The following is a 144,179-nucleotide window of genomic DNA, read 5'->3' as shown; positions in this document are numbered from 1 at the left end:
GAAAGACAAATCAACTTGGGACATTTGAATGGTGCCTTCTCTGAGGAATCCTGTTCAGTGTTCTCTCTGAGAAATAAAAGCTCCATCTTATGGGGCTTAAGTGACTGGAGATATTTGACACTTGGCCTTTCCCAGCTTCATGGAGAGGAATCAAAGAGATGAGGGTGAGAAGTGCTCATTGTTTCCACAGCCACCATCACCTCAGGGGAGCAGCACTCTTCCCAACTCTGTGTGTGTGTGTGTGTGTTCTTAGTTGAATGAGTTCAACTGTTGTGGACCCAAAAAGTGAAATTATTCAATATTAAAATCTTGAAAGTTGATGTGGTCACGTCATCATCTCATTGCATTCTGACCCATCCTGAGTTAAAAGCAAGTGTGCCTACCTGTTGTACTTACACTGCCAAGACCTGACCCAGCTGTTTGCCGTTTACATGGTCTTAAGACAACTAAGGCCTAGGAGGACAAGGAATTTGCCCAGCCCTAAAGAGAAGTTGAACTATTGGTCTCTAGATTTCTTTGCAATGCATTTTTGTAGACTCTTAGACTCTCTGACCTGCCCTCAGAAGGAGGCATCCTTTGAAATGTTTTTGCATCTTAGGATCTCATCTGCTTGTAATTTGTTGCCTAGTCCCCTTGTGACCTAGGTCATTGCATATCTGAGATGGATGGCGGCGTTAGGGGTTTAATTGGTGACTTGGGAGCATTTTTCCTCTTTATGAAGCCAACAGGCCTGTGCAAAGACCAGCTCCCATGTTTTCTTTATTAGTTACACATGCTAACTATTGTGCTGACCCAGATAGAGTCACTGTCTTTTTTTGACCCCAACCCAGAGCTGTATATTTGGGAGCCCTGCAGAGCTTCTCACGTGATTCTAGTTTCGATTGATGCCCCACATAAAAAGAAGTTGAGATGTCCATTTACCAGCAGGAAGTCCTGGGAATTGGACCCCCCTAAAAAGCTCAGACCACAGAGCCAAGTCAAAAACCAGACAAGGAATTCGTGTGTACTTACAGCTAGAAGCCACCATGTGCGTGGGTGGTGTCTTATGGGATAGGGGGTAGATTAAAGCAAACAGCACAACTGAAAAGCAAAATACTAAAAACCAAAAATTCCCAAGACATCCTTTAAAGCATGGAATGAATTTGGAAAACAACATTCATTCATTCATTCATTCATTCAACAAATGCTTATTGATGCCCTCAGATGCCAGTCAGCAAGTGGCCAGACACTAAGAACAGAGAGGCAAGATGGTGGCATGTTTGGACTCAGCCCAGGAATCACAGATTTAAGATAGGTTGCAAAAGAAAAGCATAAGCAGGAGACGGGACACCTGGCTAGTTTGATGGTGAGAGAGAGCAGATTCCCAGACAGAAGATACATGTATTAGTTTCCTATTGTGTCACAAATTGCTGCCGCTGCAAACTGTCACAAACTTAGTGGCTTAAAACACCACCAATTTATTCTCTTATAGTTCTGGAGGTCAGAAGTCCTAAGATGGGTCCACAGGGTTGCATTTCTTCTGGAGGCTCTAGGAGAGAGTCAGGTTCTTTGCCTTTTCCAGCTTTTAGAGGCCACCTGCATTCGCTGGCTCATGACCCATACTCCACCTTCAAAGCCAGCAGCATAGCGTCTTCCAATCTCTCTCTTTCTCCTTCCACTTCCCTCATTACATTGCTCTCTGTTTTATAAGGACCCTTGTGATTACATGGAGTCCATCTGGATAATCCAGGATCATCTCTCATCTCAAGATCCTTAATCCCATCTGCAAAGTCCCTTTTGCCATATGAGAAACATAGTCACAGGTTCTGAGGATTAGGACATAGTCCTCTCTAGGGGGCCGTCATTTAGCCTACTGTAACATGATAGCAAGGAAATTGTATATTTGGGGACATGATACAGATTATCGTTTGCAGTTGTTTGTTTCTGGGGTAGGGACTCCTCTCACTCTGCATATTGGTGTCCTCTTCCCCCACCACCACCCCCGTGCCCCAAGAGAGAACACACATGGATGGTTATTTCCAATAAGATTGCAGAAAGGAGAATTACAAGTAAAGAGATGAAAGACAGGAAGAACTCTTGATTTATAATTCTTCTCATTGGAAATATCTCCAGTCAATGAACGCACAGTTTCAGGCAGACCCACATTAATAAGGTCCAAGTTAGTGACCTTGTAGAAGAGAGCAGCATGCTGACTGTAGAAAGATGGGCCTTTTCTTCACAGTATTGCCTTTTGGTCTTACTCTGCCGGCCCTGAGGTACAGGGGTGAGGGAGTGAGACAGTTAGGTCTCTTGCCATCTGATCTGTGAGGTCCCTCCCATCACAGCACACATGCACACACATACACAAACATGCATATGCACAGGCACACAGACACACACACGCACACACACATAATCATGTATACACATTCACATTTACATACATACACATGGTGATTTTTTCTCTATAATTTTTAATTAATAGACTATTTTTTGAGCAGTTTCAGGTTTACAGGAAAAATGAGTAGAAAGTTCCAATATACTCCTTCATCTTCTCCCCAACTTCCCCTATTAACATATGCATATGTGTGGCACATTTATTAAAACTGATGAGCCAATATTGATATATTATTATTGTCTAAAGTCAAAAATTTATATTGAGTCACTCTTTGTGCTATGCATTCTATGGATTTTTGACAAATGTATAATGACATATATCCACCATTACAATATTATTCAAAATAGGTTTACTGCCATAAAAATCCCCCTAAAAATCCCCCATGCTCTACCCCTATCATTTAAAAATTTTCTGTGAATTTTAGGAAAATTTTACTCCCTTTTGCACTAATCATTGTGTGGCTCCTTCAAAGACCCTATATAGTCTAGTGTTCTTGGGTGTGCGATACCTTGTCTTGGTCCTATATGGGATTAGCTCAGAGGAGAAGCTTTTGCCCTGGAGCCAGTGGTGGGCCAGAGGCAACTCACCAAGACCTGTGAGAATCCATTGTATGCATCTCTTTCCAACTCTGAGTTCAGTAAGGTCAAGATGATAGTCTCAAATCTGCCAGGACAGAGGTATTTACACCATGGAAATCAGCAAATACAACAAATCAAGTTTTTTCCCCACCAAGAGAGCCAGGCATTAAACACTGACCAGCACACCACTTCCTAGAGTTCTCCCATCACCCTTCTTCACGGCTGGGAAATGGTGACACTACAGCACTTGCCTGGGATCCAGAGAAGGAAGCCGTAGGTTGGGCATGGCTGGGTCGTAGGGCAAAGGCCATCCTGCAAACCCTAGACTGCTCAGCTGTTTACTTCCATGAGAGAGAAAGATAAACTTGTATCTTTTCTGAACTACTATATTGTGGGATCTTTTTTTAATAGTAGCTTGTCTTGTACCCATTTAATACAACCTGCTTATTTCTTGCCTGTTTACTCCTGTTCAACACTTCCTCACCTACCCCCACCCCAGGTTTAGAATGAGAATATACATACAAGATGCATCTATTCTTACCCTCTGTAATCCATTTTCCAAATAGAAGTACAAGCGATCTTTTGTCAGACCATGTCAGTCTTTCACTTAAAGCCTTCCTATGGCTTCTCATTGGACTTAGAATAAAGCCCAGACTCTGTACCATGATCTTGCTCCTTTCTACTCCATCAGTCTTGTCTTAGGTCTTCTCCCCCTCACTACCAGGTTCCATTATGCTGGCCTGCCTTCTGTTCAGTGAACAGGCCAAGACTGTCTACCTGTGGCACCTTTGCACTCACCATTCCCTCTACTAAGAATGATGGCTGATTCCTTATCACTTAGTTATCAGCTCTTGGAAGTCTTCCCCTCTCATTGCTTTTTTTTTTTTTTAACATCTTTATTAGACTATAATTGCTTTACAATGGTGTGTTCTCATTGCTTTTTGTTTTTGCACCTGATTTTATTGCTTTATAGCATTTATTATCACCTGAAAGGATCTTGTTTATTGATTGGGTTACTTGCTGATAATCTGTCTCTCCCTAGCTAGGACGTAAGATCCGTGAAGGTAGGCATTCTTCTGTTTGATTCACTTTTAGGCACCATGGGTATGCTGGTGTACAACCACTGCGGGTGCTCATTTATCAAGTGAATACATGTTTATCCAACAGAGCAGAATCAGCCTTGTTTCTTTCCTCAAAGGGCTTATGATCAATATGCTGGTGCCCTTGAAGCCAGTCTGGCAGCCCCATTAGACCACTTCCACATGGCGCAATCGTGGGACAGTCTGCAGGGACAAACTCCACTCTACAAATCAAGAATTAATTACAACACCAAAGCAACCCAATGCATTTACATCAATTAATTAAGTTTAACTAATTTCCAGCTAGACTGTAGTGCTTTTTTTCCCCCTTTGGGAATTTTCCACTTCATGAGAAGGTAAAACAGAATAATTGTTCAGATTTTCATCAAGAAGTTTGTTGGAAACCAGGAATGGTTCTGCAGCTATTGATGTCAGAGTGGGGAGGGAGAGAGGAGGAGAATGACTTTTCTGAGCCCATATCTAGCCCAACTCTGTTGACTTTTTCCAAGTGTCTTTCTTGGCGATGCTGAAGGGGTCATCTTGCTTTCATCAGCTAGAAATGGGAGCTGATCAGCTAGAATGTGGAACTGCTGGCAGCTATTTCAAAGAAAACTCATCTTACATCTAAGGCTTCCACTGAAACCTACAGGGCCAGGCTTTGAAAAAAGTGAAATGTCTTTAGAAATCTCTGCACTCTCTTTATTCCAGGGTTACTGCCAGTCTCTGGCACTCCAGGCTCAGATGCACAGGGAAACCTCCCCTTCTCCTGAATCAGTGGTGCCTTTTCCATTAGATGGAAGATCCCCACAAAATGTACAAAAAAATTGCCTCTTGCTCTGTTGACTGCTCTCAGGAAAGGGGAACTTTCCCCAGCCCTCTCTCTAGCTGTCACTGAGAACAGGACTGGAGGGGCGGATTTGCCAAACTGTCAGAGCTAACACTGAAGGCAGCGTCAGCAGGGAGCCTGAGTTGCCTTTGGTGACATGATCTTTCCTCCTGTGCATCCCCTCGGGTTCCCTTCAACTCTTCTGAACCAATGACACAGATCTCAAGCTCCAAGAAACAGCTAAATTACTCACCAGCTGATTCTTCTAGTAATTGGTGAGAATGAACAGGAGCTGTCTCTTTAGGGCCTGCCTGAACCCGCTTATGGAAATAGGAGGCAGGTGTATGGAGTTTGCTTCAGGGTGAGCTTACTCAGGCAGGAGTTTGCCATGAGCAACACTGGTATGTAAATTTCTCTCCTTTCTTTCCAGCTCCTCAGCATAGACCTGTTTCTCTCACTGGCAAACCAGTGAAAAGGGCTCTCATGAGAAGGAACCAAGGAATGGGAGAGTCCACTGTTTAGCAACTTCAAAATAAGTGCTCTAACTTTGAATATTCACATTGATGATTTATGTTACTGTTTGCAGTAGAAAGTCACTGAAAATAATAATGCAACGGTGTTTTAAAGATATTTAGACACTTCAGACAGAAGTCTATCCCAGCTGAGGATCCTAAGTTGAGGATGGTAAGCCCTTGGTATTGGGTTTCACTTCCTCTGCCTCTGCCACAGCAGACATTTCTGAATGATCGATCACAGCATTCTTTCTGGTTGAACTGAAATGCAGTGGGAGAATCCTTCTGAACACAGTGTTCTCAGCAGCCCCTATAATTGATCAGAAATGTCATGCAAAATGAAACCCATTTGCCATCCCTATTCTAAGTTAATGAGGTCTACTCTATGTGTGTGAGCCCAGGTGCCACCTGGGATGGCCTCAACTGAAATGCTCTCATGTTTTTAATTTCAATTCCAGACTCATTTTTTTCTTTGGAGACAGTCTCCTGCCCAAAATGAATCAGCCTTCTTGTTCTTCCTTCTCATCAGCTTTTCTCTCTGGGCTCACTTGAGTGTGGATCAAAGGGCACCTGTGAAACCTTGTTGGGAGCACCTCTTCCTGTGGCCTTTAAAAGTCAAGTCCCGAAAGAAGTGGGTCCTCCTAAAGACAAGAGCATTGGAGGCTGCGTCTGTTCCCAGCTTCCTTAAGGAATCTGTGGTGCATAAATCTGGCCTGGAGCCATTTTCTATAATGTTCTCACTGCAGTGTCCCATGACTGATCTTATTTCAGGGAAGTGTATGTGTTCTCTAGCAAATTACAAGGAAGGTCTAGTTCCTGAAATCACCCAAAGGTCAATTAAGGTTTCTTGGGGCCTTTTCCCTCAGCTGAAATGTCATCGTAAATGACTCTCCAGTGCAGTGGAGGGCTGATGTTTTATTAGCCAATACCATATGTTTGGAGTGATTAAAATCTTCATCTCAGTCACCTGCCTGACCAACGACTAATAGCCATGAAACAAAAGGATTAGAGTCCATTCATATCCATTAAGAAAACGACTGGAAACACTACTAGTCTGGGCTCAATGGGGCTTAATCTGATTTCAGGAAGAAAGAAGAGATGTACAATTAAAGGAGAGAGGACAGGCAGAAAAGAAATCCAAATGAGAATTCTTCCCAGAGCCCAAGGCCTTTCTGGTTTGTTCCTTTCCATGAGGATGAAGTACTTGTCAAGTTCTCCCTACTTTGGTCGACTCTGAAGGTGTAGAGAGGAAGGAGAAAACACTAGCAACACCTGTCCTTGGAATTTGTGGGCCAGTAGGGGAGAAATACCACATATTGAGGAAGTAGCCAGAGACTTGGCAAATGCATGTCAGCATGAATTTAACATCCTTAACATCTTCTAGGTGCCTGGCACTCTTGGAGAAAGAAGAGAAGGAAAATGAATAGCGATAGTTGATATTTACATGGGTCTTACTATGGGCTTTGCATTAAATGGTTTACATATTAACTCAGTCTTCACAACAACCCTATGATGTGTATACCACTACTATCCCCATTTTGAAGATGAGGAAACTGAGGCCCAAAGAAGTGAAGAAAAGTCACGCAGTCAGCAAGTGGAGGAGCTGGGATTTGCCCATGGATAATCTGACCCTATAATCTGAGGTTTTAACCATTGTTCTATGTTGCCTGCCAAGGAGATGGAGTATTCCCCACCCTTGAGGATTTTCATTTTCCCTGGGGCTATTGGGCCTGGGTCTGTGGAACAGTTAGGCTAGAGTCAGAGGATGGAACCATGGAGGCAGGGAGTACAGAATGATGTCTCCAGGAAGGAGAGGGGTCTGAACTGACCTTTGGACATAGATGTGCATACATGAAGGAAGTCTCTGCACAGAGAAGTAGAGAAGGTTCTAGACCAGGAAAAGAGCAGGAGCAGAGGTGACCAAGAGCATAGCTTCAGTTAATGGCTAAAGGGTTTGCAGCTGCCCAAGGAAGAGGACTCATTAGATCAAAGGCTGCTGTTCACGTGGACAGGGGTCATGGCGCTGGGCACTGGGGATGGAGCAAAGACTTGGAATCTGACAGATTAGGTTTAAATTTTGATTATGCCACAAGATCCTCAAGTGACCTTAAGCAAATTACCTAACGTCTATTAGTGGAACTTCTATTTCAGTTTCACCAAATGCAAGATAGGAAGAAGGGCTATAGAAGAATAAGGAGAATCATGTGCCTTGTAAAGAATTCATCTATTTATTTCTTTAAAAATATTCACTGAGTACCAATTACATGCCATATGTTGGGCTAGATGTTGGAACAATAAACAAAAGAAACATGAGGGCTGCCCTCCTGGAGCTTGCCTTCTAACTGGGGAAGCAATAATAAATAAGCAGACAGAATAATTTCAGGTTACCAGAGGGGGGATGAAGAAAACACAGGGGTATGACCAAGTGGAGTTAATGGCTTTGACTGTGCCAAGGACAGTGTGTGTCAGGTAGGAAGCAACTGATACATGGAAGCTTTCATGTTACATAATCATCAGGTGGAATTCAACATATGAGAGGAGCCCATGGTGTCAAATACCCTTTGCTGCCTACCCAGCAGGTATTTCTCCTTTCTTCCTTGCTTACAGACCCCAGTTGAATCTATGGTTCATCTTCCAGCATAGGGAAGAATCGCAGCCAATCATGGCAATCCCACTCACTTTGCCAGGGGCTGGTTTAAGGGAAATCATGTGACTTGGTTCTGACTGAGATGTGAGGGGGCTTGTGGGGGAGACTCCTCCTTGCTCTAAAAACGACCAACCAAACAAAAGGCATAGAGAGAAAACAAGCTGTGCTCTCTCCTCCTGGTGCTTGCATATGAATGTTGAAAATGCAGTAGGCTTCCTGGGACCATGAAGGAGTTGGCCTAGAGGACAAGCCAGCATGCTGAGTGTAGCAGAGAAGAAAGGGGAAAGAATATGTGTTTATTTATTATTTTTTTACATCTTTATTGGAGTATAATTGCTTTACAATGGTGTGTTAGTTTCTGCTTTATAACAAAGTGAATCGGTTATACATATACATATGTTCCCATATCTCTTCCCTCTTGTGTCTCCCTCCCTCCCACCCTCCCTATCCCACTCCCCTAGGTGGTCACAAAGCACCCATCTGATCTCCCTGTGCTATGCAGCTGCTTCCCACTAGCTATCGACCTTACGTTTGGTAGTGTATATATGTCCATGCCTCTCTCTTGCTTTGTCACAGCTTACCCTTCCCCCTCCCCACAGCCTCAAGTCCATTCTCTAGTTCATTGCAGCTCTATTTACAATAGCCCGGAGATGGAAACAACCTAAGTGTCCATCATCGGATGAATGGATAAAGCAGATGTGGCACATATATACAATGGAATATTACTCAGTCATAAAAAGAAACGAAATTGAGCTATTTGTAATGAGTTGGATAGACCTAGAGTCTGTCATACAGAGTGAAGTAAGTCAGAAAGAGAAAAACAAATACCATATGCTAACACATGTATATGGAATTTAAGGGAAAAAAATGTCATGAAGAACCTAGGGGTAAGACAGGAATAAAGACACAGACCTACTAGAGAATATGCATTTATAATGCTTGTTGGGAGGGACACTGAATTCATTGCCTCGGAGCCACCCCTTACCTCTTAGGTAAGATAATACTGTGGTACTTACTGTTCAAGGCATTTGGGGTTGGATTTTCAGCAGCCAGAGCTGACTGATAGAGTCACAACATAGTGACAATGAGGGGGTCTTAGGAGCAGGCTTCTGGTTCTTCCTCAAGGGTGGGGTGGTGATAATAGGAGAGGAAGAGACTTCGACTCTGTTATTGACGTGCAGCTTTGGAAGATCCAGCCCCAGATTTAGCAAAACAACCCTGAAAGTAAAGTAGGGGAGTCCTTCCTGATCCCGTGGCCTGCCAGAGTGTCTCCTGAGGACACTGCTCTTCAAGTGTGGGCATGCCTACTCCTGGGAACCCCCATAGGCAAGGCTCTGAAGGCACAGGAAGCCCAGGGTGGATGTGCTACATCTTCAAGAAACTACCGCTTCCTACAAATATGTGGGAAGAAACTCCAGAATGGACCTTTATAAAGATAGGAATCATAGTATATTCACTGCTCTTCCCCCAGTGCCCAGAACAAGTCCCAACACAAAATAGGGGCTCAACAAATATCTGTGGAATTAAAAAAGAAGTGAATTGAAATAAACATGGATATGTTTTAGAACTTCACAAGTGTGGCCTGAATTTTTAAAATCCAAACAGGTAAATATACCAAGAGTGTGTCTTTATATTTTCTATCACTAATGACATTTGTTGAAAATATTTAAGGAGCTCTCGCCTGGGAATATCCAACTGGACTTTAATTTGAGCGTTACCACGTATCATTAAGACCACATCTTAATCCTCTTTCCTGGAACACGTTTCTACACGGACAGTCCCCAGTTCTCCAGGACAGCTGAGGGTTTTCCAGGAGCAAAATTAGCATCCTTCATCCAGGATAACTAGAAGGAGATAGGATCTTGAATGGCACAGCTGGGTGGCCTTTGTTGGTGCAATTGTTCTCACCTAATCTGGTCTCCCGGTGCTCAGAGCATCACTCTCTATGCTGCAAAGCCTGGCCAGAAGCCCGTTCAGTTTTCCTCACTGCCTTGGCCCACAGTGAGCTGACTCACATATCTCATAATCTGCATAATGTATTTCTTATCTATCACAGGCATTAAAACGTCAAGTGGCAGCACAGGACAAAACCTGGCAGAGCCAACATCCTGCTTCCCCAGCAGAATGTACACTCTACCAGGCAGAGGTCATGCCTTCTGCTTTTTCACACATCTCTGGGTCAAGTCCTGGTGATCTCACTTACTACTATATTCTTAAAGCTTTTTGAGCCTCAGTTTCTCCAGCTGTAAAACGTGTACTACACTAATAATTCCTTCAAAGGGTTACTGTAACTATTACTGGGGAAAAAAATGTAAAGCGTCTCCTACAATATCTAATACTAGTTGGCAATCAAAGGTTACTTTCCTGTTATTAGTTTGTGGTATGTGCTCCATCCCTGTTCAGGGATTTACTGAATCATCCATCCTCTGGTAGCTGAGAGCAGACTCTGCTCTCCTGCTTCATCGGGACGGTGGTTTGAAACATAGAGGTTCTCAAACCCTCTCTGAAATTGTCATGGAGGAGAAGGCAGTGGTTTCAGGAATGGAAATCCAGGTGTAGCTGGGCCAGCCTCTGCTCTCTGAGGTGCTCACCAGCCGCTGGATTGACAAGAGCCACAGGACAAGCAGGAGGTGAAGTGCACAGCTCTCAGGGTGTCGGAGCTGGCAAGGTCTGCACCTGAGCAGTGTCCTCTGGAAAGTGAGGTTACCAGGAGCTCGCAGAGGGTCGTGGGACGAAGATGCCTGAGAGCCACCAGCCCTCTGGAGGGAACGTGGCTGATCCACAGAAGCCAGTTCTTTCACTTCGATTGACCTTTGTTATTGATCTCACTATGAGAGCGTTTCAGTAAGGATCAGGCAGGAGACTCATGCTGGTTCCGATCCGGCTGTCTCCCCCGAGGCACAAATAAAACTACTGAGATGCCAACAGTCAGAAAGTCATTTACTCTTCACTCACTTCTCCAGCCTGGGCCAGTGGTGACCGCCAAGGTATTGACCATTGCCGAAGTCCAGTTGCATCAAGCCTACGTAGAGGACGAAGGTGGGGGATGGACCACTGATGCTGGGTGATTCTTTAGAGGCCACTGATGCCACCGCCTCATTGTACACAGGGGGAAACTGAGGTCCATAGAGAAGACAGGACTTGTACTATCACATGGCCTACGGATGTTGAATTTGAATCTGATTCTCCATCTTATGCTCTTTCCAGCCCTAAATGTAGTTAGAAGCCCACTTCTGCTCTGGAAGACAGAAAATGGCCTCTGACCATAAGAGCTGATCTTATACAACCAACCCAAGAGAAACAGAAGGCTTCGGCATGTCTTTGGCCTGGATCCACAGAGATCCTAGGCCAGGAATAGATGGCTGGATTAACTCTTACTACCTTCCCAGCCTGAGCCCTTTGGAGCTTTCTTGTAACCCGTGAGATTTGTAAACCCGCAATTTTGATTCTCTCCTGTAACATGGTTTTCACAGGAACGTGGGCCAGAAAGAGGTTCACACGGAGGGTTCAATTAATACTAGAATTAATGATAATAATGTGATCGTTACCATGCCATGCTCACAGGGTCAAATGCTGTTCTAGGTCCTTTGTGCATATTGACTCATTTAATCCTCACCACAATCCTGTCCAATCAGTTTATAAAGGAGGAAACTGAGGCATAAGAAGTAATTAGCCCAAGATCACTCAGCTTGTCCACCGTAGAGCCGGGATTTGAATTTAGCAAGTCTGACCTCGGAGCCCCTGCTTTCTCCCACAATGCCTTACTGACCCAGTTGCAGCAAGGACCACTTTAGAACGTGGCTCCACTGTGATTGTTATTTTTTAACTCATCGATTACAAATTCTGTCTCCCTGTCCTCAGGAGCTCGAGGTGGAATGGGCTCAGAAAGGCAGCAACTTCCCTCCCCCATGTCCCATGCCACCCCTCACACCCTCACAGCCGGAGGTAGTCACCTGCCCCAGCACTGCACTCTTAGATGCTTGCCTGCGAAGGCAGAGGAAGTCAATCCTGAATTGAGCTTTCATATTCCCTTTGGGTAAAATTTGCACATTCTCACTTGTGCGGTGAAAAATCGCCATTTGATCTCTCTCAACTCTATGAATCTTGCCAACTGGTCTCCGGAAACCACTCTGGTGACAGGAAATAAATAAAAGGGGGCCCACTCTTTCTCTCCAGAGGTGGGGTTAGGAGGAGGGAATAATTCATCAAGGTCTCCATCCCACCACACACACACACACACACACACACACACATACACACACACCACTCCACTCTGCCAGAGGAACATTCACATTGCCTCTGAATTATGTGCCTTTGATTAATTTCTAAGGAAAAAGATCAGCTTTGCCAGAGCCTATGTTGTGTTTTCTCTAAATCAGGGCAAATAACATTACTTCTCCAAATGTTGCTATTAGAATGAGATTTATATTTACCTAGAGAGGCTGCTCCTGAGAGAGATGCAGTGACAAGTTTATGCTACAGACAGAATAATCTGCCCTGCTGAAATGTGATTTGCTGCAGAGGGCTGTTTGGGGTTTGGATAAATGAGAAAGATAAACACGATGACTGCTGGTGGTTTTCAGTAACCTGATTACTGCGTGGGAATAGATCTCTCTCCCTCTTGCTGTGTCTCTCATCCTCTCAGCTTGTGAATGAGCCAAAACCCCAAATTTTCCAAAATAGAGGACTGAGCTGGTAAGGCCCTGACATATGCCCACATCCAGGTTGTCCCACATGTCCATGGGCACACGTGCACGCACTTAACACACACAGCACACGTGCACAGGCATGCACACACAGTGGCATTTGGACCTCAGCTTGGGCAGCCTGGTGGGCAGGGGAGTAAGACTTTTCCCGTCACGGTCATCTTTCCTCCAGCCACTATCCTCCAGATAGTGCACATTGGGCCCTAAAGGAACTACCAATATACTGGCAGGAAGCAGTTTGTCCCACATGATAAAGCTGTGAAATTCAGACAAAGTAAAAGGAAATTCAGCTATAAACCCCTTAGGTGCTCGGAGTTTTACTACTTGTGGTTTTAGGCTATGGAATAAAAGTATTCCATGGGTGTAGTTGGCTTTGCATTACTCCTGTGTATTTTGCGGATCAGAGTCAGCATTGGAAAGAGGAATCAGGAATTCTAGATTCAGGCTCTATCCTCTGTTTGTTTAACAGTTGTGAAGCTCTCGCTTATGAAAAAGGCTGTCCTGGGTCTCCGAGGAGGAATCAAATAGAGTCCTTGCTCAAGGAACATCAACGCATGACCCCAAGTAGACTGAACATAAGCCCAGTAGGTAGGTAAGAGGTACCAAGTGAGAGGCACAGAGGGAAGTTGCTGCGAGAGGCATCACTTCCGACTGTGGAATGAGGCGAGGGGACTGGCACCTCGCCCTTGAGTCACGTCGTGGAGGAGATGTAAGATTTGGACAGAAGCTGGTGGATGAGGGAGAGAGCATTTCTGGCAGAGAGAATAGCATAATTAAAGATGGAGAGAGAGGAAAGTGGGGGACGTGTTTGACGATAACAAACAGGCTATTCTAGGGCATTGGGCACATGTGTAGATGTAGAAGAGAGGAAAGTGGGTGGAAAATAAAATATCTTTTCTGTGTTCTCTTTGCTTCCTGTCTTCAACCACTTCCACTTCAGTGCAGCGTGATCATGCTCCAGGTTGCTGATCTGAAACCCATTTTCCAGGAAGCAATCGCTCTCACCAGGTATCAGTAAGGGCTCTGTGCTCAGGACAGAGCATCAAAGTGGAAGGTTCTGGAGGACGTCTCGGGGAAGAAACACATCTTCTACCTGCCTCCCTGCTGCCTTTGCCCAGGTTATTTCTTCTGCCTGAATTCTTCCTCCTTTCCCATCACAATTTGTCTAAATTCACACTCATCCTCCAAGATGCAACCCAAATGCACATTTCACAGGAACTTCTTCCTTCCTGTCCCCAGCCAGAAGCAACTACTCTTTCTCTGGAACCTTGAAATCCTGTGTTCCTCTGGGATGTTTTTGGAACTCTCCTGTCAACAGTGAAAATCCCAGCTGATTAGTTGTACCCCAGCTCCCAATTCTGTATGGTCTCTGTGTGTCTATTCCTGTACAAAGTTCTTATTATGGATCTGAAGTCAACTGCCAAACTGGGCTTAATCAGCATAAACTGTCTAAAACGGAGATTAAAGGGTCAAATGTTGAATCAGCTTTGAAACTTTGAAACTTTGAATCAGCTCATCAAAAAAGTGGCCAACAGCGTGAGAGCGAGACAGCATTATTCCAGCACCACTGCTCGGGGTCTGGGAAGGCGCCAGTCAGTTCTAAAGCCCAGCATCCTCCAGGGAGGCATTGAGAAAAGGACGCACCACCACATGGAATACAAGACGTCCTCAGGTGTCCCTATCAGTGGACTAGAAGGCCCAGCATCTACGGCCCCAGCCTGGGTTCTTCCAACTGCCTCAAAACCAAACGAATCACCTTCTCTCTCCCCAAACCTGGCTTCCTCTCTTGCTTCCAACAGCAACCCCATCCATACAGTTGTGCAGTTCAGGAAACCACAAGGCATCCTCAGCCCCTTCTCTCTTTCATCCTCCTTTTCTAGCCTACTGTCTAGTCTTGTGATTTTATGTACATCATTTAACGCCATGCTTTCTTTCCGCCTTTTTCTACAGTGCCCAACCAAGCCATGATCACCCCTTCCTGGGTAATTGCAGTAGCTCCTAACTCTTTACCCCATGCTGTCTGGCCTCCCTCATGTCCATTCCCACACGTTAGCTAGTTTGATGTCAAATCTACAGCTGCTTCCCATCCAGCCAGGGACTTCCACTGCTGACAGCTGGGGCCCAGTCATGTAGCCTGGTAGGTCATGGCAAGGAATTTGAAACCATTTCACCTCTTCAGTCTCATCTTACCTGACTCTCAACGTGTCTCTCTGAACTTCAGATGTCATGGCCTCTCCCCACAGTATTTGCAGATTGCCTTTCTCTCTGCCTAACATGTACATCCTCCTAGTTTTAGTTTTAGCTTTAGCTTTGCTTAGTTTTCAGTGTAATTGTCATTTCCTCAGGGAGGTCTTCCTGTATCCAACAGACTGGACCATGTCCTTCTCTGATGGGCTCTGAAGTACCCCGTGCTTCTTGCTCAGCACTTTTTAAAAAAAATTAATTTAATTTAATTTATTTATCTTTGGCTGCGTTGGATCTTTGTTACTGCGCGTGGGCTTTCTCTAGTTGTGGTGAACGGGGGCTACTCTTTGTTGTGGTGTGTGGGCTTCTTATTGCAGTGGCTTCTCTTGTTGCAAAGCATGGGCTCTAGGAATGCGGGCTTCAGTAGCTGTGGCTTGCAGGCTCAGTAGTTGTGGTGCACGGGCTTAGTTGCTCCGCGGCACGTGGCATCTTCCTGGACCAGGGCTTGAACCCATGTCCTCTGCATTGGCAGGTGGATTCTTAACCCCTGCGCCACCAGGGAAGCCCTTGCTCTTAGCACTGTTTATAATTCGACATCAAGCAGTGACAAAACTATATCTTTCCTACTAAACAGAAACTGCCTCAGGAATTGAAGGTACTGTGGCTGATTTCTCATTATTGTATTCTTAGGAGATGGCAGAGTTCTGAGCACCTAGAGGCGTTAATGCATATTTATTGTGAATGAATGAATTTGTTGATAAATTAATAAGCAAATGAACCACATGGCTATAAGGACCAGAAGCAGCTAGTCCCTGGGAAAGCTTCTTTATAAGTCTAACAGTAAGGCTGGTCTCTGATTTGTTTTCTTTTTTCTAGAGCTCTCCTGGCCAGCAGAATGTCACTACTGCAAAGAATATGTACATGTCAAGCCCTGGACAAGGGACTGGCTCCAATTTGGGGGGTGTGGGGGTCATCTTTTGGGAACAAACCCCTCCCTGGATATTGGGACCTGCATTTTGTGTGTCCTGCCTCAGACTAACCTCTCTTCTGAGGAACCTTCCCATGTTTATATCAGTGAAGTCTAAGAGAGTTGTGGCCAACTTTCAGTATTATGAACTTTCTAGACTTTGCCTTAGAAAATGGCCTTCTAACTTGTCTTCTTGGCTTCAGTTTCTACAAATACCAACCACCCTGATATTAATGCCATTTGCATTCTCCTAAAGCAGAACCTTCAATCTGTCATTCTCTTGAACAAAACCCAACAGTGTCCCCTCTACCTATAGAGTGGAGCCCAAGGGGGTATGACTGAGAACAATTTAATCGTCATCTAAAGTATCCTTTTCTTCAAATATAAAATTATCTTTAAGGTACTTCCCAGCCTCATAATGTTATAATTCTGATGCCTGAGTGTGGCACTTAGGGCTCTTTCTGGCCTCATCCTATTTCCCCAATCCAGTTGTAGCCAACCCTGGATCCCAAAACACACCTACTGCTGGGGGTGGTGTGAGGGAGGGGGGGATGTCTATTCTCCCTTCTGGCCCTACAACTTCCCATGTTCATCTTTCCCTGGCAGAATTACCAAGGCATAATTCAAATAAATCCTTGATGTGTGCTTCTATTACATGATAACCTCTGCATTGGCTAGGATAGACTAAGTTATGCTGCAGTAACAAATGTACCTCAAATTGTAGTGTCTTAACACACAGCAAAGGCTTATTTCTCCTCCATGGTACATATCCAGTGCAGTTCAGCAGGAGGCTCTTCTCCGCAAAGAAACCTAGGAATGTAGGGCTGACAAAGGCTCTATAATCTAGAATGTTTCTGGGGAAAAAAGAACAGGTAGAAAGTTGACGTGCTCTTCTTGTTTTGGTCCAGAAGTGATACTCATCACCTCCACTCACAACGTATTGTCCAAAACGAGTCACAGAGCTCTGCTTAAATGCAGAGGGGCAAGGAGATGTGGGTAGCATCTAGATATTCCATGATCAGTAAACGCTTCTGCCAAGGCAAGTAAAACATTAGTGCACACTAAATTATCAATAAAGGTCTGCTCATCGTGGGGCACAGTTCCAATCGATTTTCTTTCGATTCTGAACACAAACAATGTTTTATGCCTGGAGATCTTATTAATTGACTGAAGGCCAGACTTTGGCCTTGCCTTGATATTAGCTCTGTATTATGTTTGTGTCACTTTCCTTACTAGAAGATAAATGCCTTTAAAGCAGGGGCCCTTTCCATTATTAATAAATAACTTCCTTAAGCAGCAGGGTTAGAGGAAAGCGCTCTGGGTATGAGTGGAGCTTTATCTCTGGCAAGCTGCATGATCTTGGGCTAATTATTTAACTTCTGAAGACAGAATAACCTTGAATTTCAGAGCAAGGGTACAGAACTTCCTTTGTTTACATACCAGCTCTGTCACCCACTATATTTCAACTCTGGGAAACAATCTCTCAAAGCCTCAGTTTTCTCATCTGCACAATGGAGATAATAAAGTATCTACCTTATAGGGTTGTTGTAAAAACAATGTGTGCAGACTTCTTGCCTGGTGCCTGGCACAGGTTAAGCACTTAGTGTTAGCGCTTAGCGAACCCTGGTTTCTTCAACTATAAAACCAGCATAATGACTCCCTCCATGCTTATCCCATGGTATCCTTTGGGTACCAAATCAAAATGAGCAGAAGTTAAAAGCACATTGTAAAGTGTCACATACTATTAGGTGTTTCTGCTGTTATTAGGCAATGCAGATATAAAAGAAACAAACCTCTAATGCAGGTTTGGGCACAGAGTAGGTGACTAACAGATATTTAGTGAAATGAACTAAATATAATCAGTAAGAACAGGAGGCTTTTCTAATTGTTTGGCACCAGATATACCCCATGAATATCCCTGTTTGCATTTCAGGTGGAAAGTTCTCAGCACACTTCCAGGCACATACAGGGGTGTCCCTCCTGGTTGCTCAGGGTATTCTCCATGGCCTGGGAAACGTCAGCTCCCTCCCTCATATGCCCCAGCCATCATGCTTCTTGTCCCCCAGTGCAGGTGGAAGTTGAACCAGTGGGCCTGCTGCTTGCTTGGTTGCATTCGTATCATTGGAGAGAAACTAGAGAGAGCTAGTTTCACTTTGAAAGGGGAAGTGATCCATTCTCTCTCTGGTCCTACTCATTTTTCACTTTAAGACAAGACAGAAGGAATCATATTTCTTTCTAAAGTCTTTATTTTTCTGTCAATAAAAATCTTGTGAACTGCCTGGCTGGGCAGGGTGTAACACTGCCATGCTCATTTGGTCAATCCTGTTTCTGTTCCTTTATTAGCCCTGGTTTGGTGTTGGACAGTTGATGTGCTGGCTCCTTCAAGACCGGAGCTCTCAGGTACAGTCACCAGCCCAGGACCAGTACGTTGGTTTGGAATCTTGTCTTCTCATTGGTTTGATGAACATTCACCACTCATCCTACAAGGAACTGTGAGGGATGTAGAAAAGCGTTAGAGGTGGCTGGGGATGGCATCATGGGGAGGGAGGTGGGTAAGAGTATGGTCGCTGGAGTCCGATTTCCTGGGTAGGAAGTGTGGCTCCATCAACTGAGGACATTTCTGTACCTATTTATACTCAAGGGTCCCAAGCTGCTCATACTGTTGAAATAGTAAATATAAAATACTTGGCTTAGTGCCTGGAAGGAAGGGGGTAGGCAATAAATTCTCATATTGATAATAATTATTCAGTGTTAAACTGTGGATTGAAAAGCACCTGTTACGTGGCAGAAGCTGTTCTGAATGCTTGGAATGCATCAGGGAACAAAACAAAAATTGCTGTCCTCATAGAGCTTGCATGATAAGGATGACGATAAAGATGATGATAAAGATAATGACGATACTGAAGATGGTTTCTGTCCTCCGGGAGCTTAAAATCTATTGGGGGAAATAAAATGAATCCCCATGTAGCCACGGCCTTACCCTGTGACACTTGCAGCCCAGTGAATTTCTCTTGTACTGCACAGTAGGATCGTTGGGGGTCCACAGAATGCTCTATTCATCTCTGGGCCTCCACTGCCTAGTTTTCTGGGTGTATTAGTGAGTCTCTTGTATTAAATTTTCAACCTCACGACAGGGTGTGGCCTGTCATGGGTGAGAAGGATGGCTCAGGGAGGCCCTGTTAAACCAGAGAAAATATGGCAGGGTGATGGAGGACAGAGGTCATTCATTTCTTCATCCATTCATTCAGAAATATTTCTCAAGCACCTAGGAGGTGGCAGGAACTGTGCCAAACACTGTGAGGGGCACAGAGATGAATGAGGCACAGTGCCGGGTCACACTTCTCCAGAGCCAGTGATACGCATGGGTGGCTGGCTATTTCCCTACGGTCATTGTGAGGAATCTCATGCCTGCATTTCCAGCCTTCATTCCCTTCCTCTGCAGTGGCAGGAGGGGAATGGCTGCAACTGAGGGAAGTGTGTTTGGGCAGAGAACCACCCACTGGAACACAGACCAAGGAAAACCAGCGGAAACTGTTCTGTCCTCTGCGGTCTGCCTGGGAACAGCATTAGCAACATCAGTGTCTCTAGAGAAGAAAATCAATTATGTGAATAACTGAACTGTGAGTCAGTGAGAAAGCTTCCACACCCGAGTCAATACCTTCTACAGCCGGTGCTTTGAGAGTTTGTCCTGACAAGAGAACATTGATGTTGCAGCGATTTGAGGATTAGTTGGTCACCCTTAGATGCTGTATTTGTTTCACGCCTGGTGTCACCTTGTCAAGGCCCTGCTGTTAAAGACAGGATGAGTTCTCTGGGATGGAGATGACCTCCTGAGTGATGGGCATGTGAAGAAGCAGGAGAAGGAGGAAGAAGAAGAAGAGATACTCACACTTTAATAGCGTTGTCTATTCTGAGGGCTGTTACATGTGGTCCTCCAAACAACAAGTAGAGTGGACAGGAAACGTATGTATCTCTTAGTTTCAGTTTCCTCAGTTGTAAAATGGGACAAGACTTAGCCAAGGTCTTAAAACTAGTAAGTGTCAGAGAGGAGTCTAAAACCCAGGACTCCAGGATCCAAGTTTAGTGCCTTTCCCACCATACCAGCCAGCTCACTGCTTGTGACATAGTCTTGAGTAAAGAAACTTCTGGATGAGTAGATGATTTCTCTAGAACACTAGTTCCTTAACAATGTTAAAGGTATTACACACACACACACTCACACACACACATACACAGAGGCATTTCTGTCAAATAAGTCAGCGGTCACTAGAATGAGGAAAGGTAAATGGGCTTCATTGCTGCAGGACTTCTCAGTGCCTTGATAGGCTCACTTAACAAGGGACTCCTCGAGACTATTCAAAACAGGGAGAAAGGATACAATTCCATTCCATTCCATGCTTTCTTCATGGATTACTTGTAAGGACTAGTTTTCTAAGAAACATGCTTACAGAAACCCTGCTTTGATTTGTAATTTTCTTTTGAAAAATTTTTTAAAAATTTATTTATTTATTTTTGGCTGCATTGGGTCTTGGTTGCTGTGCACGGGCTTTCTCTAGTTGGGGCAAGCAGGGGCTACTCTTTGTTGCAGTGTGCAGGCTTCTCATTGTGGTGGCTTCTCGTTGTGGAGCATGGGCTCTAGGCGCTTGGGCTTCAGTAGTTGTGGCATGCAGGCTCAGTAGCTGTGGCTTGCAGGCTCTAGAGCACAGGCTCAGTAGTCGTGGCACATGGACTTAGTTGCTCCATGGCATGTGGGATCTTCCCAGACCAAGGCTTGAACTCGTGTCCCCTGCATTGGCAGGCGGATTCTTATCCACTGCGCCACCAGGGAAGTCCCTGTAATTTCCTTCTTTAGTTCCCTCTAAAAACCTCAGAGAGACACCTGTATGAACCAAGGGAGACTCAGGGGATGGTAGCCCAGTGATTAGTGGCAAATTTGTTTCTGGCCTGGGTGACCTTTACATCCAGCCCTCTGTTCTTACACAGGTCTGTACTTCAAAAGCCTCATATCCCCAGGAGAGGGCTGACCTGGTGGTCAGGGGGCTCTGCCACCACCCTAAGGTGTGACCTTAGGCAAGTCAAGTTCCCACTTTGGACCTCAGATTCCTGTCCTGTAAAGAGTGCATGAGTCTCACCAGGACACTTTGTTAAGATGCAGAATCTTAAGTCCCACCCCAGAGGTTGCCATTTGGTAGGTTTGGGGTGAGGCTTTGGAATCTGTATTTGTGATTGTCGTGTCAGGTGATTTTGGTGTGAAAACATGTCTACACTAGGGCCCTGGAGAGATTTATTCAAACCAGTGAGGACCACAGAGAGACCTCTGAACATATGAAAAAGATGAGGAAGTCAGCCTTACACATCAAGTGATGTCAGGTCTACACATCCAGCTTACCGCCTACCTTTCTGAGAAGATGGCCATCCCCATCTATATCTTCTCCTTACCTGGGATTTACTATTCTCTTTTTATTCATCTCTAGTTGGTAATTACTTACGAACAGCTCTGTTGGGGAGTGGGGAGGAATCCCTTTGTTTATCTACAATTCACTGCCTATTACAAGGTGTTAAAAAAAACCCATAAATTGTATCACACTTTTAAGTGTATATGCTGGAAATACCACCTCGGTGGTAAAAATCCATTTATAATCTGCTTAAAAGCTGTTTTGAAATGATGGGTTCTAGAAGAGAAGTTCGCCCTTTAGAAAAGTTTTTCTGCTATACTGAGAGTTACATAATCCCAAGCTCTGTTTGGAGGCGAGCTGCCAAGAGTTTGGGCTGCAAAAAGAACAATCATTTTCCAATTTCACTTCAAACCAGACATGGATAAGAAACTTTAAAATTAGGAAGGTTTTCAAGTGAAAATAAATTACTTTGGTAATCAAATGTAAGTTATTAAAAAAAGGTTTAGAGAAATGAAGTAGGGTTGGGAGTCTGAGAGTACTGAAATCCTTCCCCCACTGGCAAACTGGCAGAGGAAGTTCTGATTATGAAAAAACTGTGGTGGCAGTTCCCACTCCTGACACCAAGATGGTTGTCCTTCCCAGTTTTCACTGCTGTCAGAGGGAGAGGCAGTAGAAATAAGCAGAAGGTGTACAGATATACTTAGTGTCTTGGGCTTATTTTCTAGTTACTTGTGCTCATATTGTATACAGGCTTTTACCTTACTTTTCCACGTGACATTATAACACAACAGCTTACCCAAGTTGCTACAAATCGTTATAACATCATATATAAAATTTCATTGTTTTCCATCACACTAGTACACTCTAAATTCATTTAGCTATTACCCTTTTATTGGACATTTTGGTTATTTCTATTTTTTTCTCTTGTAGAAAAAGAAAAAAATTGCAATGAACTTTCAGTGCATAAAGAGTTTTCTATATTTAGAATTATTCCTTTAGGAGAGATTCTAATATAGATTGAATTCTGGTACCACAGCAGTGTAATTGTCCTCAATTTTTCTTTATTTTTTCAAAATGCTTGGAAGAGCTTTCGAAGACAAGCTAGTCTGAAATTACCTAGGGGGTCTGATTTCAAAATAAAGATTTATGAAAAGAAAAAAAAATCTATGCAAGTCTAGATATAAAATCAGTATGCTACTAACTACTAATTGATCATATTTATGGTTTAATAAGAAAGCTATGGATGGAGTTCTGTGTGTTTAATTCTTTAAAGCTTCTTTTGCATATATATCATCTTTTCACTCATTTGAGTTGAAAGCATCGCCTGAATGTTTAGCCACAAAGTCTAATTCATGGTAGTAACAGTGATATATTTCAATATATTCATGTTAGACATGAAAATATTCTGAAAAATTTTCATGTTGCTGTTATACCCATCAGGAGAGTTATTGGGCTATTATATGACCATTGTTCAAAATGAAGAAGCAAAACACGGCTTGGAGGAGGGACTTGTTTTTTAGTTCACAAGGCTAAGAAGGGGCAACACTGATGCCTGGGGCTGTGTTTCCTGATTCCCAGACCTGTGGTTAATGGGAATGCTTTTATCACACTAATGTAAATCAGTCTTCATCCCTCCATCTCTATGTGCAATAAATGGCATAATGATTGTACCTAAGAGGGGGTCAATACCTGTATGCTGGAAATAAAGGGATTAAACAAATGATTCTCTGTTCTTAAGAAACTACCATGATAATGGGAGAATCATAAATGCCAATAGATTACCTACAATTTGAGTATGTGTAACTCTGTTATGCAGTTAAATATTGAGGGCATACAAAAGGGACGTAACTAACAAGCAGAGAAGTTGGGGAAGACTTCTCCAAAGCAAGGACATCTGAAATCATCCTTAAAGGAAAAATATGTTTACACGTCAGGGATTAGGTGTGTGTATTGGGGAAGGACATTCAAAGCAGAGGGCACATGAAGAGCCTAAGCAGAGAAGCGTTAAGGGTCATACACTCTTCTAGGAATGGTGATATCAATTCAGTGCCATTGGGTCTGAAGGCTTGGAGGGTGGATGAATGGGCGACAAGGCAGGAGGCACTGGGCAGTAGAGGATGTGCAGGTCATTGTAAGAAGCTTGGACTGAGAGCACCGGGCACCGGGCAAAGGGAGTCAGGAGTGTCTTGCAGGTTACATCGTGTGTGTGTGTGTGTGTGTGTGAGAGAGAGAGAGAGAGAGAGAGAGACACAGAGACAGAGAGGGACAGAGAGAGAGACAGACAGACAGACAGAGATAGAAAGAGAGAGAGAGGGACTTCCCTGGCGGTCTAGTGGTTAAGACTCTGACACATGTAGACGGGAGATCATTTACAAGGCCTTTGCAAGGAGGCAGGTGAAGGATGAGGATCCAGCTAAGGCAGTGATAGCCAGGCTGGAGAGAAGAGGCCACATGTAAGAGATATTGACAGAATCGAGCTTTAATTAAATGTGGGGACTAAAAAAGAATCAGCTACTTAGGATAATTTTAAGACTTCCAGTTAGGGCAAGTAGGGGAAGAGTAGAGCTGGAATATGCAAGAAAGAGAATCAGTTGGAGGGAAGAAGGATAAGAAAGTGAGTTACGTTTGGGATGTTGGAGGGAATCCAGGTAAAGGCGCGGCAGTCGGAGATGTGAGCGGGGCAGTTAGATCAGGGGACAGAGATCTGGAAGATGGAGCAAATGTAGTTTGGTGTCGTTGAAGAAGGAGTGGGTGGGGTCATCCAGAGAGGACAGGCAGAGGGAATAAGATAACAGGAAGGAACCACACCTGGGAAATGCTGACCTTTCCTAAAAGGACCCAGCAATGGAGCCTGAGAAGGAAGGAGAGAAGAGGCAAGAAGAAGTAGCAATTTGGAAACAAAGGGAGAAAAACCTGTTGTTTCTCTGCCTGAAAATTTCCTACTAGAAAGAGGGTCAGTATAACCCAGTTAGGACTCTTTTTCCAGCAAGTGCTAAACTGGACAGGACACAGGGCCCACAGCCTGCCCTGGGGAACCCAGGATGCATGGTCGTCCTACCTCGACAAGTGCAGACTGAGGTAGCCGGTGTTGCCCTGGGGAAAGCGTCTCAGGGAGCTGCTGCAGAGCTTAATTGTCCTCATTTTCTAAAGCAGGTTGGGGGAAAAGATTAAAGAAGGAAAGAAAATAGCCGCACATGGTCACTGGCTCCCTGATGGGTGCTCCATTTATTTCATCTCCTTTAATGATTTCACCACCCCTACAAGGGAAATGGAGGTGGTATCTGATTGGGGAAACTCTTCTTCATCCTTATGTTTCAGGTTCCATCACAGACCTTTCCAGTCTCTCTTTCACACTCCCATCCCCAAGAAGGTGCTTCCTTTTTCCAATTGGTTGGGTGCTAATGGTCTGCACACCCATGGGCCCATCATTCTTTTCCCAGGTGGTTTAAGACCATAGAGTCCCTGTTTCCTCTTCTTGTTCTGGAAGGATCTGATCCTCTGTCTGTTCCTCACTATTCTCTTCTTTGTTGCCAAGAGTAACCTTTGGGGAAGGTAGATGGTTATGACTATCTATTTTGCCTGAATTTGGTTCAGTTTTTGGAAAAGGGAAAAATATTAGAAATATTAAGAATTACTGGCTGTGGATTCAGGCTGCACTCCAGAATCCAGATGTCCCAAATCCAGTTATTAAGGTGATGTTGACAACACCCCCCCAATTTGACTCATGGCTACTTTTTATTTTATTCAGATTCTTATTTGGAGGAGGAGAAAAGTGTTATTTATTGACCTGTTGAAATCCCAACATATACTCATTTTACATATGAGGAAATGGAACTCACTCACTTTATAAATGTCAGAGCAGGAGTTAAAGCAGAGTCTAAACCCAGAGAGTCAACCCAAACTCCTTGTCCTATTTCTGTTTCTCCATGCTGCCTCTTCAGGTTGACATTATGCTGACAAAAAGAAAAAAAAGTCTCACAGTCAAATTATGTGATCCCAGTTACAATGATTCACTTAAGCCAGCTTTTGATGTCCTGCCTGCTCCCAGGCTATCAGTTCAGGAAGTGGTCTCTGGTCTGTTCCCACGAGGTGTATTCTGAGATGGCCTTGTCATCGGCTGTGCTGGGAAAGAACCGACTATTGACATGGCAGACACTCTTCTTTCCCTAAAGATTCCACTTCTTTGGATGATGCCAGCTTTCCTAATGGGGAACAGGAAAAGGGTCCAGTTTCTCTGCAGGACCATTCAAGCATTTTCCCAGGGCAGGACGATCCTTGGGAAAGTTACAGGAATTTCCCTGCAGGCTCTCTCGTGCTCTAGGCTGCAGAAAATTCTTGTCTGTTTTTCTCTCACCCTAACCATCACCTCAGCAGCCCTTCTCTGCCCCCTAGCCAAGCAAGGGCATGCATGTGAGAATGCCTTGCACTTACTCCCAAAGTAACACTGTATTACTTCATTGGTCCTAACAATCACTCTGTGGGTTCATTTTCCCAAGTGAGGAAACTGAGTCATGGAGAAGTGATGAGCAGTGTCCCAGACATAGATGGTAACCGGACATAGATGGGGACTAAGCTAGTGTAAAAAATGGGTCTGGGTCTCTCTTCTTCTGGAGCTCTTTACCGTATAAGAGTGAGTATATGTATTTAAAAAAGTATATCTCAACATATAAAAAAGGAAAAAGAAGTAGAAGTGACTTGGAAAGAGTAGAAACTGGGAGATCCTCATACTCGGCTTCTCCTTTACTTCCTGTGGTCTCCTCCAAACCCCTTCTACAGAATGCACTGGTGCAGATTAGATTCTGAGTATGTATTTTCTGATTTTAGAGTCTGGATGTTTGGACCAAGAAAAAAAAAGTCTTAAGACTGAGACTTGTGGTATGCTGGAAATGTATTTAGACCAGTGCCACCAATTTTAGGTTCAAAACACTATCTTCTGGCCTTAATTGAGGCAAAGTGGTATAGTGTGAAAATTATGGGATTTAGAATCAAAAGACCCAAGTACAAATCATGGCTCTGCCACTTACTTACCATGTGGCTTTTAAAAACATTTTTTTATTGAAGTATAGTTGATGTACAATGTTGTGTAATTTCTGCTGTACAGCAAAGTGATTCAGTTATACATATATATTCTTTTTTTAATATTCTTTTCCATTACAGTTTATCATAGGATATTGAATATGGTTCTCTGTGCTATACAGTAGGACCTTGTTGTTTATCCATTCTGTATATAATAGCTTACTTCTGCTAACCCCAACCTCTCCATCCCTCCCTCAGCCCCCTCCCCCTTGGCAACCACAAGTCTGTTCTCTATGTCTGTGAGTCCGTTTGCTGTGTGGCTTTGATGGATCACGTAATCTCTGAGTCTCAGCATTCTCACTGGTGAAATGGGCTTACCTCCCCTCAACCTCACAGAGCCATGGTGAAGAGCATATGAAAGGACACATGTGAAAGCTTTTTAAAATGTTTTTTATTTACATGTGTGTGTTATTTGCTATTGTTATGGCCACTTCTGTCCTTTGAAGTGGCTGAGTTGCAGATATTTAGGTGCCACCTTTCATTAAGTAGAAGCTAGCAACGTTAAGTTGGCATTCTAGTTTACATTTTCTGAAGAAACCTTGGAAAATAGTTAACAGCAACCACAAGCAGGTGGAGGAGGTTAATGGGTATAAAGAAGCTGTCACTGACCAAAGAAAAGAATCTGTTGGGTTTCCATGGTTACTGCCTTTTGGATATTCAGAAATCAGAAGTACTCTCAACATCTTTGAGGCAGCAATGAGGTTCACAACTGAAATGAGGTGGCAAAACCCATCAAGTATAGACTTTTTTTTTTTTTTTTTTTTGGCTGTGTTGGGTCTTCGTTGCTGCGCATAGGCTTTCTCTAGTTGCGGTGAGTGGAGGCTACTCTTCGTTGTGGTGCGCGGGCTTCTCACTGCGGTGGCTTCTCTTGTTGCAGAGCACGGGCCCTGAGCACGCAGGCTCAGTAGTAGTGGCACACGGACTTAGTTGCACCACAGCATTCCAGGACCAGGGATCGAACCCGTGTCCCCTGCATTGGCAGGCAGATTCTTAACCACTGCACCACCAGGGAAGTCCCTAGACATTTAAAAATATCCAAATTCACCCTGTGAGTTGTCGTCTGTAAAAGATACATGCTTTGAGAGCTGTGAGACATGTTGAATTTGGGACTGAAATGACACACAGCTGGTAGCTTGTTGATGGGACAATATTGAGCTGGGCTTGGCCACTGCAGAGACTCAATCAGTGGGTCTCAAAAGCCTTCTGGGCACAGGTGCTACCTTCCTACTTAGATCATGGTGAGGGCTCTAAGACTGGAGGTGTGGTTGGAGATTTGGGTAAGGAGTAAGGCACGGTGGGTGAGCTGCTGAACAGATACGAGTTTGGGAAGCTCCTACTCATTCTGACACATTTTTTTACTTTGCTAAATCTTTAAAAAAAAATCGAAAGTCAACAACCTCCAGCCAATATGATGTCACAGTTGTACATCTTGATAAGAAAATTTGAATATACATAAGCCAAAAACTAGTGAATAACTCTGCACACTCTTTGCACTGCTTTGAGAATTAGATCGGTGTCACATCAAAAAATATTTTTATTTTAAAATAATAAAATTTTAAATAATAAAAATTTAAAATATAACAAAATAAGACATTTTAAAATAAAAGAAATTGTGGATGAAATCCTCCTGTTCCTCCCATGCAGCTGGAGTATAGGAGAAAGGTGTTGACCTGGAATTTTATATGAGATGATCAATGTAACTTTTAAATTTTATTTCTAATGGCTATATTTTTCTTGGCTCACTTCCATTTTGCAAACGCTTGAAGTACAGTACATTTGATGTGGAGGTAATAGGTAAGGATTCAGTTAGATTTAAAATCTACATTGTAGATTCCTTGGCATCTTGGCACTTGTTCAAATGAAAATGTATGGCAAAATGTGTTTTTTCAAAGTGAGCTTTTGAAGGAACACAGACCTGAAATGTAATGTATCTTGTGGAGAACAAATGGTTTAACAACTTTGAAAATTAATAAAATAAATTTGTTTCTTGATTATTAGGGGTTCCTCATTAGGATGGTTAAAAAAAGAAAAGGGGAAAGAAAAAAAGAAATCTCAAACCATCTACAGATGCAGGCAGACAGGTCCACTTTGGCCTCTCTGAAGCTATTTTAATATCTTACTATTCAAAGCATGATAGGAGGACCAGCCGCAAAGACTCACCCAGAATTTTGTTAGAAATGCTGGATCTTAGGTCCCACCCCAGACCTTCTGGACCAGAAGCTTCATTTAGCAAGATACCTAGGTGACTTCTATGAACATTACGGTTTCCTTGGCTTTGGTACTTTCAGTTCTCAGGGCTGAACTTTGGGAGCAATCCTAAACTAGACGCCAGACTAGACCTCTTGAGTCCTAAGGAGCAAGACCACTGATGTTCCGAATGATGGTTTAGTTCCCAAACACATGGGAGACATAGTTCTGTGAGTGACCAACTGTCCTTTTATATAAGTGACTGCCTCTGGCGCAGGGCTGTGGGTGAATCAGAGCATGTGATTTATTGGACATATATTTAGAAAGAAAACGATTGCCCAAAGAAGGAGGGCGTGGGACTTCTCTGGTGGCACAGTGGTTAGGAATCTGCCTGCCAATGCAGGGGACAGGGGTTTGATCCCTGGTCTGGGAAGATCCCACATGCCATGGAGCAACTAAGCCCATGTGCCACAACTACTGAGCCTGTGCTCTAGAGCCTGTGAGCCACAACTACTGAGCGCACGTGCCATGACTGCTGAAGCCCACGTGCCTAGAGCCTGTGCTCCACAACAAGAGAAGCCACCGCAATGAGAAGCCCACGCACCACAAGGAAGAGTCGCCCCTGCTCGCTGTAACTAGAGAAAGCCCGCACGCAGCAACAAAAACCCAATGCATCCTAAATAAATAAATAAATAAATAAATAAATAAATAAATAAAACAACCTTTCTTTGGTTTAAAAAAAAAAAAAAAAAGAGGGCTTCCCCAGTGGCACAGTGGTTGAGAGTCCGCCTGCCAATGCAGGGGACATGGGTTCGTGCCCTAGTCCAGGAAGATCCCACATGCCGTGGAACGGCTGGGCCCGTGAGCCATGGCCATTCAGCCTGCGTGTCTGGAGCCTGTGCTCCACAACAGGAGAGGCCACAACAGTGAGAGGCCCACATACCACAAAAAAAAAAGAAAAAAAAAGAAAGAAGAAACATGAAGAAACAATATCACTCATATCTGTTTTTCATTATAAAATAATATTGCTGGTTTGCAGGCTTTCTAGACTCCTTAGGGTATTCTATTGCCAATCTGAGGGTTTTTTCTTTTTACATATTTAGAAGCTATTTAATAGAAATGTTGCTGCATGGGAACAAAAATATTTTTCTCACAAAATGTTCCCATTCAAGCAGTTGCCACATATTTTTGTTCCATGCGGCCCTTCATAAACTAACAGAATCTGTAGGCAATGCAATTGACATAGCATCAGAGGAGTAGGTTTATATGTTTAAAGTGGGTATATGATTTCATGTCCGGGGATTTATTTTTAGACAAAAGATCACTGATTTAAAAAAAATTTTTTTAACATCTTTATTGCAGTATAATTGCTTTACAATGGTGTATTAGTTTCTGCTATATAACAAAGTGAATCAGCTATATGTATACATATATCCTCATGTCCCCTCCCTCTTGCGTCTCCCTCCCACCTTCCCTATCCCACCCCTTTAGGTGGTCGCAAAGCATCAAGCTGATGTCCCCATGTGATGCAGCTGCTTCCCACTAGCTATCTGTTTTACATTTGGTAGTGTATATATGCAAATGCTACTCTCTCACTTTGTCCCAGCTTACCCTCCTCACTCCCTGTGTCCGAAAGTCGATTCTCTACATTTGCATCTTTATTCCTGTCATGCCCCTAGGTTCATTGGAATCTTTTTTTTTAGATTCCATATATATGTGTTACCATATGGTATTTGTTTTTCTCTTTCTGACGTACTTCTCTCTGTATCACAGACTCTAGGTCCATCCATCTCACTACAAATAACTCAGTTTTGTTTCTTTTTATGGCTGAGTAATATTCCATTGTATATATGTGCCACATCTTCTTTATCCATTCATCTGTTGATGGACACATAGGTTGCTTCCATGTCCCGGCTATAGTAAATACTGCTGCAATGAACATTGGGGTGCATGTGTCTTTTTGAATTATGGTTTTCTCAGGATATATACCCAGTAGTGGGACTGCTGGGTCGTATGGTAGTTCTAGTTTTAGTTTTTTAAGGAACCTCCATACTGTTCTCCATAGTGGCTGTATCAATTTACATTCCCACCAACAGTGCAAGAGGGTTCCCTTTTCTCCACACCCTCTTCAGCATTTATTGTTTGTAGGTTTTTTGATGATGGCCATTCTGACTGGTGTGAGGTGATACCTCATTGTAGTTTTGATTTGCATTTCTCTAATAATTGGCAATGCTGAGCATCTTTTCATATGTTTGTTGGCAATCTGTATATCTTCTTTGAAGACATGTCTATTTATATCCTTTGCCCATTTTTGGATTGGGTTGTTTTTTTGTTTGATATTGAGCTGCATGAGCTGCTTGTATAGTTTGGAGATTAGTCCTTTGTCAGTTACTTCATTTGCAAATATTTTCTCCCATTCTGAGGGTTGTCTTTTCATCTTGTTGATGTTCTCCTTTGCTGTGCAAAAACTTTTAAGTTTCATTAGGTCCCATTTGTTTACTTTTATTTTTATTTCCATCTCTCCAAGAGATGAGTCAAAAAGAACCTTGCTGTGATTTATGTCAAAGAGTGTTCTTCCTATGTTTTCCTCTGTGTTTGACAGTGTCTCTCCTTACATTTAGGTCTTTAATCCATTTTGAGTTTATTTTTCTGTATGGTGTTAGGGAGTGTTCTAATTTCATTCTTTTACATGTAGCTATCCAGTTTTACCAGCACCACTTATTGAAGAGGCTGTCTTTTCTCCATTGTATATTCTTGCCTCCTTTATCAAAGATACGGTGACCATATGTTCATGGGTTTATCTCTGGGCTTTCTATCCTGTTCCATTGATCTATATTTCTGTTTTTGTGCCATTACCATCCTGTCTTGATTACTGTAGCTTTGTAGTATAGTCTGAAGTCAGGGAGCCTGATTCCTTCAGCTCCATTTTTCTTTCTCAAGGTTGCTTTGGCTATTCGGGGTCTTTTGTGTTTCCATATAAATTGTGAAATTTTTTGTTCTAGTTCTGTGAAAAATGCCATTGTTATTTTGATAGGATTGTATTGAATCTGTAGATTGCTTTATAGTCATTTTCACAATATTGATTCTTCCAATCCAAGGACATGATATATCTCTCCATCAGTTTGTATCATCTTTAATTTCTTTCACCAGTACTTATACTTTTCTGCATATAGGTCTTTGTCTCCTTAGGTAGGTTTATTCCTAGGTATTTTATTCTTTTTGTTGCAGTGGTAAATAGGAATGTTTCCTTAATTTCTCATTCAGATTTTTCATCATTAGTGTATAGGAATGCAAGAGATTTCTGTGCATTAATTTTGTATTCTGCTACTTTACCAAATTCATTGATTAGCTCTAGTAGTTTTCTGGTAGCATCCTTAGGATTCTCTATGTATAGTATCATACGTACATAGTATCATCATCTGCAAACAGTGACAGGTTTACTTCTTCTTTTCTGATTTGCCTTCCTTTTATTTCTTTTTCTTCTCTGATTGCTGTGGCTAAAACTTCCAAAACTAGGTTGAATAATAGTAGTGAGAGTGGGCAACCTTGTCTTGTTCCTGATCTTAGAGGAAATGGTTTCAGTTTTTCACCATTGAGAACGATGTAGGCTGTGGGGTTGTCATATATGGCCTTTATTATGTTGAGGTAAGTTCCCTCTATACCTACTTTCTGGAGGGTTTTTATCATAAATGGGTGTTGAATTCTGTCAAAAGCTTTTTCTGCATCTATTGACATCATCATACGGTTTTTCTCCTTCAATTTTTTAATCTGGTGTATCACATTGATTGATTTGTGTATACTGAAGAATCCTTGCATTCCTGGGATAAACCCCACTTGTTCATGGTGTATGATCCTTTTAATGTGCTGTTGGATTCTGTTTGCTAGTATTTTGTTGAGGATTTTTGCATCTATGTTCATCAGTGATATTGGCCTGTAGTTTTCTTTCTTTGTGACATCTTTGTCTAGTTTTGGTATCAGGGTGATGGTGGCCTTGTGTAATGAGTTTGGGAGTGTTCCTCCCTCTGCTATATTTTGGAAGAGTTTGAGAAGGATAGGTGTTAGCACTTTTCTAAATGTTTGATAGAATTCACCTGTGAAGCCATCTGGTCCTGGGCTTTTGTTTGTTGGAAGATTTTTAATCGCAGTTTCAATTTCAGTGCTTGTGTTTGGTCTGTTTATATTTTCGGTTTCTTCCTGGTTCTGTTTTGGAACATTGTGCTTTTCTAAGAATTTGTCCATTTCTTCCAGGTTGTCCATTTTAGTGGCATAGAGTTGCTTGTAGTAATCTCTCATGATCCTTTGTATTTCTACAGTGTCAGTTGTTACTTCCCCTTTTTCAGTTCTAATTCTATTGATTTGAGTCTTCTCCCTTGTTTTCTTGATGAGTCTGGCTGATGGTGTATCAATTTTGTTTATCTTCTCAGAGAACCAACTTTTAGTTTTATTGATCTTTGCTATTATTTCCTTCATTTCTTTTTCTTTTATTTCTGATCTAATCTTTATGATTTCTTTCCTTCTGCTAACTTTGGGGGTTTTTTGTTCTTCTTTCTCTAATTGCTTTAGGTGTAAGGTTAGGTTGTTTATTTGAGATGTTTGTTGTTTATTGAGACAGGATTGTGTTGCTATAAACTTCCCTCTTAGACCTGCTTTTGCTACATCCCATAGGTTTTGGGTCATCATGTTTTCATTGTCATTTGTTTCTAGGTATTTTTTGTTTTCCTCTTTGATGTTTTCAGTGATCTCTTGGTTATTTAGTAGTGTACTGTTTAGCCTCCTTGTGTTTGTATTTTTTACAGATTTTTTCCTGTGATTGATATCTAGTCTCATAGCATTGTGGTTGGAAAAGATACTTGATGTGAATTCAATTTTCTTAAATTTACCAAGGCTTGATTTTTGACCCAAGATATGATCTATCCTGGAGAATGTTCCATGAGCACTTGGGAAGAAAGAATATTCTGTTGTTTTTGGATGGAATGTCCTATAAATATCAATTAAGTCCATCTTGTTTAATGTATCATTTAAAACTCGTGTTTCCTTATTTGTTTTCATTTTGGATGATCTGTCCATTGGTGAAAGTGGGGAGTTAAAGTCCCCTACTATGACTGTGTTAGTATCGATTTCCCCTTTCATGGCTCTTAGCATTTGCCTTATGTATTGAGGTGTTCCTATGTTGGGTGCATAAATATGTACAACTGTTATATCTTCTTCTTGGATTGATCCCTTGATCATTATGTAGTGTCCTTCTTTGTCTCTTGTAATAGTCCTTATTTTAAAGTCTATTTTGTCTGATATGAGTATTGCTACTCCAGCTTTCTTTTGATTTCCATTTGCATGGAATATCTTTTTCCACCCCCTCACTTTCAGTCTGTATGTGTTCCTAGGTCTGAAGTGGGTCTCTTGTAGACAGCATATATATCGGTCTTGTTTTTGTATCCATTCAGCCAGTCTATGTCTTTTGGTTGGAGCATTTAATCCATTTACATTTAAGGTAATTATTGATATGTATGTTCCTATTACCATTTTCTTAATTGTTTTGGGTTTGTTATTGTAGGTCTTTTCCTTCTCTTGTGTTTCCTGCCTAGAGATGTTCCTTTAGCATTTTTTGCAAATCTGGTTTGGTGCTGCTGAATTCTCTTAGCTTTTGCTTGTCTGTAAAGGTTTTAATTTCTCCATTGAATCTGAATGAGAAACTTGTTGGGTAGAGTAATCATGGCTGTAGGTTTTTCCCTTTCATCACTTTAAATATGTCCTGCCACTCCCTTGTGGCTTGCAGAGTTTCTGCTGAATGATCAGCTGTTAACCTTATGGGAATTCCCTTGTATGTTATTTGTTGATTTTCCCTTGCTGCTTTTAATATTTTTTCTTTGTATTTAATTTTTATTATTTTGATTAATATGTGTCTTGGCATGTTTCTCCTTGGATTTATCCTGTATAGGACTCTCTGTGCTTCCTGGGCTTGATTGACTATTTCCTTTCCCCTGTCAGGGATGTTTTCAACTATAATCTCTTCAAATATTTTCTCAGACCCTTTCTTTTTTCTTCTTCTTCTGGGACCCCTATGATTCTAATGTTGGGGCATTTAATGTTGTCCCAGAGGTGTCTGAGACTCTCCTCAATTCTTTTCATTCTTTTTTCTTTATTCGGTTCTGCAGTAGTTATTTCCACTATTTTATCTTCCAGGTCAGTTCTCTGTTCTTCTGCCTCAGTTATTCTGCTCTGACTCCTTCTAGAGAATTTTTAATTTCATTTTTTGTGTTGTTCATCATTGTGTTTTTTCTCTTTAGTTCTTCTAGGTCCTTGTTAAATGCTTGTTGTATTTTCTCCATTGTATTTACAAGATCTGGATCATCTTTACAGTCATTACTCTGAATTCTTTTTCAGGTAGACTGCCTATTTCCTCTTCATTTGTTTAGTCTGGTGGGTTTTGACCTTGCTCCTTCATGTGCTGCATATTTCTCTGTCTTCTCATTTTGCTTAACTTATTGTGTTTGGGGTCTCCTTTTTGCAGGTTGCAGGTTCACAGTTCCCGTTGTTTTTGGTGTCTGCCGCCAGTGGGTAAGTTTGGTTCAGTGGCTTGTGTAGGGTTCCTGGTGGAGGGGACTTGTACCTGTGTTCTGGTGGGTGGGGCTGGATCTTGTCTTTCTGGTGGGTAGGGCTGCGTCCAGTGGTGTGTTTTTGGGTGTCTGTGAACTTATTATGATTTTAGGCAGCCTCTCTGCTAATGGTTGGGGTTGTGTTCCTGTCTTGCTAGTTGTTTGGCATGGGGCATCCAGCACTGGAGCTTGCTGGCTGTTGGGTGGAGCTGGGTCTTAGCGCTGAGATGGATATCTCTGGAAGAGCTCTCTCTGATTGATATTACGTGAGGCTGGGAGGTCTCTGGTGGTCCAGTGTCCTGAACTTGGCTCTCCTACCTCAGAGACTCAGGCCTCACACCAGCCCAGAGCACCAAGACCATGTCAGCCACACAGCTCAGAAGAAAAGGGAGAGAAAATGAAAGAAAAAAATAGATAAATAAAAATAATAATAATTAAAATAAAAAATATTATTAAAATAAAAAAATTAAAAAGTAATAAAAAAAGAAGAGAGCAACCAGACCAATACAGAAATCCACCAATGATAACAAGTGCTAAAAGCTATACTAAGATAAACATAAAAATCAGAAACAAGTCAGTTGCAGACAGCAAATCCCAAGTCTACAGTTGCTCCCAAAGTCCACCGCCTCAATTTTGGGTTGATTCATTGTCTATTCAGGTATTCCACAGATGCAGGGTACCTCAAGTTGACTGTGGGGATTTAATTCACCATTCCTGAGGCTGCTGGGAGAAATTTCCCTTTCTCTTCTTTGGTCACACAGCTCCTGGGGTTCAGCTTTGGTTTTGGCCCCGCCGCTGGGTGTAGGTCTCCATCAGGCTTCTGTTCCCGCCCAGACAGGGCAGGGTTAAAGGAGCAGCTGATTAGAGGGCTCTGGCTCACTCAGGCTGGGGGGAGGGAGGGGTATGGTATGCGTGGCGAGCCTGTGCAGAGGCCAGTGTGACATTGCAACAGCCTGAGGCATACCGTGTGTTCTCCTGGGGAAGTTGTCCCTGGATCATGGGACCCTGGCAGTGGCGGGCTGCACAGGCTCCCAGGAGGGGAGGTGTGGATAGTGAGTTGTGCTTGCACACAGGCGTCTTGGTGCCTGCAGCAGCAGCGTTAGCATTTCATGCCCGTTTCTGCTGTCTGAGCTGATAGCCATGGCTTGTGCCCATCTCTAGAGCTTGTATAGGCAGTGCTCTGCCTTCTGTGGGCAGACAGGAAAGGAATCCCCTCTCCTCAGCACCCTGAAACAATGGCCTCTTGCTTCTTAGGCAGATCCAGACTTTTTCCCAGACTCCCTCCCAGCTAGCTGAGGTGCACTAGCCCCATTGTTCATGCAGCCATCCCGAGTCCTCTCCCTGGGATCCGACTTCCAAAGCTGGAGCCTCAGCTCCCAGCCCCCACCCACCCCGGCGAGTGAGCAGACAAGCGTCTCAGGCTGGTGAGTGGTGGTCGGCACCGATCCTCTGTGCGGGAATCTCTCCGCTTTGCCCTCCGCACCCCTGTGGCTGCGCTCTCCTCCGTGGCTCCAAAGCTCCCCGCCTCCGCCACCCACAGTCTCCACCCACGAAGGGGCTTCCTAGTGTGTGGAAACTTTTCCTCCTTCACAGCTCCCTCCCACTGGTGCAGGTCCCGTCCCTATCCTTTTGTCTCTGTTTTTCCTTTTTTCTTTTGGCCTACCCAGGTACGTGGGGAGTTTCTTGCCTTCTGGGAGGTCTGAGGTCTTCTGCCAGCATTCAGTAGGTGTCCTGTAGGAGTTGTTCCACGTGTAGATGTATTTTTGATGTATTTGTGGGGCAGAAGGTCTTACTCCTCCACCATCTTGAAAGTCCCCCAACCACTGACGTTTAATTTTTTAAAAACATAGTGTTAAAGAGGAGTTCAAACTAGATTCCCCAAAAAAGACTGCAGAGGAAGTAAATTTATTCATTCACTTTATTCACTCATCAAATTTCCTAATTTTTTTACTGGGGATACAAAGATGAATAAAACATTGTCCATGGCACTAAAGAACTCACCCTCTAGTGGCAGAGAAAGAAAGAAGACACCACAGGGTGATGAGAGCTTTCAGAGAGTACACGTGGGTGCTCTGGGAGCACACAGTAGGGGTTCTTAGTGAATCTGATGGGTGGGGCAGGAGCTGAGGGAAGTCTTCCCGGAAAAGGTGACCTCTAGGTGGAAGCCACAAAGCTACTCCCTCAATTTCTTCAAGTCTTTTCTCTGTATCAGTGAAGTCATCTGACCATCTGTATCAAGAGCAATAGTCACTCCAAACACTGTCTTCCTCCCCACCCTTTTACCCTGCTTTGTATCCTCCATGGCACTTATTACCACCCATAGTAGCCCACCTCCAAGACAGACTGAAGATCCCTCTATCCTGGTGTCCATGCCCCCAGGTAGTCCCCTCCCGTATTTGATCATGGTTAAGAACGATATGGCAGAGGCAAAGGTATGCCGCTTCCAAGGTTAGGTTATAAAGGATACCATGGCTTCCATCTTGACCACTCTTTCTCCTGGGTCACTCACTCCAGGGGAAGCCAAGTGCCAGGTTGTGAATAGATCTCCGGGGAGGTCCACATGGTGAGGAACAGAGCCTCATGATGATGCCACATGAGTGAACTTGGAAGCAGATCCTCCAAAGCCAGACACATCTTCAGATCAACCCTCATGACAACTTGACTACAACCTCTTGAGAGACACTAAGCCAAATCACCCAACAGTCTCCTGACTCTCAGAAGCTATGAGATAATATATCTTTGTTGTTTTAAGGTACTAAATTTGAGGTAATTTGTTACACAGGAATATCTAACTAATATGCCATTATAAGTTTACTTATAGTACATTATAAGTTTAGTTATTTACTTATTGTCTCTCTTCCTCCTTAGTCTGTGACCTACGTGAGGAGAATCACTTTGCTTTGTTCACTGCTATACCTCTAGTGCATGGAACCCAACCTAGATCACAGTAAGTGCAGAGTACACATTTGTTAAATGAATGACCAAAACCTGATGATGCTCATTCTAGTGATTTGAATGAGGATTCATCATGTTTCTATGTATATGGGAGGTCCTCAGGATGGGAAGAACTAGCTTTATTTCTCTTCTGATCTAACTGGTTGGGTGTTTTGTAAGTGAGGAAGCCCACAACTAATCGAAAGAACCCAATCAAGCTCTCCAGAGAGCAAAAGCAGAGGCATGACTTCAACTTTCATATTTCACATGTTTTTATTCAGTGACAATGCACAGGATAACTGACTTTTCCTATTTGGGCTCTCTTCAAAGCCAGTGACAGCAAACCACTGTTGGGACTGGCCATCAACACAAAGTGGTAATGGAGCACCAGAGCTGGCTGCTTCCAGGGAAATATGTTCCCTGAATTATAAGCCAAAACAGACTCCATGGAAACCAGAATCCAATCCCTCTCCTCTAACTGCCCAGCCTTGGGTCGGGTAGAGCTAGCGAGGGCCAGAGTTCCTCAAAGCTGGGGGAGCGCATGGGCCAAATCTAAGCCATCACTGTGGGAACCCAAAGGCCAAGAGACCAAAGGAAAACATGGAAAATAAAGAAGCAGGGTGATAATGGGCAAGTTGAACTGACTAGGGACTGGGGCAAAACAAAAGCAAACCAGAAATGCCTAGGACAGTCCTAAATCCAAACTTCCCATAGTCAGTAGTTCTTAACACTGCCTTCCCAATAGAATCACCTGGGGCAAACAGTTATGGTTATTAATGCTTATTTCTTACCTCAAATTCACCCTTCTATGCTTCACTTTGAAATGCTAGGACTGGGAATCCCAGCCAACAGTATTACTCCTTTATCAGCTCTGCCAACAGGGGGCGCTAAAGGAGACTGAAATGATGGACTATGGAGAAAGGATTTTCCTCCATCCCCTTTGCTTTCTGTTCCTATCAATGTTACCCTGGCCACAGCAGTTGGTTCTAGTAGCAAAAAGTCGTTTCAGTTTCCAGTTTTGCCACAATCCCAGAACCATTTGTATCTGAGATACAAGCTCTAGCAAACCAGATACAAGCTCTTCTGAAGTCTGGGTTGTTTCATTCAGCTCCACGGGATTCTTCCTCTGAGCTCAGACACCAGCAACAAGTGACAGCACCCACTCCTCCCAGAGGTCAGGGTCTCTGCACTGCAGGGACCCTTCTCTACACTGTAAGTTTTAATAGCCCTGACTTCATTCCTTTGTTTCCCCCACCTGTAGTGGTAGTAGCTGCTTCCTACATTCCTCACTAACTGGTTAAATTTTTTAAAAATTATTTTAATTAAGTTCTTTGTTTCTGGATTTTTGCATCCTGAAAGGACCCTGATTGTAGGCACATAAAAATACATACAGTTGTCTGGATTCTCCCATAACCAAATGTTGATTTAATTCATCTGCTGTGATCAGGCACAGGGCATCTTAAAAGTCCACAGGTGACTTTAATGTACAGACAGGGAAGGGAACCACTATGCTAGAGTATTCTTTTGGACCTCTGTGGAATGGTCCAACTGACTTAAAGATAGAGGGTCAAAGCAAGACTCTGAACTGTCCCCATTCTAAACAATTCCTTCAGCTGCCTATACTCATGTTTAGCAGAAACCACCTTCTTTTTAATTTGATGGAGTCCACTCATCCATGGAAGAGTAAGGGTCCTTTGGCTATTCACACATCCTACTCCTTAGCAGATGGTACCAACCATCTGGGGGGGTTCCACCCTTTGGTTTCCATATTCAGAATGTCCCTGGACTTCAAAAATATCTCTGGATATCCCATTCTGTGTTGAATCAACTGAGGCAGAAAATTACTAAATGACTGTTTCCCTGTCACTAAAAGCAAAACAAGGGACAGCTCTTGGGTATATGCAAAGGTCTCAATATTCACAGCAGCATTATTTACAATTGCCAAGATATGGAAGCAACCAAAGTGCCCATCAACAGATGAATGGATAAAGAAAATGTGGTATGTATATACAATGGAATACTACTCAGCCATAAAAAAGAATGAAATTTTGGCATTTGAAGCAACATGGATGGACTTGGAGGGCATTATGCTAAATGAAATAAGTCAGACACACAAAGACAGATACTGTATGATATCACTTACATGTGGAACCTAAAAAATAAGACAAACTAGTGAGTACAACAAAAAGGAAGCGGACTCACAGATATAGAGAACTAACTACTGGTTACCAGTGGGGAGAGGGAGAAGGGCCAATATAGGGGTAGGGCAGTAAGAGGTACAAACTATTAAGAATAAAATAAGCTACAAGGATATATTGTACAACACAAGGAATATAGCCAATATTTTGTAATAGCTATAAATGGGTAAGTAAACTTTAATAAAAAAAAGGTCTTTAGAAAAAAACAGCAACGAACTTGCATTAGCATTCAGAGAATATCCATCTTAATAGGTTCTTTGTGTACAAATTCAATTCCCTAGCTCCTGATTTTCATTAAATAGTTCATGTGTGTGGGGAATATTGGCAACATTACGAATGGGGTTTCTGTTTAATTCCTTTATATAATTTATCGCCACATAAACTCCCAGAAAGGCATTCTGACCAACTGGATGGGACCTCACAAAGAAGGATGGGTTGCTTCTGCGAAGGGAATGATTTCAATTTCCAACAAGCAGGAGCTTGGGAATGTCTGGATCTGGTGACTTGGCAGGAAGAACTATGGAATGCAGTTAAAAGGATGTTCCCAGCACAAAGGCTCCCTGTTTCAGGTTTTTGCATAATGTATCTCCTTGAGTCAGACAGCGAGATGTACTTCATGAAAATTACCACCTTCCCTCTGAATGAACTTTTGTCTGCTTGGCTCTCTTGCACCAGACCATGGAATGATGCTGGTCTCAGATGGCATACATCTCAACAGATAGAAAGAGCATCCCCCCCCTTTCTCAAATAACCGTATAACAGTTCAGAATAAAAGACAATGAAAGGGAATAAACAAACTCACAGGAAATTGGTAAAATAACAAAAGATATACATACACACAGACTCTAAATCATGCCACATGACACATTTTTTGACAGGCTTCTGCTCTCATCTCTCAGGGAGAAGCCTAGACCCAGCACCTGTTCTACTTGTTATTTCTTTAAGAAAATGAGATTTGAGGTATAATAGGCTATAAAAGAAGTGTGTTTAAGCAAAACCACTTACAGCCTTTCAAGTACTTCTAGTTTCTGCTATTGAGAGAAACTTGGGAAAAATACTATCCAGTAAAGGAAAAAAATCTTGAAATGAATTGGGGATAGGAGGACATTTCTTTGATCTTCAAAAAGCTTTCTTTGGTTTGTTTGCGGTTTGGGAGAAGTAGCCTTAAGTGGGGTAAGGTTGTAGATTTCTAGAGATAGGAAGAGTGGCTGAACAAATCATTGATTTGAACTGTTGCTTTGGTGCCATGAATGTCAAATTAATCAGGAAAGCTTCCACCATGTTCTACTACTCAGAAACCTTCAATGACTCTTAAGTACCCACAGGAAAAATCCTTGGATTTGAATCCCACCACAATTTTGTACCAACTTCCTTTTTTCATTTTGATCTCTTGGAGCTATGCCATGAAAATGTTCCATTTTAGCCTAAGGATTCATGTCTTGCATTAATAATTAGGAGCACTCTTTTTCATATCTCAGCTCCCCGTATAGTAGCAACTGTGCCATCTTGGATAAGTTCCTCTGCCTCCTAACCATCCATCCCCTCCTCTGTAAACTGAGAATGATAGTAAGATAAATCTCATAAGGTCATTGTAAGAAATGCATGTAGGTGACCAGTAGGCCCAGTTTGTATGCGGGATGCGTGCTAAAATGGGAAAACCCCCCACATGCTGGGATGAGTTGGTCACTCTACACAACTTATTGTAAACGAAACATTTAGCACTGTGCCTGGTGCATAATAAATGTGATGATAGCAATCATTATATATATTTACTTCCTCTTTTCTAAACATCGCTTGTATTCCACCTCTCCAAGCCTTTGTCCCCTCCCTCCCCGCTGTGCCCCATGCCTGCCATTGGCTCTCTTATCATCTCTCCTTTGCTTTTCAAAATCCTATTCATCTCATTTCCTTGACCAGACTGGACACTAGTGAGGGTGGGGCAGTCTTACTTAGACTTGTGTCTCCTGCAGCTCTTGGCAGAGTGCCTGCCATGTGGTCAGGAGGTGACCCATACATGTTTGTTGGTATATTAACTAATGTCTATTCTTCACCTTAGGAAAAAATTCACATTGGTAACTATATCAAATGAGCAGAAAACACACTTGCCTGGAAGGTATTGTTGCCTAAGAAGTAAACTCAAGCCACAGTGGAAAGATCTAATGTCAAAGTATCAAGTAGTAAATTTATAGTTGCTGTATATTCACTTTCACAATTGCTATTGAGATGTTTCAATATTTCCTCAACCATCACACTTGAAAGGGACAGACATATGATTCAGAGGAATCAGACTTTCTTTTTAGTTCCTTGTAAAATAGCTCAAGGAGTTTTTGTTGGCATCACCAGGAGAAATTCTGACACTGCAGGGTCATGCTTTTGCACTCAGTGGAATGTTTTAGAATGTTCTTTTTGGAAGAGATTGTATTTCACTATTTCCTTTGTGTAAATATAACAATTACCAACACAAAGAAACTATTCTCTGAGAACTAAATTGCTTATTAACAAAAGATTTGAAATGGACTTGAATTTCAAAAGGAAACAAGAAATTGAAGACATGTATCTTTAAACAATAATTACACAGTTGAAAATCATATACTGGACATAATTTTGCAGATTCAATTTACTTGTTATTAGAGGAAAGATAGAAGATTAATCTTATAAATTGAAAAGTCTGGATTTGTTTTTTTCAAAACTTGACTTAAAATGTGATACTTCACATTTGGGAGTTGTGGTCCTTATTCTACATCTCAGCTGGCAATTGTTTGGAGAGATAAGTCCACTTCTATGGTGACAGTCTCAGAAAAGTTTAAGAGCAAACAATCCTTTTATTTTACTTATGTCTTTCCATCCATTACAATTGGATCCCTGTGGAGCACTGATTATTCAATTTTCAGAGTCATGCTTATTATATTTTCCATCTCATTTCAGAGTTCATCGAATCTGAGACCCAACCATAATATGCAGAAGCAATTGCTACTGTTTTCTCCCGTTAATGCAAGCATATGTTATTTTCCTCTGCTCCGATTCTTAAAATACAATTCATGTTAATAAGATCTCTAAGTCTGAATCCAGAATGACTGACGGGCTCTGAATGTGTTATAGAGGGATGGCAATTCATATGAACAGGCCTAGGGGAAGAAGAGTTTAAGGTCATCATGGTTTTGTACCACTAGGGCAAGACAACCGGGTCATACAGGCTTGCAAAGATTATTTAATACCAGACATTTCCTCAAAGGAGGCAGGTAGCCACAGGCTCCCCGGGCCTAGGAATCCTGATTAGAGAATCTGTAGCAGTCATCAGCCACAGAAGATCTAAATAACCAGGGCCTTCTATGATCTGGAACAATACCCCACTCCCCTCCATCCCCACCCCTGCCCAGCCGCATACACATGCACCCATGCTCTATTTCAAGATAATGACGTAAAGCAGAAGAAATCAAATAAAACAAAACAAAAGAACAAGAAAACCCCACGTAATAAAAAAAAAACAAACTTTTGTTATGCTGAATTAAATAGACATTTAGTGTAATTGACACATTTTTCAATAATGTATGGCAGGATTGAGTCTTTGATAGCAAAAGAGGTGTTACAGAATACTGGTTAAGAATATGGGCTTTACAGGTGGAAAAACCTGGTTTTAAACCAGGACCTGCCACTAATTAGCTCTGTGGTCTCGTGAACTAAGAAGTAGACTGCATTCAAAGATTTAAACTGGGCTTCCCTGGTGGCGCAGTGGTTGAGAGTCTGCCTGCAAATGCAGGGGACGCGGGTTCATGCCCCAGTCTGGGAGGATCCCACATGCCGCGGAGCAGCTGGGCCCATGAGCCATGGCTGTTGAGCCTGCGCGTCCAGAGCCTGTGCTCCGCAACAAGAGAGGCCACAGCCATGAGAAGCCCGCATCACGCAAAAAAAAAAAAAAAAAAAAATTTAAACTGATTGTACATTTCTGCCATTGCTTTTTTTAAAACCATTATTTAAAAAATAATTTTTAGCTTTTCAAAATTATTCTTTAAAATGGTAATTACCTTCAATCCAACTAATTCTATGCAACTATTATTTTCATTTTTGCCTCCTTTTTCAATTTGTATTCATCTACATAGTTATACTGATATGGTTGCAATCACAATTTCCATATTATTTGGTAATTTTTCTCTCACTTGATACTTTAGCTTAAACATTTTCTATTTATTTGAATCTTTCTAATTATCATTTCAATGAATGCATTATCTTTCATCATGGTCCACACACAATAATTTACTTAACAATTCCAGAATGCTGCACGTAGAGATTGCTTCCCATTTCTTCTTGCTGGTATTGATGATGTTGCTAACTAACACCTTTATGCATGCTGCTTTTTTTTTTCCCTGATGAGTTATTGACTCAAAGGGGAAAAAAAGCCCTCATGTATTCTGAAACTGACTGCTGGAGTCTGTGAAACAATATTTACATCCTTGAAATATGGCTTTGTGTAAGCTGCAGAGTTCCCTTCGGTTTCCAGCTAGAAAGGAAGGCTTGAAACCCAGGTCTCATCAGCTGTCCCGTTTTTTTTTTTTTTTTTTTTCTTGTACGCTGGTCTCTCATTGTTGTGGCCTCTCCCGTTGTGGAGCACAGGCTCCAGACGCGTAGGCTCAGCGGCCATGGCTCACGGGCCCAGCCGCTCCGTGGCATGTGCGATCTTCCCGGACCGGGGCACGAACCCGCGTCCCCTGCATCGGCAGGCGGACTCTCAACCACTGCGCCACCAGGGAAGCCCCAGCTGTCCCTTTTGAAGAGACCTTTTGAAAACTGTCCAGTGGCACTTGGGCAAGCCCATTTATTTTAGCGTTCCTCTTTTTTCTTTTAAACGCTGTTACAGGAGTTTGAGGGCAGAGTAACTAACTTTTAGATAATTAGGTCCTCATAATGCCAAATCCAGGAGGCAAGACAGAGTAACCGCCCTCCACCACGTCAGTCCCTTACAAACCCGTGTTTTCCTATAAAAGTGCTTCTTGAATAACCACCCACTCAATTCCAAAGCAAAGAGAGAGCCATTTCTGTTTAAATGCAGTACATCGGACACTGCAAATATGACACTCCAAATCAGAAAGGCCTATGAACAATTTCAACCACATTCAGAAACACCCTTTTTAAACAGTGTGGCAAATGTTGCCAATTTCAGGCCCAAGGTAATAAGTCCCTAAAGTCTGTATTGTTTTAAACTAAAGGTCAAAAATAATTGAGTGATTTTCATTTTTATGGAAAACAAGAGTTATTACAAAATGCAAAAAAAATCAAATTAAATGAAATTCCAGCCGCACCTACAATGATGCTTTAAAAGGGAAGACTGGAAGTCTGATGCTATTTATCAAAGGCATCACCAGGCTTGGGCGGCTGAGCAAGTGTAGACTGAAAATGTCTCATGAAGCGCGATTTAGGTCATTTTTATTCCTTGTGTTATGCCGAGTCATAGACCTCAGAAAAACACACTAATAAAACATCATGCCCAACTTAATGGTCTCCCCTCATTTGGCACCATAATGATAAATGAAATGCCATTAGCATAAGGCAAGTCCATTTGTTGTAGTCTGTGGAGCCCAGGACTGTGACAGAATTGGAATGCAGAGAATTGACTCTTCACAGTTCAAAGAAAAAATAGACCGTGTTTCGTAACCCCACGCCAAAGCCCAGATGGAAGTCCAAGCTCTGAGAAGGATCGGGGTCCCCAGGCTGTGAACACGGAGTGCTCAGACCGAGGTACGTGGACTGAAATGTTGCTTGGAAAGATTTTTTAAAGTAGCGTTTGAGAAAGACCAGAAAAGCAGAATGTTGGATGCTTCCAAGGGAGTCTCCCTTGCCCTGCAAAGATCCTTTATTCAGTCATTATAAAAACACCTTTGTGTTATGTTCCTGCCATGGGCCAGGTATGCTGCTGAGCCCTGGAAATACAGATAGATAGAACAGAGACAGGATCCTGCTCTCCTGGAGTTTACATCCTTGAGGAAGACATTAGGATAAACACGTTAAAAATGACACTTTTATAACACTTTTCACTGCCTGGAATTATTTAACAGGATAAGGGATAGGTAGGTGTGCTAGATTTAGCAAATAAAAATATAGGAAACCCAGTTAAATTTGAATTTCAGGTAAACAGCCAATACTTTTTATTCAGTGTAAGTATGTCTCAAATGTTGCATGGGATGTGCTTGCACTAAAAATGATTCATTTATCTGAAATTCAAATTTAACTGAGCATCTTGTATATTATTTGACAACCGAAGGAGTGGGTAGTTGGGTGAGTGCAACGTGAAATAGGATGGTCAGGGAAGGTCTCTAGTCCAAGACCTTTTCAAGTAGTGAGGAGCCTGCCTTTTAAATGTCTATGCGATAATAACAAATAGCAAACACACATACAGAACTTGCTTATGTCAGGCACTGCTCCAGGTACTTTACATATTATTACCTTAGTTAATCTTCACAACACTGTTTGACAGATAAGAAAACTGAGGAACAGACAGGGTAACTAACTCACCCAAGGTCACTTTAGTAAGTCCACCATTGGAAGCATTTCTTTCTTTCTTCCTTCCTTTCTTTCTTTCTCTTTCTTTCTTTCTTTCTTTCTTTCTTTCTTTCTCTCTCTTTCTCTCTTCCTTCCTTCCTTCCTTCCTTTCTTTCTGTGACAATTTAGCTATAATGCTATTCTTTTTTAAAAAAATTAGTATAGTTGATTACAATATTATATAAGTTGTAGGTGTACAACATAGTGACTCACAATTTTTAAACATTAAACTCTATGTATAGTTATTATAAAATATTGGCTATATTCCCTGTGCTGTACAATATAGCCTTATAACTTGTTTATTTTATACATAATCGTTTGTACTTCTTAATCTGCCATCTGCATCCTGCCCCTCCCTTCTCCTCTCTCCCCACTGGTAACCACTAGTCTGTACTCTATATTTGTGAGTCTGATTCCTTTTTGTTATATTCACTACTTTGTTTTATTTTTTAGATTCCACATATAAATGATATCATACAATATTTGTCTTTCTACTTCTGACTTATTTCCCTAATCATAATACCCTTAAAGTCCATATATATATATCACATCTTGTTTATCCATTCATCTGTTGCTGGACACTTCCATTTCTTGGCTATTGTAAATAATGCTCCTATGAATATCAGGGTGCACGTATCTTTTAAAATACTGTTTTCATTTTCTTTGGATACATACCCAGGAGTGGTATTCCTAGATCTTTTGGTAGTTCTATTTTTCGTTTTTTGAGGACCCTCCATACTGTTTTCTACAGTGGAGCAGTGGTTAAGAATCCACTTGCTAATGCAGGGGACACGGGTTCGAGCCTTCGTCCAGGAAGATACCACATGCCGTGGAGCAACTAAGCCCATGCCCACAACTACCGAGCCTGCACTCTAGAGCCCGCACACCACAACTACTGAAGCCAACAAGGTACAAGTGTTCCTTTTTCTTCACATTCTCACCAACATTTGTGATCTTTTTGATGATAACCATTCTGACAGATGTGAGGTGATATCTCATTGTGGGTTTGATTTGCATTTCTCTGATGATTAGGGATGTTGAACTTTTTTCTATGCCTGTAGGTCATTTGTATGTCTTCTTCAGAAAAAAGTCTATTCAGGTCTTCTGCCCATTTTTTAATCTGGTTGTTTGTTTTTTGGATGTTGAGTTGTATGAGCTGTTTATATATTTTGGATATTAACCCCTTATCAGTCATATCATTAGCAAATATTTTCTCCCATTCAGCAGGTGGTCTTTTTGTTTTGTCAATGGTTTCCTTTGCTGTGCAAAAGCTTTTAAGTTTAATTAGGTCCCATTTGCTTATTTTGGCTTTTGTTTCCTTTGCCTTAGGAGACAGATCCAAAAAGAAATATTGCTACGATTTATGTCAAAGAGTGTTCTGCCTATGTTTTCTTCTAGAGCTTTTATGGTTTCTGGGCTTAGATTTAGGTCTTTAATCCATTTTGAATTTATTTTTGAATATGGTGTTAGAAAATGTTTTAGGAATTAACCTGCCTAAGGAGGTAAAAGACATATACTTGGAAAACTGTAAGACACTGATGAAAGAAATTGAAGATGACACAAACAGATGGAAAAATATACTGTATTCTTGGATTGGAAGAGTTAATATTGTTAAAATGACCATATTACCCAAGGCAATTTATAGATTCAATGCAATCCCTATCAAAATACCATGGCATTTTTCACAGAACTAGAACAAATAATTTTAAAATTTGTATGGAAACACAAAAGACCCCAAATAGCCAAAACAATCTTGAGGAAGAAAAACAGAGCTGGAGGAATCAGGCTTCTGACTTCAGATTACACTACAAAGCCACAGTAATCAAAACAATATGATACTGGCACAAAAACAGATACATCGATAAATGGAACAGAATAGCCCAGAAATAAACCCACACACTTATGGTCAATTAATCTATGACAAAGGAGGCAAGAATAGACAATGGAAAAAAGACAGTCTCTTCAATAAGTGGTGCTGGGAAAACTGGACAGCTACATGTAAAAGAATGAAATTGGAAGCATTTCATTTTACCAAAATCATGGAGGTTTCTCAAGACACTCTTTCATTCCAGCCAGCCGAGGAAGAGACTGTCTTCTCCCCATTAATAAACACTTCCTGCTCCTGCTGATGACATCTATAGGGTTATTTAAAAAACTAATAGCACTTTTTATTTAAAATCACTTTCATATGCATTTTTCTTGGAACACCATCTAAACCCTATGAATTAAACTTTATCATTTTCTTCAGTTTACAGATGAAGAAACTGAGGCTTGGAGAAGTTAAGTCACACACGTTATCGTGATCCCATGGTAATAAGCAACAGAACCAAGTCTTGACCTTAGATCTGTAAGATCATCCTCCCGGCATCAAGCCTGCATCTACCAGGTGCTCAATAAATACAATTTGAATTGCATTGAATATAGTTTGCTTGTAGTGTGAACATCTGAGAATTAGCTTTTTTGATTGTAATATAAGCACATGATATCAAGCTTTTGATTGCCAAGCAACAACTTCAAAGACATCTGTTTGGAAAAAAACACATTGCCACCTACACAACTAGATAAGAAGCCAAGCCGCCCCATCTGTGAAGTTCTCCTTTTAGAGAGACCTGGCTGACCTAGATAAGTGACCTTCTGACTGCCTGCTTTTCCCTTCCTGTGCTTCAATTCCCGATCTTATGTTTTATTTTATTTTTTTAAATTTCCTCTTTGATTTCTTCAGTGATCACTTCATTATTGAGTAGTGTATTGTTGTTTTTTTTTAGACTTTTTTTTATTAGTCTCTGCTTCACAACAAAGTGAATCAGTCATACATATACATCTGTTCCAACATCCCCTCCCTCCTGCGTCTCCCTCCCTCCCACCCTCCCCATTCCACCCCTCCAGGCAGCCACAAAGCACCGAGCCAATCCCCCCGTGCCACGCGGCCACCCGCCACCATCCATCCACCTCACGCCCAGCAGTGTATACACGTCCATGCCTCTCCCCCGCCTCATCACAGCCCACCCCCCATATCCCCAAGCCCACCCCCAGTAGGTGTGTGTCTCTATTCCTGTTTTACCCCTAAGTTCTTCATGACATTTTTTTTCTTAAATTCCATATATATCTGTTAGCATATGGTATTTGTCTTTCTCTTTCTGACATACTTCACTCTGTATGACAGACTCTAGGTCTATCCACCTCATTACAAATAGCTCAGTTTCGTTTCTTTTTATGGCTGAGTAATATTCCATTGTATATATGTGCCACATCTTCTTTATCCATTCATCCGATGATGGACACTTAGATTGTTTCCAGCTCCGGGCTATTGTGAATAGAGCTGCAATGAACATTTTGGTACATGTCTCTTTTTGAATTATGGTTTTCTCAGGGTATATGCCTAGTGGTGGGATTGCTGGGTCATATGGTAGTTCTACTTGTAGTTTTTTAAGGAACCTCCATACTGTTCTCCATAGCGGCTGTACCAATTCACATTCCCACCAGCAGTGCAAGAGTGTTCCCTTTTCTCCACACCCTCTCCAGCATTTATTGTTTCTAGATTTCTTGATGATGGCCATTCTGACAAGTGTGAGATGATATCTCATTGTAGTTTTGATTTGCATTTCTCTAATGATTAATGATGTTGAGCATTCTTTCATGTGTTTGTTGGCAGTCTGTATATCTTCTTTGGAGAAATGCCTATTTAAGCCTTCTGCCCATTTTTGGATTGGGTTGTTTGTTTTTTTGCTATTGAGCTGCATGAGCTGCTTATAAATTTTGGAGATTAATCCTTTGTCAGTTGCTTCATTTGCAAATATTTTCTCCCATTCTGAGGGTTCTCTTTTGGTCTTGTTTATGGTTTCCTTTGCTGTGCAAAAGCTTTGAAGATTCATTAGGTCCCATTTGTTTATCTTTGTTTTTATTTCCATTTCTCTAGGAGGTGGGTCCAAAAGGATCTTGCTGTGGTTTATGCCATAGAGTATTCTGCCTATGTTTTCCTCTAAGAGTTTGATAGTTTCTGGCCTTACATTTAGGTCTTTAATCCATTTTGAGCTTATTTTTGTGTATGGTGTTAGGGAATGATCTAATCTCATACTTTTACATGTCTCTGTCCAGTTTTCCCAGCCCCACTTATTGAAGAGGCTGTCCTGCCTCCACTGTACATTCCTGCCTCCTTTATCAAAGATAAGTTGACCATATGTGCGAGGGTTTATCTCTGGGCTTTCTATCCTGTTCCATTGATCTATCTTTCTGTTCTTGTGACAGTACCACACTGTCTTGATTACTGTAGCTTTGTAGTATAGTCTGAAGTCAGGGAGCCTGATTCCTCCAGCTCCGTTTTTCGTTCTCAAGATTGCTTTGGCTATTCGGGGTCTTTTGTTTTTCCAAACAAATTTTGAAATTTTTTGTTCTAGTTCTGTGAAAAATGCCAGTGGTAGTTTGATAGGGATTGCATTGAATCTGTAGATTGCTTTGGGTAGTAGAGTCATTTTCACAGTATTGATTCTTCCAATCCAGGAGCATGGTATATCTCTCCATCTATTTGTATCATCTTTAATTTCTTTCATCAGTGTCTTATAATTTTCTGCATACAGGTCTTTTGTCTCCTTAGGGAGGTTTATTCCTAGATATTTTATTCTTTTTGGTGCAATGGTAAATGGGAGTGTTTTCTTGATTTCACTTTCAGATTTTTCATCATTAGTGTACAGGAATGCCAGAGATTTCTGTGCATTAATTTTGTATCCTGCAACTTTACCAAATTCATTGATTAGCACTAGTAGTTTCTGGTAGCATCTTTAGGATTCTCTATGTATAGTATCATGTCATCTGCAAACAGTGACAGCTTTACTTCTTCTTTTCCAATTTGGATTCCTTTTATTTCCTTTTCTTCTCTGATTGCTGTGGCTAAAACTTCCAAAACTAAGTTGAATAAGAGTGGTGAGAGTGGGCAGCCTTGTCTTGTTCCTGATCTTAGTGGAAATGGTTTCAGTTTTTCACCATTGAGGACGATGTTGGCTGTGGGTTTGTCATATATGGCCTTTATTATGTTGAGGAAAGTTCCCTCTATGCCTACTTTCTGCAGGGTTTTTATCATAAATGGGTGTTGAATTTTGTCAAAAGCTTTCTCTGCATCTATTGAGATGATCATATGGTTTTTCTTCTTCAATTTGTTAATATGGTGTATCCCGTTGATTGATTTGCATATATTGAAGAATCCTTGCATTCCTGGGATAAACCCCACTTGATCATGGTGTATGATCCTTTTAATGTGCTGTTGGATTCTGTTTGATGGTATTTTGTTGAGGATTTTTGCATCTATGTTCATGAGTGATATTGGCCTGTAGTTTTCTTTCTATGTGATATCCTTGCCTGGTTTTGGTATCAAGGTGATGGTGCCCTCGTAGAATGAGTTTGGGAGTGCTCCTCCCTCTGCTATATTTTGGAAGAGTTTGAGAAGGATAGGTGTTAGCTCTTCTCTAAATGTTCGATAGAATTCACCTGTGAAGCCGTCTGGCCCTGGGCTTTTGTTTGTTGGAAGATTTTAAATCACAGTTTCAATTTCAGTGCTTGTGATTGGTCTATTCATATTTTCTATTTCTTCCTGATTCAGTCTTGGCAGGTTGTGCATTTCTAAGAATTTGTCCATTTCTTCCAGGTTGTCCATTTTATTGGCATAGAGTTGCTTGTAGTAATCTCTCATGATCTTTTGTATTTCTGCAGTGTCAGTTGTTACTTCTCCTTTTTCATTTCTAATTCTATTGATTTGAGTCTTCTCCCTTTTTTTCTTGATGAGTCTGGCTAATGGTTTATCAATTTTGTTTATCTTCTCAAAGACCCAGCTTTTAGTTTTATTGATCTTTGCTATCGTTTCCTTCATTTCCTTTTCATTTATTTCTGATCTGATCTTTATGATTTCTTTCCTTCTGCTAACTTTGGGTTTTTTTTTGTTCTTCTTTCTCTAATTGCTTTAGGTGCAAGGTCAGGTTGTTTATTCGAGATGTTTCCTGTTTCTTAAGGTGGGATTGTATTCCTATAAACTTCCCCCTTAGAACTGCTTTTGCTGCGTCCCATAGGTTTTGGGTCGTCGTGTCTCCGTTGTCATTTGTTTCTAGGTATTTTTTTTTCCTCTTTGATTTCTTCAGTGATCACTTCGTTATTGAGTAGTGTATTGTTTAGCCTCCATGTGTTTGCATTTTTTACAGATCTTTTCCTGTAATTGATGTCTAGTCTCATAGCATTGTGGTCAGAAAAGATACTTGATACAATTTCAATTTTCTTAAATTTACCAAGGCTTGATTTGTGACCCAAGATATGATCTATCCTGGAGAATGTTCCATGAGCAATTGAGAAAAATGTGTATTCTGTTGTTTTTGGATGGAATGTCCTATAAATATCAATTAAGTCCATCTTGTTTAATGTATCATTTAAAGCTTGTGTTTCCTTATTTATTTTCATTTTGGATGATCTGTCCATTGGTGAAAGTGGGGTGTTAAAGTCCCCTATTATAATTGTGTTACTGTCGATTTCCCCTTTTATGGCTGTTAGTATTTGCCTTATGTATTGAGGTGCTCCTATGTTGGGTGCATAAATATTTACAATTGTTATATCTTCTTCTTGGATCGATCCCTTTATCATTATGTAGTGTCCTTCTTTGTCTCTTCTAATAGTCTTTATTTTAAAGTCTATTTTGTCTGATATAAGAATTGCTACTCCAGCTTTCTTTTGATTTCCATTTGCATGGAATATCTTTTTCCATCCCCTTACTTTCTTTTTTTTTTTTTTTTTTTTTTTCTTTTTGCGGTATGCGGGCCTCTCACTGTTGTGGCCTCTCCCGTTGCGGAGCACAGGCTCCGGACGCGCAGGCCCAGCGGCCATGGCTCACGGGCCCAGCCGCTCCGCGGCATATGGGATCCTCCCAGACCGGGGCACGAACCCGTATCCCCTGCATCGGCAGGCGGACTCTTAACCACTTGCGCCACCAGGGAGGCCCCATCCCCTTACTTTCAATCTGTATGTGTGCCTAGGTCTGAAGTGGGTCTCTTGTAGACAGCGTATATATGGGTCTTGTTTTTGTATCCATTCAGCCAATCTGTGTCTTTTGTGGGAGCATTTAGTCCATTTACATTTAAGGTAATTATTGATATATATGTTCCTATTCCCATTTCCTTAATTGCTTTGGGTTCGTTATTGTAGGTATATTCCTTCTGTTGTGTTTCTTGCCTAGAGAAGTTCCTTTAGCATTTGTTGTAAAGCTGGTTTTGTGGTACTGAACTCTCTCAGCTTTTGCTTGTTTGTAAACGTTTTAATTTCTCCATCAAATCTGACTGAGATCCTTGCCGGGTAGAGTAATCTTGGTTGCAGGTTTTTCTCCTTCATCACTTTAATTATGTCCTGCCACTCCCTTCTGGCTTGTAGAGTTTCTGCTGAGAGATCAGCTGTTAACATGATGGGGATTCCCTTGTGTGTTATTTGTTTTTTTTCCCTTTCTGCTTTTAATATGATTTCTTTGTGTTTAATTTTTGACAGTTTGATCAATATGTGTCTTGGCATATTTCTCCTTGCATTTTTTCTGTATGGGACTCTCTGTGCCTCCTGGACTTGATTAACTATTTCCTTTCCCATATTAGGGAAGTTTTCAACTATAATCTCTTCAAATATTTTCTCAGTCCCTTTCTTTTTCTCTTCTTCTTCTGGAACCCCTATAATTCGAATGTTGGTGCATTTAATGTTGTCCCAGAGGTCTCTGAGACTGTCTTCAGTTCTTTTCATTGTTTTTTCTTTATTTTGCTGTGCAGCAGTTATTTCCACTATTTTATCTTCCACCTCACTTATCTGCCTCAGTTATTCTGTTATTGATCCCATCTAGAGTAATTTTTATTTCATTTATTGTGTTTTTAATCGATGCTTGATTCATCTTTAGTTCTTCTAGGTCCTTGTTAACTGTTTCTTGCATTTTGTCTATTCTATTTCCAAGATTTTGGATCTTGGAAATAGAATCTTGGATCATCTTTACTATCATTATTCTGAATTCTTTTTCAGGTCGACTGCCTATTACCTCTTCATTTGTTAGGTCTGGTAGGTTTTTATCTTGCTCCTTCAGCTGCTGTGTGTTTTTCTGTCTTCTCATTTTGCTTATGTTACTGTGTTTGGGGTCTCCTTTTTGCAGGCTGCAGATTCATAGTTCCCGTTGTTTTTGGTGTCTGTCCCCAGTGACTAAGGTTGTTTCAGTAGGTTGTGTAGGCTTCCTGGTTGGGGGGACTAGTGCCTGTGTTCTGGTGGTTGAGGCTCGATCTTGTCTTTCTGGTGGACAGGTCCACATCTGGTGGTGTGTTTTGGGGTGCCTGTGGCCTTATTATGTTTTTAGGCAGCCTCTCTGCTAATGGGTGGGCTGTGTTCCTATCTTGCTAGTTGCTTTGCATAGGGTGACCAGCACTGTAGCTTGCTGGTCGTTGACTGAAGCTGGGTGCTGGTGTTGAGATGGAGATCTCTGGGAGATTTTCGCCGCTTGATATTATGTGGAGCTGGGAGGTCTCTTGTGGACCCGTGTCCTGAAGTTGGCTCTCCCACTTCAGATGCACGGCACTGACTCCTGGCTGCAGCACCAAGAGCCTTTCATCTACCCGGCTCAGAATAAAAGGGAGAAAAAGTAGAAAGAAAGAATTAGTAGAAGAAAGAAAGAGAGAGAGAAAGAAAGGAAGAAGGAAAGAAAGGAAGGAAGGAAGGAAGGAAGAAAGAAAGGAGGGAGGGAGGAAGGATGGAAAGAAAGAAAGAAGGAAAGGAGGGAGGGAGGGTGGAAGGAAAGAAAAAGAAAGAGTGAAAGGAAGAAGCAAGGGAGGAAGGGAGGAAGGAAAGAAAGAGAAAAAGAAAGAAAGGAGGGGTGGAGGGAGGGAGGGAGGAAGGGAAGGTAGGACAAAAGAAAGAGCAGGTAAAGTAAAATAGAATAAAGTATAAAATATAGTAGCATTATTAAAATTAAAAAGTAATTATTGAAAAAAAAAAACGGACAGATAGAACCCTGGGACATATGGTGGAAGCAAAGCTATACAGAGAAAATCTCACACAGAAGCATACACATACACATTCACAAAAAGAGAGCAGGGGAAAAAATCCAAAATCTTGCTCTCAAAGTCCACCTTCTCAATTTGGGATCATTCGTTGTAAAAAGAGGAAAAGGGGGAAAAGTCTGAAATCTTGCTCTCAAAGTCCACCTCCTTAATTTGGGATAATTCATTGTAAAAAGAGGAAAAGGGGGAAAAAGTCTTAAATCTTGTCCTCAAAGTCCACCTCCTCAATTTGGGATGATTCACTGTCCATTCATGCACTCCACAGACGCAGGGCACATCAAATGGACCGTGGAGCTTTAATCCGCTGCCTCCGAGGCTGCACAGAGAGATTTCCCTGTCTCTGCTCTCACAGCTCCCGGGTCTCAGCCTTGGACCTGGCCCCGCCTCTGCGCGTAGGTCGCCGGAGGGCGTCCGTTCTTTGCTCAGACAGGACGAGTTTAAAGGAGCCGCTGATTCGGGGGCTCTGGCTCACTCAGGCAGAGGGGAGGGAGGGGTGCGCAGTGCGGGGCGGGCCTGCGGCGGCAAAGGCCAGCGTGATGTTGCACCAGCCCGAGGCGCTCCTTGCGCTTTCCCAGGGAAGCCGTCCCTGGGTCCCAGGACCCTGGCAGTGGCGGGCTGCACAGGCTCCCCAGAAGGCGGGGTGGACAGTGACCTGTGCCCGCATATAGGCCTTGTGGCGGCGGCAGCAGCAGCCCCAGCGTCCCACCCCCGTCTCCGGGGTCCGCGCCTTTAGCCGCGGCTCGCGCCCGTCTCTGGAGCTTCTTTAAGCAGCCCTCTTAATGCCATCTCCTTGCGCACCAGGAAACAAAAGGGAAGAAAAAGTCTCTTGCCTCTTCGGCTGCTCCAGACTTTTTCCCCGGACTCCCTCCGGCTAGCCGTGGTGCACTAGTCCCTTCAGGCTCTCTTCCTGCCGCCAGCCCCAGTCCTCTCCCTGCGCTCCGACTGAAAGCCGATACCTGAGCCTCAGCTCCCAGCCCCGCCCGCCCCGGCGGCCGAGCAGACAAGCCTCTCGGGCTGGTGTGTGCCTGAGGGCACCGATCCTCTGTGCCAGAATCTCTCCGCTTTGCCCTCCACACCCCTGTTGCTGTGCTCTCCTCCGCTACTCCGAAGCTTTCCCCCTCCGCCACCTGCAGTCTCCGCCCGCGAAGGGGTTTCTAGTGTGTGGAAACCTTTCCTCCTTCACGGCTCCCTCCCACTGGTGCAGGTCCCGTCCCTATCCTTTTGTCTCTGTTTATTCTTTTTTCTTTTGTCCTACCCAGGTATGTGGGGAGTTTCTTGCCTTTTGGGGGGTCTGAGGTCTTCTGCCAGCGTTCAGTAGGTGTTCTGTAGGAGATGTTCCACCTGTAGATGAATTTCTGATATATCTGTGGGGAGGAAGGTGATCTCCACGTCTTACTCTTCCGCCATCTTCCTCCGCTCCCCCCGATCTTATGTTTTAAATTCACCAATAAAGAGTGAACCCATGAAACCCTACGCACCCCAGCCTCGGCCCCAATAAAGGCAGGACCCAAGGTCCACACTCTTTTTCTCTCTACCCACGACCTCACTGTGTGGCCTTGGTTGTATCCTGTACCTTCCAGGACTTGTGAGTAGTTAACCTTGTTTTTTCAAAGCTTCCTGATGGTTGTTGCTGAGGTGTATCTTGCTATCATAATAAGAGCCACAAGGGTTGGTCCAGCCACAACACTGGCTCTGGTTGGGGAAGTGCCTTTGGGGGCTCCCACAGGTAGTATGGGGCCCAGGTGAGGGCCCACAGTCATTTGTAGCCAATAGCATCACTATCAATAGGCTGAGACCGACATAAAAGAGTGCTTCAACAGCCCTTCGCTAGGTGTTTTCTTTGCAGAGGGGCTGGGTATTTCTTTGCAGAGAATATGGTGTTGGCCCCGTGAAGACCAGTTGCTCAAATGACTTCACAAACTCAGATGCAGGTGGTCCAAATGGCTGGATGCCCAGACCTCCCATAGAAGTTTAAACACGTTAGGGCAGAAGTGGTACTCTTACTAGTTTTATACACATGTGAATAATGTAATCCCCTGCCCTTTCTCAACCAAATGATTTTAGGGCTGCGAAGTATGGTGCCGAGAAAATCACCCAGATGTGAGGCTGGATTTATGTCCATTATTAGCCCAACTCCTAAGGCGATGAGATCTGTGATGATTGTAGCCCTTTCCCACTTGCCTCCACAGATGTCAGCCTTGGTCTCTTGTGGGATGGGTTAGCTTTTTGGTCACTGAGGAAAATGCCCTTGATTTGGTGTGGGCTTTCTGGGTAAACCCCTTTTTGCAGAAGAGCCATTTTCTTTGCTTCCTTATTGGATTGAGTCAGTGGCTGGATTTCTTTCCCTCAGGGGCCACTGTGATTTCAGCAACCTAAGGAGGTCTTCTCCCCAGGGCAGCAGTACTGTTCTTGGCCAGATTTGGATGAATGAAGAGTCTGAGGGAAGTCTGTGGAATGGGTGGAGCAGAAGGTGGGACCCCAGGCCTTTAGAAGGGGTGGGATCAAGTGATTCATAGATAGCGAAATGGGGTTGAAAACCTGAAGTCCCCTACCCCTGCCTGCCCCTACTCTATATCCTGTGGGTTGAATTGCAATGTGTGGGATCCTTTATTCTAAGAACCACAATGATAATTGCTTTCTCTTGCACAGATCCTGTTCCATCGATCATCTGGTGTGGTCCCCACAAAAGCTCTGGGGTGAGCCGGGGTGGGGTGCTGACCCATAACCACATGAGATGAGGATTCTGAGGGACAGGAAAGTCACGAGACTTGCCCAAGGCCTTGCAGTACATAGATCACAGACAGTGCTCAAAGGTAACTGTTCTAACTCCCAGTTCAGTGCTGTTCATTTCTACTTTAAAAAGGTGATTACAGGTATGTGGACAGGGGCTGATTGTCCCAAATCACACACTCATGCCTGCACTACAGAACCACCCGGCACTCCCCACAAGCATGCCCTTCCCCCCTTTATGAGTTCCTGCCCCCAGCCCCAGTCTTAGATTTCGAATCTCTTATGGTACCTCCATTCCGGAAAGCTTGGTCAACCAGCCCCAGGGTGGCAATCTTGGTTGAATCTTCCTCATGGAGAGAAACTCCCCATCCCCGTTCTGATCTGCAGTGTGGTGGACACCTCTTTTCTGCAGGGATGGTGGACAGAAATTCCAGGTGCTTGATGAGTGGTGGGCATCTCTTGTAAAAGGTAAAGGATGCTGGCTGGGTCTGCTTTGAATAAGTGTTTACTGTTGATTTAGAAAAGCAGCACGGGCTAAAAATGCAAACATTTGGGGTGTGAGCCACAGGCCAATGCAGAAAAAAGAGGCAAAGACTTGAGGTCATGTTCAGGCATTTATCACAAATATGAAATGTGAGGTAACACTGCATTAGGTGCTGAGGGCAGAGGGAGGAAAAGAGAAACGAATCAGAAGACTATGAAGGTAGAAAAAGCATTAGCTTTAGAATAACAGAGACTTAGGTTTGAGTTGAGGCTCTGCAGCATATTGGCTGTGTCATACAAGTCACCTGACCTTTCTCAGGTGGGTTTATCCTCATTTTACAGATAATTGTTATGAGTATTCATTCACTCAACAAGTACACTGAGTGTCTACTATATGCCAGGCTCTGTTCTATGAAGCAAAATACAAAGAGAAGATACCCCCTTCAGAGAGCTTACATTCTAGGCAGGAGAGACAGACTAAAGAAAAACAGGAAATTATCAGGCATTGGTGGGTTACAAAAGTTAAAAGGCTGATATGATAGAGAATGGCTGGGAGGTCAAGACAGGCTTTTCTGAAGAGTCAACATTAAGAAAGCTTCCATCCAGGCAGGCCAAGGTCTGTGGAGTAAGTGCTAGGCAGTCAACAGCTAATGCAAAGACCCTGGGGCGGCAGAAGCCTTAGGGGGCGGCAGGGTGCAGCAGGAGGGCAGGGCAGGGCTTTGGGGCATGAGGTCAGAGCAAGGGGTTTGGACTAGATTCTAAGTGTGATGGTAGCTGTTGGAGTGTCTTGACTAGGAGTGTAACCTGATCTGATTTGCATTTTTAAAAAGATCTCTCTGGCCACTGTGTGAAGAACAGATCATAAACAGCAGAAGCAGAGAGCCTGACTGGGAGGTGATTGCGTGGTGGTGACTTGGTTGTGGTTGTGAAGATGGAAAAAAATGGACAGATCATGTTGGGAAGATCAAGTCCCCAGGACATGCTGATGGATTGGATGTGATGGTTGAAAGCAGAGAGATCAAGGATGAAATCTGAGTTTTTTAGTTTAAACAATTGACGATGATGCCATACGTTGAGGAAATAATGTATGTAAAAGCAGTCCCGAGCCGCAGTTAATATCCATGTGGATGACTGAGTGAGTGGGCTGAGTATCAGGGGCAGGGAGGAGACCAGACACACCTGAAAGGAAAAGCTACCCAGGTGCCATGAGAATACATGTAGAGGCGCCTGCCACAGGCTGGCTGAATATGCCCACTTATTACTGCGGCCAGGCTCCATTCCCTACAGCCCAGGACATTAGGCAAAATTCTATGGGGAACTGGGAAATGACCTGATTAATGAGAAGCAGGAGGGGGAGGGGGGTTTCTGGAGCTAAGGGTCCAGCAGAGCATAGCCATGCACATAAATAATGTTAGGTGGAGGCTTTCCCTGTACAAAGCAGACAATCTCTGCACCTGTATGGCTAACTCACACCCTTCTAGTGGCATAGGAAAACACCGAGCTCCAAGTGGAGGAAAGCAGTCACATGACTCTGGCTCATACTTCCAGGTCCTCCTTCCATCTGAGCCCTGCTCTGAGGTGCAGCGGAGCAGCTAGTGGAAGTACATTAGAGTCAGGGGCTGGACTCATCCGGAGACTGGCCTTCCAGTCCCAGCTCGGCTCTGTGCTGGGCAAAGTACTAGATGTTTACATCTTTTCTCACATTCAGTCTTCACTACAACACTGTGAGATGAATGTTATTATCCCCACTTTATTAATAAGCAAACTAAGCCTCAGATAAGTCAACTCATTTAGCCAAGATCACACAGCCTCAGTGCATGGTTTTGCTCTCATGGAGTTTCCAGCGGATCATCCTGTCTTATTCCTTATTGAATCCCCGAGGTCTTGCACACAGCAGGGACTCAGTAAACATTTGTTGAATGGATAAATAGTGGCCCCAAAGCTTGTGTTTGATCACAAAGCCACACCATTCCCTTTGAAGTACAGATTGAGAAACTGCCTTCATCCCAAGTTTCTCTATGTGGTAATGAGATAAATCTGCTCCCTGGAAGTCCAACTCACAGGTCTTAGAAATGTTTAGAAAGACAGACTGCCTGGGGGCTCATTCTCACTGGTCCCCCCCACCCAGGTGAGTCACTCAGGGGTGATAAGGTCTCACGAGAAAGGAAGGTTGAGCTCACTAGTTTCCAGAACTCACCAGGAGATTGGCACCTGCAGCCTTGGTGTTTATGTTGGGATTACATTTGATGGCATGCTGAATTGGCGACTAATTACAGCATACCCAAATAAGGTACTTTAATTGTAGCTTCTTTAATTCCAATGAGAGCTCCGCTTGGAAAACAGGAGGATGAATTGGATACAGATCTGCTTGCTCTGATACCTAAGCATGGCTTGAAAAAGGAATTACCAGGAAAGTCAGTGGTTTATTCCATCAGCTCCTCATAGGACACTGCTTTGTAACTGCTGGGGAAGCTTCCCAAGGGAGGGTCTGCTTGCAATCTTTGCAGCCTGATTACTAAAGCTGGTGGCCCGGGCAAACCTGCGGGCACACGTGGGTGTGCTGGGAGGCTGACCCAGGCCTGGGTTCAGCCTCCTTGCTTCTTCTCTCTGGGAAAAGCTGCCCAGCTGTCATGGACATTTCTGGAGAGCTTTGCTCCGTCAGCTTGAAAGGCAGACTTTGTGCTGTTTTCTGCTGGAAATCATTTCCTGATCTCTGCTGCCTCTTGAACTGTACAAATCCAATTCAGAGCTTTTTGAATAGAGCCTTCCTGGCATTTACAGATCCTTTGACCAGCCTTCTGTGTTTATGTAATGAAATTCCTCCTGTCCCCCAGCTGCTAGGCTACGAATGTTTTAAGGAAACCTAGGTCAGTTTGGTGGTAAAGTTGATTGTTGGTAAATATCTTATTTAAATCACTTTTAACTCTTTCTACAAGATGAATTTGGGAAGGCCATGAATTTCAGCCACTTTTTTTTCTTCCATAGTAGCCTTAAGACCTGAAATCAGTTACTTTTAGATTTCCATTGAAGACAAGAAGGTCTTTCCATAACCCTGGCTCCTTCTTGCCCCCTGCTCTTTAATGTAATATGTCCTCCAAGCAGAATTATTTTGGAGTTCTCTTGGGACTTTTCTACCTGTCACTATAGTTGTAATGCCAGTAATGAGAAAACCTTGCCTACAGTGTCAGACAATTTCATGTAAGTGATCTCACTCACTCCTTATAACCAGCTCCAAAAGGCAGGCAAGGCAGCTATTGATACTCTCATACTGTAGCTGAGCTCAGAGAGGTGAAATCATGGCCATGTCATCCAGTCAAGACAAGGGTCTGTGTTATCAAATGCCATCCCCAGACTCTTTTCTACAACGCCTGTCAACACCTTGTTTTAAAAACAGTACACTGTTTCTCAGCAGCCCACGGTGTGTGCAACTCAAGCCAATGTTCAGAGGAGGCCTCCAGCTGATTCTTTGTGTTTCATTTTCAAACATGTATATTGGGTTAGAACCTAGACCCATTTAAATGAACAAATATCTATTAAGTGCCTATGTGTGCCTGGCTCTGTGGTGGCATTCAGGGCATAGAGAGACGGTTGAGAGAATAGAAAGCATATCACCTATGGATTTAGATTCTGGACAGACCTAATTCAAATCACAGCACTTCCGGGGACTTCGAACAAGATACTTAAACATTCAAAACCTCACCATTAAATGAGATAATGTAAGGTGGCCAGCACCTTGGAAGTGCTAAATTAATGTTAGCAGTGCTTTATGTACAACATCTCTTTAATCCTTACAATACTCCTTATGAGGTAGATATTATTCTTATCCCCATTCCATAGCTTGGTAAACTGGGGTGATTGGCCAGTGGTATTACAACTGCATTTTGCCCCCAGACACAGCTGGGGCTCTTAGTGACTGTCATGGACTGCTTCTTGTGATTAAGACAGGGACTGTCCTCTTGTGCTTGTTGTAGGTATATGACACTGTGGCATAAGTTGGATTAGGGGGAGGGATCTCTGTCATTTAGACTCATTCCTGCCACACACTGGTTGGGAATAGAGGGTGAAGGAAAGAAACAATATTTGTCACGTTCACTGACTCCTATTTACTGACTGTACGCTGATGCTGGTACAGCCGGCCTTCCATATCCGCAGGGTTCTGAATCCACGGATTCAATGAACTGTGAATTGAAAATATTAACTAACAAAAGTCCAGAAAGTTCCAAAAAGCTAAACTTGAATTTACTGCACATTGGCAACTATTTACATAGTATTTACAATTATTTACATAGCATTTACATTGTATTCGTTATTATAAGTAATCAAGAGATAAAGTATAGGATAGGTTATACGCAAATGCTAGACCATTTTATATAAGGGACTTGAGCATCAGCGGATTTTGGTATCTGAGCTGGGTCCTGGAATCAGTCCCCCATGGATACTGAGGGAAGACTATAATGATTAAAATACAGATTCACTTGAAAACAGGCCTGAATTCAGAGCTCCTTTTGTTGTTGTGTGTTTTTCAAGTAATAGACTCTGAAACCCCAGCTATCTCCTGAAGGGTGGCTGAAAATTCCGACATTAAAACCCAGGCCCTCTTGCTAAAAAAGACTGAGAACCACTGTACCAGGGCACTTCTTTTTCAGGTGAACCATCTAGATGGGGAGCTGTTACCTTCTGGGAGACTCACAGATGCCTTTGAGAATCTGATGAAATATACCTATTCTCTCCACACACAAAAAGGCTATATGCACACACCCACACACAGCTTTGCATACAATTTCAGGTAGTTCACAGATATCTCCCCTCCCCCAAGTCCCCAGGCCATTTCCAGACTGGAATTTGGAGTCCGCAGGTGTGTGGTGAATCTGAGTTATCACTTGCTTAACTTATCTGAGGTTCAGCAGCCTCATCTATCCATCTGGGTAGGAGTGAGGATGAAAGTAGGTGACCCCCAAGAAGAATCTGATGCCCCTTACCTGCTTAATATGCACCAGCCCAGCACCCCGACAGCTAGACAGGAAAACAACCAAAGAACTAATGCCAAAAGGCCACTCCCATGCAAAAGGGAGACTCCCATCCCCAGATGAGCTCCCACTCCCTGAGTAAGTGCCATTTAACTGCTCATTTTATAGGCTTTTTCATTACCCTCAATAATACACACTTTGTGGTGCCCTTGGGTGAGTGTGGGCAGGGCTATTGGAGCGACCTGCTCGGACCAGCTTCCCTCTGGCTGATTGCTGGTGGGGATTGATGAGCCAGCAGGCCCCCACCCACCTTTCCAAGCTGAGCTGAAGCTGCCATGCTGTGCATCCAACCCTACTTGGTCCTGCCCTTTTCCACTGAGGCAGGGAGGCTGCCCACCCTGTTGCATGGGCTACACCTTGATTTAGAGCCTAGGAGGGCACTTTGCAAGGGAGGGTGGTGGAAAGATCACCACCCCGTGGGCTCTGAGGGCTTTAATACCTTACTAGAAAAACTGTGGTCTGTAGACCATGGGGGCTTATTAGAAATGCAGAAACTCTGGTCCCACTCCAGGCTTACAATTTGCATTTAATAAGATCCCTGGGGTGATTCCTGTGTGCGAGAAATCTTGGGAAGCATGGAGGAACAATTCTCTAATAAAGGAAGTCCCCCCCATGCTTCCCCAGGCACTCGGAGAACTTCAAATGTCCCTTGGGGAAGATTTGACTCTAAAAATAATTCAGTAGGAATAATGAGTACTGACACGTTTCCTGTGTTAATGCTGTACAATCCACAAAGCACTTGGGTGCATGCTGGACTGACTGTTACATGCTTTTATTGCAGCTCCATCCTCCTTGATAAAATCCAGCCCACCTCTATTTTCCTGGATGACATCTGTTTTAAGAAGAAAACACTTGTGAGTTTGAATCCTTTTTTTTTTTTTGCAGTACGTGGGCCTCTCACTGTTGTGGCCTCTCCCGTTGAGGAGCACAGGCTCTGAACGCGCAGGCCCAGTGGCCACGGCTCACGGGCCTAGCCGCTCCGCGACATGTGGGATCTTCCCGGACCAGGGCACAAACCCGTGTCCCCTGCATCGGCAGGCAGACTCTCAACCACTGCGCCACCAGGGAAGCCCGATTTCATAACCTTTTTGTAAGCTCTTATCCCTCTAAGTATCCAGATTCCCATCTATAATGGGAATGATGCTAATTACCTTCTTCCTCACAGAACTATTGTTAGCATGAAATAGGAAAATACACATGTGACACTTAGCTCAACACCTGGCCTCTGGTGAATCCTTGATAAATGGCAGTTCCATGGTTTTGTTTCTCTGGTTGCTCTTCTTTGTGTAAATTCCCACAAGACCCAGCTCTGCAAGGGCAAAAGCTGAGGTTGTCTTCTAACTGCCCAGCATGCGGTAGGTTTCTTAAAATGGAGTGAATGCTTGATCTTCACAACACCTAGCAAGGTGAGCCAGGCAATATTTTCCCCATGATATGCCTTAATAATCACAAGAACCCTGAGAGCTAAGTTTTATTTCTCCCAGTTTGTAGATGGTAGCCTGGGGGTTCTGCGATGGTAGGAAATTTGCCCAGGGTCCCACAGCTAGCTACCATCTCAGGCCATGTGTCCCCCTTAATTCTTTAAGGAAAAGAATTGATCATCTACACAAGTCCAACTTGCTACCCTGAAAACCTCTCTGTACAGAATATTGTTTCCCAAATTGTAGTCTTTGGCCTGCCACTTGCACCATCAGGGGCCCGTCTGATTACCACCCATGCTATTTATTTTCTACTTTACCATATCAACTCACTTTTTTTACTTAAACAAATGTATTTCAAAATGAAACAGTGGAAATCTACCATCACTTTCCAATAATAGAAAGTAACAATAACAATACATACAATGCAAACAAAACAATGTTTTTTAATTCTAGGCAGACACTGTTGCTGGCAAAAGGCTGCGCCCGAGGGAGGCCTTCGTGGTCTTCCTCCAAAGTGAGATTAATAAGTGATGGTTAGTGCCAGTACGTCCTTGACATCTAAGTTTGCTTTTTGACATAATTAGAAGGATTGAGAAACAAAGAACAAAGCAGTGAAAAGGAAATGCCCTTATCACCATGTGATTCAGTGTGACTTAATGCTCAAGGTATCAATAAATCATTTCATATGCCCCCAGGAGTTCCATTGCCTGGGAAACACCATTTTAGTACATGCTATGCCATTAGATGCTATCGTTACCCCATAGCATCTATGGTTATCCAGTAGCATCTAATGACATCAAGAGAGGTGTCTTCCAAGAGAGTGACATACCCCAACTCTACGGAGACAGAAGGTCCTGCACTCGGGACTCTCCCAGACCTTGCTTTGTGTATCTCTTTATTCGGCTGTTCATCTGTATCCTTTATCATATCTTTTAATAAACTGGTAAACATAAAAAAAAACAAAAAACAAAAAGAGAGAGAGATGTCTTGATGTGCCAAGCAGTCCGTCTAGCACACAGGTAAAGGATCACGGAATCTGGAGCACTCTGCCTGGTCTTCTATCCCAGCTTAGACACTTAATAACCATTGACCTTGGAGATGTTACTTTACCTCATTTGCCTCCGTTTTCTCATCTGTAAAAAGAGGACACTGATTGTAACTATCTCAAATAAATGTTGTGGGGAGTAAATGTATAGTGAAGCCCTTTAAACAGTGGCTGGCACATAGTAAGTTCCATATAAATAAATACTAGTTCTGTTGCTGTTGCCACTTCTGTCGCTGCTGATGTTTTGATGTGCCGGGGCCAGAATATAACAAGTAAGTCCCTGCCTATGATTCATGTAATAACTCTGTGGTCTGGAGGAGTACTCAGTGCTTGAGGAGTACTGTCCAGGTTTCTTCCCCTCCTGAGTCCCCAGGCTAAACAGTCTCCAATGCTGGTGTCTCCTTGAAAAGAGAGGAGCTGGGAGGGAAGGGTTCCAAAGGATGGCAATGTTTCCCGGGAGGGAGCTGGCATAGGCATGGCTTCTGCTGTGTACCAGGCACTTGGACATGCTGGCTATGGACTCTCTCCCATAAACCTGTGCTATTGGTGCTATTCTCCAAATAGTTCCTGTTCCCTGCCTTCCATGAACAAGATAAGAAATTAGGTGTATCGGGCCTCCCTGGTGGCGCAGTGGTTGAGAGTCCGCCTGCCGATGCAGGGGATACGGGTTCGTGCCCCGATCTGGGAGGATCCCATATGCCGCGGAGCGGCTGGGCCCGTGAGCCATGGCCGCTGGGCCTGCGCATCCGGAGCCTGTGCTCCGCAATGGGAGAGGCCACAACAGTGAGAGGCCCGCATACCGCAAAAAGAAAAAAAAAAAAAAAAAAAAAAAAGAAATTAGGTGTATCCATAAGGAATTAGGTGTAGCCATGTGAACATGATTTTCTGTGGCCAATGAAATGTAAGTAGAAGTCATGAGTGTCAGAAGAGGCAGAAACTTTCAGAGTTCAGGGGTGAGTCACTACCTCCCCTCTTCCCTGCTTCAGTGACCATGGGAATATGGAGTTCTAGAGTAACTATGACTTGAGCGAGAGCACCCAGCCAACACATGATGGAAAGCGTGGCAGAGAAAAAAAACTTTGTTTCAAGCCACTAAAATTTTAATACTCCAGCAAAAGCTACCCTATCCTGAGAAAAACCCCTAGGTGCTGACACATCTAGCAAGAATTTGCTGTCCTTGAATCCAAACTAGAGCCTGAGTCCAGGTTTCAACTGGGGGGCAGGGTGGGGCATGTAGTACCTATAACCACCCTGACTTTTTTACCTGTGTCTCACTTCTTCTCCCCTGATTGGGATCTAATAAAGAAAGTGAGGAACTTGGACTCAGAACCCTTCCTCAGCTGCCATCTCCTTGCAGAAACTTGAGAAACTATTTCCCCTCTGGATCTGTTTCTTGCCGAACCTCTGATTCTTGCTGAATCTCTGGGAAAGAGAGAGAACACCGTAGTCATTGTCTCAGCCTCCTTTTTGCCATCTGAATCTCCTTTACCTCATCTCCTTATCTAGCTTGTGCCTGAAAAATTCTGGAGACAGGAAATTTACCAGCCTCATCACTAATGAACATAAATCTGGGCTATGAGATGTGTGACTTCCTATGCTATTGGACTGAGCACTTATCTGAAAGGTGAATGATTTTGAAGATCCTTACTTTGTAGGTTGATCATATAATTTATCATTCTAACCAGGACATGTTTAAGAGTGAAAGGGGGTAATAGTAACAATTATGCTGGAACAATAGTTTTAAAATGGAACTCTCTTGGGCAAACCTGGATGGATGGTCACTTGGCTTCTATGATTCTATGGCCACCAGCAAATGGCACAAATTAAATTCCATGGGTAAGACTGGGTCCTATCTTTGGTGACTAACCATGACTTTTGGTCTACCCCTCCCCAAAACTGTCGACAACCAGTCTCCTTTGGATAATCTCCCATTCTCTAACCAACTCTCCTGTGAGAATTTTAGTCCCAAAGCCATTTCCGAGGGAAAGCATGTACATATACCTATCATTTCAAGCAATTTCCCCCATAGGCTCTTCATATTCCTAACTACTCTCTTGATCAGATGCATATTTAATGCCTTCTGATGGAGACACAGATGCAAACTGCTCAACCCTTCCTAGAGCTTTAGAATGCTGCCAGGTCCCAGTACAGTTGCTGTGAGAACTACCGGAATGCCTGAAGCTACACTCTCAGTGTCCCCACAAGACCCGGACTCTCAGGAAACTTACTCACAAGGTAATAGAAGAAGATGCAGTGCTTATTAAGTTTCCTTCTGCAGGCTGTTTGATTGCATTTCTGCTCTGGGCATAGGCTTATTTGCATAGCTGACTTATAGCTTTAATTTGAATATTACAGTTACTTCACAAAAACCATTACCTTGGTCTCTCTTTGGATTTTTCTTTTAACAACCCACTCAATACTACATGAAACTCAGCGAGGCCAGGAGCCTCTAATATGAGAAGATTAACCTTCCTCTTTCCACTGGGGCAGAGGAATATGGAAGGTGGAGAACAGACAATGAACAAACTGCTAAGTTTCAGAAATGCTTGCTTGATTCCTACTCCAGGGCACTCTGACACTGACACACAAGTCAAGCATATTCAGCTTCAAGAACCTTTGATAATTGTGGTTTGTTTTTATTGCTGCTTCTCTAAGGGACACTTTCTCTTAAAGGTGCCTCTTCTCTTCTTTCCTTTGTTTACAAAAAAATAGCTAAAATTTACTGAATGCATGCTGTATGCTAAGCACTGAAATACTTAATCAGATTAGAAAAGCGCAAAAGGCAACCTTGTCCCGGCCCTCAGGGAGATCATACTGTTGCCAGACAAGTCAGACATCAAGAAAGAATCACACATTTAATTAATTAATTAATTATGCCAAACATCTACTTTTTCTACTCCTTCAGAGGTCAGAGTCTCAGTATAGTGTGTGTGTGTGTGTGCGTGTGTGTGTGTGTGTGTGAGAGAGTGAGATATGGTAACCAAAGAGAGGTCTTTCTTTTTTTTTTTTGGCCGTGCCACTGGTCTTGCGGGATCTTAGTTCCCTGACCAGGGATCGAACCCACGCCCTTGGCAGTGAAATTGCAGAGTTCTAACCACTGGACCTCCAGGGAATTCCCAGAGAGGTCTTGATCTCACATCTCTTCTATGTGGGGCACTTGGAAGTTTTTTGTTTTGTTTTTTTTTTTTTTTTTTGCGGTACGCCGGCCTCTCACTGTTGTGGCCTCTCCCGTTGTGGAGCACAGGCTCCAGACGCGCAGGCTCAGCGGCCATGGCTCATGGGCCCAGCAGCTCCATGGCATGTGGGATCTTCCCAGACCGGGGCACGAACCCGCGTCCCCTGCATCGGCAGGCGGACTCTCAACCACTGCACCACCAGGGAAGCCCCGGAAGTTGTTTTTTAACATATGATATTCTGCTTGGTTTCTCCCAGGTCTACTGTGGGACCCTGCTCAATTTACAGCTCTTCCTTTGGAAATGGGAGAAATGTCTCATTCATAGGAGGCTATGCCCTCTCGATGTATATTAGAGACCAGATTATCCTTTTGCTTTGCTGAGTCTTTTCAATCTTCCAGTTTACATTGGTATGGATTATTTTTACTGAAGATTTTCCTGAACATCTATTTTTTAGATGATTAAAAAATACGGTATTATGGCTATTTAGATGGCTTGTGACAGATTAATACTCTCACCAAGAATGGTAGGAAAAGTTGGATAAAATTTTAAAATACAATCTATTTGAAAACACTGGGGAGATTCTAAGGTTACAAGAACTTGAGAGGTCAAGATGCAGGAATGTGAGTCTGACATATTTATTCCCTTGAGCCATTTACCATTTTTTAAAAAGCTTGTTGGGGGGGGTGGGGAGAGAGAGAGGGCTTAAGGAACATAGCAGAATGTAGCTGAAAAGCTAAGTGGCACTTTCAGCAATCTAGCATTACAAAAGAGATAACAAATTGAAGTTCAAGACCCTCTAAGGGTGAGGAATCATGGAAAATACCCAAGGACTCTTCAAGAACTACAAGATAAAAGTAGCACTGAATCAAAGCTAGACCAAGCCTTACAAAGTCTAAAACTGAGCCTCACAGAAGTAAATCCCCTCACTGGATTGAGGTATTATGCCCCTACTCTAGCTACCTGCCAAGAGGATAGGGTGAATATATTCGCAATTAGTGAACTGGAAGGAATTTTAATAGAAAGCATCCATTCAGAACATAGAAAAATAAAGCATAAAGCATAAAAATGGAATAAGAGACATATAGGGCATGGCATATAGTCTAACATTCATGTAATTCAACACACAAAAAGGCAGAAAGGAGAAAATGGGGGCAGAGACAATATTTAAAGAGAGAATGATGGAGAATTTATCAAAGTTGATTAAAGACATCAAGCCATAGTTTCAAGAATCTCTACTAACCCCAAGCAGGATAAAATTAAATGAAAGCACATATTATAGATACAAGACAGTGAAAAACTACTGAAGACTAAAGGAAACAGAAAATATTAAATGTGATCAGGAAAAAAATCACCTTTTAGGATCAACAATGCATGACAGCTAAGGTCTCTACTGAAACAATGGAAGCCCCCCAAAACAGAATATTTTCGTCTTGTTCCTTTGTCTGGAATATATTTTTCTTCTGTCTCACTTTTTTCTAAATTTCTATTTGTATTTTTATGTATGTGGAAGGTTAGTCATGTTTCTCCACGTTGGAGAAGTGGCCCTCTGTAGGGGATGTCCTATGTGATCCAGCAGTACACTCCCTCTCATCACCCAAGGGCCAGGATCCAGCTGGTCCCAGGGTAGGTTCTGGTCTGCGTTTGTGGACCCGGTTCCTCCGGCTGCCGGATTGTACTGAATAGTTTTCATCCCTTCTGGTTTCTGCCCCCTGGTGGGAAAAGCTGGAAGCTTGCGCAGGCTTCCTGGTGGGAGCGGCCAGTGCCTGCCCACTGGTGGGTGGAGCTGCATCTTGGCTCTCTGGCGGGGAGGGCCGTGTCAAGGGGCGTGTCTAGAGGGCTGTCTCAGGAAGTCTTTAGGCAGCATGTCTGCCGATGGGTGCGGCTGTGTCCCCACCCTTTTGGTTGTTTGGCCTGAGGCTTCCCAGCCCTGGAGCCTACAGTGAGTGTTGGCTGGGGCCGGGTTCTGGCCCCCAAATGGCGGCCTCCAGGGAAGCTCATGCTGATGATTATTACCCAGTACCTCTGCCGCCAGTGTCTTTGTCCCCGCAGTGAGCCACAGGAGACCCTGCCTCTCCAGGAGACCCTCCAAGACCAGCAGGTAAGTCTGGCCCAGGTTTATGTGCGGTCAGTGCTTTTGCCGTGGGTCTCAGTGTGCCCGAGAACTTGTGTGCGCCCTCCAAGAGTGGAGTCTCTGTTTCCCCCAGTCCTGGGGAGCTCCTGTGCTCAGGCCCCACTGGCCTTCAAAGCCGAATGCTCTGGGGGCTCCTCCTCCTGAGGCCAGACCCCCAGGCTGGGGAACCTGATGTGGGGCTCAGAACTCTCTTGTGGGAGAACTTCTGCAAATAATTGTTCTCTAGGTTGTGGTCGCCCACCTGAGGGGCATGGAGTTTGATTTTATTGTGAGTGCACTCCTCCTGCCGTCTCATTGGGTTTCTTCTTTATGTCTTTGGATGTAGAGTATCTTTTTTGGTAGGTTCCAGTCTTTTTAATCGATGGTTGTTCAGCAGTTGTGATTTTGGTGCGCTCGTGAGAGGTGAGCTCAAGCCTTCTACCCTGCCATCTTGTCCCAGTGGAAGAATCTGAGGTTTGGGCAGGGGCAAGGAATAGTGCAGGTGAAACCACACAACTCAGATTGGGACTTGAACCCACTGTCTTTTCATTGAAATTACACACCTGATCTCAGGACTTAATGAAGCTCAGGTTCTTTATGTCTTGTTGCAGAAACAAGTCAGTAAGAAACAAAGTGATAAGTAAGAAATGGATTTATTTAGAGAGATACACATTCTAGAGACAGAATGCAGCTCATAGGTGAGAACGGCTTTGGGAGGAACACACTCCACAGAGTGTGGGCCATCTCAGAAGGCAAGAGGCCCCAAAATACAGGGTGATTAGTTTTTGTGGGCTGGGTAATTTCACAGGCTAATGAGTGGGAGGATTATTCCGACTATTTCAGGGAAGGGGCAAGGGTTTCCAGGAATTGGCCACTGCCCACTTTTTGGCCTTTTATGGTTAGGCTTGGAACTGTCAGGGCACCTGTGGATGTGTCGTTTAGCATGCTAATGTATTACAATGAGTGTATAATGAGACTCAAGGTCTACTGGAAGTTGCGTCTTCTGCCATCTTGGGCCTAATTGGTTCTAACCAGTTACATCGTATCCTCAATGCTATGTCATTCTTTTAAAGGTTGTGCCGTGCTGCCATCTTCCCTCTGGTTTCACAGGTAATATCTGGATATTGCTTGACACTTTACAGACTGTTCTCAATGGATTTCCCTTCTTTGCTGAGCTTTAAATCTTCCAAGAACTTGGCAGCTGGGAAATGAAAGGCAGAGGGAGGGAGCACGGGGCATGAGCAGCACCTGGGTGTGTGCCCACAGGGGTGGCTGCCTGAGGGACCCGGTGTTGCTGGACAGGCCAAATTAAAGGTCCAGGTTCTTGTTCTACCTGTCTAAATGAATTTGGACAGGGAATGCAAAGGAGTAACATACAGAGACTGAGGCATAGAGAGAAGCAAAGAAGCAATTTATTAAAGGGCCAAAGTGAAAGTATGCACTCAGAGAAGAGTATGGGCAATCTTGCCAGTGAGGAGTGCCTCTAGGGGTTTTCTGACCCCCTTTTTATTTCATTTTAATTCCTTGACCGGGTGGAGGTTTCTTAGATTAGGGGTGGAATATTCATTAATGGGAAGGTGGAGGCAGGGGTATGATTTCACCTGTTTACATCAGCTTCCTTTCTTGAGCGCTGGGCTCCTGAAGCCATTGCACATGCACTCTAAAAGCTATTTTCCCTTAAATTTTCCTTTACTAGTCAAACGCCACACGTGGAAGGTCTTATAGCAGTCATTGCAGCCTGGGAAGTTCTATTGCGCATGCTCGGCCATGTTCTGCCGGTTTTATGGCCAGGGTTCCCTATTCAGGTGTCTCAAAGTTTAATTTATGTTCTTGTTGCTGACACTATTCCTCCATGTTCATGATCTCATTAAGTGCAAAACAAGGGGGTGGGTTTGCCTTTTGCCTAATGTCTATGTATGAGGAGGCTGTCCTTGGGTCTAGCCCTGTCTTTCCTGCCTTACTGGGACCAGAATAATACTTTCAAAGTGCTAAGGGAAAATAACTGACGACCTAAAATTCAATATCCAGCAAAAGTATCCTTACAAAATGAATGGTAAATTAAGACATTAACCTGAACAAACAAAAACAGCAACAACAAAAAAAGTTTCCAACATACTTAAAAAAAACTAGATGAAATGTGTAGTAAATATAAGAAGCCAAAGATAATTAGAATCTCTAAACTAGAGTAACCACTAAAAGATGACAAAAGAATGCACAACCAAGAAGCTAATAGAGGAGGGAAATGGAATTAACAAATGCTTGGTTAATCCTAAAAAATGTAAGAAAGGGAAGAAAAAGACATAAAACAGGTAGAAAATATGATAAATATAAATCCAAATAGATCAGCAATTATGTATAATGCTAGAATGTTATAATAATAAATCATTCATTATATTATGTTATATATATTAAAATAAATGATATAGACTCATTAGAAAAAGAATGTCAGACTGATAAAAACAAAACCAAACTTAACTATATGTTGCTTACTAGAGACATACCTTAAATATAAGGACATAACTTAAAGGATGGAAATTTTATATATCTGTGCATATATATATATACATAATATATAAAATGGGTATAACTCTACTTATATCAGACAAATAGGTTGTCAGATAAGAAGGCATCCAAAATACAGTTGACCCTTGAATAACATGGGTGTGAGCTGTATAGATCCACTTATATGTGGATTTTTTCACTAAATCTGTACTAGAGTACTACACAATCTGTGGTTCGTTGAATCTGTGGAAACAGAGCCATGGATAAAGGTCATGTTTTCAACTTCATGGAAAGTTGGGACCACTAACCCCTGTGTTCCTTAAGGATTAGCTGTATACAAATAGCTCTTAAAATTCAACAATAAGAAGAAAAATATCCAATTTTTAAAAAATGAGCAAAATATCTGAACAGACACTTTACCAAACTAGATATAGAGATGGCAAATAAGCATATGAAAAGGTGCTTAACATCATATGTCATAAGGGAAACAGAAATTAAAACAATGAGACACTACTACATACCTGTTAGAATAGCTAAAATCCAAAGCACTGACAACACCAAATGCCAGGGAGGATATGGAGCAACAGGAATTCTCATTCATTGATGGTGAGAATGAAAAAAATGCTATTTTTAAAAAGTTAAACATAGTCTTATACATTTCAGAAGTTGTGCTCCTAGATATTTACCTAAATGAGTTGAAAACTTATATCTGCACATGTATAGCAGCTTTATTCATAATTGCCCCAAACTGGAAGTGACCAAGATGTTAGACTGATAAAAACAATCTATTCAGTAGGTAAGTAAAGTGTGGTACATCCATTCAATAGAATATTATTTAGCAATAAAAATAAATGAGCTAGCAAGCCACCTAAAATGCACACTGCTAAGTGAAAGAAGCTAGTATGAAAAGGTGCCAGTATGAAAAGGTGCCAGCATGGTCGGATTCTGGTGATAATTCTCTTCCTGGCTTGCAGATGGCTGACTTCTTGCTGTGTCCTCACATGGTGGAGAGAGAACTTGTGTATCTCTTCCTCTTCATATAAGGACACCAGTTCTATCAGAACACATCTTATAATCTCATTTAACCTCAACTACCTCTTTAAGGCTGTATCTCCAATACATTCACATGGGGGTTATAGCTTCAACCCATGAATTTGAGGAGGACACAATTTAGTTCACAGCATCTGCATAGTTCGTGAGTTAGCAATTCCACTCCTCAAACGTACCCAGTAGAAATGTGGCACCAAAACACTCATGCACTTAAGTATGTTCATAGCAGTAGTTTTCATATTAGTTACAAGTTGGAAACAACCAAATAGTGCATAAATAGTAGTGCCATTAAATTATTTGTGGTCATTGCTACAATGGTATTCTACACAGTAATTAGAATGAATGAACTATTGCTACAGGCAACAACATAGATGAATCTCACAAATAAAATGTTCAACAAAGGAAACCTGACCCAAAAGAAAATGATAGTTCCACTTATACAGTGTTCAAAAACAGAAAAAAATTAATCTGTGGTAGTAGAAGTTAGGATCATTATTATCATGTTTTAGAACGCTAAAGATATGATTCAATTGAATCAGGATTTCCATAGTTTCCATTACATAAGCAGGTGTAAAATTTAATACTCCTTTGGAGTTAATGCTTTTTTCTCTTTCTACTTTTAAGATTTTCTCTGTTTTTCATTTTTGACAATTTGACTTTGATGTTCCTCACCTGTCTACTATGCTTTTCTGTTTTTTAAAAAATAATCCTTAGTTTGTCCTGTTTTTCCTTTCTTCCAGTTAAATAACCCTGTCTTCTCTAGATCCAGTATTCTTTTAAATCTATTCATCAAGTTTCCAATTTTATGTCCATTTGATCCTTTTTTAATAGATTCCAATTCTCTGATGAAATTATCTACCTTTTTTCAGTTTTTCTTTATACTTTTGAATATATTAATGATAGTTATTTTGAAGTCTTTGCTCATACTCATAGAGTAGATCCTCATTATTTGTGGATTTCTTTTGTGAATCTGCTTACTTTCTAAAATTTATCTGTAACCCCCAAATCAATACTCACAGCACTTTCACAGTCATTTGTGGATAGGTGCAGAGGGTGACAAGTTTGAACTTGGTGCACACATTCCCAGCTAAAGTAGAAGAAGGCAATGCTCTGCCTTCTTGTTTCACCTCTCATACTGTAAACAAGTGTGCTTTTTGTGGTTTATTTGCTATGTTTTTTGCATTTTTGTGTTTTATTTGGTGACTTAGCTATTTCAAATGGCCCTCAAGCATAATGTTAAGGTGCTGTTTAGTGTTTCTAAGTTCAAGAAGGCTGTGATGTACCTGATGGAGAAAATAGGTATGTGATACAAACTTTGGGCACGAGTTATAGTACTACAGGTTGTGAGTTCAGTGTTAATAAATCAACAATATGATACATCTGGGAAAAGAAAGAGGAAATTTGGTAATCCATATGTGAAGCCACTCCAGAAAGTGCTAAATAACATTGATAGTACATGATGAAGCTATGGAAAAGAAGCTAAAATTGTGAACTCAGAAGTATAGTGAGCAGCACTATTGTGACACTGAATACCAATGAAATTTACTGTCACATTACTCAGGGTCAGGAAAATGTGAAATAGCTACTCCTGGTGGCTCACACATTTCATGCTATATGGCATGAGAAATGTCAAACTTGTGGGCAAGGCAGGTTCTGCAGATAAGGAGGCTGTGGAAGAATTTTAAGACACTTGCTTATTGTTATATAGGAAAAGAGTTACACAGAAGAGCAGGTTTTCAATGCCAGTGAGGCTGGCTTGTTTTATAAGGCTATTGTCCATCAAACCTATATAATGCAAATGGCATTTTGATTGAAAAAAATTACCAGAGGCTGGAAAGGAACCTATCCGCATATTTTCACTTGGAGAAACAGTTCAGTATTCAGTACTCAGTGTTCATGGTAACTTTGTGGAACAGAGCTCCTACACATAATGAGAATTGATTTTTTCTGAATCATCTGTGGATCTCCTTTTATCATTTGTTTTTCCCCTTGGCTATGTTACATGGTTCTGTTTCTACATGCACAGTAAATTTTAATTAAATACCTTAAAATACTGTAGAGTTCCAGACGATGTTATCTTCCACAGGTAAATTCACCCTATCCTTTGATAGGCAAATAGTGCCTATCAAAGGGGCTAATCTGGACTTCCCTGGTGGTACAGTGGTTAAGAATCCTCCTGCCATTGCAGGGGATATGGGTTTGATCCCTGGCCCAGGAAAATCCCACATGCCGCGGAGCAACTAAGCCCATGTGCCACAACTACTGAGCACACACTCTAGAACCCATGAGCTGCAACTACTGAGCTCTCATGCTGCAACTACTGAAGCCTGCACACCTAGAGCCCATGCTCTACGACAAGAGAAGCCACTGCAATGAGAAGCCCACGCACCGCAATGAAGAGTAGTGCCTGCTCGCTGTAACTAGAGAAAGGCTGCACGCAGCAATGAAGACCTGACACAGCTAAACAAACAAACAAACAAACAAACAAAACGGGTTGTGTGTGCTCATCTCCTTAATCCAGTCGTAGGTGCATGGTTCAAGCTGGGTCACAGTTTTGTTAAGTCCAAGTTTCAGTCTGATTCCTTCTTGTTGTGGCCATCAGGAATTTCATCTGAGAGCCTGACTTTCCTTCAACTCAGTAACAGCAGAAAATTTTGCTCCAATCTCTGGAGATTGGTGGCTTGGCATTTTGATTCCCCACCTTTGAAGCTTCAGAATTTGGCACATATACTGACAAGGAGACTGGTAGGATGCTCGAGGCTCCTCGAGTCTTAAATTTTGTCACTTCAGCCTGATAGAACTTCCAAGACTTGCTGTGCTACTTTATCTGTCCCACAGAAGTAGCCCTCTGCCAGAGGCTAAGCCTGGATTTGCAGACTGTAGAGGCGCCCAGGTCAGCAAGTGCCCCGGGAAAAGCAGTTGCAGGTAAGCAATGTCGCCTCACCAGGGCTGCCATAACAAAATCCCGCAGACTGGGTGGCTTAAATAACATAACTCTTTCGTATCACGATTCGGGAGGCTGTAGCCTCAGATAAAGCTCTGCCTCAGATGAAGGTGTCAGCAGTGTTTGCTGCTTCTGAGGCCGCTCTCCTTGGCGTGTAGACGGCCGCCTTCTCACTGTGTCTCCACATGGCCTTCCCTCTGAACATGTCTGTGTCCTAATTTCCTCTTTTTTTTTTTTTTTGCGGTATGCAGGCCTCTCACTGTTGTGGCCTCTCCCATTGCGGAGCACAGGCTCCAGACCCGCAGGCTCAGTGGCCATGGCTCACGGGCCCAGCCGCTCCGCGGCATGTGGGATCTTCCCGGACCGGGGCACGAACCCGCGTCCCCTGCATCGGCAGGCGGGCTCTCAACAATTGCGCCACCAGGGAAGCCCCTAATTTCCTCTTCTTATAAAAACACCAGTCACATTGGATTAGGGGCCCCCTAATGGCTTCAGTTTAATTTAATTACCTATTTAAAGACCCTATATCCAAATACAGTCACATTCTATGGTACTGAGGCTAGGACTTGAATATATGAATTATAGGGGGACATAGTTCAGCTCATAACAAGGACTTTCTACTCCTGTCCACAGTTCTCAGGACCCTTCCTCATAATGACTTTTTGTCTCTTAGGCAGTGACAGGCTATGGGAAATTCCACTGTACTTTTCTGATTTGGGGCTCAGGCCTTTCTACTCTTGCTTTATGCAGCTTCAAGATTCAGCAAATGTCTTAAGAGAAAAATGTCATGTGTTTGAAGCCCCTCAGTGTTCCATTTTTGTCGCTCCCTCCCTGTGTCTGCCAGAAGCTCTGACCCACCAGTTTTTCTGCACTTGTCTCAGCATCAGTGCTCTTCCCAGGCCAAGTACAAATTAGCAGCCTCTGGCCCATACCCAGAATTTGCAAATGTCTTCAGGGGCAGCTGCAAAGCCTAGCTCACCTGTGCTGTTTTATCCCTTGGAATCTCAGTCCTTCCAGTCTTCATCCTTTCTGCAGCGCTCTGATGCCTTTAAATGCATGGCTTTTGCAACTAGCCTATCAAGTTTTTCTTATTTTCCATGGGAATGATGGTTTGTATGAATTTTTCTATGCTTTCAGGAGGCCAGGTCAGTGGTTTCCTTTAAGGAAGGAATGGGCTGTGACTGGTAGGTGATACGCAAATAGTCTCTGACTTAACCTGGGAGTTGAAGTTACAGAGGTATATTCATTTGAATAAAAATCATTGAGTTTTATACTTAGGTAAATACGTTCTGCCATGTATATTATATTTCCAATAAAATGTGTATTTTTTAAAAAGGCAAAGACAATACACAAAAGGAAAACATAAAGTTATGTGCTGAATACAATTTTTTCAAAACTCAGCGGAGAAGTAGCTTTCGAGGCAACCCCTTCCTAAAGGGGTTCCGGTTCTTCCATCAGTTTCTCTGCCCTTGCATTCCCACTCTTTCTCTATCTTTCCCTGTGAGGAACTCCACCCCTCTTAATGTGAGGTGATTTGCAACCCAGTTCCCTCTGTCTTATTCTCATTGTACAATTTCCGAAGGCTGAGTCCTTGTGTCAGGAATGGTGTCCTAGAAATTTGGCAGGACAAATGGAGATAGGTACCTGTTGACACTCCAGTATGGGGAAGGAAATTGGAGGCTCTAGGTCTCATAGGCTTGGGTGGAGGCAGATAATATCCTTCTGCATGGTTTTCCTGATGGGATGTTTTGCAGATACATCTGCTTAATTAACTTAGTACGTGTTGATCCATGCGCATACCTACATCTCTGAGGACATTATTAGTTCTCAAGGACAGTACATTCTCAAGCCATGAAAGGAAGAAAGTAACTTCTCCAGTACCTGTAAGCTGCATAGCTTTTCCTTTCCCGTAGAGTTAGTAAATCCAATTATTCTTTCCTCCTTCCAGATTGAAACCTTTGGGGCCTGCTGGAATAGGAAAGACAACAAATGCCCCTTCATAAAGGTGCTCTCAGTTACACAAAGAAAAACTGTGAAGTGCCTAATCCAGAAAGAGGTCTTTTTCCCCCACTCAGTCTCCATTTGGGGAAAGTGGTGAGGTTTAGTTACAACTGTAGTAAGTGCAGCACAAGAGAAATATGAAGTGTCATGAGAGTGAATTAAAAGGGGTGCGTTAATGGGAAACTGTCATGGTGGGCCCATTTGTGACCTCCATCTCTGCTCCCATGGCCACTGTTCATGTGCCCGTCATCCCAGTTCAGGGGTGGTTGAAGTAGAAGTCTGGCTGATGTCAGTGGCTGAGTCATTTAGTCTACTTGGTTGCTCGGGGCCCCTTCTGTGGTGTATGCTTTCTGGTTGGCTTTAATGTGAGATGCAGATTTCTTTGGGTCCACACCAATAGGTCCATCCACATATCTCTACTATGAACATCCTTATTATTTTTTAAATTAATTAGTTAATTAATTTTTGGCTGTGTTGGGTCTTCGTTGCTGTGCACGAGCTTTCTCTAGTTGCATTGAGCGAGGGCTACTCTTCGTTGTGGTGCATGGGCTTCTCATTGCGGTGGCTTCTCTTGTTGCGGAGCACGGACTCTAGGCACGTGGGCTTCAGTAGATGTGGCTCCTGGGCTCTAGAGCGCAGGCTCAGTAGTTGTGGTGCGCAGGCTTAGTTGCTCCACGGCATGTGGGATCTTCCCAGACCAGGGCTCAAGCTGGTGTCTCCTGCATTGGCAGGCATATTCTTAACCACTATGCCACCAGGGAAGCCCCATCCTTTTTTGTGTGTGTGTTACAATGACATAAGAAAATATATTTTATTTTTTATGCTATTTTTTTGAATTTTATTTTATATTTTTAATACAGCAGGTTCTTATTAGTTATCTATTTTATATATATTAGTGTATACATGTCAATCACAATCTCCCAGTTCATCGCCCCCACCTTCCTTCCCCGCCCCCGCTTTCCCCCCTTGGTGTTCATACGTTTGTTCTCTACATCTGTGCCTCTATTTCTGCTTTGCAAACCGGTTCATCTGTACCATTTTTCTAGATTCCACATATATGCGTTAATATATGATATTTGTTTTTCTCTTTCTGACTTACTTCACTCTGTATGACAGTCTCTATGTCCATCCACGTCTCTTGGACATCCTTATTATCAATCTTTCAGATTTTTTCCTTCCATGCTTCTGAGCAGCCATCCAAGAAATATATTCTCACCTCGAGCTACTTCTTTTTCCACACAAAGTAGATAACCAGGTACACTGATTACAGTTTCACCCAATGAGATTTTCACACTTCACTGTCTTTCAAGGCCACTCCTGTAGTGTAGCCATTGCCCATTATTTGCATGCACCCATATACCAAGCTGACCCACCTGTATTCTAAGCTTGGGTTTTAGCTGTCTGTATAGGTCCCTCTCTGTGGCCATAAGTGCAACTCAAGGGGCCACTCATCCAACTGTGGTGGGTAATGTGGGGCTTTGGACTACCTGCCTGTGAAGATTGTTTGTACCCCTTGTCCTGTTCTGTCTGACTCAAACCCAGATGTATCATTCCTATATTATAGATGGACTCCTACTGCATCCGAGTCTATGACTTGTTGTGTCTAGCATAATCTAGCTCAGAGTGGACAGTTATGGACACATGGTCATTTGATGCCCCATGGTCAACCATTCCTTCTCTACCAGGACCCAATAACGTGAGAGGAGAAGTTTCTCCTAATGTATATAAGTTTCACTGCAGATGTTATGGCCATGTTCCCAAACCCCAGGGGCTTGAATTGTGGTTTTCCCACTGGTGCCTTCTATAAAATCCACATAGGATCATTTCCCCCCCTGTAGATGCATCTGCTCGCACAGGGTCTGTGAAGCCACATGGCTCAATTTACAGGAATGTTTGTATTGCAGCCTGGATGTGCTTCAGGGCTCTTTCCTGCTCTGGCTCCACTCAAAGCTGGCATCTTTCCATGTCATTCAGTATACAGCTGGAGCAATGTGCCTAGGTATAGAATGTATTTCCCCCACAAATCAAAGAGGTCTACTGGATGCTGTGCTTCTTTGTGGTAGGTGATATAAAATGAAGCCATTTGTCTTTTACTTTGAGAGGATATCCTAGTATACTCCTGATGAGTAGACACCCAGAAACATTTCTGAAATGGAAGATCCCTGAAATTCATAGGGTTTGTCTCCCATCATCTCTAGCAATGTGTCTTACCATTGCCTCTAACACTGGTGCCACTTCTCACTTGTACTGCTCAATCAACATGATGACATCCATGTAACAGATCAATGTGACATTCTGTAGGATATCCCCAAAGTCCAGATCTCTTTGGACTGTATTATTACAGAGGGAAAGAGAGTTAATATAGGCTTAGGGCAAAACTGTAAATGAGTATCATTGTCTGTCCTTCCTCTGCAGAAGATAAGAACTTCCTTTAAACTACCAAAAAGGCCCTCTGGCTCTCACACTCAGTCATTAGCTATTTTTGACCACTTTTAGTTTCCCTTCATCCCCTGCAGGGCATCAGTACAACTTATTGGTGTCTAGCCAACTCTGCTGTCCTGTACGCAGTGGTTTCCCCCATATCTTTGAAGTGCCTGAACTATCACACTGGCAAGGGCATCCTTCTCCATCAAGATGTTTTCTCAGGTTGCCTCGGTGAATCTTCTGCAGTTAGGCCACCACCTTGTGCCAGGGACTATTCATGTCTCATGTCCCACTCAGGATGAGATCCTCATTACAAGCTGGGTAGTGAATGTACCCATCTGCAAGCTTTCTTGGGGATGAGATTTGCTGGAAGAAACAACTGTGAAGGATAAAGAAGAATGGAGCAGCAGAGGGCAGATTAAGCCTTCAGACCATGATACAGGGCTGACATCTGAGAAAGGAGAGGGGAGAAAGGAGGATTAAGACAAAAGAGTGTTGGACAGTGAAGTTCTGGCCAGACCCATGAGGAGTCCCTGAGCAGTGTTGCCCATTAGAAGAATCTTTGCCTAAGGCCATGCAGCCAGTAATCTTGAAGTTGAGATTTGAGCTTGGAGTCTCCAAAGTCCACACTGTTCTCATTCCATAACTTATAGCATACCATAGCTGCTATAGGTTTTCATCCACTAGTTAGAACGGGCAGTCCTGTGACATTTAGGGCTTCTCCCTGTGGCTTCCACAGGGACTGGACTCAAGGTTGTATCTTTTTTCAAGTTCTCTAGTGTCCATCAAATCCTGGATCCTGTGGATTAACTAACTCAGCCATGTATTCAGCTCTCCTGGTCTCCTGCAGTCAGGAGACTCTAGAAAATTTAGAAAAAGAAGGTTGAGAAACATGAGAATGGTTCTGAGAATGGACTGAGTTGACTCAGGAAAAGAAATAATATGGAACTTGAGTTTATATTCTCTATTCCAACACAGATAGGCATTCCTATAAACATCTCTGCTCATTCTTTACTCAGTGAAGTTAGGCTCTGGCAGCATTCTGAGTGAGGGTAGGTGGTTCTATAGGGTGTAAAGGTTCTAAATCTCTCAGCACCCCTGTAGGATGGAAATGATGTCTTCAAAATCACAAAATAGTTACAGATGTGGAAATTGGGGTACAAATTAAGTAACTTGCCAAATTCACCCAGCTACTCAGTGATGGATCTAAATTCTAGCACAAGTGAAATAATCATCAATAAAGTGACCCCAGCACCTACCATCCTAAGACTACCTCCCTTCATATCCACTGCACACTTCATGGAAGGTAGTCTTATAGAGAGGAAGAAGCATAAACTTTGGAGTTAGGCAGGCGTGTGTTCTAAATGACTGTCAATTTCCAAACATGTGTCCTCAGGCAAGTTAAGTTCTCTGCCCTCAATGACCTCATCTGTAAAAGCGAGTTAATTATACCTAATCTATAAGATTGACAAAATATTTAAATTTGTGCATGCAAAGGCAGCTAGTACAGGCTGAGCACGTGGTAGGGGCTTAACAATATTCATTCCCCTCTTTGGAAGAGATTGTTTTGATGGACAGATCCCCCTCCTCAGTCTCCCAAGGCAGTGAGCAGCTTATCAACAGAGGCCTTCCCTGACCTCATTTCTCAAGGTGCCTCAGTGAATCTGAGAAACTGAGGCCTCACTCTGTGTCAGCCTCGAGGTTGCCATTTGGAAGGCAGTTGTATCAGTAGCTATTAATTTCCTCATTCCTGGCTTTCCTGTTAACTATTCTGAAAATGTACTCACATTCTGTCAACAAGACTGCTTGTGAAATCGTAGCCATTTTTCATCCTTAATAAAGTCTCCTTCCTGTCTTCTCCCTTCTGTTTCACAGTTGAAAACATCTTAATACTGGAGAATTGAAAGAATACAGGAAAATAGAAAGTAGAGAGCTAACTTCTCCATTCTCTCTAATCATAATTACCCCCCAGAAGAGGAACTGCCCTCTCCTTTATCCCCGGGAGGCAGGGACTTAACATTCTCTGCCTTGTTCGATCTTCACACCAAGGTTCCATGTCAGCTCTGATTAGGTTATTCCCACTTCGGACGTGAAGAAACTGATGCTGAGAGAGGTTATCTCCTTTGACCAAGACCACACAGTAAATTTTATCAGAGTCAGTATTTGAGCCCAATCTGTCAGATATTAAAATCTATGCGTGTGTTAGATATGTGTCATTTCAGCTTAAAATCACACACACACACACACACACACACACACACACTTCTGCACACACAATTTACTACCTCCTGTTTCTGGTCTATTATATAGAGAAGAAAGCACCCCGCTTCTCTGTCAGCTTCTGTTCTCCATGCTTGAAGCCATTGTCTCCCACTGATTCCAGTAAATGCTCAGGGAACAGTAGTTGTGAATTAGCTTATTTCTTTGTAGACAAGAAAGGTGTTGTGTTAAATACAATCTAAAGCATTTTCCAGGTCAGTGGGCTAGCTCAAAAACACTAATAACATTATTTTAGGATGATTAGAAGAATCAAAAGCTCTTTGTGGGTGGAGACCACATCATTTACTTTCTCTGGATCCCCACAGAGCTGAGCCCTCATGAATTAATGAAATAAAAGACAATAAATCAGGGAGCATCATGGTGCTGAGATAGTTCTTCGCAGAAGATTGGGGGACTCATCTCAGCACTGCCACTGAGTTGCATGTGACTTGGCTTCACTGAGCCCCAGTTTTCTCATCTCTAGAATGAAAAGTTGAGCAGGACATCCCTCCAGGTCTTTTAGTCTCTGTCTATGGCATTCGGCTATGCCTTTGGGACTATGATGTCTTCTAGCCATGTCTCTATGCTTGGGGACAGGCTACTGCATGAGTATGCAAGTCTCTCACCAGTCATTCCCATCGGAGGGCAAAAACCCCTTTCCTTTTTTCCCTTTTCTGATAGTGCAAATTTTTTTTTTTAGATGTTGGGGGTAGGAGCTTATTAATTAATTTATTTATTTTTGCTGTGTTGGGTCTTCGTTTCTGTGCGAGGGCTTTCTCTAGTTGTGGCAAGCGGGGGCCACTCTCCATCGTGGTGCGCGGACCTCTCACTATCGCGGCCTCTCTTGTTGCGGAGCACAGGCTCCAGACGTGCAGGCTCAGTAGTTGTGGCTCATGGGCCTAGTTGCTCCGCGGCATATGGGATCCTCCCAGACCAGGGCTCGAACCCGTGTCCCCTGCATCAGCAGGGAGATTCTCAACCACTGTGCCACCAGGGAAGCCCTGATAGTGCAAATTTTAAAGGCTAGAGGAGCCTCTTCCCCCATTTACTCTTTTTGCAAATAAATAGGTTCTTCTATACAAAGAAGATGAAGTCTACTCACTTTGAAACATCTTCCCCAAAGATAACAATATATATTACTTTTCCTAAATATTTCAGAATCCTATTTCTGAGTGGGATTCTGAAGGTCACTGCCAAGTAACCCTTCCTTCAAAGAACTCCAATGGGCAAGGTTGAGTCAATACTACTTCAATCAGAGTAAAGTCTATTTAGGGGTTCGACTGCAGAGGAAAAATATGTTGAGAGGCAACCATTCATTTTCCTTGTGGTTTCAGTTCTGAAGGTGAAGGAATTTATTGCTGGTGTCTTGAGGCCATCTTTGTCACAGCTGAGAATCAACTTCCTGACCAGTTAAATGAGCTTTAATTACTAGGAAGGAATGCAAATGTCTCTTAAGTGCATCTGTTTAAAGAGCCTTTGATCAGAGATGGAGCCAAACTCTGAAAAAAGAATGCAATATATCAAACATCTCTTCTTCCTGAAGGGGAGAATAAGTGATCATTCCTGATATACATCATGAAGGTGTTCTCTAAATGGTAATGAGGCATCACTAGGTAAATGCTGGCTGGAATTATTGGGAAACAAAACATTTCCATGCAGTCCAATCCAAGGGCATGGATGACTTCAGGGAAGAGAGACTAATCTGAAGACAGGGGTACCAAATATACCTAGTAAGGATAAAGTGCTGGGGAAGAAATTCCAGATTTGGTTAGATCTGGTGAGCCTCAGACTGGGTAGAGGCTGAGAATATCATGCCACTTCCCTGAACAAGCAGAGAAAGATGCTTCTGCTTAATCTCCTACTTTACTGTTCTCGTCCCAATCTTTTGCCAACGTACCATGAAGAAGAGTAACAGTAGAAGAATCTGGCATGACATTCCTGTCAATCTAGGAGCCAAACACAGGAGGCTCACTGTGTGAAAGGAAGGTCCTTGCCCCAGGATGGCTCTAGGACAGTGTCTTGTGCAGGTGCAACCTGCACAACCATGCATGGCAGCCCTGGATCCCCACAGTCCCTCAGAGGTGCCGTGTTTCTCTTGAATTAGGAACTTATACCAGCCTGGAGCACTGTCTACCCGTCCTCCTGGCCTGCTACACATTCACCTCTCAAGCGTCTGCTTAGACATCGCCTCCTTGAGCTGCGGCCTGGATTAGATGCCTAGCTTAGGTGTCCCCACCTTACCACTTGTAACTGAATTGCAATTGCCTATTCCTTGGATCTTCCCTGTGAGTTGGGAGCGTTTAGAGACCACTGATGGTGTGCTTCTCTCTCTTCAGGGCTATCCACAGGGCTGGGCACAGAGGGGACACCTGGTAAATGTTTGTTGCAAATTGAAGAGAAAGGGGAGGGGAGGAGGGAAGGAGAAAAAGAAAAGGAAGAAAAGGGGAGACAGAGAGAAAGGAAGAGAGAATGAGAAAAAGGAAAGAGGGTGTGGGAGGGGGAGAGAGAGACAAGAAGAGACAAGAAAAAAGGAAGAGAGCAAAGGAAGAGGAGAGGAAGAGGAGGGAGAAATGGGGAGAGAGAGACAAGAAGTGACAAGAAAAAAGGAAGAGAGCAAAGGAAAATGAGAGGAAGAGGAGGGAGAAATGGGGAGAGAGAAAGAATAAAAAGAACTTGGTTGCCCAGGAGGTGATGCGGGGCTTCCCTGTAGGCCCCGCCTGTCTCAGTGGCCTTCTCCTTCACCCCTTCTTACCTTCATCATCACACCCCATTTAATTAAAGTCTGTGTCTCCAACAGAACTAGTTTGGGCCAAACCTTTTCACCTCCGAGAAATGTGGCAAGCCAGGGCCCTGCTTCTCTCCTCTTCCAGAACTATGTGCTGGGGTTTCCATCAGTGATGCCAATGTCCTAACTGGGGCAGTGGGCTCAAGCCAGCTAAGAGCCCTGGTCATGAAGCTCTCCTCATTCGAGTTTAGCAAGATCCCTCTAATCCATGGAGAGCTAGGAGGCTGCTGCAGACTGTGTGGGCTGCAGAGTCAGTTGTTTTCCAAGCTTATGGAAAGCAGTTCCTTGGGGAAATATCCTCTTTCTGCCGGAGTTGGGCCTCACTCTGGGGCCTCCTGTTTAGTGGTATGTTTTGGAAAAGGGTTTAGGGTCAGGGGTTTCCCATCAGGCTGATGAAAGAGAAATTCTCTTGGTTGCTGGGGGTGTTGAGAATTACATTTAAGTTTTCATTTAAACTTGGGACTATGAACCTGCAACAGCATTAGCTGAGGAGCTTGTGTAAAATGAGCAGTCCCAGGTTCCCAACTCCATAGATTCTGAGTCAGTGGGTTTGGAGAGGGCCCTGAGATTCTGCCTATTGAACAGCCATCCTCCTCCTGCTTTTAAGTCTCATGCAGGGCCTCAGGGCCTTAGGGAGGGCCTGGCCCGGGGGAAGGCTGTGGTCTGGGAGCTCTCAGCGCAGTGACAACTCGGTGTCTGACTTGGGTCCCACAGGAGCAGGAAAGGGGCTGGTGGAATCTCCAGCCACGTCGTGTCTGGGGAGGGTACACCGACCATTTTTCACTCGGTGGGTTTAGAGTTCTCTGTCCGCGCCTTAGTTTTCTCTTCTTCTCTGGGACTGTTCCTTCTTGCAGAGACACTGTCCCTGGGAATTGGGCCACACCACATCCTCCTTACCTTCTAAAGCGACTTCACGGGGCGGGGGCGGGGGCGTGGTCGGATGCAGCCGCCTCCCGCTGCGGCCACAGATGGAGGTGTGTAAAGTAACAACTCCACGCTGAGCCGGCTTCTCCCAGGGAAGTTCACAGCTAGTTAGACGCTTTGTTGGAGAAGCGGGTGAAGGTGGTTGAGGCTAAGATGCTGAAGATCCCTCTGGTGGTGCCTGAATGTGCTCCGGCAAGGACAGGCTGGGGGGCGGGGGGGGTGGGCGGAGGTGGCAAAGAAGGGTGGGAGGGAAGCAGGAGCTGAATCCCTGCATCCTTATCCTCTCTCAGCAGCTAATTAGCTGTGGGACGTGGGACCATGGCTTCCATTTGCTCCTGCAAAGTGAAGAACTCGCGCCCGTGAACGCTCAGTGTTGAGTTCCTTTATTCCCCACACGTGTGTGCTCAGTGCTTTTAGCTGTTGCTTGTTTTCTCTCATCCCACATGCTCCTCCCCTCCACCTTTGTTTCCCGTTTCCCAGAGACTACCGTTGAATGAGTGAGTTCCTTTAAAAAATAACTCTTGAAAAGTCGTGTGCCCTTCCGCAGACAGGGTATTTAGCCAGTTCTTTATTGCTTCCCCTCTTTACAAAAACCCAGCAATCCCACTACTGGGCATATACCCTGAGAAAACCATAATTCAAAAAGAGTCATGTACCAAAATGTTCATTGCAGCTCTATTTACAGTAGCCTGGAGATGGAAACAACCTAAGTGTCCATCACCAGATGAATGGATAAAGAAGATGTGGCACATATATACAATGGAATATTACTCAGCCATAAAAAGAAATGAAATTGAGCTATTTGTAATGAGGTGGATAGACCTAGAATCTGTCATACAGAGTGAAGTAAGTCAGAAAGAGAAAGACAAATACTGTATGCTAACACATATATATGGAATTTAAGAAAAAAAATGTCATGAAGAACCTAGGGGTAAGACAGGAATAAAGACACAGACCTACTAGAGAATGGACTTGAGGATATGGGGAGGGGGAAGGGTAAGCTGTGACAAAGTGAGAGAGCGGCATGGACATATATACACTACCAAACGTAAGGTAGATAGATAGTGGGAAGCAGCTGCGTAGCACAGGGAGATCAGCTCTGTGCTTTGTGACCGCCTGGAGGGGTGGGATGGGGGGAGGGTGGGAGGGAGGGAGATGCAAGAGGAAAGAGATATGGAAACATATGTATTTGTATAACTGATTCACTTTGTTATAAAGCAGAAACTAACACACCATTGTAAAGCAATTATACTCCAATAAAGATGTAAAAAAAAAAAAAGTGAGGTGACAGAGAAACCAGATCAACCGTAAGACCTTGACTCTGGCAAAGTGAGCAGAACATTCTTTCAAGGCACTTCCTGCGTGGTCTGCACCATTCCTCCAGTGTGTCTTCCTCTATGTCTGCTCCTGCCGCCTGGGCCTCCTCCCTACCTCTGGCCTCAGTATTTTCACTTGCTTCCCTCTCCTCTTCCAGTGGCACCAAGGTTATCTGGCTCTCTTGGTTCAGTTGGGTCTTAGCTCAAATGTTTCCTTTTTAGAGAGTCCTTCCTCGATGTCCACGTCTTAACAGTTCTCTCATTGCTCTAGATTCCCCTACGCTGCTTTATTTTTCCTTCAGTGCACTTGAACTTGTGATTCTCAAAGCACATCAGAACCATTTGGGAAGCTGGCTAATCATGTGGATTCCCAAGCTTCAGTCCTTGATTTTATTGGTCTGTGGTTGAGGGTCTGGTAGTTTTTTGCAAAGCTCTCCAGGTAATTCTTATGTGGAAACGGGGTTGAGAACTTCTAAGCACTGTTTCTGGTTTCTGTTTTTGAGATATAATTGACATATTAGCTTCAGGTATACAACATAATGTTTTGATATTTGTATATATTGTAGAATCATCACAATATGTCTAGTAGTGTGTGTCGCCATGCATGTTTACAATTTTTTTTCTTGTGATAAGCATTGTTATATATTTGCTGTTTGTCTCAACTATTCCAGTACACAGTAGATTGCAATAAAAATGGCCACAAATACTTCCCCAAACTGTAACCATGCCATTTGCAATGTGTCTTTGAAGCATCTTCCATCAAGACATGGAGTATCCCTTACAACTGGGCTGGCCTTGTGACTGCCTTTGACCCACAGAATGTTACACACATGATGCTGTGGAAATTCCGAGGGTAACCTACTAGAGGAAGAGCAGACAGAAACCCTCTAGACCAAACAGCTGGTAGCTAGCACCCCCTTCCAGATGGGAGTCAAGCCATCTTAGACTATCCTGTCCTAGTTGGGGTACAAAATGACCACAGTCGCATGAGTGACCCCAGATGAGACAAGCAGAACAGCCCAGCTGAGCCTGACCCAAATTGCTAACCTGCAGAATTTAGAGAAAATGGTTATTGCTTTAAGCTATTAAGTTTTGGTGCTACTTGTTATGGAGCAATAGATAATTAATACAGAACGTAAGCTTCATAAGGGCAGAGACCTTGCAGTTTTGATGTTGTTATTGTTGTTTTTTCAGTGCCCTATCCCCGTTACCTAGTTCAGAGCCTACACAGGCACATGGCAGGTGCTCAATAAATATTTTCTAAATGGGTCAATGATATCTGATAGGGCTTTACAAAGAGCTGTTTTGCACTTCGCTAAGAGTCCAGTTGGCAGCATGGGACACTTAGTACTTAGAGTCAGCTAGCGAGAAAGAATATGACTCCTCTCTCCCCTCCCAAGACATCTCTTAAACTGCTACAGTGAGACTCTTCTTCCTCAGTGGGTCATTTCATAAGAAGCTTGTTTAGCATAAATCTTTGCTGATTCGGGAAACCTGTTTTCATTTTAAGTCCTCAGATTAAACATTCCTTAGTTCAGAGATATTACAGAAATTGACTGCTTCCTCCAGTCTTTTCCCTGAGAAGAGCATCAAGGTAACCAAGGGTGTGAGGACCCCGTCCTGAGCAGGTGTTCAGGTTGGTGGTGGAGCTGGGGGCAGTGGAGAACAAGGTAAATACTGAAAAACTGGTAACTGGCTGGTGACACTCATTTAGTTCCAGTCCCTGTTAGAAGCAGACTGGATGTTTTGTTAATAAGCCCTATTCAAAAGCCAAAGGGCTGTCATTATAAGTCCCAGTGGGAAGAGAGACTAAGAGAGGGATGATGGGGTGACCTAACCTAGAATTGTGTGCTGAGCTAGTGAGCTGGGTTCCCCCTGAAGCAGACCCTGAAACTGGGATTCGGGTGATCTCAGGAAGCACAAGTAGGGAAGTGGGAACGTGAGAGAGGAAAGGGAATAAAAAAGGACGTGTTAATGAGTAGATTACTGTGTGGGCAGCTGTAGTTCAGTCCTGTAGGGAACCCTGGCACATGGTGGACACTGTGCTTCAGACTCTCCCTGCTCCAGGAAGCAAGAAAGCTGGGGGCGACATCCACCTACTTCAGGCTGTTCTATGTAGGAGCCTCCCCTGCTCCTCCGGCCAGAGTGATCCCTTAGGTAGAGCATGACGGGGCTGAACATGGTGAGCTCAGGGGGTGTGAGTGGAACAGTGACAGCCTCGGCTGTAAGGAAGCTGTTTCCAAAAGAATCCATCCTGAGCAGCACAGCTCCTAAAGGAAACCAGGTAGCTGGTGGGTGGGATCTGCCAGCCCTGGGAAGTGTTCATCCAAGCTTTTGCCCCAGTCTTCCCCCAATGGCTACTTTCCCTTCCTTCTCAAGGTACCAATTCTGCCCCAGGGTTCTAGTCCTCAGGTCGTTAGAGCTGTCTTAGGGCGGCAGCCCTGGGGAAGAGTGGATTTAGGAGGACGCAGTGGCATCATCATATCTGATCTCACCGCCAACACTTACGGAGCGCCACCTGTGTGCTAAGCAAGGATCATGTCATTGAATTCTCAAAAACATCATGAGAGGGATGTTGTCATGAGACATATTTTGAAATCTGAGAGAACAGGCACAAGGAGACAAAATAATTTGCCCAAATCACACAATTAGATGAATTCAAATCCCAGCTCTGTCCCCGGATCCCACCACACTCTTAACGTTGCCCAATATCGCCTCCTGTAATAACAGGAGATAACGAAAACCAGGAAAATAACCAAAAGTTAGAGGTCAGACCTGAATTTGTATCCTGGGGCACTCTCTGAGTATCTGATGACTTTGATCAAGTTATTCAGCTTCTCTGAAACTTAGTTTTCTCATCTATAAAATGGACTTAAGAATGTATCCTGGTGGGACATGTGGGAGGGATAAATGACAACGTGTGTTTTGGTGGCTGGCGCTAGAAGGCCCTCTGCAAAAGTGTCCTTTCTTCATCCTGCTATGGCTCAGCCTTTGGTCAAGGAAACAGCTTTCTTATTCTCCTCAGTGGTGCTTTGTGGGGGCACCCCGAGTCTTGCCCTGATTTTGTGCTGCTTTGGGTTTCTTTGTGCTCAGAGTTCACGTAGATCTTACTTCCTAGCTAGGCGGTGAGCTGCTTGAGGCAGGAAACTAAGTTTGGCCTCAAGTTATTGTTGTCCTTGTATTCTCTAGAACACGGGGCTAGTGCCGGGACCCAGTTAGCACTTGATAATGACTGCTGATGCTTCTTTGGGTTAATAAGAACATTAAATAAGAAGAATTTTGAATATGGAGAAATGTACAGACAACCCAATGCAGGTATCTCCGGAGGGCATTTTCTATCAATGCTGAGCCCCGTACTAGCCCTCAACCTAAGTGTTTGGGGCTTGTGATCAGAAGTAAGGACTGTCACCAAGCTGGACTCTGGTCATAAATTTTAGTCTTTGCCATCAACGTAATGAGTTTCCCCAATTCTCCTAGAGCCAGCAGCTTCATCAGTAGGGGTACTACAATAATATGGATAGCAAGTAACATTTTTTGAGCACACTATGGTAAATACTTTATAGATAATGCCTTGTTTAATGCATACCCAAATCCTAAGATATAGGCAGTCTTATTACAGTTGAGGCAACTGAGGTACAGAGAGGGTAGGTAACTGGCCCAAAGTCACACACCTGGGAAGGGGTGGAGCTTGATTTGAAATATGTCTTTCCTATAATTTTTTTGTGGGCTCTGCTGATATTGGGCTCTTAAACTCTTCCTTTTCCATTCTTCTATAGCTACCCAACCTCCTCCCCTCCTGTTGGGTGACACATTCAATCCTATAGGTGAAAATGGGAGCTTGCAGAGCTGGTAGGTATCCAGGCTTCTTAGGATGACTTTGCAGATCTTTGATCAGAACCACTGGGTCAGCTACTAACTGACATTATTGTATATTCATTTATTTGGTTCTTTTCTCAATTTCCTTATTAGAACGTAAGCTCCAGAAAATGTTTATTGGGTTCACCACTATATCCCACTGTGTAGAACAGTTCCTGCTACACAGTAGGTACTCCATAAATATTTGTTCAGTGGATGAATCCATTGTTTGTTGACTTCATAGCTTAATTATCAGAGAAGATGTTGTTTCTAAGCTTTTTGGAGGCAGCTCACTTCTCCCTATTCTCTTCCTGCAAATACACCTCATCACTACACTGTATCCTCATGAGATTATTGTGCTTAACTGGTGAGATCATATATGTGAAACCATCAAGCACTTTAGATGTGTAATCCTCATAAAAGGGTCCTTATACGGCCCATGCTCTATGGAGCTGTGATCTGAGAACCCAGTCCAACACATAGAGTATTATAAAATACTCTATTTGTGTACAAGTAAAATTGTACGCAAGTACAATTTTTACTTGTGTCCCTTGAAGAACATTAAAGTTGATCCAATTCATAATCTATAGCAACATTTCTGAAAAGTGTCTTGTCTCTCCTTCTTAAGTCTTTCCCACTTGCTGTTGCTCTGGTAACCCCAAAGTCTCTCTTCATGTCCAGCCCATCTGGCTTTTCTCTTTTCTTCCTCCCTCACCCCTCCCAGGGCTCTATTATGTGGACTGTCTGAACCCAGTTGCCTAAATCTTCTGATCTTTCCTCTAGCTTCTCTATCACTTACAAGCTGTGTAACACGAGGAATGCAAGAGACTGTTTATGCATCCGCTTTCTTGTATATAAGGTGGGCATTTAATCCTGTGAGGAAAGTACTATGATGATTACTGAGTTCAAACTTATAAAATGCTTAAAACAGTGTCTAGACATGAAAAGATGCTCAACATTGCTAATCATTAGAAAAATCAAAACTACAATGAGCTATCACCTCATTGTAGTCAGAACAGCCATCATCAAAAAGTCTACAAAGCATAAATGCTGAAGAGGGTGCGGAGGAAAGGGAACCTTCCTACACTGTCAGTGGGAATGTAAATTGGTTTAGCCACTATGGAGCACAGTATGGAGGTTCCTTAAAAAACTAAAAATAGAGCTACCATATGATCCAGCAATCCCACCCTTGGGCATATATCTGGAGAAAACTCTAATTTGAAAAGATACATGCACCCCAATGTTCATTACAGCACTATTTACAGTAGCCAAGACATGGAAGCAACCTAAGTGTCTATCGACAGATGCATGGATAAAGAGGATGTGGTACGTATATATACAATGGAATATTATTCAGCCATAAGAAAGAATGAAATAATGCCATCTGCAGCAACATGGATGGACCTAGAGAATATTATGTTTAGTGAAATAAGTCAGACAGAGAATATAAATACTGTATGATATCACTTATATGTGGAATCTAAAAAATAATACAAATGAATGTGTATAGAAAAACAGAAACAGACTCACAGATATAGAGAACAAACTAGTGGTTACCAGAGGGCAGAGGGGAGGGGCAAATTAGGGGTATAGGATTAAGAGATAGAAACTACTATATATAAAATGGATAAGCAACAAGAATATATTGTACAGCACAGGGAATTATATCCATTATCTTATAATTACTTTTAGTGGAGAATAATCTGTAAAAATACTGAATCACTATTCTGTATACCTGAAACTAACATAATACTATAAAGCAACTATACTTCAATAAAGAGGGAGAAAGAGAAAGAGAGAGAGAGAGAGAGAGAGAATAAGACAGACCACTTGGCACCTGCCCCTCAAGTGAAGACGTAGAATGTTTTTCCCCTAGAAGGACCTATGTGTCCCTTCTCAGTCACACCCTGCTCTAGTTCCCCTAAGCCCAGAGGGACTGATCATCCTGGTTAGTATGTTAATCATGTCCATGCTTTACCTTACAGTTTTACCACCTACGTATTGAACGCTCAATCCTATTTTAATTCAGTTTTGCATGTTTCAGTGTCATATGGATGTATTATATGCATTTTTCCTGTGACTTCTTTCACTCTACATTATTCTTTGGAGTTGATCTTCACTGATACCTAGGGTTGTAGTTGACTCAGTTGTCACTGCTGGGTAGTGTACCATGTATTGCTTTCCCACACTGAATGTGTACATTCTATTATTGATCCATATTTGGGTTATTTCATTTAAAAACATCACTTTCATGCTGCATTGGCCATTCTTGAAACTGTCTCCTGATTCCACATGTAAGAGTTCTTGCAGGAGTGGAAATTCGGGGTTGTTTTTCATCTACATGAAAATTTCTAGAGGATGGGCCTCTTCCTTTGGGTCCTTATTGCTGCCTCTCACAGGGAGGATGGTCAAAGTTGGTTTAAAGGACAGGGATAGGTGAATCCATGCAGTTCAAATCTGTGTTGCTCAAGGGTCAACTATAATTCAAATAGTTTAAAGACAAAATGAAGTTCCCAAGTATCTCAAAGTCACTATCGTTGGTAGGAAGCTGTGGGAATAAGAAAAACAGCTGAAGGAAAACCTATTTCTTGCTGATATGTCAGCATAGGTTACCAGGCTAAATCAGGAGCAGGTTTACATACATCAACTGATTCCTTACTGTTGGGCTACTCAAAAAGATCTTCATATTTCTCTAGGTCAAGAAGGGCAACACCAGGAATCCCTTTCCATCCTGACACCCAGAGGGAGAGCCTCAGAGTCCCTCATGCCCTGGGTACTAGACTGGGGTTTCTGGCACCAGCAGTGGTAGCAGACTGCAGGCTTCAGGCAGCTCAGAGGCAACGAAGCCATCTGTGCAGCCAGGCAGTAAGGAAGGGATTACAGGGATTGATGGGCTGTGCAGAGAAGGCCTCTGGCAGAAGAAAGTGGGATCTAGAGACTTCGCCAGGTCATGCAGAGCATTGTACATATGTGATCCAGGTCAGACAGGTCTGCCAAAGTTTGCTGTTGCCCGGCTGTGCCAGCACAGAGGGAATGAGCCTGGCTTGCTGGCTGCCTGAGCCCAGTGGAGTATCCCATCCTGAGGTTTAGGGCTGATAAACTCCCTTTCAGAGAGGCCAGCAAATCCTTTCCTCCCTGGAATGGGATTTCTTCAGGGAAACTGTGTCCCTGGTGTCTCACTGTAGGTGACATCCACTGATCAGGCTAGCAAGAAGACTGCATGTTGGCTCAGAGGGATTTTTTTCCCACTTTGGAGCTAAGAGGATAGGTCAGAAAAGCCCTTCTTGATCTCAAAGTATCTTGGGAGCATCACAGTTGGGATATCTTGGCCTCACAGTTGCTCTTTAAGCATTTGCCTTGTTTGGAATAAGCAACAACAGAACAGCTTGGCTTTCAAAGGACAGCCAAAGCTTGGTGGAGAGGTTCTCCAGATGGTGGCAAAGCAGCCAGCAGGAATCCCAGCATGGGGCTCTGGTGGCCCAAGCAGCTTGGATATGCCAGATCACAGAGCACCAAGAACTCCAACCTTCTGTTGCCTCTGCTCTCTGGAAAGTCTGGATGAGTTCTCCTTTTAGGGTGGAGGAGCTTCTCCTCTGGAGCCTTCTGAGGCAGCTGTAGAGAGGATGGTGATACTTACTTCATCAGATGATCCAGGAAAAGTCATCTTCAGTGAAAGAGGAAGCACTCCTGCTCAGCTTCAAGGCCTCCTTGACCTTCAGGTCTGCTGTCTGTGGTGTCTCCCTTACTCCCAGAGCTCTGCTTAACAGGGCTTGACTCCCTCAGTCCAGAATTGCCCTTCCCCAACCTCTCCCCAACTATGAGGCACCAGTGAGGACCTCAGCACCCAAACTCCCAAGCCTTCTCACTCCAGGGAAAAGCCCTACCATGATGTCCTGAGGCTGGTCCTGCAGGAGCAGTTAATGCACGCTGGCATCCTTAGCCTTGTGTGTTTGACCTTGGGGGAGTAGGTGGAGCATGATCTTGGTGGTTACAGAACCTGGTGAGAATCCTGGCCGTGCCACCTCCTAACAATGTGTCTTGGGCAAGTCACTCAATGGTACAATAGAAAAAGACTCATGAGCTTCTTAAGTTGTTGTGAGGATTGAATGAGATTTTTCTAGAGAGAGAATGGGAGAAAGAGAGAGAGAACAAGCTAAGCACAATGCCTAAGTGCCTAGTTGGTAGTAAGTATTTGAGTAGAGGAAGCCATTATTATTCTGATGGAAAATGCTTAAGTGCACAAGTTTTTCAAAGGTTTTAAATAATTTCAAGAGAACTGTAGGTTAAGAAGCCCAAGTACAGATCATCAGATCCAATGACTTTATTTTTTTAGATTAGGAAAGTGTGGCTAAACCCCAGGAGAAGTGACCTCCCCATGGTTGCTTAGCCACTTAGAAGCAGAGCCAGTGCAGGGAACTGGGACTCCGTCTCCTGGGCTCTCTCTCTGGCTGTTTGCCTTACAAGGACCCAAACAGGCCTCACGGTATCACCTACCATCTGCTAAATGAGAGTGGTTGGCAAGAGATTCTCCTTACACTGCAGGGAATAGAAAATTGCTCAATTCATTTTCTTGTAGACAGTGGGGAAAATCGCATTCCGGAGAAAAATGGGAGTGTGTGGGCGATCAATCTGATGCTCCCCTGATATTGTTAGTCCTTGTAGAGGACAGCCTCAGTGTAATGCTTTCAGCTCCTTTGGGCTCCATTAGTGCTGGACATCTTCTCTTTGTCCCTTCAGATCTGCTCTCCATCGTCCCTACCCTACTCTCTGCCCCTGGAGGCTGACCTGTGTGGACCACACCAACAGGCTTCCTTGCCCTTTGGCTTATTGTTCAGCTCAACCAATCAGGAGCCCCAGCAGGAAATCAGAGAGAGGAAGGAAAGTGAGAAAAGTGAATGACTCTCCTGCTTCTCTCCGTGTGAAGTCGCCTCCATCTAGCCATGCCATTCCACACAAGGTCACTGCTCCTTACATGGTGACCTTTCCTAGATGACTCTCTCCTTCAGGACTAACGTAACTCTTCCTCCCCTTGTCCCTTTGGACTTCTTAGGGGTGGTGACTCTCTTTTCTTATTAACCTTGGGATGTCGTACCATCCTTTGTGGTTTTCTTATAGCCTGTTCATGTCTTTGTAAATACTCCCTTTGTAAATGAACTATCCTTGGAATTATCCTGAGTGTACCATCTACGTTATTTTGGGACTCTAACTGATATACTGGTCATCACCTTGTGTCAAACCAAGATCCAGCTACAGTCCCCCAGGTGATGACCTGTGTTGGTTAGGAAGAATATTCCCTATAAAATAACACTTGTCTTCCTGAATGTGCCTCCATTCTCGCTATATCTTCCTTGTTTAGCCCTCTTAGGAAGCTGGCTAGAGCTTTGTTGATGATCGGAATGGGGTCTGATTTATCTTCCATGCTGTGGGAGAAGAACATGATATCAGAAGTGACAGGTAAAAGTGAATAGAGTGGGGGACTTGGTCATCTGGTCAACCTCAGGCTCTTTTATCTTGTGAATTTCATGGGGCTTCTTTTGGGTTCTTGACATGAGCTGAGCTTCACAAAAGCAACCTGAAAATCCATTAAGTACAGTGGCTTTATAACCTAACCGTAACCCTAAACCCAATCTCGGTAGTTAAGAAAACTGAGTCCTCAACATACGAAGACACGATCAGTTAAAATATAAACCCTCATTATAGTTGGTAGAGTGAGTTGATGGTGAGTCAAGAAGCTAACCTTGAATCTACAATCATTGAACTTTTTGTTCTAACTCTACATTTTCTTGCTTTTGTCCTCCATGAAAAACTAGATGGTAAGCTCTTTGAGGACAAGAAATATGTTTTTAAAAACTAATTAATTAATTTTTGTATTTACAAGTATTTGGCACCTGCTATGTGTCAGACACTAATCTGGACACTGGAGAGGCAATGGTTACTAAGAAAGATATGATCACTAAAGTTAAAGGATATACAGTCTAACCCAAGGCAAACTATGGCTGTAGGCTGGTTGGCTGTTTGCTAATAAAGTCTTATTGGAACACAGAAATGCCCATGTGTTTACTAGTGTCTATGGCTGCTTTTGAGCTACAAAGCAGAGTTGTGTATTGCAACAGAGATTGTATATCTTGCCAAGCTTGTAATATTTACTGCTTAGCCTTTTATAGAAAGTTTGCTGACTCCTGGCCTACCCATATACCTTCCCAAGTACCTGGTGAAGAGGTAGCCACACTTTTTTTCTCAACAAATACTTTATGGTTAGATTAACAGATTATTCACAGCTGAAAGCATCACCATTGTTCAAATAGTAGGAAATAATCCTTAGTGGATTATTTTTAATCTTTGCATCTTAAAAAATTTGCTGAAATTTCTAGAAGTTGTTGACATATGAACAATTTTCCTGCCTTTTTTTGGTGGATCAGTGTGAATTCAATACACCTATGCAACTGTGCAAGAAGTTTCAAAGGGGAAAATATTCTCATGCTTGGGGTGGGTGGGAAGGATTGAATAGAACCTTGATTGCTACCATTCCAGAATGTGTCATCTGGTTTTCTGCTGCTCTTAGCCTTCTCTAAATGCACTTATGCTGTGAAATTTTTTTCAACTTTTTGTTCATAAATACTCGAAGAAAAGCAATGAACTCAGAAGGCCCTCTTAACTATTTCCTTCTCATTGGTGTTTAACAACACAAATGTGTGGCTGGGGTATTCTTTGGGATTGAGGCACAGTTAGAAGGAAGAGGGTAAAAGCCAGTGTCCTTGGCATGGTCTGGCAGGGTCCATTCTCTGTGTGGCATCTCTGAATAACACCTAGATTAACATTTAAATAGGTGCAAGGTGTTCTCTTTGACTCCTTGTAGGTTTAGGATGTTTATCTTGTTCTGGGAACTGTGTATTGTACTGAGTATTATTAAAATCTGAAAAGAAAAGAAATGTAACTGATTCTCCAAATGAATAGTTGTTTTTTAAATTAAAATTAGAATTCTAGTGAAAGAAGCTGTGGCATTCCGTAAAGATAAGGGAAGGGCAATGTTGTAGATAATCTAGGAAAAATAAAGGAAAAAAATAAACAAGGATAGGTCTAGGCACATTGTAGGAAAAGCTGACAATTCTTATTTTGAATTACTCAGTGCCTAGAACTGGCTTATACATACTCTTCTGGAGCACAAACACAAAATATTATGAATGGAAATTTCTCCAGTCCAAGGAAGATTTATGACCTCTGATCGTTTCAGTTATTATTTAGCATGATCAATTCAATTCAGAAGGAACTTACAAAGGCTCTCCTGTGTTCTAGGCACTGTGATCATCCTAAGAAAATATAACAATGATGCAGTTAATAATTTAATTGCCATACATAGTATAAATGGGCTGTAAAATCCAGTGAAAGGTGGAATTAATGAGAGATGGAAATAATGCAGAAAATGTTTTGGTACTGGATTAGGTATTAGAATAATAAGAGAGGAGGCTATTTCAGCAGATAGGACTTAGTTGAACAGTTACATGTGGTTGGATTATAGAAAACCAGCTCTTAGTAAGGAGGTAGGAAAAGTCACCCAAGATTTTAAATAGTGTGATATTGTAGACAGTGGGGAGCCATTAAGGTTCTGAGGAGTGGATTGGGGATGCTTGTAGCTTCTCTCTAAGATTGAGATGGTAGCTGTGTATTTGATGGCTTGGAGAGATGAGAAATTTGAGGTGGGGAGGCCACTTCGATGTAGATTAGAATACTTCAGGTGGGGACACATGTGATTATAGAAATGAACTTTCTGTGGAGATACCCTAGGCAGGCTTGGCACCTGTCAGAATATGAGTGAGAAGGAGATAAGAGTACATGACTAAGTGTCTGATTATGTGGAAGTGATTTACAGAGAGGGCTTCGATGTGGAGAGACATGTAATAATGTGTGTCCCAATCAGATTGCAGCTAAGACAGACACACTAATGAAGATAAATTAGTTAAAAAATAAACACATTTCCAGACCTTCTTTACCTGATCTATGTCTGCTAGGCTCTTTAGGACCTAATTCAAGAATGCCCCCCTTCCAAGAAGAATTTTCTAGCCACAGAACAGATGTTGCTTGCATTTTTTAAAGCAGTTAAAGTATAAGCAATTTTAGAAAAAGGGCAATGTCTTTTATGCCTTTGTTATCCACTAAATATTCTAGTATAGTGCCAGGCCTGCCATGAGTGATACTTTGTGGGTGCAGAACAAATCACCCAGATAGACAACTTATGAAACGATAGGTCATATACACATCAAAGCTAGCTGCCTAGAATGGTGAGATGTGGAGAGCAGAGGTGCTCTGGGGTCAGGGAGATAACTGTCAGATCTATCTGGACATAGCTCAGGGGAGTTCTTAAAAAATTTCAAGAGTCATAACAATGGTGGAAGAACGATTCTTAGGGGATTGGGAATGGTGCCTGGAGGGGTTCATGCAATGATGACATTGGGGTGCTTTAAAGCTGCATAAAGTGCTGACAGATTTGAAACGTAGAAGCAACACAAATGGGGTCAATTCTCGTGATTTTAATCAAAGGGGAATGATATTTATTTATCCGTGGGTTAATGGGAAAACAGTTTGGAACATTAAGAAGTGATAGAATATGTTAATTGGGGTTCTCTTCACAAAGTGCTTTTGGGGGGCTCTATAAAGGATGTGACTAAAGATTGGGAAACTTTCCAAAATTAATTATTTTCCAATACTGCCTGTGAGACTAAAGCCACCCCTCCACACACACACATGGTTGGCTTCATTTGTGGGATACAAACTACACAAAGACTAATAACCTTAGACTGTAACCTTAGCACACATATCACTTAATGTTGAAATATTAGAAGCATTCTTATTAAAATCAAGAATAAGAGAAGTATGGGTATTCAGATTGCTACTATTCAGTGTTATATTGGAAGTTCTAGACAATACAGTAATGGAAAATAAGCAATAACTACTAAAAAGAGATACAACTGATATTTGGAATTGATATGAAAACCTAAGTAGTTGTCAGATATTTTGAATCTTCTACCAGAACTCAAGAAACTTCAGCAAGTTCAATGGATAGTATCCATCTATCATCTATCTGAATATCTATTTCTGTACATTAGTGATAGTTAGAAAGTATACTTTTCTAATATGAACATGAAGAATACTATAAAACTTACTGAGGGATGGAAAAGAGAACTTGATGAAATAGAAATATGCCATGTTTGTGTTTAGGAAGACTAAATAAATTCTCATAAATTAATCTAAACATTTAGTGCATTCCCAATCAAATTTCTATTGAACTCAACTAATTAATTCTAAAGTCCTTGTCGAATAGGAAATGTATAAGTAAATCAGTTTTTTTTAAAGGAAAACAATGATGGGGATATGTCTTGTTAGACATCAGAATATACTATAAAAGTATAGTAAACAAGATATTGTATTGGAATGGAAATAGATTTTTTTAAAAGTTCAGTGGAATACAAAAGAATCCAGAGATAAACCAGAGATAAATATATCCTAGAGATAATGCTCTGTATAACTGAGAAAAGGCTTTGGGAGCAATTGGCCAGCCATCTGAGAAAAAAGAAAATTAGATCCATACCTAAAAGTGTGCAAAATTCATTCCAGATAAATTAAAGATAAAAATGTAAAAGTATCATTATAAATAAGAAAATATAGAAAAGAATTAAAAGTAAATATTGGGGCATGGAAAATTTTAAGTTAGACACAGAGGTTGATTAATGTGACTCTATACAAATTAACAAGACATTAAATTAAAATTCAATACCATATATGTTGCAAACATTTTCTTTCAGTGTAGCAGGTAAATACTTAAAATATATAAAGTGTTTCTATTAATCAATAAGAAAAAAAGATAAAGAGGCAAAGAAAAATAAGCAGGTAATACCAGGAAAAAAATGCAAATGGCCAGAAATATATGAAAAGACATAAAAGTTATCATTAGAGAAATACAAATTAAGCAACAATGAAATATCGGGGGTTTTTTTCCCTATAAATTTGGAAAATAAGGAGGAAAAGAAGTAGGAGGATGGGGAAGAAGAAGATCATGAAGATTTTTCTATACACTGTTGTTGGTGCTGACGTTGATTGACAGCCTCTTTTGGAGAAAAAGTTCACAATGTTTATAAAATTTAATATGTATATCCTCTTATTTGGCAATTGTAAAACTAAGGATTTTCCTAGAAAAATGTTCCCATGAGTACACAATGCAATGTATATATTGCAATATTGTTTATTTTATTGACAAACTGAATATGACTAAATGTCCCATCAGTAAGGTACAGTTAAATGAAATATACCACATCCATTCTATAAAGTATTGTGCAGCAATGAAAAAGAATGATATCTGTATATACCATCAGACATATACTCGTTTGAAATAAAAAGCAATTTATAAAACAATTTACAATTGAATGCCCTTTATGTAATAAAAAGCAAACAAAACAAAAAATACCTAATTCTAAATTGAAGCCTACATACATATGAATGTATAGAACAAGATCTGGACATACATATACCAACGTACATAAAATTATTTCTGGAGGAAACTGTGAGATTGGTGTGGCAAAGATGACCTTTTTGTAGAGTTTTTTTTTTGTTTGAATTTTCATAAGAATGTATGAATTGACTAATTATATGGTTAACAATAATAAATTAATTAAAAAATAAAACAAACAAAAATCCAAGCACACAAATGTACAAGATTATGGCTTATACCTACAAAGAGCTCGATCTAGGTGTTTTCCTTACATTATATAATTGTGCATTCCTCTTTTCCAGCAAACATCTTATTTATTCCCCTTTTAGGATTTATCCTTGGAAATGTCAATGCCAGAGACTGATCCGTTAGCTAATTAGGTACATTTCTAAGTATACAATTACCTTAAGGGATAACATGTTGCACCTAACATCCAGACCTTGGCTAATGTGTAGTTCATCAACGCAGGTCTGACTTGCATTCAATTTTATGAAGCTATAGGAGGGCTCTAATCTTAAAAAAAAAAAAAAGATTTTAAAATCTTTTTAAAGATTTTTAAATCTTTTAAAATTGCTAAAAACTTCAGCTCTTCAGGGATTTGAATTTACTGTCCCACACTAGCTTTTCCCAGATTTTTAACATCCTGAGTTCTCTATATAATATTGATCACTCACTGAATAGAATCTAGCATTTAGCGCCATAAATGATGGAAAATAATTGGGCTTTTAATTAAACAATCAAACAAATAGGCCAGAATGAGCACACCTACAAACTATTTTTGCTCAGCATTACATTTTCTCTGCAAAATAGAAAAGTTGTGAAAAATCAATAATGGCAAAGCTTATCTGAGGGAAAGTGTATTTTTGTATGGATGTCTATTCTAAAACACCTCCTAATTCCCTTTCTGTGGGCTTCACCAGAACTGACAAACCAGGCACAAACTGTCTGTAGGACTTTGCTTTTGTAGTCTTTGGAAAATCTGGGTTTTTAATTTTAAAAGAAAAAGGAAAGTAGGTAGAGTCAACTGCCTGAGTTTGCCCAGTCACATCCTTGTGCTCCCACAGGTTCAGTTTGTTCAGCCATATCGTCGAGCACCTGCTGGGTCCCAGGCAGAATACTAGGAACTTGGATGTGAATATGAGTCCCACAAGGCCTTCCCCTTGGGCTGCTCACACCCTCATGATCACAAAGATGGATTATAGAGGGAATTACCAAGTTGCATAAACCACTCCACTTATTCAACAAATATTTCTTAAGCCCTTATGTGTCAGGCCCTGGGGATGAGTTCACAATCTAGAGAGGATGAAAGACAATGCAGCGTGAATATATTGTGTGAAACATGCTGGGATGGTACTGGACATAGAACATCCTAGGAGGAGCTTAAGACGAGTAGCAAGTCTGTCCCCTCGGGGGTCAGGACAGGCTTCTTTGAAGAAGAGAGATTTAAGACATGCAACCAGATACTTGAAAGATGAGTAGAAGTTTGTAAACCAAGGAATGAGGGGTAGAGGGATTATGCTGGGCATGACCTTGTACCAAGCACTGTGATGGGCCCCGGGGGTTCCCGCCCTCACAAAGGCTTGTGTCCCCATCTCCATCTCTTCCCAGCCTGTCTATCTCTTTCCTTTGCCTCTGGCCATTATCCCTGACTCCTAAGCCCCATTCCCCAGATGCTCCCTCACTTGTCCAGTACAGCAGCAGACCCTGGACTGTCTTCTCCCTCTCCCCACTTCTACTCTTAGTGACTCGCTCCTCCTTTCCCACCTCATCACCATTCAAATGACAGCAAAAGAACTGACATCACGCCACGTTTAGGTAATTTCTTTTTCAGGTGCTGATTCTTGTGTACTAATCCATGACTTTGTAAAAGCAAGGGTGCTTATTTTCCAGAGGCCGCTCTGGGATGCTAAATCATCAAAGTAGCCCCACTTACTCTCCTTGCTTTCAGTAATGACGACAGTCAGGAAAACCTTCCCCTTCCCCACCAGCAACCTTGTTTCTCCTGTGGCCTAATAGGCACTGTCCCATTTGCAGTTGAATTTGGTGTAAATCTGCACTTCTTTTTTTTTGGAATTTTTGAATTTTATTTTATTTATGTTTTTATATGGCAGTTTCTTATTAGTCATCCATTTTATACACATGTATAAATGTGTCATTTATACATGTCAATCCCAGTCACCCAATTCATCACACCATCACCCCCCACCTGCCACTGCTTTCCCGCCTTGGTGTCCATACGTTTGTGCTCTACATCTGTGTCTCAATTTCTGCCCTGCAAACCGGATCATCTGTACCACTTTTCTAGGTTCCACATACATGCGTTAATATGCGATATTTGTTTTCCTCTTTCTGACTTACTTCACTCTGTATGAGAGTCTCTAGATTCATCCACGTCTCTACAAATGACTCAATTTTGTTCCTTTTTATGGCTGAGTAACATTCCATTGTATATATATACCACATCTTCTTTATGTATTCGTCTGTCGATGGGCATTTAGGTTGCTTCCATGTCCTGGCTATTGTAAATAGTGCTGCAGTGAACATTGTGGTACAAGTGTCTTCTTGAATTATGGTTTTCTCTGGGTATATGCCCTGTAGTGGGATTGCTGGATCATATGGTAATTCTATTTTTAGTTCTTTAAGGAACCTCCATACTGTTCTCCATAGTGGCTGTATCAATTTACATTCCCACCAACAATGCAAGAGGGTTCCCTTTTCTCCACACCCTCTCTAGCATTTGTTGTTTGTAGATTTTCTGATGATGGCCATTCTGACTGGTGTGAGGTGATACTGCATTGTAGTTTCGACTTGCATTTCTCTAGTAATCAGTGATGTTGAGCAGCTTTTCATGTGCTTCTTGGCCATCTGTATGTCCTCTTTGGAGAAATGTCTATTTAGGTCTTCTGCCCATTTTTGGATTGGGTTGTTTGTTTTTTTAATATTGAGCTGCATGAGCTGTTTATATATTTTGGAGATTACTCCTATGTCTGTTGATTCATTTGCAAATATTTTCTCCCATTCTGAGGGTTGTCTTTTCGTCTTGTTTGTAGTTTCCTTTGCTTTGCAAAAGGTTTGAAGTTTCATTAGGTCCCATTTGTTTGTTTTTGTTTTTATTTCCATTACTCTAGGATGTGGATCAAAAAAGATCTTCCTGTGATTTATATCAAAGAGTGTTCTTCCTATGTTTTCCTCTAAGAATTTTATAGTGTCCGGTCTTACATTTAGGTCTCTAATCCATTTTGAGTTTATTTTTGTGTATGGTGTTAGGGAGTGCTCTAATTTCATTCTTCTACATGTAGCTGTCCAGTTTTCCCAGCACCACTTATTGAAGAGATTGTCTTTTCTCCATTGTATATCCTTGTCTCCTTTGTCATAGATCAGTTGACCATAGGTGCGTGGGTTTGTCTCTTGGCTTTCTATCTTGTACCATTGATCTGTATTTCTGTTTTTGTGCCAGTACCATATTGTCTTGATTACTGTAGCTTTGTAGTATAGTCTGAAGTCAGGAAGTCTGATTCCTCCAGCTCCGTTTTTTTCCCTCAAGACTGCTTTGGCTGTTCAGGGTCTTTTGTGTCTCCACACAAATTTTAAGATTTTTTGTTCTAGTTCTGTAAAAAATGCCACTGGTAATTTGATAGGGATTGCATTGAATCTGTAGATTGCTTTGAATAGTATCGTCATTTTCACAATATTGATTCTTCCAATCCAAGTACATGGTATATCCCTCCATCTGTTGGTATCACCTTTAATTTCTTTCAACAGTGTCTTATAGTTTCCTGCATACAGGTCTTTTGTCTCCTTAGGTAGGTTTATTCCTAGGTATTTTATTCTTTTTGTTGCAATGGTAAATGGGAGTGTTTCCTTAATTTCTCTTTCAGATTTTTCATCATTAGTATATAGGAAAGCAAGAGATTTCTGTGCATTCATTTTGAATCCTGCAACTTTACCAAGTTCATTGATTAGCTCTAGTAGTTTTCTGGTGGCGTCTTTAGGATCCTCTATGTATAGTATCATGTCATATGCAAACAGTGACAGTTTTACTTCATCTTTTCTGATTTGGATTCCTTTTGTTTCTTTTCTTCTCTGATTGCTGTGGCTAGGACTTCCAAACCTATGTTGACTAATAGTGGTGAGAGTGGGCAACCTTGTCTTGTTCCTGATCTTAGAGGAAATGCTTTCAGTTTTTCCCATTGAGGGTGATGTTTGCTGTGGGTTTGTCATATATGGCCTTTATTATGTTGAGGTAGGTCCCCTCTATGCCCACTTTCTGGAGAGATTTTATCATAAATGGGTGTTGAATTTTGTCAAAAGCTTTTTCTGCATCTATTGAGATGATCATATGGTTTTTCTTCTTCAATTTGTTAATATGGTGTATCACATTGATTGATTTGCATATATTGAAGAGTCCTTACATCGCTGGGATAAATCCCACTTGATCATGGTGTATGATCCTTTTAATGTGCTGTCAGATTCTGTTTGCTAGTATTTTGTTGAGGATTTTTGCATCTATATTCATCAGTGATATTGGTCTCTAATTTTCTTTTCTTGTTGTATCTTTGTCTGGTTTTGGTATCAGGGGGATGGTGGCTTCATAGAATGAGTTTGGGAGTGTTCCTCCCTCTGTAATTTTTTGGAAGAGTTTGGGAAGGATGGGTGTTAGCTCTTCTCTAAATGTTTGATAGAATTCACCCGTGAAGCCATCTGGTCCTGGACTTCTGTTTCTTGCAAGATTTTTAATCACAGATTTTTAATCACAGTTTCAATTTCATTACTTGTGATTGGTCTGTTCATATTTTCTATGTCTTCCTGGTTCAGTTTTGGAAGGTTATACCTTTCTAAGAATTTGTCCATTCCTTCCAGGTTGTCCATTTTATTGGCATAGAGTTGCTTGTAGTAGTCTCTTAGGATGCTTTGTATTTCTGTGATGTCTGTTGTAACTTCTCCTTTTTCATTTCTAATTTTACTGATTTGAGTCCTCTCCCTCTTGATGAGTCTGCTTAATGGTTTATCAATTTTGTTCATCTTCTCAAAGAATCAGCTTTTAGTTGTATTGATCTTTGCTATTGTTTTCTTTGTTTCTATTTCATTTATTTCTGCTCTGATCTTTATGATTTCTTTCCTTCTGCTAACTTTGGGTTTTGTTTGTTCTTTCTCTAGTTCCTTTAGGTGTAAGGTTAAATTGTTTACTTGAGATTTTTCTTGTTTCTTGAGGTAGGCTTGTACTGCTATAAACTTCCCTCTTAGAACTGCTTTTGCTGCACCCCATAGAGTTTAGATCATCGTGTTTTCATTGTCATTTGTCTCTAGGTATTTTTTGATTTCCTCTTTGATTTCTTCAGTGATCTCTTGGTTATTTAGTAATGTATTGTTTAGCCTCTATGTGTTTGTGTTTTTTATGTTTTTTTCCCTGTAATTCATTTCTAATCTCATAGCGTTGTGGTCAGAAAAGATGCTTTATATGATTTCAATTTTCTTAAATTTACTGAGGCATGATTTGTGACCCAAGATGTGATCTATCCTGGAGAATGTTCCATGCTCAATTGAGAAAAAAAGTGTAATCTGCTGTTTTTGGATGGAATGTCCTGTAAATATCAATTAAATCTATCTGGTCTATTGTGTCATTTAAAGCTTGTGTTTCCTTATTAATTTACTGTTTGGATGATCTGTCCATTGGTGTAAGTGAGGTGTTAAAGTCCCCCACTACTATTGTGTTACTGTTGATTTCCTCTTTTATAGCTGTTAGCAGTTGCCTATGTATTGAGGTGCTCCTATGTTGGGTTCATATATATTTATAATTGTTAAATCTTCTTCTTGGATTGATCCCTTGATCATTATGTAGCGTCCTTCCTTGTCTCTTGTAACATTCTTTATTTTAAAGTCTATTTTGTCTGATATGAGTATTGCTACTCCAGCTTTCTTTTGATTTTCATTTGCATGGAATATCTTTTTCCATCCCCTCACTTTTAGTCTGAATGTGTCCCGAGGTCTGAAGTGGGTCTCTTGTAGACAGCATATATATGGGTCTTGTTTTTGTATCCATTCAGCAAGCCTGTGTCTTTTCGTTAGAGCATTTAATCCATTCACGTTTAAGGCAATTATCGATATGAATGTTCCTATGACCATTTTCTTAATTGTAATGGTTTGTTTTTGTAGGTACTTTTCTTGTGTTTCCCACTTAGAGAAGTTCCTTTAGTATTTCTTGTATAGCTGGTTTGGTGGTGCTGAATTCTCTTAGCTTTCGCTTGTCTGTAAAGCTTTTGATTTCTCCATCGAATCTGAATGATATCCTTGCGAGGTAGAGTAATCTTGGTTGTAGGTTCTTCCCTTTCATCACTTTAAGTATATCATGCCACTCCCTTCTGGCTTGTAGAGTTTCTGCTGAGAAATCAGCTGTTAACCTTATGGGAGTTCCCTTGTATGTTATTTGTCATTTTTCCCTTGCTGCTTTCAATAATTTTTCTTTGTCTTTAATTTTTGGCAATTTGATTACTATGTGTCTAGCGTGTTTCTCCTTGGGTTTATCCTATATGGGATTCTCTGAACTTCCTGGACTTGGGTGGCTATTTCCTTTCCCATGTTAGGGAAGTTTTCGACTATAATCTCTTCAAATATTTTCTCTGGTCCTCTCTGTCTCTTCTCCTTCTGGGACCCCTATAATGTGAATGTTGTTGCATTTAATGTTGTCCCAGAGGTCCCTTATGCTGACTTCATTTCTTTTCATTCCTTTTTTAAAAATTCTGTTCCTCAGCAGTGAATTCTACCATTCTGTCTTCCAGGTCATTTATCCGTTCTTCTGCCTCAGTTATTCTGCTATTGATTCCTTCTAGTGTATTTTTCATTTCAGTTATTGTGTTGTTCATCTCTTTTTGTTTGTTCTTTAATTCTTCTAGATCTTTGTTAAACATTTCTTGCATTGTCTCAATCTTTGCCTCCATTCTTTTTCTGAGGTCCTGGATCATCATCACTATCATTCTTCTGAATTCTTTTTCTGGAAGGTTGCCTATGTCCACTTCATTTAGTTGTTTTTCTGGGGTTTTATCTTGTTCCTTCATCTGGTACATAGTCCTCTGCCTTTTCATCTTGTCTGTCTTTCTTTGAATGTGTGTTTTGTTCCACAGGCTGCAGGATTGTAATTCTTCTTGCTTCTGTTGTCTGCCCTCTGGTGGATAAGGCTATCTAAGAGGCTTGTGCAAGTTTTCTGATGGGAGGGACTGGTGTTTGGGTAGAGCTTTGTGTTGCTCCGGTGGGCAGAGCTCAGTAAAATTTTAATCCAGTAGTCTGCCGATGGGTGGGGCTGGGTTCCCTCCCTGTTGGTTGTTTGGCCTGAGGCAACCCAATACCCAAAGAGCATACCCAGGCTCTTTGGTGGGGCTAATGGCGGACTCTGGGAGGGCTCACACAAAGGAGTACTTCCCAGAACTTCTGCTGTCAGTGTCCTTGTCCTCATGGTGAGACACAGCCACCCCCATCTCTGCAGGAGACCCTCTAACACTAGCAGGTAGGTCTAGTTCAATCTCCTATGGGGTCACTGCTCCTTCCCCTGGGTCCCAAAGCACACACTACTTTGTGTGTGCCCTCCAAGAGTGGAGTCTCTGTTTCCCCCAGTCCTGTCGAAGTCCTGCAATCAAATCTTGCTGGCCTTCAAAGTGTGATTCTCTAGGAATTCCTCCTCCTGTTGCTGGACCCCCAGGTTGGGAAGCCCGATGTGGGGCTCAGAACCTCCACTCCAGTGGGTGGACTTCTGTGGTATAAGTGTTCTCCAGTTTGTGAGTCACACACCCGGCAGTTATGGGATTTGATTTTATTGGGATTGTGCCCCTCCTACTGTCTCATTGTGGCTTCTGCTTTGTCTTTGGATGTGGGGTATCTTTTTTGGTGAGTTCCAGTGTCTTCCTGCCGATGATTGTTCAGCAGTTGTGGTGTTAACTTTTTAAGACCTGGGTGCATCTTTGGTCCACATGCAGTGTGGGTCAGAGTGTTGGGAAATTAACATCCCAGGAGCTACCCTCAAAAAGTGGGGGATAGGAATTGACAAATACTGCATTTGCTCACCCTGCAGTGGGATACTCTTCAAACGTGTCCCACACAGTCTCTCAGAAGGTCTCCAGTAGCATTGAACCTGTTACCCACAGTGGTCACCTGCTCAATTGCACACCCTACTGGCTTTCGTTCCCCATCTTGCTGCTCCACTTCCTCCCATGCCTTCCTGGAACCATCTTCTAAATACTAAGTCCTGCACTTCTTAAGGGCTACACTTCACTAGGGAAAGCTTCTGAGTTTATTCTAATAACCTCATGAATAGCTTCTATTATACCAAGGAGTTTTCCAGAATCTTTACTTCTGTGATGAGTAGACCTCCCAACCATCCTTCTCACACTCACCCCCTCCCAATTAAAAAAACCCACATAGTCATATATATCCATATCTATCTCTTGGAATTTGGCATCTGTTTCATAATTATTCAGGAACATGACTCAGCAGTTTGGAAGGAGGTTGGATGAGGGGAGGAAATTTGCCCTTGTCAGAAGAGAAGAGAGGGAGAGAAGGAGTGAGGAACACTAGGAGTTCTCTGGGCAACGTTTTCCCAGTTTTCTTCCTATGTGTTGACTAAGCATTAAGCTCTTCCAGACTGGTGGCTGTACTGTATATCTAACTATCCCCAAATTGCATCAAACATAAAGCCTTGCAAATAGTGGATTACGAGCTATTTTTGTTCATGATGATAAGAAAAGTAGAGAGAAAAATCCTAAGTAAAAGAGATAAAAATATGTGTGGGAGGAAAAGGCAAGCGCTGATGCTGACAACTTAGGTCACAATATATATTTTTTTTAATAAATAGAAATACACAGAAGTGGGGTTGCTGAATCATATGGTCATTCTATTTTTAATTTTTGAGGAACCTCAATATTGTTTTCTCTAGTGGCTGCACCAATTTGCATTCCTACCAACAGTGCAAAAGTTTCCCTTTTCTCCACATCCTCACCAACACTTGTTACCTTTTGTTTTTGTTTATCATAGTGATGGAGTTCAGGACACACTACCCCAACATATGCTACCTTGGCATATTCAGTATTTCAGGCTGAAAGAATTTGAGAAATGGCATGGGTAGGAAGGATTTTCTGACCTTCCCTTGAAGCAGGCTATAAAATCCTCATGTGACAGGTGCCCTCCTATACTCAGAGAAGCAGCATCCTTATCTTTGAAGATAAAGGGACACAGAGGAATCTGAGTGAACAGTCTTTACTAAATTTTTCCCAGTTTACTATACTTAGCTCACCTTTGTCCTTTGTGATATGTTTCCACAGCTGTTCACCAAACCTAAGCAGAAAAACACTCAGGTTTAACCATTTCTTTAGGTCTTCGTTTCCTTGTGAAGGTTCCCATGTCACATAAAACTTATTTAATATAAATTTGTATGCTTTTCTCTTGTTAGTCTGCCTTTTGTTACAGGGGTCCCAGTAAAGAACTTAGAAGGGTAGAGGAAAAAGATATTTTTCCTCCCCTACGATAGCCATCCTCACAAGTATGAGGTGATATCTCATTGTGGTTTTGATTTGCATTTCCCTGATGATTTGTGATGTTGAGCACCTTTTTATATGTCTGTTGGACATTTGCATGTCTTCTTTAGAGAAATGTCTATTCAAGTCCTTTGCCCATTTTAAAATAAGGTTATGTGATTTTTTTTCTATTGAGTTGTAGGAGTTACTTATATATTTTGGAAATTAACTCCTTATCAGAGAATGGTTTGCAAATATTTTCTCCCATGCTACGGTTGCCTTTTCAACTCTACTGATTGTTTCCTTTGCTGTGCAGAAAGTTGTTGTCCTACTTATCTATTTTCACTTTTGTTGCCTGTGGTTTTGGGGTCATTCTCATGAAATATTTACCAAGACCAATGTCATGAAGATTTCCCCCCATGTTCTCCTCCAGGAATTTTATATATTGGGGTCTTATGTTTAAGTCTTTAATCCATTTTGAGCTGATTTTTGTGTGTGGTGTAAGATAGGGTTCTAATTTCATCGTCTTGCTTGTGGTTATCTTCTTCTGGGTAAGTAGTCAAAAGATTCAAAATCAGGATCTCAAAGAGATACCTGCACTCCAAGCTTCATTACGACATTTTTTTTTACAATAACCAAGATATGGAGACAATCCAAGTAATATTCTATTATATGTATATACTGCATTTTCTTTTTCCTTTGACAGATGAATAGATAAATAAAATACGGTATATACATACAACAGAATATTATTCAGCCTTAAAAAAGAAGGAAATCTACCATTTTGTGACAACATGACTAGACCTGGGAGATAGTATGCTAAGTGAAATAAGTCAGTCACAGAAAGACAAAAACTACATGATTCTACTTATATGAAGTAAAAATACTCAAGCTAATAGAATCAAAAAAATAGAATGGTGGTTACCAGGGGATGGAGGGAGCAGGAAATAGGGAACTGTTGTTCTCTGGGTATAAAGTTATAGTTTCACAAGATGAATAAAGTTCTAGAGATTTGCTGTACAACATCTTGCCTCTAGCTAACAATATGGTGTTGTGCATTTAAAAATTTAAGAGAGTAGATCTTATGGTAAGTGTTCTTACCACACACATACAAAAGCAAAGGTATGCAAGGAAATTTTTGGAGGTGATGTATATGTTGATCACTTTGATTTTAGTGATGGTATCATGGGATTATGCATATGTTCAACTCATCAATCTTTATGCATTAAATATGTGCAGTTTTAAAAATATCTATTATACCTCATTAAAACTATAAAAAATAGTTACTATTTTTTACCAGTAATTTAACAGACAGGAAATAGTAAGGAAATATTAACCTAAACTTTGATGTAAGTACAAATCCTGTGAAATGGACATTCTGACTCCCAGCTGGGAATGTAAATGGGTATCATTTTAATGCTTTGGAGGGAAAATGACAATTAAATCACATTAAATTGTTTATGTTCTTTAATCTCCATAGAATTATGTTTCTATGATTTATTCTATGGAAATGTTTGGTTAGTATTAGTATTGAGAAAGTATTACCAGTCCTAAAATATTTATTTCAGTATCACTTGTAATAAGCAATATTAGAAATAATCTGAATGTTCAACTCTGTGGGAATGTTTGAATAAATCAGAGAATATCCACCTGATTATACATTGTGTAGGAGAGTGGGGTTAACAGAACCCTGGGGGCTGAATTCCACAACATCTCCTCCTGCAGGGAGGTTGCTCTCCTTTCTTTTTTTTTTTTTTTTTTTTTTTTTGCTGTACGCGGGCCTCTCACTGCTGTGGCCTCTCCCGTTGCGGAGCACAGGCTCCGGACACACAGGCTCCGCGGCCATGGCTCGCGGGCCCAGCCGCTCCGCGGCACGTGGGATCTTCCAGGATCGGGGCACGAACCCGTGTCCCCTGCATCGGCAGGCGGACTCTCAACCACTGCGCCACCAGGGAAGCCCCTGCTCTCCTTTCTTTAATCATACAACTCTTGCCTAATTAGGTCATTGTGGTTTCTAACGGTGGCTGTAGCATTGTGCCTGGAATATGGTGGACATTTCATAAGTGAGAGCTACTATTATAATGCTATTAATATTCATGAAATCTGGATAAAAGCAAGGAGAAATGCTTATGCTATGATAAAAGTGAAACAGTGTTGCATTTCACATTAAAAAATAACAATTGTAAATAGAATAAAAGGACTGAAGGATATGCAAAAAATGTGACGAGTGAAAATTTAATATTAATAGAACTATAGTGATTTGTGTTTGTCTCTTATATTATCCAATTTAAAAAATTTTTTATTTAAGTATAGTTGATTTACAATGTTGTGTTTAATTTCTGCTGTACAACAAAGTGACTCAGTTATACATATCTATATTCTTTTTCATATTTTTTTCCATTATGGTTTATCACAGGAAATTGGATATAGTTCCCTGTGCTATATGGTAGGATGTTGTTGTTTACCCATCCTATACATAATAGTTTGCATCTGCCTATCCCACAATCCCAGTCCTTCCCTTCCTCACACCCCCCCCACAACCGCCCCCAGCAATAAGTCTGTTTTCTACATCTGTGAGTCTGTTTTTGTTTCGTAGATACGTTCATTTGTGTAGTATTTTATGTTCCACATATAAGTGACATCATATGGTATTTGTCTTTCTCTGTCTGAGTTACTTAGCTTAGTGTGGTAATTTCTAGGTCCATCCATTTGCTGCAAATGGCATTATTTCATTCTTTTTAATGGCTGAGTAATATTCCATTGCATATATGTACCACATCTTCTTTATCTATTCACGTGTATGATGAACATTTAGGTTGTTTCCATGTCTTGGCTTTTGTAAACAGTGCTGCTATGAACATAGGGGTGCATGTATCTTTTCAAATTATAGTTTTGTCTGGGTATATGCCCAGAAGTGGGATTACTGGATCATATGGCAACTCTATTTTTAGTTTTTTGAGGAACCTCCATACTGTTTTCCATAGTGGCTGCACCAACTTACATTCCCACCAACAGTGTAGGAGGGTTCCCTTTTCTCCACACCCTCTCCAGCATTTATTGTTTGTGGACTTTTTGATGATGGCCATTCGGACTGGTGTGAGGTGATACCTCATTGTAGTTTTGATTTGCATTTCTCTAATAGTTAATGATGATGAGCATCTTTTCATGTAGGCCATTTGTATGTCTTCTTTGGAGAAATGTCTATCTCGGTCTTCTGCCCATTTATTGATTGGGCTGTTTCTTTGTTATTGAATTGTAGGAGCTGTTTGTATATTTTGGAAATTAGGCCCTTGTCAGTTACATCATTAGTAAATGTTTCCTCCCAGTCCATTAATATTTAATAAGTATACACAATTTAAAAAATAAAGACAAACCACTTAGTTTTTTGAAAATAATCAATTCTTACATTTTCTCATCCTTTGGACAGGTGACCTTAATGGGTATTCATTAAATTAGTGCTACTGGTAGAAGAAAAACATAAACTGTAGGGATCTATTATTATGGGTGGTAGAAAAGGCACAGAACTGAGAGTTGGGGGATTTGGGTCTTCTCCTGCTCTGTGACCTTGGAAAAGTCACTCAACTTCTTTGACCTCTACTTCTTCCTGGAAATGGGAATAACAATTCTTGACAGATCATCTCATAAAATAACAAGAACATCATTCAAGATTCAGTAAAGACTTTGAAAAATGTAAAGCTTTACAAACGTACATTACCTTTCTGTTTCAAGTTTTTACCTCTTTAAAGCTTGAACTCTGCCCCTTTTACTTCGTTTTGTGGATGAAGCCAGTTGAGTTGGATACCAAGATTCATCATGAATCACACCCACTTTCATCCTTTTTTCTTGTCTCTACCCTTTACAGAGAAAATCAATGCTGTCCCATAGCATTTGGTTTCATTTTCTTCTTCTTCCTAAATGAATTTCAACTAGACACATCTGCTGTCATATTAGGAGTTACTAAGCTTGATGTGACTTTCTCAGTTTAGATATTTAGGCTGATCAACTCTTGCTTTTTGTATCATTTGCTGTCAACTGGTCTTACAAACCAAAACAAAGAGGCAGAAAAGGAGACAAATTTCCAATGCCCCAATGGCCAAAGGAAGACATTACTCATGAACTCAGACCTGTCCAGGCAGGAAATTGCATTTATGTCATGGGTAAAGCAGTAAATAGCACACTCAATGATTGGATGATCATTTCCAGATGTAGTGTTATTCTATCCTTCCCTGGTCAAAGCTACCAAATAAGTCATATTGAAGTGCTTGTCATCTCTAGAAGCCAGGCACATAGCTTTGCTCATCAAAAAAACATATGTCTTTATTCTTTAAAGGAATTCTCATGACCACCTCAAAGATACCACAGTTTGGGGGACCTTAAGTATTATATTTTCATTTCTTTTGCCTTGTACCCCTGCCTCCTCTTAATAGCTCTGCTTACATGAATCCTCACTCTTTATCCAGGTGAATCTACTGATGTCACCTTCTCCTAACTGAAATTATAGTTTCCTCCATCTTTGAATCCTCAACTGAGACAGATAGTCTCTATCTAAACTTTGTTTAGAATAAGTGTAACTTTTAAAATATTAAAAATCTGTCATATAAAAAAGTTCCTGTGTGAGTATATAGATATATAAAAACATTATGCAAATATTTGTATATGTATATATATTATACATATATGCATAATGTATTTATATACATACATATTATATACATATGCATAATGTATTTATATATGTATATATATTTATATATATAAAACATATATGTCTTTATATACATGACATTTATATTTCTTTGAATTATCACTTAGAAAAGAGGCAGTTATGTCATATTTGAGTCCTTATGAAATCTCTATGTTAAAATGTTTGTCCTTCTCCCGGTTATTTTATTTTGAATAACAAACAATTGCTTGGGGAAGACAGGGCATCTCAACCTTGGCTGCATATTCATGTCACCCAGAGAACTTTCACACATTCCAGTGTCCAGGCTGCATCCCAAAGCATTAAATCAGAATCTGTGGAAGTGGGTTCAGGCATTAGTGTGTTTTTAAATGCTCTTTGGGTGATTCCAATTTATAGTTATGTCTGAAAATCACTGTTAACCTGAAACAACCTTCGTGCTGGCACTTGATTTTTATAAAGATCATCTGATGGAAGCAGGGATTCAACACAGATTTAGTGAGTATTCCTGAGGGGACAGTCTCCACAATTGCAAATGGTGGCTATCATTATTTTTAAAAACCCCAAAACTTTGAAAAAGTTATTTTGAAAAGATACATCATCATTATAAGTAGTAGGAATCTCAAATATATGTCCACAGGGTAAATGAAAACCACATTCTTATATTATGCTAGTTGGTTCTGGTGGCATAAGATAAAATTTTCAGTGGCAGAATTATGCACGGAGTCAAAAAGTACTATAGTTGAAGCAACTTAGCAGTGAATACGGTGCAAGAAAACTTTGTTAGATGGTTCAAAAAGGGAAACTAGTGATGATTAAGACACTGACATCAAAGTTGCATAGGTAAAGTTTGAATAAAATTGTCCCATGAAATTTGAGTGTAGAAAAAGTACTATTTCTGGATCACTGTATTAGGTAACATGAATTTAAATAGCTATTGTAAGTAAAATTAAAAATGAAATACTGGTCATTTCAACCATCTCTCTAAGCACTTAAAGATTAAAATTCACCAAAAAGGGCCTCCCTGGTGGCGCAAGTGGTTGAGAGTCCGCCTGCCGATGCAGGGGATACGGGTTCGTGCCCCAGTCTGGGAGGATCCCATATGCCGCGGAGCGGCTGGGCCCGTGAGCCATGGCCGCTGAGCCTGCGCGTCCGGAGCCTGCGCGTCCGGAGCCTGTGCTCCGCAACGGGGGAGGCCACAACAGTGAGAGGCCCGCATACCGCAAAAAAAAAAAAAAAAAAAAAAAAAAAAAAAATTCACCAAAAAAGTTGTCAGTGGGAAAATGGAAGCATTGCCTTATATTTGGGGCCCCCTTATTTTGTTGCATTCAGGTTTTCATTTTTCACTTGCTAAAATTAAGCTCCTTAAGGATGGAGACTATCTCTTTCTGATTTATTTTTATACATACCCAAACACAGACACAGGTTTTGTGGGAACAGGAACATATCCAACTTTGGTAGCCTTTTAAATTTTTATTTTATTTAAAAAAAATTTTTTAAGACTTATGCAAATTGGAGTTTTATTCACTGCAATGATTCATTTTTAAAAATTAATTAATTTATTTATTTTTGGCTGCGTTGGGTCTTCGTTGCTGCGAGCGGGCTTTCTCTAGTTGCGGTGAGTGGGGGCTACTCTTCGTTGCGGTGTGTGGGCTTTTCATCGCCGTGGCTTCTCTTGTTGCAGAGCACGGGCTCTAGGTGTGTGGGCTTCGGTAGTTGTGGCCCATGGGTTCTAGAGCGCAGGCTCAGTAGTTGTGGCACATAGGCTTAGTTGCTCCACGGCATGTGGGACCTTCCCAGACCAGGGCTCGAACCCGTGTCCCCTGCATTGGCAGGCGGATTTTCAACCACTGCGCCACCAGGGAAGACCTGGTAGCCTTTTTTTAGAGAGAAAAACACAGAGTGACCATGAGACGTTATTAGGACTTCTCCCAAGACCATGCAGGTGAGGGGAGTTGAGGTGTAAGCCTCATGGGCTTCATGGGAAATTCATGCCTGCATTTATTCTAGTGCCTAGCACCAATGTCTTGCTAACCAGGCAAGGGCATTGCACAGATATTTAAGGTGCATTGCTTTCCTTACTCATACAGTCTATGAAATCCTAAGATGATTTCAGAGCATCCCTTGTTGGTCTCTATTTTCTAAGAAAGCAGAAGCAATTTCCTGCTCTGGAGCAGGGTGGTCGGGTAGTACGATGCTGGTGGAGCATTAGATGGCAAAGATGAGTGCAATTTCACCTGAAAACTGAGCTAGGACAAATGTGGCAAATCATATGTGAGCCTTGGAGCTCCTGGGATGGAGGCAGGGAGGCATCAAGCATCTGGCAGTATAAAAATAATGTGGTCCTGCAGAGGGCTTTCCTTTCAGGAGATTCCTATCTCTTGTAGACTCAAACAGACTTATTAAAAAAGTTTAAGGATTCTTATTGTCAGCTAGGGGATGGATGAATTCTGTGTGGACATCCTGCAGGCAAGGGCACCATCTCATTCATCTTGGTGTCCCTAGCATGAATCTCACACTGTCGGGGTGGTGCTAGAATGTTTATTTAAATTGCAGCAGAAACTTGAAAGTAGTCAGTGAAGATGGGTTCAGTATGAACAATCAGGTTCTGCATTTTAACATGGCACCTAACATTCATAGTTAGTCATTCACTTTCTTATTCTCTCTTCAACCTGGAATTCCACTGACGAGGATGAGGTAGGAGAGTAAACAGCCCCTGAGAATGAGCTGCCCAGGAAGGATTGTAGCCAGACTCCAAACTCAGGAATACGGAGTCCGTCTACATTTTCTGAGCAGGAGAATTGGCTGAAACTTCAGAAAAGTTTTTTCATTTCACTGTTTGACACTTGGAGCCTCTTGGACTTTGGATAGAAATTTAAATTTCCAAATCAATAAACTGGAAGTGTAAAGAAAGAAAACTTTCTAGTCTTTCATACACATCAGACATTTACCGAAAGTTAGTATCCGAAGCAGCTCAAAGATGACGAAGGATTCACTCTGAAGATAAAAGTGACTGAGAAGACAAGCTGGTGAAGGACCCTGCAGTCCCAGAAAGAGGGAAAGGGGCACCTGAGAAGCAGCAGCACTAGAAGAAAGATCAAAACACGTGGTATGGAAGGCAGCAGGAAACAGTGATACTCAGATCCTAGGAACCCTCTTGACATCTCACAGCAGTTCTGAAGCCAATTTGAGCATCCTCTTGGGAACAATCCTTTTTAGAACATCAACATGAAAAGAATACAAGTGTTCTCTATGCTGGAGAAGGACAGAATTTTGGGAGGTCTGGCATTTATAACATAAATCCCACAATTGTCATTCTGGTGCAGGCAGAGAGAGCAGTAGCAGCTCAAAGGAAATGGCTGAAGTTGGGGTTCTGTTTCAGTCCAGGTGATATGAAGGCTTAGAATTTCTGTTTATATCACTTTCTAGTAAGGATGACTTTAGGGGAACTTCCATGGTCTCCTTCTTGGAGCTGAAGTAAAAATAAAGTCAACACTGGAGATTTCCCATATTTCTGTCTCATCTGCTCAGGCAGGGACTCCTTGATGAATTCTATCATCTTGCTTTCGTAAAGCTGCAATGACAGTGACAGCTGCTTCAAAACCCTTAGTGACATTTCCTGGAACACAGACTGCACTCTGAGTTGAAATTTCATTTGACACATTTTAGGCCTGGTGGTTTTCAATGAGGGAGAAAAAACCACATTGTTAAATATTACTGCAAAATTTCACTTTGCTTAATGGGCAATAAAACAAATACAGTGTGTTCAGGTGGCTCAACCTTCTGGTTTGACCATCTGGCCTGATGAAGATACTCAATGTCCCTTGTCTTTTGCTGGCTTTCCCTCCACTATCTACTGATGAGTAGGTGGCTGTCAGCATAATTAGCTCCTGCTTGAAACCTGCTTAGAAGAAATGTCCTAATACATATCCCACGATACCCTGGCAGTCAAAATAAAACAAAACACCACAATAGAAGAGACTCCACCTGGTCAAGAATGTTGGCCTTATTCTTATAGTTTGAAAAGATACTTCAAGAATATTGGTATTTTCTATTCAAACAAAATGCTCAAAAGAAATAGCCACTCATTCCTTCTCCTACAACATTCTGGATTTAAGGTTTAGGAAGAAGCACTGATGTTTCAAGGAAGAGGACCCAGAACTATCAAAAAGGGAAAATGCTACTGAAAATCTAAAAGAAGATACAAAAATAGTAAATCTGTCCTGCATAGACTGATGGACTCTTAGAATTTCCAGAGAAGACTGACAACAGAAAACAAAAAGTGAGTCACTCTATAGAAAACTTATAGACTGTTTTGCCCCAGAAGATGGAGTATACATATAGAAACATAGTCATCTTGAGGGTACAAGCTAAAAACATTTCTCAATTTTCCCTTTCTCTTCTCATGATAAGAAGGCTTTGATCATCTTATCTTAGGCTTTTGTAGAGCTTATATGAAAATGAAGGAGTAGATAGCAAGTGAATAATGATTTTTGTTTGGAATCTCTTCTCTAGACACAGTTTGCTTTAAAACAACACACACACACACACACAGAATGAAACTTCCACTTGGAGGTTCATGATGTTGTAATTGGTACCAAATTAGTCCTCCTATTATAAACAACCAAAACACACAGATACACAAACAAAAAATTGAATGACATATACAAGGCAGTTGTTTTCAGGTAGTGGATAACAGGCATGGAAACCTGCAATCCCTGAAAAAAAGAAAACTTACAAGGTGAGAATTCAGGGCAGCTAGAAGAGCTGTATTCTATAGAGTAAGACGTCATAGAGGAGAAAGCTGCACATTGAGAGCAGAGGTGGTAAAAGTTTGTTTGCATAGAGGTTCCTTGTGAATCCTTGGTTGAAGACTAGGCTGCATGTGTGCAGAGTGAGATTACATGGAGGCATATGGAAACGTGTCTGTTAATGGCATTGAGAAGAGACCAGAGATTCTAGTTATCAGTCAGTGCTGAGAAACATTGGAGCTTCAGCCCAGTTAGAATGGAGAAACCTCGTTAACACTCCAGCATCCAGTTAAGACATCAGAAAAGTCTTATCTTAAAAGTAATGGCTGGGACTTCCCTGGTGGCTCAGTGGTTAAGAATCCGCCTGCCAATGCAGGGGACATGGGTTCGAGTCCTGGTCCGGGAAGATACCACATGCTGCAGAGCAACTAAGCCTGTGCGCCACAACTACTGAGCCTGCGCTCTAGAGCCCACGAGCCACAACTACTGAGCCCGTGTGCTGCAACTACTGAAGCCTGTGCTTTGCAACAAGAGAAGCCACCACAATGAGAAGCCCGTGCACTGCAATGAAGAGTAGTCCCAGCTCGCTGCAACTAGAGAAAGCCTGTGTGCAGCAACGAAGACCCAATGCAACCAAAAATAAAATTAAAAAAAAAAGTAAGGGCCATATTTTAAAATAAGGCTCACTCTAGATCTGCCTCAACTGAATCTAAAATAAAAGACAAAACAAAATTAGCATATTAGGAACTTTTGGAATAATATTGGACATTTTATGAAGCATGTAATTAGAGTCTCAGCAGCAAAGAAACTTTGAAGATTAGTGGCCAAAGATTTCCTATATTTGTTGAAAAACATTGGCTTACAGATCCATGATGCTTGGGGGACCCACAACAAGAAGAATACAAAGAAAGTCACACTTAGGCACTCAGACTCAAACAGAAATTAAAAAATAAACAGAACATCTTGAAAGCAGACAAAGCAAGATACATGCAGGAGAATGGTAAGAGTGAAAGCTGACCACATTAGAAACAAGAGAAGTAGGAAGATAAAGGAATGACATTTTTTAAAGGCTGAAAGAAAAAAACCTGACATCACATATTCTATATACAGAGAAAAAAATCCTTCATAAACAAGGGTGAAATATAAATATTTTCATAAAAATAAAAGCTGAGAAAATTAATCATCACCAGACCTGAAAGATATTCTTCAGGCTGTCATTCCATCATCTTCCTGAATAATCTTAAAAAAATGGCTATGTGAATGAATGAATGAATGAATGAATGAATTTAATGATGTCACAGGACACAGTCATAATACAAAAATCAACTGTATTTCTATATATTCACAATAAACAATTTAGAATAAAATTTTAAACAATTAAGAAATTGTACCATAAAAATATCCAAGTATGTACAAAAACTCTAAAAAATGCAATACATTGCTGAGAGAAATTAAGAGTAAAATAGAGAAATATACTCACGGATTAGACAATACAGTATTGTTGTCAGTTCTCTACATATTGTTGTGTAGATTCAACAAAATCACAATCATAATTCTACCAGCCTTTTTTTTTAATTGACAAGATAATTCCAAAATTTATATAGCAATGCAGAAGAGCTAGAATAGCTAAAATGACCTTGAGAAGGAAGAAGGAATTGGAGTGCCTACATTATCTGATTTTAAGACTCACTACAGATCTACAGTAATCAAGGCAGTGTAATACTGGGTCAACATACACATTTAGTAAAAAAAAAAAAAAAGTAATTAGTAAAAATAAAAAAAGAATAGGTAATCAGACAGCTCATGAGATACATGTAGAACTCTAGAAAATTAGTTCCTTTCTCTAATATAAATCATGAACAAATTTAGAATTTGTGAATTCTGACAATGTAGGCTTTGCATTCCGTACATTAAATCTTTGGAATGTAAGATTGCTCTTTTTGGGTTGGGAAGAAGCAAAGACCAGTTAGGAGTGACCAATGGATAGGGAAGAAAGAAAAAAATCCCGTTGTGATTTTAGTACTTTAAAAACAGAACAAAATATAAAAGCATGGTTTGTGTTATGAGAGTCAATAAAATCATTATTGCAATGATCTACAAACAAACAAAATACACAGATCAGTGGAACATAACAGATATTCTAGAAATAGACCCAAACATATGGTTAGTTGATTTTCAACAAAGGCACTAACATCATTCTACACAGAAAGAAAACTTTTTATTCCTATGGGAAGAAAATGAACCTCAAACGTGCCCTCACACCATATAAAAAGATTTATTCAGAACAGAACATGGGGACTTCCCTGGCGGTCCAGTAGTTAAGACTTCATCTTCCAATACAGGGGGTGTGGGTTCTATCCCTGGTTGGGAGCTAATATCCCACATGCCTAGAGGCCAAAAAACCAAAACATAAAACAGAAGCAATATTGTAACAAATTCAGTAAAGACTTTAAAAATGGTCCACATCAAAAAAAAATCTTAAAAATAAAGAAAAAAAAGAATGGAACATGGACTTAAATGTAAAAGCTAAACAACAAAATAAAGTTCAAAAGTATGATGGGGCTTCTCTGGTGGCGCAGTGGTTGAGAGTCCGCCTGCCGATGCAGGGGACACGGGTTTGTGCCCCGGTCTGGGAAGATCCCACATGCCGCGGAGAGGCTTGGCCCGTGAGCCATGGCCGCCGAGCCTGCGCGTCCGGAGCCTGTGCTCCGCAACGGGAGAGGCCACAACAGTGAGAGGCCCGCATACCGCAAAAAAAAAAAAAAAAAAAAAAAGTATGATGAATCATGATATAAGACAGTACATATTATATTGTTTCATTTATATAAAATGAGTGACAAGCAAAACAACAGGCTAAACATTCAGTGGAGACAATTTAGAATAGCAGTTGCCTATGGCGGTAGTAGGCATTGAATGGAAAAGGACACCAGGAGGTTTTCTGAGATGATGTGGAAATATTTTGTATCCTGATTTTGCTTGTGGTTGCACAGATTTATATATTTGTCAAAGCTCACCGAATTGTATATTTCAAATATAGTCTTTTTATTGTTGTAAATTGCATCTCAGTAATGTTGATTTTAAAAAGCTGATTTAGAAAGTTCTCTGTGGAGGAATATAAGTGAACTTTCTTTCCACAAAGCTTTTTGACACTTCTAAGTCCATCCTATATTGACACCAGAATTCATTGAGATCATTGAGCTGAATTCTGTGTTCAGTGTAGTTTTCCCAACACACTGTCGATGACTGTTAACAAAATAATAGATAGACAGATTTACAGTGGTTCACAGTTAGAAAAACAAAATATTGTGAAGAATGCAGTGGCACTGTGTTTATTTGCTAGAAATTATTGATAAGCATTTATATTGACCCAGTGCTGTGAAGTGCAGTTTAATACTTTTTATTAGATGTTTTCTATGGCTCCTCTTTGGTGGAAACAGAAAGGAGAGATAATTGTGTTCTAGAAATTCCAATAAAAGCGTAGTCATAGCATAGAGTTATACTGTGATTGTAATATAGCCCACAGCAATATGAAAAATGGCCCTCATAAGTGAATTTGATACCACAAGAAACTGTGGAGGCAAAATGTGTTCTAGTTGGTGAAGTGATATGTAACAGGGGGTGGGGGGCAGGTTGGGAGTGGCTTGAGGGAGTTACTGACTCCTGATAATGTCTATATTATCCTCTTTGTTCACTGACTTTAATTTTACCACTCACCTTTTGTTTCCAAATGATTGAAATTAATCATGGTGGCTGGAATTGTCTTGTGGTCAGTGGCTGGGCTGTTTGCACTTGAATGTCAATTCAATTCCCACCAAGGCTTAGGGAGAAGTGGATTTAGTGACAGATCCATCATCTTGGGAACAGACAATGGCAAATGACAGTAACAACCAATAAAAAGCTCAGTTTAAAAGGTTTCCGTTAAGAGAGGAAATGGGAGGAAAAAGCGGGTTGCTTTTTGTTTATTATTTGAAATATTTGCTCAGGTCTCCAAGTACAGGGCAGTACAGAGTTCTATACTTGTAAATGGCTGATGCTGAGTGAATCTCAAAAAGCAAGTATTCAGCTTGGCTTTGGTAAGGGAGAAGGTCAGATGCTGACTTTGCAGATTATTTGCCTCATCTCAAACTCTGAAGCCTGGAAAGCAGGCCAGGATTGCTTTGGAAGAATGGCTTGCAGCTGAGCTTTTTCTGGCAATCAGCACTGCAGTTCATTTGACCATTTGGACTATAAAGCTCAGTGTGGACAGAGAGGTTGCTCAGTTGAGGGAAGATAAAAAATTTCAGAGTCTTGTAATGAATAATTCTTCAGAGGCACCTGTTTGCCCCTCAGTGGTCTATGAATATTTTCATAGCTGTTTCTTGGTTAATTTTCAGGGGGATAAGTGTTAGGTGTGTGGGGATATGATCTGGGCTTTGCCCTGGAGCTTGTTTCTCTGCATTGTTTCTTGGATCCAATTCCTATGAATATATTAGTATGTGTTTTGAGAGAAAGGATATCATGGTGAATAAATATGAGAAACAAGCTCCAAACTTCTCTTTTTTGGCCTGTCATAAAATAAGTTGGCACATAAGGCTCTCTTTCAGAAGTCCTGCAGTAGAGAAATCTGTTCCCTTACTTCTTGTCACCCTTCCTGAAGGCCCCAATATCTGTGATGATCTTTCACCTAATACCTGGGCTCTTTAGTTTCTTTCCTTTTTTCTTTTTTTAATCTTTGGCTGTGTTGGGTCTTCGTTGCTGTGCACGGGCTTTCTCTAGTTGCAGTGAGCAGGGGCTACTCTTCATTGCGGTGCATGGGCTTCTCATTGCGGTGGCTTCTCTTGTTGTGGAGCACGGGCTCTAGGCACACAGGCTCTAGGCATGCGGGCTCCAGAAGTTGTGGTGTGTGGGCTCAGTAGTTGTGGCACATGGGCTTAGTTGCTCCATGGCATGTGGGATCTTCCCGGACCAGGGATCGAACCTGTGTCCCTTGCATTGGCAGGTGGATTCTTAACCACTGCGTCACCAGAAAAGTCCCTCTTATTTTCTTAACCTTCAAATCTCTAGTGGTCTTTTTTTCTACTCTGCCTCATTTTCTCATGTTTAAACTCTTTAACTCCCTATTTCAAGCATGTCATTCTCTGACCATCACCTCCTAGCCTTCCAGCTTGCCTACTTCATAACACTGACTCCAAAAATTGTAAATGAGGCTGTGTTATTAGTGGTACCGAGTGGGATTTGGACCTGGTCTGTTAGGCTTCAGATTCCAGCACTGAGCAGCAGTGGGTGTGTATACACGTTCCTTAACCTTTCTTTCCTTCACTTTACTCACTTTTAATAGTAAACAATAATAACTACCTCTCAGAGTTATTGTAATGATTCAGTACGTTAATTCATACAGAATGCTTCAAACAGTGCCAGGCATGTGGCATTTGCTCAATAAATGTGGAGGCCACATCAAGCTCTCCAATCCATGGAGCTCACTGATACTTCTCACTCCCCATAACCTCCCTCCTGCATGTCCTTACTTTCCTCCTTAAATAGTGTAAATCCCATTGTCCATCTTTATAATTGGTTGTTTCCAAACATCTTAATTCCCTCAATCTATTATTCCTAATATATACGTACATATGTAGCAAAGTCCCAAGCTGGTTAGAACCAACTACCAACTTACTTTATGACTTCACTTGAACAAGCTGAATTGCTGGTGGAAACCACCAAGAGTGCTGACTCTATTCAACTGCAGTTCATGACCCAACATCTCTAATGAATCCTTAACACCACTTGGCAATCTAACTGCACTTTCCTGTTTCCAAATTATCTATGTCATACATGCTCCTTTCTCCTCTCACCTTCCATTGCTACCATGGACTATTCCTTGGCTGATGACCTCACTTCTTGGATCACTGTGAAAGTTCTCTCCACCTGAGGGAACTGCATCTTCTTTTCCACTACCAAATCCACTGCTTCACTTGCTTCTGTACTTATACTCTCTCTTTTCTGTTCTCAAGATTCAGAGGCCAACTTTGGCACTTCAGCTTGATCGACCCCACTCTGGTCTCCTTAGGCACTTGGAACCGTAATGGTTCCTTGTCTTTCCTATATCATCAGTTTCCCTCTCTTGGATCATTGTCATCATGGAAATGGCCTAGTGTTTCTTCTTTAAAGAACAGTTTAAAAACTTCCCTCAAAGTCCCAGATGGGTTTCCTGGTGACCTCTACCAAATATTAAAGGAAGGAATTATATCAATTCTCTACACTCTCTTTCAGAAGTCAGGAACATTTCCTAACTCATTCTAGGAGGCCAACATTACCCTAATATCAAAACTGGAAAAAGACATTACAAAAAAGAAAACTACAGACTAATATCTCTCAAGAGCATAGATGCAAAAATCCTTAACAAAATATTAGCAAATCACATCCAACATTGTGTAAAAAGAATTATACCCCATGACCAAGTGGAATTTATCCCAGGTATACAAGGCTGTTTCAACTTTTCAAGAGTCAGTTAATGTATCCAATCATATCAACAGGCTAAAGACAAAGAATCACATGATCATATCAATAGGTGCAGAAAAAGCATTTGACAAAATCCAACACTGATTCATGATAAAAACTTTCAGATCAACTATACTCCAATAAAATTTTAAAAATCAACTATACTCTAATAAAATTAAAATATTAAAAAAAAACTTTCAGTAAATTAGGAATAGAAATGAACTTCTTCAACTTGATAAAGATTATCTACAAAAACCCTACAGCTAACACCATACTTAATGGTGAGGAACTTGAAGATTTCCCAGTAAGATGTTGTACAAGGCAAGCTTGTCCCCTAAATCATACTGGAAGTCCTTGCTAATGCAATTAGACAAGACAAGACAAGAAAAGAAACAACGAGATATCACTACATACCTATTAGAATGGCCCAAATCCAAATATTGACACCACCGAATGCTGACAAGGGTGTGGATCAGCATGAACTCTCATTCATTGCTGGTGGAAAGGCAAAATAGTACAGCCACTTTAGATCGTTCGTGGGTTCTTAGAAAACTAAACACACTTTTACCATACGATCCAGCAATTGTGCTCCTTACCCAAAAAGGTTGAAAATTTATGTCCACACAAAAAACCTGCACATGGATGTTTATAGTAGCTTTATTCATAATTGACAAAGAGTGGAAGCAACCAAAATGTCCTTCAGTAGGTGAATAGATAAATTGGTGCATCCATTCAATGAAACGTTTTTAGCACTAAAAAGAAATGAGCTTATCAAACCATGGAAAGATATGGAGGGATCTTCAATACATATTACTAAGTGAAAGAAGCCAACCTGAAAAGGCTACATACAATATGATTCCAACTATGTGACACTCTGAAAAAGCAAAACTATGGAGGCAGTAAAAAGATCCGTGGTTGCCACAGGTTGGGCGGGGGCGGTGGGGGGAGAAGGACAGATAGGCAGAGCACATAGGACTTCTAGGGCAGGGAAAATACTCTGTATGATATAGTGATGGACATGTCATTCTATACTTGTCCAAACCTATAGAACGTACACCATCAAAGGTAAACTACAGACTTTGGGCAATTACGATGTGTCGCTCTATGTTTATCAGTTGTAACAAAGGTACCTGGTGGGGGATGTTGATAATGGGGGAGGCTGTGTGTGTGAGGGGCAGGGGTATTTGGGAAATCTCGGTATCTTCCTCTCCATTTTATTGTGAGCCAAAAACTGCTCTTAAAAAAAAAAGTCATTTAAAAAAATCGAAAACTTCCTCCACCTCCATTCTCCTCTAGCTCCTGTCCTAGTTCTCTGTTTTCCTTCACAGTACAACTGTTTTGCACCTTGTATGATGAAAAATTTCAAATATACATAAAAGTAGAACTATAAAATGAACCCCTATGTACTCTCCATACAGATTTTAAAATTATTAGCTTTGGGTCATATTTCCTTCATTATGTTTTGCTTTGACACTCTAAAGCAAATATCAGACCTTATGACATTTCATTTGTAGATATTTCAGTGCATCTCTTAAGTGCATTTTCTTACATAACCATGATTACATGATCATACCTAACACAATTAACAAAAATTCCTTACTATCAACTAATACCCAGTTTAGATTTGTATTTCCTCAATTATTCCCAAAATATCTTGTCCTGTTGGTTTAGTTGAATAACAATCCAAACAAGGTTCCTACATGGCATTTGATTTTTATCTTTTAAATAGAATTCAGTCTTAAATAGAGTTCAGTCTAGAACATATATATGTATTTTCTCTATGCCATGCACTTGTTAAGGATATAGATTGGTTGTCTTGTAAAGCGCCCCAGGTAGTGTAATTCCTAAGAGGAATCTACTCCCTCATCTGCTCTTTTCTCTTGAAGTCCCTCATTGCGTTTCCTGCTCCCACATTCCATGAAGACAACTCCATGAGGTACATGTTAACACAACCAATAGGCATGTCGCTTTCCTCACTTGATGTCTCAGCATCATTTGACAGCTGACCATCTATCTCTACTTCTTGAAACCCTCTCTTCTCTTGGTTTCTGGGGTCCATACTGTCCTATATTTCCTCTCATTTCAGGCATAGCTCTTCCTCCGTCTCTTTGCTGACTTCTGCTATGACTGACCTCTAAATACTGGAGTGTTCAGTATTTGGAGCTTCATCCTGGGTCTCTTCTTTTCTTTTGCCCTCTGTGCTTAGCTAATCTCTAGCCCATGGCTTTAAATATCATCTATACAGTTAACTCCCCAATCTATGTCTTTTAGCCCTGATTTCTTCAAAATTCCTGAGTTAAAATTTCAACCTCTTGGGCCTCCCTGGTGGCGCAGTGGTTAAGAGTCCGCCTGCCGATGCAGGGGATATGGGTTCGTGCCCCGGTCTGGGAGGATCCCATATGCCGCGGAGCGGCTGGGCCCGTGAGCCATGGCCGCTGGGCCTGCGCATCCGGAGCCTGTGCTCCGCAATGGGAGAGGCCACAACAGTGAGAGGCCCACATACCGCAAAAAGAAAAAAAAAAAAAAATTTCAACCTCCTACCTGAATTTACATTTAAATGTTTAATGAGTATCTCAAAATTTAACTTATCAAAAGCAGAATACAACTTTTCAGGGTCCTCTCCCCCCAAATCTTCTTTTTACACAGTTCTTTCAAATTTCAGTAAATACTACCATAAAATATCCAATTTCTTAAGTCCCCAATTTAGGAATCATCTTTGGTTTCTCTTTTTTCCCTTAACTCTCACTTTCCGTCCTTTAGTAAGATGTATTGACTCTATCTCCAAAACATACCCCGATCCTGCCCTCTTTTTCCTATCACCACAGATACCATCCTGGCTGCTGGCACTGCCTTTCTTCTCCAGATGTATTTCTGCACTCGCAGCTGGATTTCCCGCTTCTACCTCTCCCCCTAGTCACTTCACCTTTCCTACAACAGCCAGGGTAAAAATTTTAAGAATATAAATGAGAACATGTCACTTTCTTGCTTAAGCCGCCCCCACCCCACCCACCAAATGGCTCCTCCCTCAAATCCATAATAAATCAAGGTTCATTACTCTGACCTACCTTTGTGTCCTGGTATCCTACCTTTCTCCTCCCCAGCCACACTGAGCAGGAATCTGAAAGTTGGAGGTCAGGAACGTGAGCCACATGGGCAAGGGTGGTGAGAGAACTTCATAAGCCCATTGTGATGCTTCAGCTATGCCCCTTCTGACACACGCTCTTTACATGGACAGATGTGTGTGTTCAGGCAGGGGCACAGATGCTCAGCTGCAGGCCACCCCAGCAGGATCACTTTCTCTTTATCCTTTTTTTTTTTTTTTTTTTTTTTTTGCGGTACACGGGCCTCTCACTGTTGTGGCCTCTCCCGTTGTGGAGCACAGGCTCCGGATGCACAGGCTCAGCGGCCATGGCTCACGGGCCCAGCCGCTCCACAGCATGTGGGATCCTCCCAGACCGGGGCACGAACCCGTGTCCCCTGCATCGGCAGGCGGACTCTCAACCACTGCGCCACCAGGGAAGCCCTATCCTTTCTTAAATACACTGTTTCAAACAACAAAAAAGACAAAGCTCTTGTTGTTCTCTCTTGGCCCCCAGTTCTCTTCTTCACTGAACCCTTCAGCCTGTAATTATGTCGTCAATTCATGCGTTTCTGTGTGCATCACCTGTCTTCTCCATTCGTCTCTTAAGTTCTAGGAGGAGAGGGTTCATACCAATTCTGAAGACCATTCTCTTGCAGTGTGTAGCTCTGTACCTGATACATAAATATTTGTTGAATGAAAAATGCATGAGTGTAGTCCTGTATGACTCAGTTAATTTCTTTGCTCTTATTGAGAATCTTGTGCCCACATGTGTCTTAAGAATGTGCAAGAATCTGAAGTAGATGAAGGGATGTTACGTGTGTGCCATGTGAGGATTAGTGAAGATCATTTTGGAAGAAAATCTGAGAAAAACCGCATCTCTTCTTCCTCTTTCTCCTGATAACAAAATAAGAAGATGTTCCACAGGTGGATAGGAAAGTCTCTTTTCCAAAGGGTCATGGGTGGCTAAGTGCCAAGAGTTTATCTTTCTTTTGTTGTTGCTGTTTAAACAGACCTCAGGTGCATTGGATTCATCAGAACTCACAACACACTCTCATCATTGGTTCATGCCAGGCCAACTCCAATCCAAGTTGTGTGTTCATCTTTCTTTTGCTTTCCTTTCTATGTTGTTCTGTTAAATCCTTATGCATGCATAAAAGCATGTATTTTATTTAGTTTGTTTTTACGTTTATATAAAGTGTGTCACATTGTTTGTAATCTGGGACTTTCTTTTTATTAATATTACATTCCTATGATTCATCCAGATTACTGCTTGCAACTGTATGTCTTTTCACTGCTGTATTATATTTCACTGAGTGGTTATAGGATGTTTATTCATCCATTCTTCCACTGATGGACATTTGGGTCAATAATATTACTGTCATAAATACAGCTATCCTTCTGAGCTTGTCCTTGACCTCCAGAACTCAGTTAAGCCAATATCTTTTAGGTTTTCACATAGTGAGAAATGTGCTAGATACTATGAGAAGATGCCAAGCTGTGTAAGAAATGTGCCTGTCCTTTGCGAGTTCACACTGTGGAGACAGAGTCACAGAGAGCAGAATTTGCTAAATGCTGCAAAGGCACCTCACTATAGAGTCAGACAGGGTAGAATAAGAGATTTCATTGAAAGTTCTGGGAGGTTTGGATGTGGGATCATGGTGAATGCATGTGAACTTGATAGGTGGAAAGGGGGGACAGTTGAAGAGAGAAGATATTTCAGGAGTGGGAATAACGAGAGGAGTACAGAGGTAGGAAAATATACAAAGAATCTTCAAGACAGTGATATTCTTGGGGGTGGTTAAAGCCTGAGTTACAGGACAGACTGAGGGTGCATTTCAGGAAGGGGAAGTCCAGAAAGGAGGAAGGGAAGTAGGATTTCAACCTTGGAAGCGTTAAAGGTTGGGAGGAGGAGCTGAGCTTTTATTCCATCTGCAGTTGAGACCATTGAAGGGGACAAGGTTGGCCACTTTGGTGGCTCTGAGGGTGTGCCTGGGTGGGGCTTGAGTGGGTGTCTCTCGATGGGTCTGTGTCCTCTTTGGGACCACTTACAGTTACGCTAAGACAAGTGTGTACAGTAGCTGGGAGATGCTGTGGACATTCTCTTTGCTTTCAGTTTCTGTACTCAACTCTCTTCCTTGATATTTTCTATAGAATTCGCAGGTCTGCTAGGAGACCAGTCTTTGTAGACAGAGGCAAGATTTTTGAATGTTCTATGTTAGGTCTAACACAAGGTTTGTTCTCTAAAAATACTGCGTATCTTAGCTTGGTTTTTTTCTGTAGAAAAGAATGCTAAAGAGAAGGGAGGATTTTTCTCTCTTGTTTATTTTAAAGATTTCTCTTCTGGAAGGGGACCCCTTTAATGTGCATGCCATGCTTCCATGAACAAAGGAAAATTACAACTGAGGGGGAATGCAAACCTCCTCTTGTTCCCCAGCAGACATAGGTTCCCACACACTCCCATTGTACCTACCATCTGGCTGACCCCAAATTGTTTTCTTTCAGTGACATTTATTTATGTTGAGAGAAAGAGAGAGATGCATATATAAATAATACGTAAGTAATTTGAAAGCATTTTGAGAAACACTATATGCCACTTGCTCTCTTCTGGGGTTGGAGGCTTTTCACTTTCATAGGAAATCCTGCCTTGGTCTCAGATTGAACCCTCATTAAAGATGCTGGACTGGGAAGCTGACTCCCAGGACAGAGCCTGCAGGGGGGAACCCTTTGTCCCTAGTTGTATAGATTCCAACTCTAAAGTGTTTACATCTGCTTTGGACTATGAACATGTTCCTTTAAGAAGTGGGCGAGGGGCAGAACACACAAAGGCTCACATAAGTGACGGAACCAGAAAAACTGTGAAATCAGGGCAGTCTGTAAATTAATACCTCGAGCTGAGCTGAGATGGGTTAAAAGCGATGATGTGATCTGATCTAAAGAGGGAAAATGAAGTAGTGTTCAGGGCTCCCGAAAGAAGTAAGCTCTGTAGACTCAAAACCATCCTGGGGGCAGGCACGGGCCTGACCTGTTTCTCGAAGGCGTTAGGTGGATGTTGGCTAGTTCCTTTGGCTTAAAGGATGAAAGCATGTCAAGGGAAAAGGCTAGAAATTTTCCAGTCATGTCCAGAGGATGAGAAGAATAGCCGTGTAGTTAAAAAGACAGAATTGAAAGACATCTATGTCTGGGTGTGCTATGGACCCGGGTGGAGGGGGGTGGTGACCCTGGGCGTTTTGTGTAAGCGCTCTGTGCCTCAGTCTCCTCTCTCCAAGGGAAGGATAAGCAGGCCGACATCATATTTCTTAATGCTACCAAATGTTATTTATTTATTGTTCTTTTCTCCCCTGTAAATATAAGCTCCACAAGGATGGGGACTTGGGGTGTTTTATATACTGCTATATGCCCGGAGCCCAGAACAATTTAACACTGAATACATTTATGTTGAATGAATAATAAATGTGTAAATAGGGTTGCTCTTTGGGTTAAATGAGCCCACTTTTTTTAAGTGTCTGCATAAAAAGATCCAATAAATTTATTGGACTAACCTTTTGCCCCTACTTAACTCATTTCAGTTGCGGAAGTGGCACAGATTCTGGTTAAATACCGGGAGAGGGCTTCCCTGGTGGCGCAGTGGTTGAGAGTCCGCCTGCGGATGCAGGGGACACGGGTTCGTGCCCCAGTCTGGGAAGATCCCACATGCCACGGAGCGGCTGGGCCCGTCCGTGAGCCATGGCTGCTGAGCCTGCGCGTCCGGAGGCTGTGCTCCGCAACGGGAGAGGCCCCAACAGTGAGAGGCCCGCGTACCGCAAAAAACAAAAACAAAAAAACCGGGAGAGAAGATCTCTATTTGCACTGCTTAATGGTAACTGTGAAGTCTCTGATCAAAATTGAGGACAGGGACCCAACATTTTCTAGCGTCATCCAGGGAGCCCCATGTTTCCATTTCTCTTGAATCCCATGTACTCATAGCCTGGTCATCTTTTTCTTACTCACATACTCTGCTCAGTCCTGCTTCTCACTTTTGCTCTGACTCTGCATCCTACCAAGAATTGTTTGCCTTCTCTCTGCCCTTCCAGGTCCTAACCCTCTGGCAGGGCCCATTTCACTCTCGCCCCCTCTGTGAGGTCCTCCCGGCTACCTCCCGCCTCTGGCAGCTTCTCCTGACTTAGTTCTGTTGGCATGCATTCAGTGCAAAACATACACTTCCTGGGTCTTTCAGGACAGAGCAGCACAGGCCACAAGGACAGAGAGGTCTGATCTACTTGGAATGGAGACTCTTCTGTTGACTAACACAAGTTGAATTCCTACCGAATGCCTAGCTCTGTGCAAAGTGCTGGAATAGAGACTAACAATATTTTAGGGACAACTTTGAAAAGACCAAACACAATGAGACCTCTGCTGCTTTAGGTCTGACTTAAAAGAAAGAGAGGAACTTTAAGTCCTAGAGACTTAACTCTTATTATCTGGATCTGTGTGCATCTTCCTTTCTCTGTTGCAAAAGCTTTAGTGATGCACTAGTCCAGACAGGTTGTGAGATTTCCTCACATACATGCCAAGGAGCTTCTGCCACCTGGTGTGGTGAGAGGGCATTACAGTGTATGGGAAATGGGAGTTTTAACTTTACCTTGTGGACTCTATGAATTGTCTAAGGGTAGTCAATTCTTCTTTTCAAAGTAGTGTAAATTTTTTGATGTAAAAATTACATAGTCTCAATATATAAATAGATAAAAAATGAGCTGCTGCAGGTAGTGTATGTTCTAACGAAGGTTGGAGATCTCAGAGTCCTGCCTTTTCAGCCTTCCTTTTTTCTTCAGAATTTTGTTAACGTTCTTTCGTAGAACTTAGAGGACATGATCCATAGTGGAGAATGCAAGACTTAAAAAAAAAGATCTGCAAGGTCCAGGCGGTGGGGTACTATTATTATTATTTAGATGACCTTTACAATCCCTTCAGGGAAAAACAAACTCACATTGAGTGAACTCTTTTTTTATGACCAGTCCTTTTTTTTTTTTTTTTTTTTTTGTGGTATACGGACCTCTCACTGTTGTGGCCTCTCCCGTTGAAGAGCACAGGCTCCGGATGCGCAGGCTCAGTGGCCATGGCTCACGGGCCCAGCCGCTCCACGGCATGTGGGCTCTTCCCGGACCGGGGCACGAACCCATGTCCCCTGCATCGGCAGGCGGACTCTCAACCACTGTGCCACCAGGGAAGCCCTGCCCAGTCCTTTATGCACCTTATTTCATTATGTCTTCACACTCACCCTGTGAAGTAGGCTTTGCTATCCCCATTTCACAGATGAAGAGAATGAACCAAGAGACATTCAGGATTTTGCCAGTCACTATCCAGCTTTTAACGGTTGAGCCATGATTCAAACCCTGGTCTTTCTGACTCAGCATCAGAGCTTGTCTCTCCACATCACTTCCAACCCCAAAACTCTGTTTCTCCTGGAATGGGCGGTGGCAAAGCTACTCTCAAGATCATGGAAGACAGAGGATATTTTTAAGAACACAACCCTTCCTATTAGTCTCTTTTGTTTCCTAGTCTGTGCCAAATCTGAAGGCAATTTGTTTGGTAAAGAACAAGCCCAGGGTCACACACACACATGGTGAGTGGGACACTGGGCAGAAAAAAAAAAAGAGGAAAGAGGGAAAGAGAGGCTCTAGGACTTGCCTAAGTTTAAGAGGTCAGCACCAAAGGACATTAGACGTCCTACCTCAGAACTTTGGTCATAAGATTGACTCCAGTGAGAGTCCCATGTTTCTGGGAAAAAAAGCGGATATTTTTGCCTTCACCAGAACCTGATGGTTTATACACGTCCCAGAGATGGAACCCATGGGCGGCCTGGAAGATAGCCTACTGTTAGAGCTGGTCATCTGCCAAAGACACTCAGGGGATGCAAAGCCCAACTCTGTACTATTTCTGCTCTCCAGACGCTCACATCTGCCAAGTATGGAAGCTGTTCTTGCATGGGAGCCCTGAGGAATGGCATCAATTGGGGCCTCCAGTAATGCAATCACTTTTAATCAGCGTGTAATGAGGATATAAACAGCCTCAGCTTACCTCTGTGGCTGAGAGGCAACTACACATAAACCTCAATTACTCAGACATTTAAAAGTCAATTTCAAATAAAATGTCCAGGTGATGGAGCTAAAGGGATTAGAAGGATCAGAATGTGTGCAAAGGCCTGGCATGTCTTGTCAGTGCAGTTGACGTAGACAGCTCCCATAATGCAATAAAACTGGCCTGCTTGGTGCCCTGAGGGGTTAAGGGGAGCAGGTCTTATCTCCCAGCTCCTCCCAAAAGCAGAGGAGGATTCCAATGACAAAGCGGAGAACACAAAAGTGAATTCTGCATGCTCAAATGGTGCTGGGAATATTATCTTCATTTCATTGTATAGTTGTGAAGAGGAAATGTAGCCTTAGGCTACCACTTAAGCCCCCTTCCACCCTAACCTGGCCTCCATCTGCACTACCAGATCAGATATATTACTCTTTCTGTAGATGATCTCTACTTTTTTTTGCCAGTGTATCTGCTTATCATCCCTGTCTACCTGCTGGTAATTTAGCTCTGTAAGCTCTTATCGAGCATGTGCCACGTGGCAGGCACTGTGCTGAGCAACACGGGGACACAAAGGTGAGGACATTATAGTCTTTGCTTCACTTTACAGGGTAGAAGAAATGAGGCCAACTCCCTACCTGGTCAGGGTTTACAGTCCTACCACAAACCAAGTCACTTGAATCTTTAGACATGGCAGGTTCTTTGTCTCTCAGAGTCTCAGTCCTTGTGGAGAGAAGAGAGCCCTGTGGATCAGCTGCTTAGCCTTTCCTTTGATTCTGTGCATTCAAGATGTTTGTTCCAATTATTTTCTTCTTCTTGTTATTTGCTAAAGCTGGTAGGAGTCAAACATCTGTTACTTTCAACCAAAGAAACCACTCATACATAGGATAATACCATTAATGCTAATAATCATAGCTAGCATTTAATGAATAAGTATCAGGCACTAAGTATTTTGCTAAACACTTGCACTATCTTTTTTGACCACCAAAATCACCCTATGAGGTAACCTTTGCTATTACCTTAATTTCTCCATTTTGTAAGTTAACATACTTTATGGGACTGTTGCATGGATTAAATGAGCTACAGTATAGTAGTGGGTACCAACTGGGTTGGCTATCCAGTACTACCATCCCTATTTTAAGAGTTATCACCATTCATGTTGTATTCCATGCCATCCCTTGGAGTTGTCAAAGTATAATGTTCCCGAAGGTAAAAACATGACTCATATGAAATAGAATGAACATGAATCAAAAATCTATTCACTTTATCAATTCATGAGGAGATAATTAGGATGGCAAATCTGGTTCAAAGGAGAATCAGAGGAAGGGAATTTATAGAGTCAGTCAGTCAAAGGGATACTGAAATGAATTTGTTAATAGATTATAAAACTGCTAATGTCTTACAGAGAAATAAAGCTGTAGACTTCTGGTTATGTTTTCTACCTTACAGAAATTGACCAGTCAGTGGACATATAACTTCAGAGTATCTGGGCTCTAATCAAATACTAGTAAATAGCAAATTCAAATACAGGCACATTCTCCCAGGTCAGGGATGCAGCAAATGTTTTAAAGGGCTAGGTAGGAAATACATTTGGCTTTCTAGATCATATGATCTCTTTTGAACTCTGACAGTGTAACACAAAAACCGTAGCTAATATGTAAACAAATGTACATGGCTGTTCCAATAAGCCTTCATTTACAAACGCATATGGCCAAGGCTCACAGTTTTGCCAACTCCTGTCCTAGATGATTAAATAATACTTGATGAGCCAGTTAAACAATGGCTACGGGTGACATTGAGGGCACATGCAGGTATCCTATTGCTTTGTCTCTAATTTTTGCCTCATTTTCTTAACAGCATTAAAATGTGAACTGGGCCTCCTGGACTTGCTGATGCAGTGTTCCCACCCACCCCGGCCATCTGCGTGGATACACCAGAGCCCTTATGCTTATTCAGGTGGACCCCATTCTCCCCCTGCCTGTCCTCATCCGTGTTGTCTAGACCACGGCTGGCACCTGACCCAATTTCCAAAAATGAAATGGGACTAAATGGCTCCTGCCCCAGGCTGGTTGCTTTCTTGAGGGGAAGAGATATAAACTCTGGAGCTGATGGATGCAGTAATCTTCTGCCACCTCAACGGGAAAACAAAGGTTAGAAGAAACCTACTCACTGCCTCTCTGTGCCTGTTTCACTATCCACACAGTGGGAGTAATAACAGACCTACTTCCTGGGGTGTAGTTTAGTATGATAATGTGGGTAAAGCATCCAGCTTAAAGCACCATATGTGCACTGTAAAAATGACTTCTCTTGTCTTTGATTCCTCTCCTAGTCTTGCCTTCTCCAGGTGACTCCAGTGCTAAATAGCTTTAGTATTGATACAGAAGTTATGCTGATACCACAGCCCCGCTCCCCTCCTCAGTGCCCTTTCTTCTTGACACTGATGTTTTATTTCACCATTGAAATCTAACCTTTGACTTTACTTAAACTGCTTCTTGTAACTTCGTGCTTTACAGTTGAGTAACTATGCTGACTTCTCTATTTTCTTCTGTGAGTGAGGAAGAGCAGAGAGGACCAAGCATTGGCTGAGCAGGAGTTTGGCTGAATGCTTTAAATAGATTATTTCTAATCCTCACAACCACCCACTCTTAGGCATACGTTATCCCTATTTTATTTTTATTTTATTTTATTTTGTTTACCCCAAAGTCAAGTTTATTGAAGTGAAATTTATAAAGGCAAAAATCAAAATTTTGGGTGGACAGTTACATAAGTTTTGACAAGCACTTTTTTTCCTTGAAGGATAAGTGTATTAATTTATTCAATGAACAATTATTGTACCAGGCATTGTACTTAACAGCATAGTTCCAGAAGCTACCTATTAGTCTGATTTTGCCTTCGCTGGGGAACCTGTCATCTGCTTGTGCAACATCACTCATGGGCCTCATCAGACAAGTTGGACAAACAATCACTTATGTAACTACCATCACCCCAGAATATTTCCATGTGCACCTTTGTGGTCAATCCTTTATCCTCTCCTTTGATTCGTAGCCCTTGGCAACCTCTGATCTGATCTCTGCCTTTGTAATTGTGTCACTTTAAAAATGTCATATAAATGGAATTTTGCACCTGGCTTCTTCCGCTTAGAAGAATGTGCTTGATGTTCATCCATGTTGGAGCAGGTATGTAGTTCATTTCTTTTTATTCTTGAATAGAAATCCACTGTATGGATGTACAATAGTTGTTGTTTTTTTTTAATTGAAGTATAGTTGATTTACAATGTTGTGCTAATTTCTACTATACAGCAAAGTGACTCAGTTATACACATATATACATTCTTTTTAATTTATTTTTATTTTTTTATTTATTTTTATTTATTTTTATTTACTTTTTTTTGCAGTATGCGGGCCTCTCACTGTTGTGGCCTCTCCCGCTGCGGAGCGCAGGCTCCGGACACGCAGGCTCAGCGGCCATGGCTCACGGGCCCAGCGCTCCGCAGCATGTGGGATCCTCCCAGACCGGGGCACGAACCCGTGTCCCCTGCATCGGCAGGCGGACTCTCAACCACTGCGCCACCAGGGAAGCCCTACATTCTTTTTTAAAATATTCTTTTCCATTATGATTTATCCCAGGAGATTGGATATAGTGCCCTGTGCTATACAGTAAGACCTTGTTATTTATCCATTCTAAATGTAATAGTTTGCATCTACCAAGCCAAACTTCCAGTCCATCCCTCTCCCTCCCCCCTCCTCCTTGGCAACCACAAGTCTGATCTCTATGTCTGTGAGTCTGTTTCTGTTTTGTAGATGGGTTCATTTGTGCCATGTTTTAGATTCCACATATAAGTGAAATCATATGGTATTTGTCTCTTTCTGACTTACTTCACTTAGTATGATAATCTCCAGGTCCATCCATGTTGCTGCAAATGGCGTTATTTCATTCTTTTTTATGGCTGAGTAGTATTCCATTGTATAAGTATACCACATCTTCTTTATCCATTCATCTATCAATGAACAATTAGGTTGTTTCCATGTCTTGGCTTTTGTGAATAGTGCTGCTATGAACATAGGGGTGCATGTATCTTTTTGAATTATAGTTTTCTCTGGATATATGCCCAGGAGTGGGAATTGCTGGATCATGTGGCAACTCTATTTTTAGTTTTCTGAGGAACCTCCATACTGTTTTCCATAGTGGCTGCACCAACTTACATTCCCACCAACAGTGTAGGAGGGTTCCCTTTTCTCCACACCCTCTCCAGCATTTATTGTTTGTAGATTTTTTCTGACCAGTGTGAGGTGGTACATCACTGTAGTTTTGATTTGCATTTCTCTAATAATTAGTGATGTTGAGCATCTTTTCATGTGCCTACTGGCTATCTGTATGTCTTCTTTGGAGAAATGTCTATTAAGGTGTTCTGCCCATTTCTTTATTGGGTTATTTGCTTTTTGAGTTGTATGAGCTGTTTGTATGTTTTGGAGATTAAGCCCTTGTTGGTTGTGTCATTTGCAAATATTGTATTGTATTGTATCCTGCTACTTTGCTGAATTCATTTATTAGATCTAGTAGTTTTGTGTGGAGTTCTTAGGGTTTTCTATTTTATCATCTGCAGATAGTGAAATTTTTACGTCTTCCCTTCCAGTTTGGATAACTTTTATTTCTTTTCCTGTCTGATTGCTGTGGCTAGGACTTCCAATACTGTGTCAAATAGAAGTGGTGAGAGTGGACATTCTTGTCTTGTTCCAGATTTTAGTGGGAAGACTTTCAGCTTTTCACTATTGAGTATTATAGTGGCTGTGGGTTTGTCATAAATGTCTTTCATTATGTTGAGATATGTTCCCTCTATACCCACTTTTGTATGAGTTCTTATGAAGGATTGATGTTGAGTTTTGTCAAATGCTTTTTCTGCATCTATTGAGATGATCATGTGGTTTTTGATTTTTCTTTTCTTAATGTGTTATATTGATTGATTTGTGTATGTTGAACCATCCTTGTGAGCCTGGGGTGAATCCAACTTGATCATGGTGTATGATCTTTTCTGTGTGTTGTTGGATTTGGTTTGCGAATATTTTGTTGAGAATTTTTGCATCTATATTCATCAAAGATATTGGCCTGTAATTTTCTTTTTTGGTGCTATCTTTGATTTTTGTATCAGGGTGATGGTGGCTTCATAGAACATCTTTGGGAGTGTTCCCTCCTCTTCAGTTTTTTGAAAGAGTTTGAGAAGGACCAGTATAAGTTCTTCTTTGTACGTTTGGTAGAATTCTCCTGTGAAGCCATCTGGT

The 144,179-nt window shown here is 41.9% G+C and overlaps 1 long non-coding RNA gene across 1 annotated transcript; it reads left to right on the top strand.

Moving 5' to 3' along the window:
* The first annotated feature begins 71,638 nt into the window (after positions 1–71,638).
* Positions 71,639–142,053, top strand: LOC132492510 (uncharacterized). The gene is made up of 3 exons (XR_009532830.1): positions 71,639–71,815; positions 140,761–141,053; positions 141,949–142,053. It is a non-coding gene; the product is annotated as an uncharacterized LOC132492510 (long non-coding RNA).
* The last annotated feature ends 2,126 nt before the right edge of the window (positions 142,054–144,179 follow it).

The sequence above is a fragment of the Mesoplodon densirostris genome, chromosome 1 (genome assembly GCF_025265405.1).
Source record: "Mesoplodon densirostris isolate mMesDen1 chromosome 1, mMesDen1 primary haplotype, whole genome shotgun sequence".
Classification (NCBI taxonomy): Eukaryota; Metazoa; Chordata; class Mammalia; order Artiodactyla; family Ziphiidae; genus Mesoplodon; species Mesoplodon densirostris.
Note: the sequence above shows the minus strand (reverse complement) of the source record. Positions and strands in the feature narration are given on the sequence as shown.